We start from the raw sequence: 144,179 nt of genomic DNA, 5'->3' as shown, positions 1-144,179 counted from the left end.
GAATCCTTCAGTAACCTACAATATTGCAATTTACATGAAATGCCGGTTTGAACAATATGAGTTAATAATATTTATGAATTTTTGTCATGTTTGTTGTAAAATCACTGTATGGTAAAGGGGGGGGGGGCATGACTGCGCACGAAGCATCTAACTGTTTAAGCTATGATTTAACATGAATTTCTTTTTATTTCATTAAAAAATCAGTTGATAATGTTCCTTATTATTCTATGAGTATGTGTGGCAAAAATCTCGTTTAAAAAATTGAAAGAAAAATATGTTTTCAAGGACTACTCACTTTTCTACATGTTCATAAATTACCCAAAATGTCACTTTTCGCCAACGTTGTTTAAAATTACATATATATCAAGACATAATACAATATATATTTGTGTTATTATGTTGATTAATGCCTAACTTTACCTTGTAAGAGAAAAATCCCTAATAATCAAGTTTACATGCAGGCTTGACACACAACCTGTCAATTTTCTTTTAACAAATTACCAATTTGAAATTTACATGGTGCTATAGTCTTTGTAATTCAGCAATAACTTTCTGATTTATTTCAAACTGTCACCATTCTGTTTTACTTAGTTTTCTCCTCACACACAAAAAAAAAAATTGCCTACAATTCAAACAACAGCATTAATTGTATACATAATGTTCTCCTTCCGACACAGCCTTTTCGCAAGATCCATCTGCTGGTGGGATGTCCTGCCTGCAATAGTTGTTTGGATTCCTTCAACTCAGTTTTTCAGAAGCCACCTGGAACCACTCATCCTCAGTTAGCTCTCCAGTAAGTGTTGAGATGCATCATTTTACTTGCAATATATATAGTTAGATTACCAATTTGAAAATTTATATGGTGCTATAGTCTTTGTAATCCAGTAATTAACTTTCTGATTTATTTAAAACTGTCACCATTCTGTTTTACTTAGTTTTCTCCTTTCTCATACCAATGCATGGGCTGAAATCTGTCCACAAAGGTAGGGGGACCAGGGGCTGGAAAATTTGACAAGCAAAGAAAAAAATAATAAAAAGGTTATCACCCAAAATGTAAGGTCAATTTAACCAAAACAAAATCTTATTGACAACAAAAAAATGAAAGGAAAAAAAAGGTTTTCACCCAGATTGTAAGGTCAAAATACGTGTATTATTTCGATTGTGAATAATGTATTTCTCTCCATCATAAAAGACCAAAAATAGTAGGCAGGGGCGGATCCAGCCTTCGCCAGTAGGGGCGGGGGGGGATTATTTCAGCCATATTTTCTCCGATCCGTCACTCTAAGATAAATTTTGGTTTCTTTGAAGGGGTAGTCCTAATAGTTACTTCTTAGCTTTATTCCTTTAAAGGGGAAGTTCACCCTGAAGAAAACTTTGTTGTAAAAGTAGCAGAAAAAATAGTAAAAAATATGGGTGAAGGTTTGAGGAAAATCCGTTAAAGAGTAAGAAAGTTATTAGAGTTCAAAATTTTGCATTTGTGACGTCATAAACGAGCAGCTGCCCCATGTGTTATATAATAAAAAATGTATGAATTTCAAATTTTGTATGGTTCCTGATGACTTAATTTATTTTCTTTTCATGATCGGGTGTGAAATGATTTGTCTATTGATATACAAAAGTTACAGTGAAAACCATTTTCAATTTTCTGAGAAAATGACATTTCATTGATTTTTTACCATTCGCTATGTAGGAATGCTGCTCGCATATGACGTCACAAATCAAATAATTGAAATTCTAATAACTTTTTAATTATTTGATGAATTTTTCTCAAACCTTTGGCAATATTTTTTATTATTTTTTCTGCTATTTTTACAATAAACTTTTTGTCAGGGTGAACTTCCCCTTTAAATGAATAGTCTCGTTAAGTATCATAATCCTTATTTAAACAATGCGAGCGCGAAGCGCAAGCTAAATTCTTTTGGAAATCTTATGTATTTTCCCCCTAAAATTTGAACAATCTGGGCAATGTTTGTTATCCTGAAAAAGATGTGTATGCAACTAAGTAATTACTACAAACGTGAAGCGCGAGCAGAAATGAACTAATGGAAAAGTATACCTGATAAAGACTGCATTTAGTTAGCCATGAAGACGTTACATATTTTAAAAATCAAATAATGCGAGCGCGAAGCACGAGCTGAAATTTTTGACATTTTTACCTAACGAATGGAAATTCTAAGCACTTTTGTACCTTAAACAGAATAGGTATATAATTTAACAACTGATGCGTGCGAGCGCGAAGCACGAACGGAAATTTCCGAGATTTAGACCTCCTAAACGAGACAATATTCATGTTTTGTAAATCATGAAAAGGATGAGTAATTGGTGATATTCCTTACATTAATAATGCGAGCGCAAAGCGCGACATATTTTTTTATATACGTTTTGAACTGATCGAAATGGTACCTATTAAGGACTGCTTGCACTTAGCAAGGAAGACGTTACATATTTCAACAATCAAATAATGCGAGCGCGAAGTGCGAGCTGAAAAATGTTGACATTTTTACGTTAAGAATTGAAAATTTTAATCATTCGTATCGTGAACAAGATAGCTATATAACAAAACAATTGACAATTTGATGCGAGCGCGAAGCGCGAGCGGAAACAAATCGAGATTTAGACCTAAAAACGGGACACTCTATTCATGTTTTGTAAATCATGAAAAGAATGAGTAATACGGGATCTTCGTACAGTAATAATGCGAGCAAAAAGCGCGAGCAGAAAAAAATTGATATTGTGATCTGAAACTGGATAATGATTTAAATTAAGAGAACAAATTGAGCATCGGAATAAATATGCACGCGCGTGTTTTATATTTACACCTAGAATCTAGGCATTCTAAATAATCTTTTATCATAAAAATCAAATCGAACGCGAAGCGCGAGCCTAAACTATATGATATTCTGATCTGAAAAAGAGTCAATTTCAGCTCTATATATATTTCAAGCACTTTGTAGGAAAATTGGGAGGTGGATATATGGATCGCACTTAATACAGAGCTGATTATTTTTCATCATAATTAATTTGAGTTTTGACACAGGACCGGGACAGCCTTAGGACATGTCATTATATGAAAATAATGACTGTCTTCTTATTCATCTTGCTAAGTGCGAGATGAAACAAAAGGGACAATCTAATTATTTAATATATAGCTTATTTATTAATGCCTAAAGAGGGCGCGAAATCTGATGATATTATGGCCTGAAAACTGGAAATTTCAAGCACTTTTGTAATAATATATCAAAAGGATTCATCAGTTAATATATGTTTAACCATTAATGCGACCGCAAATTACGAGCCTAAATTTTGTATACACAGTGAAAAGGGGATTTTAGGTAGTTGTCATGGTCGTAAAACTCTGTCTTGCAATACAAATTGTGTGACATGAGATTTTTTTCGTTTAGCATCTGAAACGGAAACATTCAATCTGCGTTTCGTGTGCAAAATTCTGGTTGCATTCATTCATTCATTCGTTTATTTCCATTTTCAACAATTACAGTTTCTTCTGTACATGTTGACATATATAAATAACAAAACATATTTCAATTATTCCTGTACAGAAAATTATATTCAAGATTATTACAAATCAGGTTGAGAATGGAGGAGGCTGCTAAAAAGCGGAGCTTGTATAGTGCAGCCTCCTAATAAATATTCTTGCAGTTGTTTAGCATATAAAAAAAATAAGGTACCAACTTGAGCATGACCAGTTGAATTAAAAAGAAAAATTGGAAATAAATATAGAAAAGGAAATAAGAAAAAGAGAGATTAAAGGTCTCCAGAATCCAGCCCCAGCACTCACAGACGGACCTCGCCGATCAACAGGAAAACGAAAGAGATATATAAGTGTACGTGACATGATAAACATGTTTGATTAAAAAAATACAAGAGCTTGAGTGATGAAGAGTTAAATTCAATGGTTCTCTTGAAGAAATTTTTTGAATTTATATTTGAAAGAATTAAGGCTTGGAGATTCTTTGATGTTACTATTGATAGTTCCCCAGAGTCTAGGGCCTTCAAAAGTAAAAATTGATTTTGCAAGGATGGTCCGGGTAGTGGTAAAATTCTGGTTGCTACTATGGTAACAGCGATATATCCGATTTAAGACAACTTTCCAAAGCCACATTTGGTTCCTCCCAGAGCCCGAGAGGCCGCCCGGGGGCCCACTTTCATTGAAGAGTGAATACCAGGCACGGACCACGCGTAAAAAGGAAAGTGGGCAAGTATACGTTACGTATAGGAATATGTTACGTTATAAGGGTGTCAAAACAATTTTTAACATACTGAAAAAGGAGGATATGTTTTCAATACTAGAAGGGTTTCACAAGCTAAATACTTGTTAAGAGATGCATTTTCATAATCTGGAAAAGCCTTGCTTCCCTTGTTTAGGGTGCTTTTCGAAACCGCATGGTCGTGCCTGGTATCCACTCATCAATGGAAGTGGTACCCCCGGGAATTCGAATATAATCCCCATTTCTGGGGAAAGTAAAGCATAATGCCCATTACATTGTGTGCTAGTTTGTGTAGGAGTAAACAAAAGAAAAAAAACCCCGCACGTATACATATTGTGTACAGCATAATCAACGCATGCGAAATGGTTTCGGCTCAGTGGAGAGGTGATTTGACCCATGGAATCAATTGTCAGAAATCCACCAATAATCCACATTAAATGCAATATCGATTCAATGGACTGTAATGATCTATATCTAAGCCTTAATTCAGTAACTTTTTGCTCACTCAATATGTACTCGATTTGTTTGAAAAACCACTTTCATATCCATGTCATAATCTATTTTAGGTTCTGCATTTCGAATATCTCCAGCCATCAGTCGTAATGTACATGCATGCATGGTGCGGGTGTCGCGGGAAAGAATTTTGCACACGAAAAGCAGAACTGTAGGGCCTGTAATAACCCCCTGTAACACAAAGCTTAGCATTTATTGTAGAGCAGTTTTCGACGTTTGATTCTATTGACTATAATGTACAATCAATCTTCAAAATAAGTGTATGATTAAGCGTTAACTTTTGTGTTAGGGGACACTAATAGCGGCCGTGAGGATTGCCAAAGGTGGCAATTGAGACATACATAACGCGCCAATCAAATGCGAGCGTGCAGCGCTAGCTAATACGTTTTTACAATCAGACCTGAAAAGGGATATTTTGAAAACTTTATGGAATACACGAAAATAATACTTACCTGATAAATAAAAAAATTCGAGTGCGCAGCGCGAGCAGAAAATGTTATTATTCAGACCATAAAGCAGATTTGTAAATCACACAAAATAATGTTTTGTATATTGAATTCCATATTTAAACTCCGTATTGAACAAGATATGAAAATCATCTAACAAATAATGCGAGGACGAAACGCGAGCGAAAAAAAATATATAGTAACATGAAATATTTTTCTCATTTTCCAAGTCTTCCCCTCATCTTATTTTATTCACTCGTCTTTCTCCTCATTATTCTCCTCTCCTTTTCCCTCCTTTTTTCCTTTTTTTCTTTCTTTCATTTTTTCCCCTTTTTGCTCCCCCCATAGGGGGAGGGGGCCCTCGGGCCCCCTGGATCCACCTATATGAGTAGGGGGGACATTTGACATTAAGTCCCCCTACTATTTTTGGTAGGGGGACACGTCCCCCCTGTCCGCCCTGGGATTTCAGCCCATGTACCAATGTAGTGTCTCACACACAACATTGCCTACAATTCAAACAGCACTGTAGCATCCTCTCCAAGTATACCAGCACACCTTTTCCCAAAGTACCATCTGCTTGTGGAATATCCTGCCTACAATAGTGGTTTTGATTCCTTCAACTTAGTTTTTCAGAAGCCACCTGGAACCACTCACCCTCATTTAGCTCTCCAGTAAGTGTTGAGATGCATCATTTTACTTGCAATATAGTTTAGTTTTGTTAAACTGCAACAAATGTCATATCATGTTTTTTTAATTGCGGCCTCAATCAAGTACCATGGTACGACTATACTCTATAAAAGGACTTTACTCAACGGAAGAAGAATATTTCATGACGAAGGTTGATTCACCAAGCCAGTGATAACACCATCTTTTGGAAGTATCATAACATTCAACTTTGATTGTTTTAGATTCAACTCTGATTGTCTTCGATCTGAGAAAGGAAGATGTCAACTCTCACTAATAAGTTGATGGACATGGTCGTTGACCAAGTGGACGACATATCACCAACCAAAGTGACCATCGTTGGTGTTGGTCAAGTGGGCATGGCTTGTGCATACAGTATAATGACACAGGTAAATGAAAATGGGAAGGTAACAAATATTTTTTTTTACTTTTTGCAGTGAATGGGAGGGGATAGTCCGTTGAAAGCTGCTGCACGTAGGCCTGTATACATACTCATGAAATCATATTAGACCAGTTTAACATCTAGGCCATGGTTTTGTTCTACACGTTTGTTAAGATTATGAAAACCATTAACAGCCTAAAACTTTTTATCTATTTCATGCATGTTTTCCTTAATATTTTACTGTAATTTTCCACATGCTTTCCTTTTGGAGTTTACTATTTTAGTAATTATTTTTATTCATTTGTTTGTTAATTTGTTTAATTCAGTCATTTATTTCATTGATAAAAATTCATAAAAATTTAATATTTCATTCATTCGGGTGTTTGTGTGTGTGTAAGGGGGGGGGTGGTGGGGGCTCATTACTTTTTCTAGGAGGAAACCTGTATACAAGATGTAAAATTAGCGTTCCTTTTTTTTTGTTGAATTCATGAAAATAACATTCTTTTATCAATATCAAATTTTATTTTGTTTCATGGTTCAGAATATAGCTAGTGAGATAGCGCTTGTTGATGTGATTGCTGATAAGTTAAAAGGTGAAGTATATGACATGCAGCACGGTCTAGCGTTCGTCAAGGGATGCTGTGTAAAAGGAGATACAGGTATGATAATTGTTTTTAAAATACAATAAACATTTTATTTTAAGTTGATGAAGTGGATCCAAATCCAGGGGGAGGGGTGTTTCACAAATATTTAAAGTGTGACTACTTATAATTGCACTTAAATTCATATACTTTATGAAATCCATCACCACATTGGTCAAGGCTGAGAGGTAGATCCCTCTTCCACTATTTAATTTAGGGCCTCACACTAAATACTACAATGATTGCGATTGCACATTAAATATCACAAGCACATATCAGCACTAAGTGTGGCTTTAAGGGACACCTAAATCTTTGTGAAACACCCCCATCCTGAATTAATTTAAGACTATTGAATACCGGGTCCTCAAATACATTTATGTTAAAATGCCTTGCCCTGAAAATCTAAGTCCTGTGAATCCAATAACTGGATGAGAACATGGACTATACCAAGCATTCATTGTGCTTCAAATCATTGTATCAGGGATGCATATGCGCTGGGATATTTTGATCAAAATGAAATGAGCAAATTATTGCATCATAATGCATTTGTCCGGTCATTTGTCCGGTCATACATGCAATGCAGTAATATACAGTTCTTGACTATACAATCCACATAGAAGTTACCTTTAATGTGTTGCATCATTCCAAGGATAAAGAAAAAAAATCACATATGAAAGAATTCAGTTTGATCGAAAAAGGTGTATGTGTGACCTGTAACTGTGACAGGAAGGCGTAGATAAAAGTGTATATGGAATATAGAAAAATACCGTAGGCCAAAAAAATTAAGGGGGGGGGGTCCACCTGATGAAATATTGGGATGGACACAGGTAAAAAAAACATGACAAGCAAGGGGGGCACCTCAAATTTAGGGGACAGGACCCCCGTCCCCCCGCCTATGATATTTGCCTTTAACCCAGCAGCGTTACGAAACAAGCCATTATTATTTTTTTTATAGATTACAAAGTAACGGCTGGATCAAGACTATGCATCATTACTGCTGGAGCTAGGCAGAGAGATGGTGAAAGCAGACTTAATCTTGTTCAAAGAAATGTAAAAATATTTGAAGGTAATATTGACAATATTTATGTCGAGGTGTTTTTAAGATTGGTTTCTTCAGTTCTTAGAAACTTTTAATAGTACATTAAACATACCATTTTAAGTGGATTTTTTTCTTCAACTTTCTAACAATTAGTCTTTTATTTGTAAACTTTGAAAATTAGATCTATGCTCGTGAATGAATTTATTACTTTTTTGTTTCAGCAAAAAAGTCAGACTGGGAAATGAAATAGAAGAAAATGAAAGCTGCTGAATAAAAAAAGACAAAGAGCAATTAAAACACAATTTGAGGCTGAAGATAACCAAAAATGTTTTTAATGCATATACATTATCATGATTATGGATACTTGGGTTTTTCTATAAAGATTTCAGCTCATTTGAATGAACTTCATTACATTTTATACATCTCACAATGGAAAAAAAAATTGATGTTTAAAACATTGAAATATAAGGTATTTGCATTTTAGAAAACATAAAGTAACATATTAACTTAACATAAATAACACAAATTTCATGTACTTTACACATTTTAATTCTAAACACGTATATTTCGCGATATCAATAACATCAATGATATGCCCATTAACGAAAAAAAGGAAACAAAATTTTTGGGCGTATTGATCGATTCTAATGTAACATGGAGTAGTCACATTCGTAATATTACCGTGATGATTGCAAGAGGCATAGGTGTTTTGTACAAATTGAAATATTACCTATCTCAAAGATCATTACTAATGCTTTATAACTCCTTTATTTTGTCACACATGTAACATAGTATGGTGAAATAGTAACAAAACAAAATAGACTCGATATTACGCCTTCAAAAGAAAGCTCTTCGTATTTGTTATCACTCATTATCTCGCCCATACTGATCCTATATTTCATGATTTTAAAACATTGAAAATTTACGATATTCACACTTATCAAATTGCCATTTTAATATATAAATTTTCCAACAACACTATTCCAGCATCCTTCCGTAATATTTTTGTTTACAACAGAGACATACATTCATACCCTACACGACATTCATCTGACTTTCACCTAACAAATCCAAAAATAATAATTGCTCACAAAACAATACGTCATCACGGTCCTGAAGTTTTGAACACTTTGCCGATTAACATCAAACAAGCTACATCTCATTTTTTCCTTTAAAGCTTTGTTAAAGAGGTTTCTTATATCAAAGTATTTGTAAAAATCTCACCTGCACGTGCACCCACTTCACCTAACCCTTATTCAAATAATTATGTGACACCATTTTCTTTACAATGGTTTTCATGTACCTCTCAAGTATTTTGCTTACGATAGCTAGCCACTGCATTTTGTTTTATTTGTTATTGCTTACATGTATATCTATGTAAATCATTCTTCTATTATGTTATCGTCACAATATGTAATTCTGTCATTTATTTTTGTATTTCTTTATATGCATTGTGATTACTGTGTTTCATTTATTGAATCATCAATGAATGCAGAAACACCTGCAAAAAAACCTTGGGACTTTTATTATGAAACATGTAAATTTGAATGGTGCCATTCAGCTTTGTTCCTCTATATTTTTGGGTGCTACTCTTTTGAACGTTTATAACCTTATTTTGAGGTAAAGAGGCTTTGAATGCTGCCCTCAAACAGATCTTAGTAAAAATGTCATGAACAAGGTAGATTATGAAGAATGGTAGATGTATTTCAGTATGTTATCAATTCTGCCTATGGGTATCAATGTTGGATTACATGAAAATCTCTAAATGCATACATGTATTGTAAAAATATGTTTTGTCTGATGGACATGTAATTCCTCACAAGATTAAAAGATATCGCTCTAAAAAGTGGAATATCTCGACTTAATCCAAAACAAATGTGAAACGTCATCTTGGGAGCTTCCTTCATTAAAATTTATTAGTTGCAATTAAGCTGACAGAAATTAAAAACATGTCATGAGATACAAATGAGGTTTTGAAAGACCTATACAAGTTTATATCCTCACTAAAGTTATAGAAGAAAAAATATATAAAGCATTGCAAAGTAAAATTTAAACATGATTTGAAATATACAAGATTTATAGATTTATGAATAATTTATAAACAATGGTAAAAGAATAGAACAATCAAAATGATATATGAAAATAATATAAATAAAAATCATCAAATGGAAACAACCTCAACTAAACCAACAGGTGTACAATTACCTTATAATGTTATCCATTTAATTTAACCCACCCCTATCTGATAAATCAATAGACACTGTAATTTTTTACTTCACTCCATTTTACAATGGTAACAAAAACTGAATATAATATGACAAGGTGTAATGAAGTGAAAACATTCTGGAGTATATTTATGGATATGGGAGATAGAATCATTTGATATGACTGATTTAAGAAGAAGATGAGCCTTGAATAAGGGTTTGATAGTAGAGACGCATGTTAGCACGTTAGCATGATTCAATCTTTTTGAAGTTCTATAACAAGATTTTTCATCATGATCTGATTTTACAAGGGATATGATTACCTTAGTATGTATTTTATCATAGTCATTCCTACCTACCCCTTGGCTGGTTTATTGTCATAGTCATTCCTACCTACCCCCTTGGCTGGTTTATCATCATCGTCATTCCTACCTACCCCCTTGGCTGGTTTATCATCATAGTCATTCCTACCTACCCCCTTGGCTGGTTTATCATCATGGTCATTCCTACCTACCCCCTTGGCTGGTTTATCATCATAGTCATTCCTACCTACCCCCTTGGTTGGTTTATCATCATGGTCATTCCTACCTACCCCCTTGGCTGATTTATCATCATGGTTATTCCTACCTACCCCCTTGGCTGGTTTATCGCCATAGTCATTCCTACCTACCCCCTTGGCTGGTTTATCATCATGGTCATTCCTACCTACCCCCTTGGCTGGTTTATCATCATGGTCATTCCTACCTACCCCCTTGGTTGGTTTATCATCATGGTCATTCCTACCTACCCCCTTGGCTGGTTTATCATCATGGTCATTCCTACCTACCCCCTTGGCTGGTTTATCATCATGGTCATTCCTACCTACCCCCTTGGTTGGTTTATCATCATGGTCATTCCTACCTACCCCCTTGGCTGGTTTATCATCATGGTCATTCCTACCTACATGCACCCTTGGTTGGTTATCGTCATGGTCATTCCTACCTACCCCCTTGGCTGGTTTATCATCATGGTCATTCCTACCTACCCCCTTGGTTGGTTTATCATCATGGTCATTCCTACCTACATGCACCCTTGGCTGGTTTGTCATCATGGTCATTCCTACCTACCCCTTGGTTGGTTTATCATCATAGTCATTCCTACCTACCCCCTTGGCTGGTTTATCATCATGGTCATTCCTACCTACCCCCTTGGTTGGTTTATCATCATGGTCATTCCTACCTACCCCCTTGGTTGGTTTATCATCATGGTCATTCCTACCTACCCCTTGGTTGGTTTATCATCATAGTCATTCCTACCTACCCCCTTGGCTGGTTTATCATCATGGTCATTCCTACCTACCCCCTTGGTTGGTTTATCATCATGGTCATTCCTACCTACCCCCTTGGTTGGTTTATCATCATGGTCATTCCTACCTACCCCCTTGGTTGGTTTATCATCATGGTCATTCCTACCTACCCCTTGGTTGGTTTATCATCATAGTCATTCCTACCTACCCCCTTGGTTGGTTTATCATCATGGTCATTCCTACCTACCCCTTGGTTGGTTTATCATCATGGTCATTCCTACCTACCCCCTTGGTTGGTTTATCATCATAGTCATTCCTACCTACCCCCTTGGTTGGTTTATCATCATGGTCATTCCTACCTACCCCCTTGGTTGGTTTATCATCATAGTCATTCCTACCTACCCCCTTGGTTGGTTTATCATCATGGTCATTCCTACCTACCCCCTTGGTTGGTTTATCATCATGGTCACTACTACCTACCCCCTTGGCTGGTTTATCATCATGGTCATTCCTACCTACATGCACCCTTGGTTGGTATATCGTCATAATCATTCCTACCTCCCCCCTGGTTGGTTTGTCATCATGGTCATTCCTACCTACCCCCTTGGCTGGTTTATCATCATGGTCATTCCTACCTACCCCTTGGTTGGTTTATCATCATGGTCATTCCTACCTACCCCCTTGGTTGGTTTATCATCATAGTCATTCCTACCTACCCCCTTGGTTGGTTTATCATCATGGTCATTCCTACCTACCCCTTGGTTGGTTTATCATCATGGTCACTACTACCTACCCCCTTGGTTGGTTTATCATCATGGTCATTCCTACCTACCCCCTTGGTTGGTTTATCATCATGGTCATTCCTACCTACCCCTTGGTTGGTTTATCATCATAGTCATTCCTACCTACCCCCTTGGTTGGTTTATCATCATGGTCATTCCTACCTACCCCCTTGGTTGTTTATCATCATGGTCATTCCTACCTACCCCCTTGGCTGGTTTATCATCATGGTCATTCCTACCTACATGCACCCTTGGTTGGTATATCATCATAATCATTCCTACCTACCCCCTTGGTTGGTTTATCATCATGGTCATTCCTACCTACCCCCTTGGCTGGTTTATCATCATGGTCATTCCTACCTACCCCCTTGGCTGGTTTATCATCATGGTCATTCCTACCTACCCCCTTGGTTGGTTTATCATCATGGTCATTCTTACGTGGTAATTGTCTATTACAGTTAATCTTTGTTTTTTTTGTCTAGGTATTGTTCCGAATCTTGTTCGCTACAGTCCAAACACAGTTCTTCTAGTAGTCACGAATCCTGTTGATATTCTTACACACGTTGCATGGAAACTGAGTGGTTTGCCTGCTAATAGGGTCATAGGTTCTGGGACAAACCTCGACACGGCTCGCTTCCGTTTCCTCCTTGGAGAAAAATTGGGTATTGCGCCCTCTAGTGTTCATGGGTATATCATCGGAGAGCACGGTGATTCTAGTGGTAGGTATTCTACAGGGGTGCCTCTTTTCCAACGTTAGTGGAAAGTCTGACATTTTCTGTTTAAAAAAATTCCGTCGTCTCAGAATGTCAATAATTTAGTGAATTGTGTGTAAGGTGCATTTTGGGTTAGTTACAAGTTTCAGATATCCCTGGTGGGTGCTGTTCATAAGTTAAGAACCAACGGTGAAGGTACACACTGATTATTAAACACAATAAACATTTAATGGTAAACATCACTTTTTTTTAATTTGTAAATATTGGTGATCATTGTACCCATGGAGTCTTCAAATTGGCCGCATATGTAATGTCATGATGATGCAAGGCAAGGACTACTCTTCCAATGTACTCCAATACATAAAATGGCTAAAATATCAGTTTTGTCAAAAGATTTACATAAAGAGGACATAAAACAATTTATTATCTGGGTTATTTTTAGATTACTGCAGGGGAATAGGTATTAAGGAGAAAATCACATATCACTGATAATTAAGTACATGTCTTTTTTTTTTTTTTTATTTATTCATTTTCCAACACATGGGCTGGATAGCCCTCTTCAGCCTAGCGGCTGTTCTTCTGAGGGGTCCAGAGAAGGTCTTATGAGAAAGGGTCTTATGAGAAAGTTGTCCTTGTCTCTTGTCATAATTTACTTACCCAGTTGCCAATTTCAAGTTTACATAGGGATCTCAATCTTAAGGCAGCTATAACTTTCTTATTGGTTTTCTGATTTCTTTCAAACTTTCCGTTTAATTTAAATTTCTCCTTCCCAATACAGCATTTTATGCCCAAGGCTGGATTCCCCTTTGAGTCTGTAAAATGACAGCATAACTTAAAAAGTATATAGACCTAGTCCATGAAATTTGGCCATAAGATTAATCAAGTATTACTGAACATCCTATGAGAGTTTCAGGTCACATGACTAAGGTCTAGGGTCAATGCACTTAGACGATGTTGGGGAATCAACATCAAAATCTTAATCTAAATTTATGTTTTTGAAATGTCATCATAACTTCGAAAATATATGGAACTAGTTCGTGAAAATTAGACATACGGGGCCCGTTGAATAAAACTTTTGCCATAAAAAAACTGTGGCAAAAAAAATTATGCCATTGAAAGTTACACATTAAAAAACTCTGGCAAAAAAATTGCCGAAAATCAATAAATTTTGGCCAATTAAGTTGGGGGTATCTGTTGAATTACCATCATAGCTTTAAAAGTTTTTTAGATCTGATTCATGAAACTTGGACATAAGAGTAATCAAGTATCACTGAACATCCTATGCGAATTTCAGGTCACATGATCAAGGTCAAAGGTCAATGAACTTTGGCCATGTTGGGGGTATCTGTTGAATTACCATCAGAACTTTAAAAGTTTATAGATCTGATTCATGAAACTTGGCCATAAGAGTAATCAGGTATCACTGGACATCTCATGCGAGTTTCAGGTCACATAACCAACGTCATAGGTAATTTAAGGTCAATGAAATCTTGCCATTTTGTAAGTAATTATTAGATAACTTTCAAAGTTTATAGATATAGTTTATAAAATGTGGATATAGGGGTACCGTAATCAAGTATCACTGACAAGTCTTAGGTCGCATTATCAAGGTCAAAGGTCATTTAAGGTCAATAAACCTTTGCCATGTTGGAGGTATTTGTTGAATTACTATCATAACTATGTAAAGTGTATTGGTCTGGTCTATAAAAGTTGGACATAAATCAAGTATCACTGAACATCCTGTGTGAATTTCAGGTCACATGACCAAGGTCAATGAACTTTGCCTATGTTGGGGGTATCTGTTGAATTACCATCATAACGTTGAAAGTTTATGGATCTGATTCATGAAACCTGGACATGAAGAGTAATCAAGTATCACTGAATATCTCATGCGAGTTTCAGGTCACATGACCAACGTCAAAGGTCATTTAAGGTCAGTGAAATTTTGCCATTTTATAGGTAATTATTAGATAACTTTCAAAGTTTATAGATATAGTTTATAAAATGTGGATATAGGGGTACCGTAATCAAGTATCAGTGACAAGTCTTAGGTCGCATGATCAAGGTCAAATGCCATTTATGATTATTGTTAACGAACATAGTATTGTATCATTATATGAATGGTGGTTTTGTGAATAATTATTTTATAGTAGTGTTCAAAGTCAGCACTGCTGCTACATTAAATCGCGTGATGCAGGTGAGACTGCCAGAGGCGCTCTACTTGTTCTCAAATGAATGCACAGTTGCTGAATTCACATGATTTCTTGAAAATATTTCACTGGTTTCCCCTGAAGGAGTGCGTAGTCTTCAAAACCCTTCTATCGATCTTTAAATTGTCAATGGAACTTGTTACAATAAATCTTTGATTCATAACTACATATACCAACCCACACAAACGTTACGATCCTCAACATAATTATGTTCTTGTTTAAAGAAATCCTGGGGATGGGCTTTTGCTCATATAAGGCAGACCCTGTAGAATTCTCTTCCACATGCAGGGTTTAAAATATCCAGATATCAGCGACAGCATTCAGGGGCAACCTACATGCGATAGTGCAACAGACAACCATTAATTATCCATTTTTAAAGCTCGAACCTGTACTGTATTGTTCTTCTTTTTCTCTTGCGTGTATTTGCTCTGAACTGCCTTGGGCATCCAATTAAGATAGTAAATGTGCATAATACATGTAGTTATTATCATCCATTTTCTGTTTAGTTGCTGTCTGGTCAGCTACCACAGTAGCTGGAGTAAGTCTTCAGAACCTACACCCTGAGATAGGAACTGCTAAAGATCCTGAGAATGTGAACCAAGTTCATCAAGAGGTGATAGATAGGTAGGTATACACCCGGGTCCCATCTTACATGTCTTACAAAGAGTTATAATTGATCCGATCAATCTCAAGTATATGGATATCCATCAATGTCATAATCTTTATTTTTTTAGGAAATTCACACAATGTCCTTTGAAAACAAAGGGAAGCATACTGAATTGTCAAGAAAAAATGAATTTAGTCTACATTACACTCTAAAAACAAATTAGTCAAAAGTGACTAGTTAATAGGGTCAGCTAGGTGCAACTGTTATTCTAGTCATATTTGACTATTTCTAGTCACATTTTACTCGAACAGAGTTATTTCTGACTAGAATATATGTCAGAAAAGTGATTGCCTTATCAGTAGCTCCCAGCTGACTACTGGTCTAGTCAATTTGACTGATCTGTTTTAAGAGTTAATATCAATAAAATGTTTTGAAGAAGCACGTATTTTAGATGTCGACAGTGTTTGCTATCCATACTTGATGTACATGGGATCAATTGTAACTCTTTGTAATTGGAGACCAGGATAGTGATTAATAAAGCTTAGCCATTAATCAAAGGACTCATATTCACAATTGAATACGCGATGCGATCAGTTTTCAATTCAATTCAATTAAATTTTATTCTGATCACTTTATAAACACATATTGGAAAGTTCAAGTTTACAAATCAATACAAATTACATTATTCATAAAATTTGAACAGAAATTGTAAAGATGATGTGTGGATGATGTGGGGGATAAATGAAAGGCTATTGGCCTGTCCCTGAATTTACCCCACTAATACAGTGCGTATCAAAAAAGTTTACACTTATAAAAAATCCTGTAAAATCATATATTATTTGTAATATCTTGAAGAGTTTTTCCACATTTTAACATATATAACTGTCGAAAAATGTTTCCGCTTGAGTGAGCACCACTTACTTTTGAAAAGTTAGTGAAAATGATTTGCGCAGAACTTTTAAATAGTTATGCGAATTAAAGTAGACCTTAATCATTAAGAACACGTGGAATTTAGCTAGTACATTAAATTTAAGATATCTTCTACTTTTTTTCTAGCCCAAAACACTTCGAAGAGTGCATTGCGCCCCACGCCACTCCCCCACACACAGAGGCCATCGTGACGATATTTGCTTTACACTGAGCTGTGGTGAAACTGCTTAGGCTTGATTTTCATTTTGTTAATCATTGTCAAGCTTGGGAAAATTGCGGAGAAACAAGTATTAAATGATAAAAGAAATGTAAACCCCCTTTAAATGATAAAAACTTAGTGAAAAAGTACCAAATATCTGATATAAACTTTTGTTCAGATTTAGTTATGTCCTCAGATCCAGCTGGCACAAAAAGGGTAAATGTTGGGCTTACTAAATGTTAAAATTTCAATTTGGGTGGCAAAATTGTAACAAAATGCTTGAATGTGTCTGTTGTATTTCAATTGACTAAAAGTGCAAGGGAAATGTATGAGAAATGCTTGTTTCGCAGCGTAAGTTTGATTTCGCCCTTTCCCCTTGACAGAGAAATGAACAGTTCTCACACAATTGTAACATTCTCTCAAAATTTTTACTTTCATTAGATAGATGAGACCCAAACCCAAGATTATATGTGAAAAAATTACCCACACGACGTGTACTTTTTAATTCCCAGGGCTTTTTCAAAGTGTAAACCTTTTTATACGCACTTTATTTGACAAATAATATAGAGGTACACAGCGTTCATATTGATCTTGTTTAGCTCCTCAAATTGGCAACAATTAATTTTCTTTTTATTTTCATACTTCAAAAAATAGATGGCATTGATCTATCACTCATTGGAATACCGAGTTCATACCGAGGTTTACCGAGGTTTTACATTACCTTTGTAATACAAACTTGCTTTATTCTCAATGATAGAACATTGTTTGTCTTGACAGTGCATATAAGATCATCAAACTCAAAGGCTATACTTCATGGGCTATTGGATTGAGCTGTGCCACATTAGCTTCTGCTGTGTTAAGGAATCAGAAAGGAGCCTACCCTGTTTCTACTGTTGCCAAAGTAAGTTATCACTGATGAGGGGTATAAGACCTTCGATAAATGCGGGAGTAATTCTTAGCAAATATTTTTTATTTCATCTATTTTATTTAAAAAATGGCTATAGAAAATTGCCACGAATATTGCATTTCTGCTCTAAGCATTGAAGCCAGTGGCCTGTAATGTTTTTAAATACAAAAGTTGTTATTTTTTGTGGAATTGCCCATATTATTATTTTTTGTTGTTCTTTGGTGATTTAAGGTAATAAATATTATGAATACACAGGGGGACAATTGAGGTACTAGATTTCATACATTTGATAACATATTGATATTAAATGGCTTCTTAGACTAGAGACATAAGGATATATTATACATAAAATGAAGGTTAACATGATATCAGGTTGGTTTCAATAAAAAATGGGACAAAAAAGTTATTTGGAGATTGAAGGTTTGTCAAAAATTCATCAAAGAATAGCAAAGTGGTGCAATGCTTCGTGACTTTATTTTTCACATAGCTCTGTCCATGTACTATGTACATGTATGTCATGATCTTTGCACACTGAAATAATTTGAGTTGGATTATAATGACAATGTGTTTCCATGTTATTTTCTTTAATTCAAGATTTCCATATTGCACCATTTATACTGATTATTTATTATATAGATGTTATCCAAGAACTATTGCCTTTTATAAGCTTCTCTAATTTGAATGTACGGGAGAAAACTAAATATTATGATTGTTGAATTTAATTGTATGAATGTACAAATAACAACATCAGCGTGTAAAGGGTTAAAAAGAAAATTATCTTAGAAAATTGAAATTGGTTTATTCATTCATCATCGTTCATATATACATGTTTATATTAGTTAACTCATCATGAAATATTGCTATTGTTATATTCTTTATGAATTGAGACGGACATGTTTTACTCATTGATTGATTACTCAGTCATTACAAACAATACCCATAGAGAGATGCAAAGACTCTAATGATTGATGGTAGAACTTTTATTGAGAAGTTTGATTATTTTCTCTTCAGGGATACCATGGTATTGAACATCCAGTATTCCTAAGTCTCCCATGTATTCTTGGTCAAGATGGAATCTCTCATGTTATAAAGCAGACATTGAATACCAAAGAACAGGCTCAGCTTCAATCCAGTGCTAATACCTTGTGGGACATCGCCAAATCGTTGGAGCTACGAGAGCCATCGAAGTAAGGGGCCTATAGCTTCTTTATGAAACAAGGTCAATATTAATAATTCAGAAAACACAAACCCCTAACGTAGCTTTCTAAGTCAAAGAGCTAACATAACTAAAGCAAAATAACACCACTGTCCTTGCTTTCCTTATAACATGCTACTACTTTATAGAAAATGCAAATCAAGTTTTTTGCGGCATTTTTAATCGTTATCAGGCCAAGTTTAATGAGAAAGTCATTTTTTGTCATCAATGTCATCAATGTCCGCTTATTAAGTAGATATCACTTACATGTCACTTTAGTTAGGTTTTGTTGGTCGTATTTATAATCTTTTCTGTTGCTTCTTTTTACAAACTATTGTGTCTGTTAATAGGGTTTGTGCAGCACAGAGAAGAAATTGGTGTGCTATTTAAGATATTTCTGGTGTGATTTTAGTTTTGTGATAAATAATTTGTCTTTGATACTGAGGCACCTAACCAAAAATCAGAGTCGTTTCATTCCCATGTAAATCTAGCATGCATTCTATAATCCTCATATTTTAGCATTGACCATACATTCTGCACGAAAATCCAACCTTTCTTTTGAATTTCTTGCCTCCAGTCTTTGGAATTAACCCCCTCTTAACCTCTCCAAAAAAAAACCTTTTCAAAAACTTAAAGTGATTGGTTAACATTGGTTTGACTTTAAAAAAATCTGAGCTAGAAGGTCGAACTTGTCACCTGTGTCTGTGATATGTTCCAAAAATGAAGCCCAGAAAAAATTGCATTCGAAAATAATTATTTAGTGCTTCAAAAATTGAAATATAAAGTGACCGGAACACCATCTTAATTTCATCCCATACACTTATGTGTACTGTTTAGGTGTCTATAAGACAATTCTAAATGATGAGCTGTGATTGGTTGTCAAGTTAAACAAATTATGATTTAGTTAATAAGCTTTTTCGCAGATTCTGTAAGACTCTCGCTATGATCTTGAATTAACTGTCCCTTTTATACACAGTAGAGCATTTAGTGGGTGTCTAAATAAAAAAAAATATCGGTGTTAAAAATCTATGGAGATCAATGCAATAGAAAATGTTACTGAGCCTCAATCATGGAAAGAAGTAAACCTTCATTTCTGCATTCACCAATGTATAATCGTTTTGCATATAAATTTGATTGTGATATGTTATATATTGTGTATCTGTAATTCTTGTTTTACTCCTGTACTTCGTTCTAAAAAACGATTAACCTGGACTTATTTTCATTGTTTGTAACTTCCTTTTGTTTTGTTTTGAATAAAGGTGACATTAAAAAGTAGCTTTGTCTGACCAATGCATTAACCATGTATCATATACCACTTGACACGCTTGAAGCTTTATCAAATTGCAAGTTTTAGTCAGACACAAATCTCCTTTTGAAACATCCATAAGATTACCCCTAATATATTACCCGGGGGGCCACTTATATTGACGAATGGATACCATGCGCGACAAAAAAAAACAACACGTAAAAAGGATGTCTTTTTAAAGATAGGGCACGTTACGTACGTAACGTGATAAGGGTGTCAAAAACACGAAAAAATGAAAAAATGGTACGTGTTTAGGGTCAAATTTTCGAGGGTATAAAAAAGACAAAAATGATTTATAAAGGATGTACTTTTTTGCCCCAACAGTCACATGTTTATAGAGTCCGATTTGTTGGAGGTGTGGCCATACTAAACCCAAATGATGTACATGTTAGGTAAAGGTAAAACCGACGTCCGTGACAATATCGCTGTACTTGTTTGGGGGTTCAATTCAGGGAATACTTGCCAAGGGTATCGTTTTGTTTTCAATACTTTTTTAAGGGTAGGGTTTCACACGCCAATACTTGTTAAGGGTGCATTTTCAGACAATAGAAAATTCTTGTTTAGGGTGATTTTCGGGACCCCACTTTCGCTTATGGTATCCAGTGGTCAATGGAAGTGCCCCTACCCCCCCCCCCGGCACACAATGCTTATTTATATTGGCAAATGCCAATACATTGAATAATTGAATAATTCCTAACTGATGTATTTCTATTTCATTCTGAGTCAAGTTTCTGTGAATCCTTTTCTCTTGTCTTAATCGATTCAGGGGCTCATTGGACAAAGAGTTGTAATGAACATTACTTAAATATCAACCACAAATCATTCCTAATACATGTTTTTTTATTGGTTGAAAATCAATTTGCAATTGATTTATTGAGTTGTGTTTGATTGCAACTCTTTCTGTGCAGTGGGCTCCTGAACCCTGTTTCACAAAGCTCATTATCATTGGTAAGGTAAAGTCTGTTGTTAAAAGCTACTGAATTGCTGCCATGTGATTGGCTGAGATCAGATTTGTCAATGATTTTCTATTATTACCATTTTTTTTTAAACAGGGTCTTGTTCTAAATTTTTCATGAGAGTTTTTTTTTGCTTTGTTTTGTTCATGTCTTGTGTTACTTGTAATAAAAAAGCGCTACGTTTTGGATGCATCAAACATTAGAAGAGACAAGAAAGAATGTGATTGAACTGTCCAGCTTGAAATCAAATATATTTGTTTACTTGTCAAAATGCTCCTCAAACATGAATTTAATTCAGTTGTGTTTGGTTCAAATTACACGTCCTAGACGAGAAGTATTATGATGTTACGCTCAGTTTCCGTCTGTCTGTCCGTCCGTTAACTTTTTCTTGTAAACGCGATAACCTTAGTGTGACTTCACCTATAGGCTCATATAATTTAGTGTGTATGATACTAGCATGAATCCCAGGAAGCTTATTGATTTTGAGGTCAAAAGGTCAAAGTTCCAGGTCACAGTGACATGCTTTCATCTTACCCTTCTTAAAAAAAAAAATCCATAATTTATTAAGTCATTGTAAACGTGATATCTTTGGTTTAACTTAACCTAGGCTCATATAATTTGGTGTGTATGATACTAGCATGAATCCCAATAAGACTATTGGATTTGAGGTCAGAAGGTCAAAAGTGAGGTCGCCACCTTCCACTTTTTCTTGCTTTACCAATAACACCGTTTTCCTCGTTACAGGCGGGTGTATTACAGGGGCGGATCCAGATTTCGCCAATAGGGGGGAGGGGATATTTTCACTTACATTTTTCTCGATTGGCCGCTATAATCTGATTGGGGGGGGGGGGTTGTTTTGGGGGAAGTATATAGTCCTAAAAGAAGTCTGAAGTTTTAAGTATATGTTAGTTTTTTATTGTTATAAACAAGATAAGGTATCTGATGTGGTCTTGCGCGAAGCACGAGCTACCATTCTTTGATATTTAATGTCCTTAGATCTAAAGATTCTGGGCATCGTTTATAATCATGAACAAAGATAAGTATCCAATTTAATTAATTTAATTTTTGCACCCTGCGGGTACAAAACTGCACCCTAGTGTTAAATTCAAAATTTAGTAGTAGAAGTACTGAGTAGTATGGTTGGACCTACATAAATCTTAAAGCATTATTTTTGCAGCTGCGTCATGTGATTAGTGGTGGAAGTAGCATGACATGTTTAAGTGTAGGGTGTAGAAGGTAAATATAAAATCGAAGTGGTCAAAGCTGCAGTTCATTAGTATTGGAGAGATTTTCTTTGAAGTTTTATCATCATTCTGAAGTGGAGAGCGATGGAGGTTGAACTTATCAATGAAACAGTCGATGCGCACTAGCATTATGACGGTCGTAAAGAAATGATTGCTATTGACCTTGAAACCAAAAATACTACAACTTCTCTTCGGAAATTGATGTAAAAAAATCGTCATAGTTATGTGTTTATTATTTACCTCAAAAACAGTCTGTTTCCCTTCTTTCTGAAACGGCAAACGAATCTCAGGTTCCTAATAAAGACGTGTGATAATATGGAGTAAGTCCCGTGAATAGAGGCCCAATCCCGTTTGCACAGGTCATTTCAATGTGAATGTAATATTCGCATTATGCAGGGTAAACAAACAGGTGCGTCGTGACCATTCCCTTGGTTACGGCGCAACGATTGGATGAAAGTTTTATTTCTGCGCAGATCGCATTGTGATGTCATGTCAAAAAAGTTCGCTGACTTCACAGATTGGCCTACTTTGAGTGACCGGTGGCCCTCAGAAAAGGCGGATACTGACCGTGTTGGGCAAATTCGATCGTCTTGTCTGACGAATTATTGTGTGGCAAGTTTGTTTTGGAGTGTGTTTATTTGGAAGCTGATGGTTCATTCAGGATGGAGGGGGGGGGGGATAGTGAAAAAACATCACAATTTATGGCCATGGTATCTATTGATATTCAAAAATCCTAATACTCAATGAAAAAAGGTAATCAGCGCTCTCGGTCACAATGAAAAATAGGACAATAGATTTGCCACCATTGGTGAAAGAATGTTGGTTCCCTTAGTGAAAATGGAACAGTGTTTTTTTTTTTTGGGGGGGGGGGTGATGGTTTATAATTCTGTCGACGCGATACTTTAATTTTATTGTTAAAAGGAAAACTAATTTAAACACTTAAGCCAAAGTTTTCTTGGCCCCCCTCCCATTTTAATAATATTCTCTGGAGTTTTTCATAAGAGGACCTGTACCATGTGTACGTTGGACGCTTTATCAGTCAGTCTATATTTCAAACGCAAAACAATTACAGTAAAACCCAATGGTTCTCACAATCAACGAAAAAAATATATATATATTTTTTGGGTTTTTTTCTAGAAGACGAATATTGAGGAAACGATCTCCTTGATATCCCAGTTCGATGTTGTTTTAAAAGCCGTCAATTTGATCATGATTTTCTAGCGCTCTAAAATAATAACCGTGTCTAATATTGTGTCGGCTTACAGCGAAAGCCACGACACCGCCGGTGGTCTACGCATGCCTGAATTGTATAATTTCGTCGTGTACAGATTAATAATCAAGTGTTTTTTTATCTAGAAACTCAAACTCCTGTCTCTTTCCCTTTGAAAAAGAATCTGAAAACTTAAAATGACCTCTATAATGTTTTTACGCATTAATTCTTCTTTGCTGCTCGGACCAATCCAATACAACTTGCAATCGTGTTCGCAGCGAAAGTGATATAACTTAGGTTTCCCGGTGATTCTAAAAGAAAGAGATTTTCAATATGTCTGTCTGTAATTGGAATTCATTGAATTACCCCTCTCATACATAAATAATGTTTAGGAATTAACATTACGTCTGTTAAGTCATAAGATATCTGAACTTGCAATTTGAAAGTAAGCATTCCGAATTTTCCCAACGAACATGTTTGTTAAAATAACGCGTTAAAAATCTTTAAAAATATAATCACATGGACTAATATCAACTACCAGCTGATGGGAAATATATCTGACGTTTTATGATTGGACCAAAAATACTTATGCCGACAGACCACTTCATTTCGAAAATACAAAAAAACATGACAATTAAATCAAGAGAGAATCTGTTATGGTCCTGCTTGATCACGTAGGGAAATGCCATTCAATACCTGGAAGGTGAAATCACCCTTATCCATGGGCGGAAATCCCAGGGGGACGTGTCCCCCCTACTCAAAATAGTAGGGGGGAGGATACAATATCAAATGCCCCCCCCCTACTATTTGGATCTTTGGTGATGCTAAGAAATATGTAACTCTAAGGGAAATAAAACGTGCGTTTTTGGACGAGATGACCTTTTTTTTTTTTTGCTTGTCAAATATATTTTCGTCGAAATGACCTTAAATTTTAAATTTTAGGTAATAGCCTTTTTTTTTGCTTGTCAAATTTTCCAGACCCTTGTCCCCCCCCCCCCCCTACCTTTTGGGAGAGATTTCCGCCCTGCCCTTATCCCTCCGCCAGTCATATAATATAGTTTCAAAAGCTAAGTGACATTTCTTCCATATCTGGACGAAAGAAGATATTAAAGTGATCAGGGTTGGATTGCGAATCATAATTATGCATACACTTTCGTGTATCATCAATAATTCTCAAAGTAAAAATCTTGGGATTTTTATTGGGTTGGGTCGAAAGAATATCTTGTGCCTTCCTTCCTTCATGGACAGCGAGTCTAGCGACCTCTACCATCAAAATCATTCATGATTCTAGCGCCCGAGCTACGTACTGATGTGTGATTATCATTTTCCTACCCCCCCCCCCCTGATTTCTTGAATTTTATTTGCAATTTTGAAATTTCCTTTGATAAAAAAGTATCAGCTCTGCTATACGTTTTCAAGACAAATCTCGATTATGAATTGTGACCTCTTTGTGTATAAAAGAAAGATTCACTTCTTTACAAATAATTAAGGATAAATTACTAGCATACCCGTGCTGCATTTCCAGCGAAATTCTGTGAATTACCAAAAAGCATTTTGTATCCGATACTACACGTTGCAGGGGAATTACTTCCATAATTATTAATGATCTTCCTTTGCTTGAAGCGCATCGAACTGATATCACTTTATACACTTCATGTACTAAGGATGAAAATGGTTTGGCGATTACTCTAATACGGGGGCATTAGACTTTATGTTAAGGATTTTAAGGATCGTTACTTTTATAATTTCTCTGTTTCTTTTTCTTTTTCATCTCTACCGGATTTTTTTTCGATTATCGGTGTTATGATTATAAATACTAGTGGTAGTAGTAGTAGTAGAAGACAAAATAGCAGGAGGAGTAGTAGCAGTAGTGGTGGTGGTGAATTTGGTAGTAGTAGTACCGGTACATAAATCTTAAAGCATTATTTTTGCAGCCGCATCAGTCATGTGATTAGCGGTAGAAGTAGCATGAGATACTTCAGTACAGAGTGTAGTAGGTCAAAAATAAAATCGAAGCGGTCAAAAGTGCAGTTCAGTAGTATTGGAGAGCTTTTTTTTTTGAAGTTTTATCATCATTCTGAAGTGGAGAGCGATGGAGGTTGAACTTATCAATGAAACAGTCAATGTCACTAGCATTATGACGGTCGTAAAGAAATGATTGCTATTGACCTTGAAACCAAAAATACTACAACTTCTCTTCGGAAATTGATGTAAAAAAATCGTCATAGTTACGTGTTTATTATTTACCTCAAAAACAGTCTGTTTCCCTTCTTTCTGAAACGGCAAACGAATCTCGGGTTCCTAATAAAGACGTGTGATAATATGGAGTAAGTCCCGTGAATATCACTACTGAAGGATACGTTCTTCCCAAACACCATCCGTTTGTGGAACGGTCTACCTGAAAATGTGGTCATCTCACCATCGATCGACATCTTCAAGACACGAGTCAGAGATGTCGTCTTAAACTAACTCAAAATATGAGAACAATTTGTATATAGTGTATATGCGTTTGTTTTTGGACTTATTTTCATCGAGCTTTGCTACGAGCAACACGTTTAATTAGCCGATAGACAACCAACTGTTGTGCGACGATACTCCGTGGAGGTTTATGCACACTACTGGAAGAAGAAGAAGAAGAAGAAGAATAGAGGCCCAATCCCGTTTGCACAGGTCATTTCAATGTGAATATAATATTTGCATTATGCAGAGAAAACAAACAGGTGCGTCGTGACCATTCCCTTGGTTACGGCGCAACGATTGGATGAAAGTTTTATTTCTGCGCAGATCGCATTGTGATGTCATGTCAAAAAAGTTCGCTGACTTCACAGATTGGCCTACTTTGAGTGACCGGTGGCCCTCAGAAAAGGCGGATACTGACCGTGTTGGCCAAATTCGATCGTCTTGTCTGACGAATTATTGTGTGGCAAGTTTGTTTTGGGGTGTGTTTATTTGGAAGCTGATGGTTCATTCAGGATGGAGGGAGGGGGGGGGGGGGGATAGTGAAAAAACATCACAATTTATGGCCATGGTATCTATTGATATTCAAAAATCCTAATACTCAATGAAAAAAGGCAGTCAGCGCTCTCGGTCACTATGAAAAATAGGACAATAGATTTGCCACCATTGGTGAAAGAATGTTGGTTCCCTTAGTGAAAATGGAACAGTGTTTTTTTTTTTTTTTTTTTTTTGGGGGGGGTGATGGTTTTATAATTCTGTCGACGAGATACTTTAATTTTATTGTTAAAAGGAAAACTAATTTAAACACTTAAGCCAAAGTTTTCTTGCCCCCCCCCCCCCCCATTTTAATAATATTCTATGGAGTTTTTCATAAAAGGACCTGTACGTTGGACGCTTTATCAGTCAGTCTATATTTCAAACGCAAAACAATTACAGTAAAACCCAATGGTTCTCACAATCAACGAAAAAAATATATATATATTTTTGGGCTTTTTTCTAGAAGACGAATATTGAGGAAACGATCTCCTTGATATCCCAGTTCGATGTTGTTTTAAAAGCCGTCAATTTGATCATGATTTTCTAGCGCTCTAAAATAATAACCGTGTCTAATATTGTGTCGGCTTACAGCGAAAGCCACGACACCGCCGGTGGTCTACGCATGCCTGAATTGTATAATTTCGTCGTGTACAGATTAATAATCAAGTGTTTTTTTATCTAGAAACTCAAACTCCTGTCTCTTTCCCTTTGAAAAAGAATCTGAAAACTTAAAATGACCTCTATAATGTTTTTACGCCTTAATTCTTCTTTGGTGCTCGGACCAATCCAATACAACTTGCAATCGTGTTCGCAGAGAAAGTGATATAACTTAGGTTTCCCGGTGATTCTAAAAGAAAGAGATTGTCAATATGTCTGTCTGTAATTGGAATTCATTGAATTACCCCTCTCATACATAAATAATGTTTAGGAATTAACATTACGTCTGTTAAGTCATAAGATATCTGAACTTGCAATTTGAAAGTAAGCATTCCGAATTTTCCCAGCGAACATGTTTGTTAAAATAACGCGTTAAATATCTTTAAAAATATAAACACATGGACTATTATCAACTACCAGCTGATGGGAAATATATCTGACGTTTTATGATTGGACCAAAATACTTATGTCGAAAGACCACTTCATTTCGAAAATACAAAAAAACATGACAATTAAATCAAGAGAGGATCTGTTATGGTCCTGCTTGATCACTAGGGAAATGCCATTCAATACCTGGAAGGTGAAATCACCCTTATCCATTGGCGGAAATCCCAGGGGGACGTGTCCCCCCTACTCAAAATAGTAGGGGGGAGGACACAATATCAAATGTTACCCCCTACTTTTTGGATCTTTGGTGATGCTAAGAAATATATAACACTAATGGAAATAAAACGTGCGTTTTTGGACGAGATGACCCTTTTTTTTTTGCTTGTCAAATATATTTTCGTCGAAATGACCTTAAATTTTAAATTTTAGGTAATAGCCTTTTTTTTTGCTTGTCAAATTTTCCAGACCCTTGTCCCCCCCCCCCCTACCTTTTGGGAGAGATTTCCGCCCCTGCCCTTATCCCTCCGCCAGTCATATAATATAGTTTCAAAAGCTAAGTGACATTTCTTCCATATCTGGACGAAAGAAGATATTAAAGTGATCAGGGCTGGATTGCGAATCATAATTATGCATACACTTTCGTGTATCAATAATTCCCAAAGTAAAAATCTTGGGATTTTTATTGGGTTGGGTCGAAAGAATATCTTGTGCCTTCCTTCCTTCATGGACAGCGAGTCTAGCGACCTCTACCATCAAAATCATTCATGATTCTAGCGCCCGAGCTACGTACTGATGTGTGATTATCATTTTCCTACCCCCCCCCCCCCCCCTGATTTCTTGATTTATTTGCAATTTTGAAATTTCCTTTGATAAAAAAGTATCAGCTCTGCTATACGTTTTCAAGACAAATCTCGATTATGAATTGTGACCTCTTTGTGTATAAAAGAAAGATTCACTTCTTTACAAATAATTAAGGATAAATTATACCCGTGCTGCATTTCCAGCGAAATTCTGTGAATTACCAAAAAGCATTTTGTATCCGATACTACACGTTGCAGGGGAATTACTTCCATAATTATTAATGATCTTCCTTTGCTTGAAGCGCATCGAACTGATATCACTTTATACACTTCATGTACTAAGGATGAAAATGGTTTGGCGATTACTCTAATACGGGGGCATTAGACTTTATGTTAAGGATTTTAAGGATCGTTACTTTTATAATTTCTCTGTTTCTTTTTCTTTTTCATCTCTACCGGATTTTTTTTTCGATTATCGGTGTTATGATTATAAATACTAGTGGTAGTAGTAGTAGAAGACAAAATAGCAGGAGGAGTAGTAGCAGTAGTGGTGGTGGTGAATTTGGTAGTAGTAGTACCGGTACATAAATCTTAAAGCATTATTTTTGCAGCCGCATCAGTCATGTGATTAGCGGTAGAAGTAGCATGAGATACTTCAGTACAGAGTGTAGTAGGTCAAAAATAAAATCGAAGCGGTCAAAAGTGCAGTTCAGTAGTATTGGAGAGCTTTTTTTTTTGAAGTTTTATCATCATTCTGAAGTGGAGAGCGATGGAGGTTGAACTTATCAATGAAACAGTCAATGTCACTAGCATTATGACGGTCGTAAAGAAATGATTGCTATTGACCTTGAAACCAAAAATACTACAACTTCTCTTCGGAAATTGATGTAAAAAAATCGTCATAGTTACGTGTTTATTATTTACCTCAAAAACAGTCTGTTTCCCTTCTTTCTGAAACGGCAAACGAATCTCAGGTTCCTAATAAAGACGTGTGATAATATGGAGTAAGTCCCGTGAATATCACTACTGAAGGATACGTTCTTCCCAAACACCATCCGTTTGTGGAACGGTCTACCTGAAAATGTGGTCATCTCACCATCGATCGACATCTTCAAGACACGAGTCAGAGATGTCGTCTTAAACTAACTCAAAATATGAGAACAATTTGTATATAGTGTATATGCGTTTGTTTTTGGACTTATTTTCATCGAGCTTTGCTACGAGCAACACGTTTAATTAGCCGATAGACAACCAACTGTTGTGCGACGATACTCCGTGGAGGTTTATGCACACTACTGGAAGAAGAAGAAGAAGAAGAAGAATAGAGGCCCAATCCCGTTTGCACAGGTCATTTCAATGTGAATGTAATATTCGCATTATGCAGGGTAAACAAACAGGTGCGTCGTGACCATTCCCTTGGTTACGGCGCAACGATTGGATGAAAGTTTTATTTCTGCGCAGATCGCATTGTGATGTCATGTCAAAAAAGTTCGCTGACTTCACAGATTGGCCTACTTTTAGTGACCGGTGGCCCTCAGAAAAGGCGGATACTGACCGTGTTGGGCAAATTCGATCGTCTTGTCTGACGAATTATTGTGTGGCAAGTTTGTTTTGGGGTGTGTTTATTTGGAAGCTGATGGTTCGTTCAGGATGGAGGGAGGGGGGGGGGGTAGTGAAAAAACATCACATTTTATGGCCATGGTATCTATTGATATTCAAAAATCCTAATACTCAATGAAAAAAGGCAGTCAGCGCTCTCGGTCACTATGAAAAATAGGACAATAGATTTGCCACCATTGGTGAAAGAATGTTGGTTCCCTTCGTGAAAATGGAACAGTGTTTTTTTTTTTTTTTTTTTTTGGGGGGGGGTGATGGTTTTATAATTCTGTCGACGAGATACTTTAATTTTATTGTTAAAAGGAAAACTAATTCAAACACTTAAGCCAAAGTTTTCTTGCCCCCCCCCCCCCCATTTTAATAATATTCTATGGAGTTTTTCATAAAAGGACCTGTACGTTGGACGCTTTATCAGTCAGTCTATATTTCAAACGCAAAACAATTACAGTAAAACCCAATGGTTCTCACAATCAACGAAAAAAATATATATATATTTTTGGGCTTTTTTCTAGAAGACGAATATTGAGGAAACGATCTCCTTGATATCCCAGTTCGATGTTGTTTTAAAAGCCGTCAATTTGATCATGATTTTCTAGCGCTCTAAAATAATAACCGTGTCTAATATTGTGTCGGCTTACAGCGAAAGCCACGACACCGCCGGTGGTCTACGCATGCCTGAATTGTATAATTTCGTCGTGTACAGATTAATAATCAAGTGTTTTTTTATCTAGAAACTCAAACTCCTGTCTCTTTCCCTTTGAAAAAGAATCTCAAAACTTAAAATGACCTCTATAATGTTTTTACGCCTTAATTCTTCTTTGGTGCTCGGACCAATCCAATACAACTTGCAATCGTGTTCGCAGAGAAAGTGATATAACTTAGGTTTCCCGGTGATTCTAAAAGAAAGAGATTGTCAATATGTCTGTCTGTAATTGGAATTCATTGAATTACCCCTCTCATACATAAATAATGTTTAGGAATTAACATTACGTCTGTTAAGTCATAAGATATCTGAACTTGCAATTTGAAAGTAAGCATTCCGAATTTTCCCAGCGAACATGTTTGTTAAAATAACGCGTTAAATATCTTTAAAAATATAAACACATGGACTATTATCAACTACCAGCTGATGGGAAATATATCTGACGTTTTATGATTGGACCAAAATACTTATGTCGAAAGACCACTTCATTTCGAAAATACAAAAAAACATGACAATTAAATCAAGAGAGGATCTGTTATGGTCCTGCTTGATCACTAGGGAAATGCCATTCAATACCTGGAAGGTGAAATCACCCTTATCCATTGGCGGAAATCCCAGGGGGACGTGTCCCCCCTACTCAAAATAGTAGGGGGGAGGACACAATATCAAATGTTACCCCCTACTTTTTGGATCTTTGGTGATGCTAAGAAATATATAACACTAATGGAAATAAAACGTGCGTTTTTGGACGAGATGACCCTTTTTTTTTTGCTTGTCAAATATATTTTCGTCGAAATGACCTTAAATTTTAAATTTTAGGTAATAGCCTTTTTTTTTGCTTGTCAAATTTTCCAGACCCTTGTCCCCCCCCCCCCACCTTTTGGGAGAGATTTCCGCCCCTGCCCTTATCCCTCCGCCAGTCATATAATATAGTTTCAAAAGCTAAGTGACATTTCTTCCATATCTGGACGAAAGAAGATATTAAAGTGATCAGGGCTGGATTGCGAATCATAATTATGCATACACTTTCGTGTATCAATAATTCCCAAAGTAAAAATCTTGGGATTTTTATTGGGTTGGGTCGAAAGAATATCTTGTGCCTTCCTTCCTCCATGGACAGCGAGTCTAGCGACCTCTACCATCAAAATCATTCATGATTCTAGCGCCCGAGCTACGTACTGATTTGTAAGAATCATTTTCCTACCCCCCCCTCTGATTTCTTGATTTATTTCCTATTTTGAAATTTCCTTTGATAAAAAAGTATTAGCTCTGCTATATGTTTTCAAGACAAATCTCGATTATGAATTGTGACCTCTTTGTGTATAATAGAAAGATTCACTTCTTTTCAAATAAGGATAAATTATACCCGTGCTGCATTTCCAGTGAAATTCTGTGAATTACCAAAAAGCATTTTATCCGATACTACACGTTGGAGGGGAACTACTTCCATGTCCTTCCTTTGCTTAAAGCGCCTCGATCTGATATCACTTTATACACTTCATGTACAAGGATGAAAATGGTTTGGCGATTACTCTAATACGGGGGCACTAGACTTTATGTTAAGGATTTTAAGGATCGTTACTTTTATAATTTCTCTGTTTCTTTTTCATCTAAACCGGATTTTTTTTTTTCGAGTATCGGTGTTATGATTATAAATACTAGCGGTAGTAGTAGTAGTAGTAGTAGAAGACGAAATAGCAGGAAGAGCAGTAGCAGTAGTGGTGGTGGTGGTTTTGGTAGAAATAGTAGAGTAGTAGTAGTAGTACATAAATCTTAAAGCATTATTTTTGCAGCCGCATCAGTCATGTGATTAGCGGTAGAATTAGCATGAGATAATTAAGTATAGGGTGTCGTAGGTAAAAAATAAGATCGAAGCGGTCAAAACTGCAGTTCAGTAGTATTGGAGAGCTTTTCTTTTAAGTTTTATCATCATTCTGAAGTGGAGAGCGATGGAGGTTGAACTTTTCAATAAAAACAGTCAATGCGCACTAGCATTATGATGGTCGTAAAGAAATGATTGCTATTGACCTTGAAACAAAAAATACTACAACTTCTCTTCGGAAATTAATGTAAAAAAATCGTCATAGTTATGTGTTTATTATTTACCTCATAAACATTCTGTTTCCCTTCTTTCTGAAACGGCAAACGAATCTAAGTTTCTTAATAAAGACGTGTGATAATATGGAGTAAGTCCCGTGAATAAAAGCCCAAACCCGTTTGCACAGGTCATTTCAATGTGAATGTAATATTCGCATTATGCAGGGTAAACAAACAGGTGCGTCGTGACCATTCCCTTGGTTACGGCGCAACGATTGGATGAAAGTTTAATTTCTGCGCAGATCGCATTGTGATGTCATGTCAAAAAAGTTTGCTGACGTCACAGATTGGCCTACTTTTATTGACCGGTGGCCCTCAGAAAAGGCGGATACTGACCGTGTTGGGCAAATTCGATCGTCTTGTCTGACGAATTATTGTGTGGCAAGTTTGTTTTGGGGTGTGTTAATTTGGAAGCTGATGGTTCGTTCAGGATGGAGGGAGGGGGGGGGGGGGTAGTGAAAAAACATCACATTTTATGGCCATGGTATCTATTGATATTCAAAAATCCTAATACTCAATGAAAAATGGGAGTCAGCGCTCTCGGTCACTTTGAATAATAGGACAATCAATTTGCCTCCATTGGTGAAAGAATGTTCAGTCTTCCTAAAGATCGCCGAAAGTGTGAAACCGACGGTAGTGGACCGAACTGACCAAGGTATGAATATTATAATTAATAATTGCTCTGCCCCGGTATTGAGCACTTTTTGGAAACCTCAACCAATCCCATATCGGGTGGATATATAAGACAAAAATTCCGAGCGCTTTTGACAAAACACGGACACGTTTAGAGTTAAAAGTTCAATTCAATAGCATTAGTATTGTTATAATATAACCATCCTATATAATATACCCACCACGAATATAACGAATATTATTCGTTATATTCGTGGTGGGTAAATTATATAGGATGGTTAATCTGAAAAAAAATGGAAGGCAGTCTACTATATTGCAGGAGATCACTGACTCATATGTACTCGAATTTTAAGAGCGCATTAACAATATATATTAATATATATATACGCATATATATGGGACCTACATATCTATTTTTTCCCTTTGTGTTCGATTTTATTTCATTTGATTTATTTATATATTATTATTATTATCTTTTATTTTTATTTTTTTTTTGGGGGGGAGGTTCAGTCCCCAAAGAACCTCTCCCGAATTCCGCCCTTGAATTAACGCTTTTTTCACGAAGAAGGGGTGGTATTCCATTTTTTTTATTTACTAGTGGTATCCATTAATTATTCATTTTGCACAGTTCCCTTTCAATCACTTTCCCAGCCTTATTCTCCTTCCATTTCCGTAATTCCCAATCATGACTCCTTTCTTTCTTTTTTTTAGGCGGGGGGAGGTGGCAATGATTCCTCGGCCTTTGTTATTTTTTCTTATTTTAGAGCTGTCCTGAGTGACAATGGTATTGGTAGCATACTCCGGGAAGCATCCCGGGAAGCTTTTAAACTGAACCGGTTTCTGACGGTCTATTCCATCCATCCAATTCTATGGTTCCAATCCGACCAGTTCCTTTGTTATTTTTCTTGTAGCATTTGTTTTGACGCGTAGAAAAACCGCAGAAAGGAACCTTTTGTTATTAAAAAACGTACACCTACCGTCCATCACCTGTCTGGGTAACAAAAATTACGATTTGCGCATGACGTTTTTGGTGATTGACCAATCAGAGCTCGAGTTCGCCCTGACAGACGTCTATTGCGCAACGTTTTGGAGATTCTTTGGATTGCCATCTTCTGTAATTTTACGGAAATATTACACGGAATTTTCCGTTGAAATGGGTTTTACTAACCAGACTTCGTATACATTTGTGGAAAGATAGCAACGCAGGACTGCTGTGATTCGTAAGTATAACTTTAAATTTGCGGAGAGGTCTCGTCATAATGTAATTTGTGGGTAATTCCGCCACAGAAGACGCCATTAGTTACTGACGACGATATGGAATTGAAAAAGACTGATGACATGATCACCAGCTGATTGCCTTGCCAAGGCTATGCATACGGTAAACTACCGTACTACTGCCTAGGCCTGGATTGGTACATAAAACGTATCGGGCCTATTAGTATTATTACGTTATGCCCACTCACTATTGCGAGTATTATACAGAACTCAACAGCGGTAGGCCTACTGTCATGACTGTTACTCCCATGCTCTCTTTAGACTTTATACCTCACCTCCCAACATAGTAAATAATAGTATGGTGAGACTACCACATATCGACCACCTCTTTTGAAACCGACCACCTTGCGCGCGTTAAAATTATTGCGTATTACAAACGATACGCGCGGGAGAGTAGGCGCAGTGTCCATAGAAACGGTAAAAATCGATTTTACGAGAAAAAAAGAAGCAACAAAAAGTAGAAATCTAGTAGTATTAATCAAAATTGTATTGACTAAACCCAATCCCCGCTGAAAAACCAAGAAATCCGATAGGAAATGGCTTTAGAACAAATATCCGTCGTCAATCGTCGAATCATGCGCCGGAGCTCGCAGTGGAAGTAGTGAGGCGATCATTTAGCATGTTGACGTCATGTAACTGATTTGAAAGAGTAAAAATATTTCGCCACCGCGACAAGAATCGACCGTAAACTTAGTGTATCGCTGGTGGTCGGTTTCAAAAGACGGCTGCAAATGAGCAAATGTAAAATCGTCGCATTCGTTGTTCATCGATATATACGCGGATTGAATCGGAGTCGCCGAGCGAAACATGGAAATCTGATCTGCTCAATTTTCTGCACAAATGAGACGAAAACTGGGTAAAATTGGTGAATATTTTCGCAGATACGATGCTTAGAAGGTTAGGTGGTCGATAAGGGGTAGTTCCAACCATATATGGTAGTGGATCGTATTACCGAACACTTTTCATGAATTTGATCATATCAAACACATTATTCCAATAAAATTCACCAAACTTTCACCATAAATACACAAATACCTACAAAATATAAACATGCAGAAATTTTGCCGAAATTGTTTTTCATTTTTACGACATCAGCTTCCAATCGGACCCCTCTTCGCAAGTGAAATATTTTGGTCACTTGAAAAGGTATCGTATTACCGAACGTGTGTTTTCTATGGGAAAAGTTGGGAAAACAAAGTCACTGATGAGCTATTTTGACCATATTTTATTGTTTTGAGGATATAAAGACTTCGAAATTGTGTTTTTGATAATTTTTCATCATTTTTCTATTTAAGTTCCCTTTGGGAGGAAGTTGCAAAGGTTTGAGCGTATTTGATTATTTTCTGACACATATGATGCGCGCGTTCGGTAATACAAGGCCGGTCGGTAATACAATCACTCACTATACCCAGTTGTTGTGTATCCGGACGGGTTGTGTGTCCGGACGATCAATTTTAGAATGTCATTTGGAAAAATTTACAAGCGAAGTTTCATCAATTATTAGTACAAAATGTTAGGAGATATTATAAAGAACAAAATAGATAATGATTACAAGTAATGAATTTATATTTTTTAGTGTTATCCACAGACAAAAAAGAAGGCTTCAAAAAGATAAAGTGTCCGGACACCCGACCCCCCATCCTACAATGTACTAGGTAGTAGTGATGACGTGCTTACCGGTATTTTGCTTACATTGACTTTCCTTTATAACTTTAGCCCTATTACGGTACCGGTACCGTACATCTCTTTCCTCTCTGTAAATAACTGCTGATGAACCTCAAAAAACGAAAAGTTCTCTCCTACCCCTGTTTCGATCGGCCATTTTGTTTCAATTCATAGACATAACAAAAATGGCCGATCGAGACGGGGGTAGAAGGAGAGAACTTTTCGTTTTTTGAGGTTCCAGTCCGTGCCCAGATGTCAGAAAAACTGCCACTCGTTAGACCATCATCCATATGATTGTGGTAAGTGTTTGATTTCTGTTTTAACTATTTATTCGGAGAATTATTTTGACCATACTTCACGCTTGTCGGGTGAGTATGCCAAATTGCACGTAAGGTCCTGGGCTCCCGCCTGCTGGGTTAGCTAATGTGCAGCCACCTTCCTTCCTGATTTTCTCCCTCCGCTGCTTTCAGAGATCAGCCCTATGAAGGCGATAGCATCCATTAGGGGGGAATGCAAAATCCCCCCGTCGGAGCTCTTCAATTTTTGTCTTTAATGAATCAAACTTTTGAAAATTATCGTGACTGAAATGCAAATAGATATTATTCCCTCTTGGCATTAATTGCCAAATAGCTGGGAAAAAATAAAGTTAAAAGGAACAAAAACAGTGACTTACCTCGGCTGTTGCGCAACTTCACCTCCCTGTTTTAGCCGATCTTAAGTACATAAACATATGGCCATTGAGTCCCCTGTACAGATCGTGCAAGAACTTCGGTCTCTGAAGTTGGTTAGTGAAGCCAGCAGAGTTCAGCTTAACAACCAGCTTTACAGAGACCGAAGCTTTTGGTCTATAACTAGGCTAACGCTTGACTTGAAGACTCTGTGATGATATTTTGAAATAATTATTTGATATACCGATACCAGTACGGTACGTACGTCGTATCGTAATTTGTTATACTTTTTCATCACAAAGCCTTGAAACCCTTCCCATACATGTACTTGCTTAACGTTAAGGCTAAGCGGGACGTACGCTTTATATCAGTTTAAACAAAGATGGATTTTTCTAGGCAGTAGAGGTGCACACCAATATGGGAGACTCTCCAATAGGGGAGATAATCTCCTATATTGGAGACTTGCTTTGCAAAAGAATAAAAGAAACAACACCAACAAAAGCGTAATTTTTGCCACCCAAAATCTTGTCACACCATGGTCAGAAGCCCATTTGTTTTGTGTGTGGAGGACAACAAAAATCCTTATCAAAACAAAAGTAGACGGCGAATATTGGAAGTAGACAGTGAAAAGGGTTAATTTTTTATGAGAAATCTGTCTATCACATTTTTATTTGCTGCCAAGGTAATCCTTTTGCAGCAAATGTAAACAAAGGAAATTGTTTTCCCAAATTGGAGATTGTCTCAGAAATTGGATACCCAAATTCTTTACAAAAGTCTCTAATATTGGTGATAATCTCTCTCATGGGAGACAGTCTACAATATTGGCCGCGCCTCTACTGCTAGGCCTAATCTTAGGAAATCCAAGATCTTTAAACCTACAAATCACTAATAACCCTTTCATAGTGAGAGCAGAAGTGGAGTTAGTGCGGAGTCCAGGAGGAGTTACTCCACTTTGGAGGGTAATATGAAAATTCTGAGATTAGTTCGATCCGGATTCAAAGCGGAGTACTCAAACCCACTTTGAGAAGAGGGTTACAAACGGAGTTACTCCGCAACGGAAATGCGGTATGCGCTTATCGCTGTGATCTCGCGCGTAACTTCCTGTCGACCGACCCCGACCTTTCAACAACAAGTGCACGTGCAACATTTTGAGTGTATGAACGCCAGCGCATTTTGATTCATACTTAGTGTTCGTTTGTTGATTGTAGTTAGATTCTCTGATGTAAGTATCTGAAACCTTTACCGTAATTACAGAACTTATTTTGGCAACCACAACTCTGTAACCTTATGATATTTCAGTCATTTTCCTTGCATCTCGCAGACGTGTCGTTGTTGACTGTAAAATCGTGTACACTGCATGCACAAGCAGCCAGGCCAGTGCAGCATTGTTTGCCGTCTGTATGCGGGCATACCAACCAGCCACACGTATTGTGCGAACTCGCTTGGAAACCATGGCAACGACTGCGGATACCGGTACACTGCTGCGGTGCTTGCCAATATGAAAGGGGGTTTAAAGTCGGTCCGCAGTACAAGCGGATCAACTCAACCCGGAGTTACTCCGGAGTTACTCCGGAGTAACTCCACTTTGCCTTCACTATGAAAGGGGTACTAGATTTGTTGCATCGTAGATCTACACCTTCATTACGGTACCTCAAGCGATGTTCGTGCAGGCTCCACTCCACTTCACTACCGCTACACCAGGGTTAAATTACGGCCCGTGAGACTCTGCTTGGTTTTTTAAAAATAACTAAGTCACAATATGAAACATAGCTCAATATGATTACATTGTGTATCCATTTAGCTCTAACTGTACAAAAAGTAATGACAGTCAAATTACATGGTAATTTGACTTTTAAACAAAATTTACTGGAGTCTTTTCTGTCTGTTTGATCTACTTATTAGATGACCAGCGCTGTTCTCACCATGTTTAGATCTACATGTACATACAGGTGCCAGAAGTGCATTTTCCACAATTAACACTTTAAAGAACTAACTCATGCCGAAGTACCTTGACAGTAGGGACAGTGATTTTCCGTTTAAAAAAATGGCCTTTTCCGTTTCAGAAAATCTCAAATTCCGTTTCAGCATGTCAGAAAACGGAAATTCCGTTTCCCCATAGACTTTGTACACACGGAAAAGTGACAATTCCGTTTACGGGCAAGTCCAAGAATTCACGCGCGTTACGTATGGGACATTTCAGAGGCTTCGATAACCTGAAAAATAGTGTTAATTGACTTTGATTAGATTGAATACCCTCATGATGGTAGACATCTAGGAGAAGAATAATCATGGAAAAAATGGTGGCATATGACCTCGACCTTGACCTTTTAGAGAGAAAAGATGGGCCGTTACGTATGGGACGCAGAAAAAAGACAATTTTTAAAACATTTTTTTCAAGTTGAGAATTCTCTGAAAGTATTTCATTTGACAACTTGTAACTTAGTGTGATAGAAGTCACAATACTCTAGTATATCTAAGGCAAGTTTCATGTCATAAGCCAAATTCCTCTAATTACAGACTCTAATTGTGGGCAAGTCCAAGAAAAGGTCACCCTAGAAGGCAAAATTTCATCTTTAATTTGAGAAGTTATCTTTGGTGGGGTAAGAGAGCCCAAATGTTGAATTTTAAAATTTCATTAAGAAAAATTTGATAATATACTTTTTTATGCTAATTTGGGGCACCTAATTTGCATAATCGGTAAAATGGGCGTTACGTATGGGACAATTATAAAAACTCATAGAAAATTAAAACAAAACTTCTGAGATTTAGTCATAGGTGGGACATGGACCCCCAAACATCTTATTACTTTTGGGGGAAAAATGTGATGTCATCTAATTAATTATGCAAATTAGGTCTTGTCCAAGGATGGAATGTCCCATACGTAACATTTTGAGGATGTTTTTTAAGTTATTTCTCATAATACAATACATGTATTGTTGCATCTCTGGGAAGTTCTAATTTATAAAGTATGAAAATGTTATACCCCAAAAAGTTTCAAAAATAGAGTTTACTTTTTAATTAAAAGTTAATTAAAAAATTGTTACGTATGGGACAACATGTTACGTATGGGACATTTACACACAATGTCAATGGGGAGATTTGTGTACAAAGTGAATGGAAAAAAACAAATTTCAAGAGTGCTCTAAATAGTGATTATTTACCTTTCCTTTAGTTTTTAAGGACTGATTTGTTATGAATACTGATTAATGAATACAATTGAAGCAAAAAAAAATTGAAAATGGAAAAATATGAAAAAAATAAAAAACAAAGAAATACATAAGAAATTCATAAAACCATGAAAAACAAGTAATAAAAAGGTTGAAATTGCTAATTTCCCCTTCAGACATATCAAATATGTCTCTGTAGAACATTTTCAGAGAAAGATACTCTTTTGTTATTTCCATTTTTCAAATTATTTCAATTTTTTGAATTATGGGGAAAATTGTGTACGTTCTCTATGGGGACGAAATGTCCCATACGTAACTGTCCCATACGTAACATGTCATTAATTTGTTTAATCAGAGTCTGTAATTAGAGAGATTTGGCGTATGGCATGAAACTTGCCATAAATATACTACAGAATTGTGACTTCTATCACACTAAGTTTCAAGTTGTCAAGTGAAATACTTTTAGAGAATTCTCAACTTGAAAAAAATGTATTAAAACTTGTCTTTTCTCTGCGTCCCATACGTAACGGCACATCTTTTCTCTCTAAAAGGTCAGGGTCATATGTCACAATTTTTTGCATGATTATTCTTCTCCTAGGTGTCTACCATCATGAGGGTATTCAATCTAATCAAAGTCATTTAACACTTTTTTTCGGGTCATTAAACCCTCTGAAATGTCCCATACGTAACGCGCGCGAATTCTTGGACTTGCCCATAAACAAATTAATGACATGTTACGTATGGGTCAGTTACGTATGGGACATTTTGTCCCCATAGAGAACGTACACAATTTCCCCCATAATTAAAAAAATTGGAATAATTTAAATTATGGAAATAACAAAAGAGTTTCTGTCTTTTGAAATGTTCTATTGAGACATATTTGATATGACTGAAAAGGAAATTAGCCATTTCAACATTTTTTTTCTTTTTTTTCATGGTTTCGTGAATTTCTTATGTATTTCTATTGTTTTTTATTTTTTTCATATTTTTCCATTTTCACAATTTTTTCGCTTCAATTGTTTTCATTAATCAGTATTCCTAACAAATCAGTCTTTAAAAACTAAAGAAAAGGTAAATAATCACTTTTTAGAGCACTCTTGAATTTTTTTTTCTCCATTCACTTTGTACACAAATCTCCCCATTGACATTGTGTGTAAATGTCCCATACGTAACATGTTGTCCCATACGTAACAATTTTTTAATTAACTTTTAATTAAAAAGTAAACTCTATTTTTGAAACTTTTTGGGGTATAACATTTTCATACTTTATAAATTAGAACTTCCCAGAGATGCAACAATACATGTATTGTATTATGAGAAATAACTTAAAAAACATCCTCAAAATGTTACGTATGGGACATTCCATCCTTGGACAAGACCTAATTTGCATAATTAATTAGATGACATCACATTTTTCCCCCAAAAGTAATAAGATGTTTGGGGGTCCATGTCCCACCTATGACTAAATCTCACAAGTTTTTTTTAATTTTCTATGAGTTTTTATAATTGTCCCATACGTAACGCCCATTTTACCAATTATGCAAATTAGGTGCCCCAAATTAGCATTAATATGTATATTATCAAATTTTTCTTAATGAAATTTTAAAATTTAACATTTGGGCTTTCTTACCCCACCAAAGATAATTTCTTAAATTAAAGATGAAATTTTGCCTTCTAGGGTGACCTTTTCTTGGACTTGCCCAAAACACATTACTAGTAAATAGCAAAATCACAGCGCGTACACTCCCATTGGCCAAAATTTGTATTTGCTTCTGTACCAACAACACAATAGAATCCGTTCTAATCGGATCTATGCGGGTGCATTTAATAATTTTTCAAAGACATTTAGCATGCATACATCCTCACCTTTCACATTATTAGCATTATTTTACGGTGAAATCAAATTTCATCGATAATTTAGGGGGTTTTTGGACATCGTTATCATCACTCAACAACTTTCGCCAATCCGCCATCTTGGATTTTAAGACCACGATATCGTGCTACAGCTTCAAACGTAGAGGGCAGCAACACACGACCGTGCAGTTGAGCGATATGAAGCGATGTGAAGCTCAACCCGGCCGGGTACGGGCACGGGGTACTTTTGAGTGTGCTGATGTCGAGAGCAGTCACGATGTGTGAATTGTCATGATTATAGCGAAGTGAGATTGTGTTTTCTGGGGTTTTGTGGCCATTTGATATTCTCATTTTGTTGTTATTTTGGAGTAATTTCTGTTGCTATTCTGTGTATTTTGAGGGAAAATACGTTTTCTGTGATTTTCCGTTTGAAATGCCACTTTCCGTTTCAATAGGCCTTTTCCGTGAATTCCGTCCGTTTTCCGCGATCGCGGAAAATCACTCCCTATGACAGGGGCCGCGAAACGGTTTTCAAAGTGGAGGGGGGGGGCTGGCCATGCAAAAAATCACAATCATATGGTCATTTTTACGTTTTTGTACATGTATGGTTTTGGAAAAAAAGTGGGGGGGGGGAATAAAAAACAATATACACACTGAAAATTTTATGTACACAATCTTGGTTAATACTGGTAATCTGATAGAGCAAGCCAACCTCAACAAAAAAAAATTGAGTTGAATAAAAAGATAAGTTCAACAAACATTCATGTAATTTAAAGAAAAAAATTGTTGAAATTGAATGTTGAATTTTATGAGAGTTATTTCCTTTCAAAATTTCACAAAAATATGTTGACCTATTGTACGCATAACACAAGGACAAATGAGAGTCGATGATGTCACTCAATATTATTTTAATTTATCTGACTCATGCAATATTAAGTTTCTGCAGATTTAACTTACTCATCATTTGCTAATTCTACTACATGTTTTGAAGTCAAACTTTGTTTCATGATGGGGTATAAAGCTCTGCTAGTACATGTATCTTGTACATGTATTTAAAGTTCAGCAGTTTGTAATGTGCACATTCTGCACTATCTTCACATACATGTAGATTGCTCTAGCAGTGTTGAATGTATCACAAGTCTCAATCCTTGAAGACTTCCGTCTTGCCAGTTCATGTTATAATCACACCTCTCTATTCTGATCAGGGGTTTCCTTCCCTTCTACAGGTGCTTGCCAAGGAAAGGGGGGGGGGGGTGCAGGAGGGGTTGATGGGGAAAAGACAGGGATGGAAAGAGATGTGGTACAGGTGCTTGCCAAGGAAAGGGGGGAAAAGAAAGGGATAGAAAGAGACATGGTATAGGTGCTTGCCAATGAGGGGGGGGGGGGGGGTGATGGGGAAAAGACAGGGATAGAAAGAGACATGGTACAGGTGCTTGCCAAGGAAAGGAAGGGGGGATGCAGGAGGGGGTGATGGGGGAAAAGAAAGGGATAGAAAGAGACATGGTATAGGTGCTTGCCAATGAGGGAGGGGGGGGGGGTGATGGGGGAAAAGACAGGGATAGAAAGAGACATGGTACAGGTGCTTGCCAAGGAAAGGAAGGGGGGATGCAGGAGGGGGTGATGGGGGAAAAGACAGGGATGGAAAGAGACACGGTACAGGTGCTTGCCAAGGAAAGGAAGGGGGGATGCAGGAGGGGGTGATTGGGAAAAGACAGGGATAGAAAGAGACATGGTACAGGTGCTTGCCAATGAGGGGGGGGGGGGGTGATGGGGGAAAAGACAGGGATAGAAAGAGACATGGTACAGGTGCTTGCCAAGGAAAGGAAGGGGGATGCAGGAGGGGGTGATGGGGGAAAAGACAGGGATAGAAAGAGACATGGTACAGGTGCTTGCCAAGGAAAGGAAGGGGGGATGCAGGAGGGGGTGATGGGGGAAAATATAGGGATAGAAAGAGACATGGTACAGGTGCTTGCCAAGGAAAGGAAGGGGGGATGCAGGAGGGGGTGATGGGGGAAAATATAGGGATAGAAAGAGACATGGTACAGGTGCTTGCCAAGGAAAGGAAGGGGGATGCAGGAGGGGGTGATGGGGGAAAAGACAGGGATAGAAAGAGACATGGTACAGGTGCTTGCCAAGGAAAGGGGGGGGGGAATGCAGGAGGGGGTGATGGGGAAAAGACAGGGATAGAAAGAGACATGGTACAGGTGCTTGCCAAGGAAGGGGGGGGGGGGATGCAGGAGGGGGTGATGGGGAAAAGACAGGGATAGAAAGAGACATGGTACAGGTGCTTGCCAAGGAAAGGGGGGGGGGGGATGCAGGAGGGGGTGATGGGGAAAAGACAGGGATAGAAAAAGACATGGTACAGGTGCTTGCCAATGAGAGGGGGGGGGGGGGATGCAGGAGGGGGTGATGGGGGAAAAGATAGGGATAGAAAGAGACATGGTAGAGGTGCTTGCCAAGGAAAGGGGGAGGGGGTGCAGGAGGGGGTGATGGGGAAAAGACAGGGATAGAAAGAAACATGTACATGTTCAGGTTTCTGCCGAAGGGAAGGGGGGGGGGGAGTTTGGGAGAGGAAGAGTACAAATTATGTACTGTACATGTATGTACACATGTAGGAAGAAAGAAAGGCCTCTAGTGTAGTTTTTGGTGGGTCTTCCTGTATTTTGCTAATTACTGACTGGTCTCATGTGTACACTGTAGGCAGGGGGGGTTCTTATTTTTATATGGCAACCAGTCAAATTTGACTATTTTCGCCATCATATTAAACAAATTTAACGTTTTTTTTTTCTTTAAAAAATAAATGAAAAAAGTAAAATTCAAAAATATATTTCTTTTTTTTTTTTTTTTCTTTTCTATGTCTTTTTTATAGGATATATCTACATGTACTAGGATTTAAAGTCAAGTAGGTGTGTCTCTCAGTTTTAAAATCAGGGCTTTTACTGAAAATATGTTATAAAGACCTACAACAAGTATGCAAATAAAACCTGGGATGAGATGACAGAGAAAAGAAATGAGGAAAATCACAGCTCCAATCCTACGCCCGTACTGGAGTATGGGGATACGTCTGTCCCGTTGAGTGAACATCAACGTCAGTGAAGTCTCGATCTTTCGAGGGTTCTACATGTACATAACTTTTTAGAAGCACTTGCCCAGTTAGGCAAGTAAATTTGCAAATAGTTGGAATATACTTGCCCAAAAAAAATCCTTGAAAAAAAAAGGTGAACCTCTCCAAATGAAAGTTTTGCGGTTTTATAAACCATTCACTTTTTCTCTATTTTACATGAACTGATCTACCTGCCATGACCAAAATTATGGTCAATATCGTATCATATTGACCCTAATTTTGGTCATCCTACTATGAGAATTTTGCTTGCCCAATTGGGGCAGTAGTTTTGGTCTTTACTTCAAAACATTTGCCCGACTGTAACTTTTACTTGCCCCAGGCAATCGGGCAAGTGCCACCCTGACTGTAGGAGTTGTGGCAAGATGTGGTCAGGTTGATTTTTTTCATGTTGGTAATATGTGAAATGAGAGTACCCTACTCTACAAGTTGATTTTATGATATTTGCACCCCCTTTTTAAAATGCAGTTCATACAGTTTGCTCAATATTTTGAAATGTTACCAGCTCTAAAGTTTTATGTACATGTTGTCCCTAAATACAAAATAGTTTGTTTCTCACTGGCAGGGGATGTTTAATACGAAAAGGAAGTATCCCATTAATAATGCCAGTTTTAGTTTTTATAGTCCATTGTTCGAAGCTTTACATCATCTCATTGACCTGGATATTTTGTTTAGGTGGTGTACTACAGTAGGTACCTGCAATTGTGATCTAGGTTATTGACCAGAAGGTGCTGATACAAAACTACAACATGTACATACATATGTAGCTTTGACATATAGGCCTACAATACATGTCAGTACACGTATACATTGTACATATTTTTAAAACAGGTTTCAATGTACTCTTCTGTGCACGTATGTCCACTGAAATCCTGAATTTGAGCATGTACATGTAGGCCTTCACTGTGAAAATGTATGCATTTGAGTCTACAGAGGGCATAAAGTGATTCTGTATACATGTACATGTAGATACTACATGTACGCTGGACACTCATTAAACCTCACATGTTCATGTACATAGAAACCTCAAAATTTTGGTAAACATAGTTTAAAAAAAAAGTGAAAATGTATTTATGGTAGTACGACAAAAACTGAAACTGTCAATGCACACAGTATTTAAATAAGATGCCAAGTGCGGTAATGATTTAAAAATGAGTTTTTACTGATGAGGACCTATACTGGTAGTGTCTGTTTTCATAGAAACAGCATCATTGCTGAGAATTTAGCAAAATATTAGTTTTTGAGACAAACCGGGAAGGGGGGGGGGGGGCACCTACATTGACAAGTGGATACTACGCGCAACCGAAAAAAATAAAAGGATGTCTTTTTCAAGATAGGGCACGTAAGCGGCATGTTATTTTATACATAACGTAAGGGTGTCAATAACACTATAATAATGAAAAAAGAGTATTTATTTTGCTAGGAAAGCTACATGTTTCGGGTCAAATTTGTGAGGGTATTAAAAAGGATACAGTGTACTTTTTTATTTTTGCCCCAACATTCAACACTACATGTACATGACACATGTAGATGTTTAGAGTAGATTTGCGCGTGGTGTGGGAGGTGGGGCCGCACTAAACCCAATGATGTACATGTAGGTAAAGGTAAAACCGATGTCTGTGACAAATAATGGAAATATTGTTGTACTTGTAAATACACTGTAGGGGTTCAATTCAGGGAATACTTGATAATGGTATCGTTTTTTTCCCAATATTTGTTAAAGATAGGCTTTTACACGCTAATACTTGTATAAAGGGGTGCATTTTCAGAATATAGAAAATATTTATTTATGGTGCTTTTTGGGACCCCACTTTCGCTTAAATGGTATCCAATGGTCAATGGAAGTGCCCCCCCCCCCCCGACAAAACACTGTCCCACATGTGGCCTTACAAACATGTGCTTATTTATGTTGGCAAATGCCAATACATTGACTATAAATTTTCCTGGTTCGCATTGAAATTTGCTCCCCCTTTTTGGAAGAGTCGACTGCTATGCATATTAAAGTCTTGTTACTGTACTGTAGCATATATTGGTATGTAAGATTATACAATAGTTGAGAGCTTTTCTCTCATGAATGACCAAAAAATGCTAAATTCAAGTTTGTAAAGCAAAATTATTCCCTGTACTGATAGTGACTTAAAAGTGCTTGAGGTGAAAGGCTTTTAAAATATTGCTATTCAAAATGAAGGCCCTAATCATCACGTACTGATTAACCAACCAATAGAGGAAATATTTCAAGTGATAGGTTTTTCCTATTAAAAATAACCTCGGTGGAATCCCAATGGAACAATTCCGGCCTACCATACATGTACCTTCATACAGGTACATGCCGTGGTACATGAACTACATTTTATTTTTAAATTTAAAATTTTGTATGTCTGTTCTGATGAACCAGTCTACATGTACATGTATCTCAAATGGCAATTTACAATGTAGCCCCACATTTTATATAAACTACAGGGTTTAATAAAAAGGAAATTTTTTGCTAGTGTAAAGAGGATATCAGAGAAGAGAGAGGGAGAGAATTAAATTTAGATCAAAGGTTTAAAAAAATAAATTCTGCACATGCATGTACTTGTAAAAAAATATGTACCCTTAACCCCCCCCCCCCAACATGTACATGGCAGAAAGAGGGTTAGGAGAGGGGTTTGGTACAGTATCATCAGAATGTAAATTGAACATCAATTCACAGGAATTTTGTCAATTATTGTTTGAGACAGACAGGCTTTGTATTGTTATTTCAGTCTGGAATCTATTTATACCTTGATGGTTCTCAGTATAAAGCCCTCTCTAAACCTACCATGTAATTTACAGGGAAAATTTGATTATGTCCTGACCTTTTGTTTCAGTACACTCCTTCTATACAATGTACATGTTGTAGGGCCTACTGTGTACAGTACAAGAGGCATGGGTGCAAAATAATGAGATGCACTCATTGTCTTTCAAATTGTTCTCTTGACAGGATAAAAGTCATGGATTTGTAGAAAGTAAGGTCACATTTCTACATACCGGTACATGTATAATATACAAGAGCCATTCCATGCAAAACCAGATAATTTCCAAAAATAGTAATTACATGTATGGCTCTATTTCAAATCTGGATTAAATTTTTTTTATTAAACTCATCTACCGGTATGTAAGTTCAGTAGGGTGATTCCATGTACATGTAGCCTGTTTTTCATGTCTCTTTAAAATAGGAGAATCCAAACCATACAAAAAAAATTGGGACTACAAACATATTTTTTGTTACTTTAATTTCATAACAAAAAGCTATTCATTTTGTAGAATTATCAGTTGGATAATCTGAAGGTCATCATTTTGTATCAAATAAAAATTCAAATACATGGATTGCGGGAAGGGTTACAAATGTCAATTTTTCGGTGCTGGACAAAGAGTAATGTGACTTACCAGAGTTTTTCTATCCACAGAAAGAGACAAATTTATATGTAAGTAATGTTTTCAGGTATTTAATTGGTAAAAGAGTTTTAAGAATTATTAAAAATCAATCCGTCACTTTCCTTCCTTGCCCTTTTTGTGTAATGCGACAGACTGATTTTGGGGACATCTTTGCATCCACAATGTACAGCATACGTTTCTGTATGTGTCGTTTTCAAGATAAATTGACAGTACAGTGTACATGTATAGTATAAACTTGACAGAAAGACTCACCCTTGTAATACTGGCAGCACCTTTTACATGTACATTGTACATGTACATGTAGAAAAGACACAAGTGTATATTTAATGTGACTTTCAATGGAATCGCCTATGTATTCAGCTGTTGCGGAGATTAAAAAATACATTTATTTGTGTATTCATTGTTGTAGAACATCCTTTCATCAATTATCGTTTTCTTCATTTATTGTAATATTGGGAGGGACTCCATTTTTAAATTGGAGGGGCTGTTAGAGTCATGAATAGTATGTACATGTAGGCTAAGATCTGTCGGTCTTGTTGCTGCAATTAGGTCTACAGCTGATCTTATAGAGGATACATCCATGTACATCGTAAACCACATGACTTCAAAAACCCCATTTTCTCGGAATTACCAGAGTGTACATGTACATGTATGGTGTTTTTTACACGTACACTGTCTACATTGGATCCTGCTTTAGCTCATTAAAAACAGAAAATGATATTTTGTGCTTTCCATTTAATACAACAAATTGACTAAAAACATGTTCAGTTTTAATTCTTGGAAATGCCTCTTTCAAAAACAAACTACAAGAATCCTGTACAATTAAAGGCAGACTTCAAGTAAATTTAATTCTGGAAGAAAACATGAATCCTGATTCATTTTTGTTTACAAAATAACAATTTTTTGCATTATTAATTCCAAGATAAAGATTTCAAAAAGCAAGTTTCTTTGCTATTATGATGTACATGTTGTGCATGCACGGTTGTATGTTTAAGTTCGCAAGTTTTATTTCACAATCTATGAGAATGTTTTTAGTTTTCAGGGTGCTACATAACTTTTTAGAAGCGCTTGCCTGTTCGGGCAAGTATACAAAAAGTTGGAATATATACTTGTCCAGAAATCTATTTCACTTGCCCAATGAAATCCTTGAAATTTTTTTTTATTGCATTTCTTTTTCCAAAGTGATTTTATCTTGCCTGCCATGACCAAAATTATGGTCAATATCATACCATATCGACCCTACATATACTGCTAGAATTTTGCCTACTACTGTGTGGATTTTTCTTGCCCAATTCGGGCAAGTAGTTTTGGTCATTACTTCAAAACACTTGGCGACTCTAACTTTTTACTTGCCCCGGGCAATCGGGCAAGTGCTTATGTAGCACCCTGGTTTATTGTTCCGAAGCACATTTTTGATAGGCTGAAAAAAATTGATAAATCATTGAATATAGCCTTTATGATATTTCACCTTGTTCCGATTGTGAAATGAAGTTTGAATCATTTAAATTTATTTCTACTTCATATTTATAGGCCCCTCACATCATAGGAAGAGATGAAGATGAGTGTCTTTGTGTTCACTACGAAGGTCTACGAGTAGACGCTTCGTAAAGTGCCTTCAGCTGTCTGTCGCCCTCTTTAGTTTGCCTTCATCAATACTTGACAGAAATGATTTGATCATTCTGCTGTTGTAACATACAATTGTTGGAATCAAGTGGTGCTAAAAACGGAACAACTGTTCATACAATCAGTGTCATTTTACTCTGGAGACTGTGGCACTCTAGGAACTCAGAATGACCATGGATGATTGCACTGTGGAGGAATCTATAATAAAACTAAGGGGTGTGGTCAAAGATGCAGGGGAGGGGTGTGAGATGACCCCACCCATTGAATGTCGATTGACCCAGACAGGAGGGGAGGTGGAAACCCTTTTGTCAACTGTTCTCAAATCACAGAGGGAAAGCCAACATGATGAGGGTGAGCTACGCATACTATTTTCTTTCTTTCCTTATTTTTCTCGCCCACCAGAGTTGAAGGAGTTGAAAGGATCCAAATGTCGTCCGTCTGTCACAAACATTGTGACTTGTAACTTTGCAACAATAAATCACTTTTCAACCAATCTTGGATTGTAGATGTACTTACATGTACTTATATGCAAGGTACCTGCATATTATGGTGCAGTCCCTGGTCACATGGTATTAAAGGTCAAAGGTCATTTTGAGGTTAATGTTAAAGTTTACATGCAAGACTCAATATGACACATAACTGCAACAAGTCACTTTTTACCCAAACTTGGGTTGCTGAGGTACTTAGGAGACCTACATGTACATGTTATGATGCAGTCTTAGTTCATATAGTAAAGGTCAAAGGTCATTTTCAGGTCAACGTTAAAATTACGTACAAGACTCTAATATGACACATAACTCCTCAACCGTAAACTCATTTTAAACCAAACCAAACTTGGGTGTAGATATACATGTAGGAGACCTGCATGTTTGGAGGTGGTCAAAGGTCATTTTGAGGTCAGTGTTAAAGTTTACTTGCAAGACTCTTTAATTATGACAAATTTATTCCATCCCAGTTTAAAACTTCACAATGAACTTTTGATACAATTCTATTGCGTGCTGTCGCAAATCACATCATTTCTGGTTATTTTCATAAGTTAGCGAGAAATGCAACATAATGTATGCCTTGTTTTCTATAATAGGCATTGCCTTGTTTTCTATAATAGGCATAATTTAAATACGTGTACATTGGAATTAGGAGCTCAAATGACATTCAAATGACATTGAAAGGGTGTCTGGTATCATGACAACCATATCTTTTCCTTGTCCTCAGCTAATCCTCAAGGTAAATAATCCTTTATTTAATCCTATGTCTGGACTTTGTTGACAATAAAAGACCTGGATGTTAAGGTCAGTGGATTACAAGGGGGGGGGGGGGTAGTATCCACATATTCAATGATGATGACTTCAGCAGGAAATTGCTGTGCTGAAAAAGATAACTACATGTAGGGGCTTTAATAATCTCTACTGTTTAGTATGTAATGGGTACATGTAAAGCATTAAAAATAATAAGAAATTTCCATAGATACATGTAGGATGTTTCCATAGATACATAATTTTATGTACGTGTATGGGACATTTATTACGATTTATGAAACTCCTTGCGTCAGATCCCAGCACACACTGCATTCCGATGCGATAAAATTTTTAAATCAATTGCATTTTGCACTAAATATGAAAGCCCCAAGAACTACATGTAGCTAGAAGTTATGGCAACCGTTTGTGTACATGTACCTGTTGGCTACCACTGGGAGAGCAAATTTAAAGATGTTTCAAAACTCAGTTGTGTTCAGTGGCGCATTCGCGATGCTCAAGGTAAAATTTGAGCTGATAGTGTTTACAAGTAGGTGCATCTTTTTCGATGTTCAAATATCTTTCCAATCATTATTAAGAAGTTTTTTACTTTTACGACCAAGAATAGAGGACATTGAACACACCCTTTGTTTCTAGTTCCACGTTATGTAATCACGTTTTCAATCATGATCCATGTTGCCGATTAAACCGACATTAATACACCGTTGAAAAGGTGCCCAACCTGCATTTCTGAGTAATCTGATAATCATGAAGTGATTTGTACCACTTGTTTCTTTACAAAAATGTAGATGCTGAATCTGATGCTGTTGTTAAACAACAAACGGCAGTAGATGAGGTTCTCTATCATGCTATGGTCCATCTTGAAACAGAACTGAGCAAGAAAGACAAAGATAGCCAGGAGGAAACAGAGATTGAGGTCAGTATACTTTAGGATAACATAAAAGTATTGTAAAGTTGTAACACTTATTTTACAAGAAGTCTGTCATAAGGTGGTTTCAGACCGCCTCGAAGTTCGCCAGTTCCAGGTATTCTCTGATCGGGAAATTTACCCCGATCAGAAAATACCAGGTATTTTGGTAATGTGAAAGCAAACTACGCGTAATTTCCCCGAAAGAAAATACCCGCTAAATAGTAGGTACTTGGCGAAATTACGAGAACTTTCGTGGGGATTTTTCCAAGGTCGCAGGTATTTTGGCGATGTGAAAGTAAATTACGGGAACTTTTATCCCAGCGTGTCATTGGGCGCGGCGGCGTGGGTGGCTGCTGGGCTAGTGATTTTGAATCTCCCGCCTTGCCTGCTTATCAGACCACACTGCTCATGCTCGTAACTACGGGAACTTATCCCGAAGGATGTGTTTCGGGGCAGTGTGAATGCAGGAATAATTAACAGGTATTTTTTAGCCTTAAAAAGTTCTCGTAATTTAACAGGGATTCTTGTGATCGAGGCGGGAAACCACCTATTGTGGATCTTAAAAATAATCTACCAGTTGTGGTAATGATCTGAAAATGAGTTCAAACAGAATCCAATAAAATGACCACCCAAGCTATAAGATATCTGCCAAATTGCTCTGGAAAAATATGTGTAATTGCTGAGGAATCTGCAAAGTAAGCATGGAATTTCATAATAAAACATAACTACCATTAATACATTATCCCACACATATCCCTTTTTGTGCAGTGATCATCAGAATTATAGATCTTCAGCCAATATTTCATTATTTCACAAACTGTATTTATTTCAATATCCCAGAAAGTTAATGTGGTAGCATTTAACCTTGATTTGAAAGACTTTCTGATGAAATGTAGTTTATATAAATTGAACTCTGTGAAATCATGAAATCTAAGCTGAAAAAAAGAACAACCACACTGTAGATTACCAACCCAGATTACTACATGTGGGAGAGTGTATTTTTTTTGCCCACATGGCTTGCCATAGAAATTTACCTTATGTACAACTTACATGTACACAGCCTTTTGTAACAAGTCGTACAACTTTGCCTTGATATCTTATTTCAATAGGTGTTATCAAACCAACCCAAATACCAAATAATTATTTTCCGCATCTATACACACCTTTAATACCAGACCCTGTCGGGGTAAGTTTGAGTTGTGATAAGGTGCAGAATGCATTCAAGCAAATGATTAGTATGCATGTAAAATGCAAAGAAAAGTACTTTCCTGTATTGAATAAACCATGGCCGTAAAAAAAAACTGCAACCCCGGAATGAGGAAGTTTGAAAAAAAAGGACATATAAAAGTTATCCAATTTGACTGAAAAAATATTAAAAGATCAGAAAATATATCTATAATTTTTCTTTTTTTTTCAATGGTTGATTCATTGTTTAACTTTTCTTCCCAATTATAATGAAGAAGAAAGATAATGAAATGCTAATGAACATCAAATTATAGTACCTGTACAACAAGGGAAAATGTTTAAACAACAAAAAAAAGAATAAAAGACATTTTTGCCTTTATTTCAAAGCTGATTATGATCATTTTGACACATAAGTATTCAATTTGCTTTAAAAATCTGGATCTGGATCAAAAGTGACAATCTTGATACACTACATGTACATGCATATATCCTGTACCTCAGTTCTGTGAGGGTGTGTGGGGGTGTGGTAAAGTATATCAATATGGCCCACACTATAATAGTCACAAATTGTGTATTCTTATTTTAGAGATATTAAATAGGAAAAAAAAAACATTTGAGTAACCTCATATTGAGACAACCTTCAAGCAATACAAGGGTTGGTCAATTTGCCTACACATGGGTGAATTATATATTTTGTATACACCAAAACATACATACATGTACATTATAATTTCTTTACATGCAGGGCTATAGACCTACTTGTATTTTAGGATGTCAATTCTATTTTCTGTAGTGATCAGCCAATATCAAGTTTCTAATGTACATGTATATCTTAAATGGATCTTGATGTGACAGCCGATGTGACATTTTTAGGTTAGAATAAATTGAATTACATTTCAAAGAGTCTCTCTGTTGTAAAGTAGGTCAGGTCAACACAGAGGTTTGACTTGTGACAATGGATTGTAGAAAATTGATGCAGAATTAGATCTACCTCTGAACAGTGAAACATGTACAGTATGGTCATTGATTGTTTCCATGACATGTAGGCCCTACGTACATGTATAATAAGAAATTTAATTTTCATGCCTTTGTGCTGTACAATGTCACATCAAGAGTTTGAAAGAATACATACATGTATGGTACAAAAGAGGTACATGTACTTTGATGATGATGTCATTATTTTGAAAGAGGTTTTGATACAGTATTAGTGCATTTTTATTTTTCTTCAATCTTAAATAATATTAAAAAGTACAAGAACATGAAGGGGATGTGTGCATACATGTACATGTTTAGTGTAGTCCCTTTCTATAAAAATATTGTCAATAATATCCTTGGCTTGACCTGATTTACAATTATACTGGTATTTGTATGTTATATAAATGTGCTTAGCTCTTCTGAAATGTGTCACCATATAAAAACACTGCATTCACATTGATATTATAAGAAAGGGAAACCGTCTTGATACAGGGGAAATAATGTATGTACATGGGGCATTAGGTGAATTTGCCCCCGCCCCATTGCTATGTGTAGCCAAGTTTGCCTCAAGTGGCCAATGTTCACGTTGAAGCTACATGTGTGTGTGTGTACAGGTTCTGTTTATTTGTTGGAATGGCATTGATTCAGGGAAATTTTGAGTACTGGTATCCCTCTATGTTGCCTTTTAGAAAGTTAAATTTACATTCAAGGGCCAAATAGGGGTACTGAAATTCCCCTTTTCATCAAAAAGGGGAATCATTCTTTCAAAATACCCCTTTTCATCTCAAGGATAATAACATGTTCTAGTTTATGTGCATTTATACTCAACTGCGCTTTGATAGTTGGGTATCATATCATTACCCCGGCTGTAGCTGAGCCGCCATATTAATAGGCGCTATTAGCGCTCAAGGAATAAATCCTAATGGGTACCCATTCACCTCACCTGGGTCGAGTGCAGCACAATGTGGATAAATTTCTTGCTGAAGGAAAATATCCCATGGCTGGGATTCAAACCCACGACCCCATGTTTAAAAGTTCAGAGACTACTCCACTGGGTAACAACCTCCATGCATTCCCTTCTTTGCACAGTTTGTATTGGGGGGTTATCAGGAGTCTGATGCAGAAAGAGTCACAATTAAATGCAAATTTTATGCAACTTGGATTTTTTTTACCAATGAAATCAAGGATTTGCACTTGGTTTTTTGCAGTTGTATTTTAACAGATCTATGCAAGAGGCTTTAGGACTGTTAGGGAAATTCTCTCCCGTCCTGCTTTCTAGAGAGCTTTGGAGATAGAGAATATACAGTATTGCTCGGAATAAAGTTGACACATTACCGCGCTGTACCGCGTAAGTCGACGGGAGATCGGGTACCGCGCGATTACCACCAGCAAATTCCCATCGGCGGGAGTCTCCTGCCAAGAGAAATTACGGCGGTAATTACCACGAGATTTTTTAAATAAAAATCTCGTGTATTACCGCGGTAATACCGCAGAAGGAGGGACGATCTTATGTTGATAATAAAATGTCACAATTTAGACAACTCACATGGTTCAAATTAGCCCTCCTGACTTGCCGCGATGTCTCTCTCGAAATTACAATACAGCAACTTATTGCCGTAAGATGCCGTCTCGATCTCCTCGAAACCCAAACAAAAATGTCATAGCTTGATGTTTAGCTTTGCGCCAGTGCACAATTTTAATGCACGCTCGTGTCATCGCCCTCAAATTGTCATCTTTCTGAACTTCTTTGAACGAAAGTCGGGTCGAGATGAGATCATGTACTTTCTGGGATAAGTTGTAAATAGTTACAAGAAAAAGGGAGCACCCAATAACGGAGGGACAGAGTCGAGCAAGAGGAGAGAGCGACAGATACGAGAGACGGGGAATGATCAAGAGAGAGGGAGAGAGCATTAGATAATGGATAGAGAGGGCGTGGGGGCGGGGTGGTTAGATTGAGCAAGAGACACCGAGGCTGGAAAAAAACAGATTTCCTTTAATTTCTTACATTCCTTTATCGTCATTCTCTCACTTGTTCGCAACTATAATTATTTAATTTTAATATTTTCAGTGCATTATTGCCCAACAATCCTCCTGCCGTTATTATGATATAAGGAATGATAAACTACTTTGTTTCTCCCACCACTCGATCAAGTCACAAAAACACAGCACGTACAAGGCATATTAAATGATTGCACCACGAATTGATTACTCATGCTTAATTATAATCAGTGTTGTTTTTCCCTTGTTTCCTCATATTCTATTTTTATCGTTTTTTATGTTGATATATTTCCATTTGACCCATGTCTCATTAAATTTTTACTGAATCAATATCTCAGGTCACTTCTCCCTCGATCCCTATCATTTTTTCCTCCATTCTTTAATCCTTTTGACTTTTTTGGTGTAATATTGCAAAGCTCTATATTCAATATTATCCGACGTTCAAGCTGGTGTTAATGGATGAACAAAGATAAAATATTTTTAAGTGTCAATTTATTGTCACCGGATCGTCATAATATGCATATATCTTCTTAAAGTTTAATTAATCTTTCATTGTTTGAATGATAGTTTTCAGAATTGTTTTTATATTCTCTCCTCTCACTGATTCACGTCACCTCTGTCATTGTCTGCTGTCATCTCTCTTGCTCGCAGTGGCGTACCTCAGATTTTCCAGCAAGGGGGAGGGCAAATTCGTCCGCCAAAAAAAATTGACAAGCAACCCAAAAAAAAGTCTACAAGAACAAATGAAGGATTTCGTACCAGGAAAAATTTTGGCCAGCCAAAAAGTCTTCAACCACAAATAAAGGATTTCGTATCAGAAAAAAAATTTACAAGCAAAAAAAACAAAATTCAAGACCAAAGTAGCAGGCCATCTGTGTGTCGCTCGTCAGGGGGGGGGGCACTCTCTCCCATCTGACCCCCCCCCCCCCCCCCGCCGTAGGTACGCCAATGCTTGCTTATACCATGGTCACATTTGTTCCACGGCGGCCGTACGGCGAGTCGAAAACAGCCGTTTTATCCATTTTGATTCAAACCACCAATATGTAGTTGGACAAAAAAATGTTAAAACGGCTGTTTTCGACTCGCCGTACGGCCGCCGTGGAACAAATGTGACCATGGCATAATGGCTCGTGAGGTGCTGGTTTGCACAGCAAACCAGCCTGAAAGGTCGAGCGAAGCTTCTGCAGCCTCCGTAGACATAGTCTGCTATGCAGACTCGTTGAATCAGCTGAGGTACACACACTGCTGATGTGGGTCTACATTTTAGACTAATGTTTGCTCGACTCACTTTTCCCTTACCTTATCGTTCCTTAGATACATGTATTTAATTTGATATATAGATATTAGTTTGATTCGTATAATCACAATATTTATCTACCGTCTGTTACCAAGTATTGTTATCTTTGTCTTTTTTTGACTTAGATTTTGACTATATTTTCATGTATTATATGATGATTTATAGTTTTTATGTTTTCCTTTGGTCATTGATGAAAAACAATTTTATGCTGATCTTTTGTACCTGAATGTTCTAATAAACAAATAAAGGTGTATATTTGTCAATAAGTAAATATTTGGTCTTAACTAAGACCCAACGGTGGGTCATATTATCCTGAAGGCACAAAGATGAACCACTGAAGTCAGACAATGAATTAAATTGTCCTGATTAACATCATGACAATTAACTGTAAGTATGAATGTCTTCAGTTATGTTTTAGTGCCGGAATAAACATTTGCTTGTGCTTTGTGAAGGCTTGTTTGTGCTTATCCCTCACTCGGCGATATCTGCATTGCGACAACGACAGAGTAAGCCCGAGAGTAAGCATATATGGGTATACGATCAACGTTAGGCCTAATTTAGTAAAGTCTTTTGAAGAAGTGTACAAGGCTAGTACTAAGTAACTACATGTAGCTAGCTACAATCACTGTCAGTGTCACTACGTCAAACCACTAGTACGAGTTTAGTTAGCTGCTACTACTATACGGTACCGGTTACCGTACATTGTGAGCAGAGGCCGAGAAGACAGTGACAGTGCATAATATTCCGATTTTGTCTCTAAAATGGACGTCCATCATTAAAAAATACAATACCTGTATCATTTAACTGAAGAAAATGAGTTTAGGTTCAGTAACAATCACTGGGATAGCACAAAAGCACGAAATACTTTCTATTTGGTGATTTTGTTGTAACTTAGTTCGAGCAATCTGATTTTCTTTCGAGCTCGCTGGTATGGTATGGTATCTGCAAAAGCGCTAACGAGTACTCGCACGAGATGGGTTTTTCTCTTAATTATGGTATGATTTAGGAGTAGACTGAATAGATTATGCCTAATATCACTGAGAAATACGACAAAAAAAAAGTTCTAAGAGGCATAGCGAGAGCTTTTAATATAAAGGATGGGAACAATTACTAAGGAAAATGTTTCTGAAATTGAAAATCCCATTTGAAATCGAAACAAACTTCGAGATAAAAAAAAGTGAATTTGAGCTGTAGAGGAACGGGGGGGGGGGGGGGGGGGGGTAGCACCCTCCCCCTCTCCATCGAGAACCATTAAAACATTTATTGTGGTAAAATAACGGACATACGTAAGTGACCTGACCCTTGGTTATATGCAGAATTTTTTTCGGGGGGGGGGGGGAGATGCATAAAATAAAAAAAAATTGAAGTGAGAAAAGCGACCGAGCTTGTCATTGCGTGTTTCCGTTCTGTTAAGAATGTTCAGACTTTTCGTGGCATATATTACCTTCATTTGGGAGTGAAACATTTTTTTTTCAACTTTAAGATTTTTCTGAATAAGCATACCCCCCCCCCCCCCCCCCGTTGAAAAAGTTGGATCCACCCCTAAACTTCAATAGTGATGCTGTGATTAAAATGATTGACGGAGCGAATGAGGGAAAACCAAGCAATAAAACAATGGAAACGAGTCAGGAAGTGGCAGTATACATAAATTAAATAAAGAAATATATCCAATGAAGTGACATTAAATTTCGCAGTACGTTTTTCATGAATGTGTAAGAATGAAAAAAATAATTAAAATAAATCAATCAGCTAGAAATGTGGAAAGATAAACTTACCTTATTAATCTAATGCACAACATAGTTATAGTTTGAACATCGGGTATAGTCGAGGACGACCTGGCATCATCATGGGTGAGGGGTAGTTTGCAGGCACAGACCCTCATTGGAACAAGTGTGCCTCCACGCAAAGACTAGCACATACAAAACTTGCTGTTCCAATCCTGAGCGAGAGAGCCTTCAGTACACAAGGCATGAGTAGGCTGCACATTCAGACCCTTATTTCGAGTGAAGGGTTTGCCCAGCAGACTAGGTGAGGGGTGGGTTATTTCTATTTCTTCAATCATCAGTTCTTCTAATTTATCCATCATTTGATTTCATCAGTCAGTATCAACCTCTCTTGTAACCACACGTACACATACGCCTGCTATCTATATCTTAATTTCTCTTAATCTCTATTAAGACGATCCCTTTATTTTATTCCTCAATATCAATAGTTCCTGTCCTCTTCTATCGCTCTTAATTTTTGTTGAATATCTTGTCTATCCCCTATTTTATTCACTATCAATTATGATACTTCCAAAAGAACGGCACGATACCAAATTGAAGACAAAAATAAAGAATAGAACATAACATTTTAATAAACGAACATGTTCCGAGGTGTCGCACCTCATCCTCAGCCTGAAAATTATTAACAGAGTCATTGCTATTTATACTGTTAGGATGTCAAATATAAATATCAAGAATGTAGTTACACAGGATTATAAGGTGTGAATTCAATTGTTCAATGGAATGCAGTAAAAAAAAGTCTATGGATTCATCAGATAGGGGTGGGTTAAATTAAATGGATAACATTATTTGGAAATTGCACACCTGTTGGTTTAGTTGAGGTTGTTTCCATTTGACGAAAAGCCCTTCTTTTCTTTTTAGTTGAAAATCTGTTTGAGCAGTATCGAGAATTTTGAAACAATGGGTATTTCATTCTAACTAGCATTGGGGTGACGATTGCAAGTGTCTCCAGACATGGTAGACAGTGACTGTGTGTAACTACATGTACATTCTTGAAATTTATACTTGACATCCTAACTGTATAAATACCTATGACTCTGTTAATAATTTTCAGGCTGAGGATGAGGTGCGACACCTCGAAACATGTATGTCCTATTCTTTATTTGTGTCTTCACTATCAATTGTTATTGTCTTTGTATTCGTCTACCGTTCTTGTTCAATCTCTTTCAAGCATATAGGCCTATACCCTTAAGTATTTTATTTATTCAGATCATTCTTTCCTCTCTGATCTCGCCTTTTCTTCTCTTTAACTTCAATCGTTTCCATCAGTCACACATATATAATATGACGGTACAAGACTCTTACATTGTTTTGTTTCTTCAGCATCAATAAGATCAGGAATGATGTCCTCGTACATGTATATTAATTCCTCTTGAAACGTGGTTAAATTGAACAACCCTAGCTGTATGTGAACTTAACTGGGGTCAATTAATTACACCGTCTCGCGCATTTTGTGGACAATGAATAGAGGTGTGAAGATTATAGAACAGCTAACAATGAGAAGGCTGTAAGTTACACAATGATCTTTTGTGTAACTGTTTGAATAGAACATGTATTAAGCCAATTAAGTCAATCCCGTTATTTTATTCCTCTATATCAATAGGTCCTGTCCTCTTCTATCGCTCTTAATTTTTGTTGAATATCTTGTCTATGTCTATCCCCTATTTTATTCACTATCAATTATGATACTTCCAAAAGAACGGCACAATACCAAATTGAAGACAAAAATAAAGAATAGAACATAACATTTTAATAAACGGAACATAGTCATTGCTATTTATACAGTTAGGATGTCAAGTATGTAGTTACACAGGATTACAAGGTGTGAATTCAATTGTTAAATGGAATGCAGTAAAAAAATACAAATTCTATGGATTCATCAGATAGGGGTGGGTTAAATTAAATGGATAACATTATTTGGAAATTGCACACCTGTTTGTTTAGTTGAGGTTGTTTCCATTTGATGAAAAGTCCTTCTTTTATTTTTAGTTGAAAATCTGTTTGAGCAGTATCGAGAATTTTGAAACAATGGGTATTGCATTCTAACTAGCATTGGGGTGACGATTGCAAGTGTCTCCAGACATGGTAGACAGTGACTGTGTGTAACTACATGTACATTCTTGAAATTTATACTTGACATCCTAACTGTATAAATACCAATGACTGTTAATAATTTTCAGGCTGAGGACGAGGTGCGACACCTCGAAACATGTATGTTCTATTCTTTATTTTTGTCTTCACTATCAATTGTTATTGTCTTTGTATTCGTCTACCGTTCTTGTTCAATCTCTTTCAAGCCTATAGGCTTGTACCTTTAAATTTAAGTATTTTATTTATTCAGATCATTCTTTCCTTTCTGATCTCGCCTTTTCTTCTGTTTAACTTCAATCGTTTCCATCAGACACACATATAAACCCCTCAAAAAAAGTTTTGCAACTCGTTTTGGGGGTGATATCTTTTTGGTTAATGAAGTATAAAAGATGAAACTGGTATCTTTGGAAAGCTGAATTATTCTTCTTTACAATGACATGCCATTTGCTGTGATTATGTAATCATGGAATATGCAGTCACCCTGAACATCGAGAAAAGTCAGAAGTGAAATGTTGCAAAATGCATTGATTTCCAACAAGAGTCTCAATTTCTATAGAATTTCCACCATGCAGGTGACAGTGAATGCACTCGGTCCATCCTCGAAACAATTGGAAATTCGCTATTGCAAACGACGCATTTTGCAACATTTCATGTCTAACATTGCTGCGTATTATCATGTCTGTGTATTTCATGATAACACTAGCATGACAAATGACACATGATTGTAAAGAAGAATAATCATGCTTTCTAAAGATATCCCTTTTACACATGATGATGGCACATTAAGAAATTTATTAGCACTAAAACTTGCAGTATGAGTTGCAGAACTCAAACATGACATGGCAACGAATTTTGCAACATTTCATTTTTTACATTGCTGCATATTAATATCATGTCTGTGTATTTCATGATAACTCTGGCATTACAAATGACACATGATCGTAAAGAGGAATAATCATACTTTCCAATGATACCACTTTTACATATGATGATGGCACACTAAGAAATTTATTAGCACTCAAACTTGAGCTGCGGAACTTTTTTGAGGGGTTTATAATATGACGGTACAAGACTCTTGCATTGTTTTATTTCTTCAGTATCAATCTTCCCTATCGAACGTGTACATTATTTATATAGACAGATAGATAAGATCAGGAATGATGTCCTCGTACATGTATATTAATTACTCTTGAAACGTGGTTGAATTGAACAACCCTAGCTGTATGTGAACTTAACTGGGGTCAATTAATTACACCGTCTCGCGCTTTTTGTGGACAATGAATAGAGGTGTGAAGATTATAGAACAGCAAACAATGAGAAGGCTGTAAGTTACACATCTGATCTTTTGTGTAACTGTTTGAAAAGAACATGTATTAAGACAGTCCATGAATACCCACCCCCAAATTGTCCAATATAGTTGGCATTTTGGGGCCCGGAGTGTTGATGAGGGTGACGATGATGGTCATGAGGATGATATTGAAAATCTATCATATATTTTGGATAAAAATCACCTGTTGTCGATAAAAAGAGAAACAATTGCAATAATTCCTGGTTGTCTGTTCTATATAGACGAACAATACACAGGGCAACATTAAAATGAATATACATAAACATATTAGCAAGAGATAATTGATATGCACATGGATTAAAACGAGTCAATTCATAAAAAGATACCATTGCAACATTTTATTAATATTACTGAAATACATTTATAGGGAATTATGTTTTAAATGTTTTTTTACGTTACAGCTATAACGTAAGTGAAATGTTTTATAGTAATGAGAAAACCATTTTTATATGATTTTAACATTTCCCATAAACATTTTTATGATATTTTGTCAATGTTTTGTGCCACGGAAAATGGAGTATATTGGTAAAGCAAGAAAATTGGAAGGTAGTGACTTAATTGACCTCAAAAGGAATAGAATTCCCGGATCATATACACACCAATAATATAAGCCTCGGGTAAGTTGAACTGGAGTTATCATGTTGAGAAGGAAAAGTTAACGAATGGACGGACAGACGGACACCGAGTGTGTCCTTCATACGGGCGGGCGTAAAAAGACGATATAGCCTACAGGGGCAGGCTGTTGCTGGAATGATGAACAGGGAGAAAGGGAACAGAGTAACACTAACAGGCATATAAAATATTTAAGGAAGATGCAAGGGGGGGGGACTGAATAAGATTTTTCAGAAAGTGCTGATGCTAGGCATTTAAAGCAGGGCCACTTGCGGGTTTTCTTTTTCCGGGAAGGGGGGTTCAAGATGGCCGATCGAAGAGAAAAGAGGGAGAAGTAGGAGGAAGAAGCCCGGTGGGGTCACTGAGCCACAGAGGGGGACACGTATGACCGTTACCACAAATGCAAGTGACCCCCTATTGCAGTCAATTTCAAGGACATTTTGTGAAATTTACCCCCTATTTTCACGCAAAACAAGGACAAAATTGCGGTAAAATGGTACCTTGAAACACCCCTAATTATAAGATTGTAAGGACACTTTTGCCCATTTCGCAAATTTACCCCTATTTACCGTATTTCAAGGACAGGGCATTTACACCCTTTCCTCAGAGGAAATTGCAACACAGGTGTCAGAGTGGTCCTTAAAGATGACCAAGAGCCATGTCATACTGATACAATAATCCAAAAGAACTTTATTTATTTTCTTGAAAAATAAGAAAAGTAGAATTCTTTGTAAAAATAGATGTAGAGTTGTCCATATAAAGATACAGAGGATGATGCGCGTACCCTCTGCGGCTGGTGACTCGGCGACAGATTTTACTTCCCGTAATCGTTCTCCCCTTTTTCCTGACCCCTATTTCCATCAGATCGAGGACGGTGAGCACCCCTATTTTCACTACTTCGAGGAATGTTCTGTCCGCGGACGTTCTGTGAAATAGACCCCTTTTCCCGCGATTTTGGTAACGGTCATGCGGTCCCCAAGTCATATAAGGAATGAAGGATAAAGAAGATAAGGATACAAGAGAAGCAACGGATGATATGTTGAATGAACGAATGAAGGTGATAAAGGTAAAGAAAGAAGAAGAACAGGAAGAAAACAAAGTGAAAGACATAAGAATTGAATGAGAATAAATAATATACGAATGATGATATTGAAAAGTAATCTTTTTGGGGTATAAAATCATGTGTTATCGATAGCGATAAAATGAAATATGATGGGAAGTGAATCATCTTTGAATAAAAGACGTAACCGATAAACGTACAGAATTTTACAGAAAATGATGGAAATCAAATTTACTAGTTCTTCGAATAAACAACTAATTAAAACACAGAACTGATGAACAGGAAAATGGAAAGCAAATATACTCTTCTGAACGTCGGAATGATGGAAAGTGAATCTACTTGTTCTTGGAATGAACGATGTAACAGATAAAATAAAAATACAGAATCGTTGAATAGAAAAATGAGGGAAAGCGTTTTTTTTTTCTTTAAATAAAAGACGTAACTGATGAAACAATGAAAAGAATTGATGGAACTAAAAAATGATATGAAGGTAATCAACTCGTTCTTGCAGTGAACGATGCAATTAAACTATACAGAATTGAACAGAAAAATGATTGAAAGCGAATGTTCTTTGAATAAAAGACGCAAGTGATTGAATGAAAAAAAAAACACAGAATAAATGAACAGAAAATGATTGAAATCGAATCTTCTTTGAATAAAAGTCGTCAGTAATGGAAAAACACAAAAATATTGATGAACAGAAAATGATAGTTAGCAAATCTAGTAATTTCTGTTCCATTCTGAGTAGATCTCGTATCTCATAGGTTGTTTTGTTTATTTAAATGTATGATTATTCTGACTTAATTCTAAATCTCTATTTCATAACTTCATAATAAAACTCAAATCTGAATTAAACTCGTCCTTTGAATTGACTTCGTAACGATTACATGAAAAAAAGTCAATCAATGAACAGAAAAATAATGGTAATCTAATCGTCCTTTAAATGAACGACGTAACAGAAAAATACAAATACAGAATTCATGAACAGAAAAATGATGGAAAGCGAATCTACTTTGAATAAAAACGTAAGTGATGAAATTAAAAACAAAAAAACACAGAATTGATAAACAGAATATGATGGTTAGCAAATCTACTCGTCCTTTAAATAAACGACGTATTACTGATTAAAAATAAAAAAAAACAATGAACAGAAAACGATGAGCATAGGCGGCGGGGGGGGGGGGACAGATCCCCCTAAATTTGAGGTGGGAGGATGGTTCCCCTCTAAAATTTTAGTTGATAACCTTTTTTTTTTCTTGTCAAATTTTTTAACTGCGTCCATCACAAGATTTCAGGTGGACCCCTCCTATTTTTGTTGGCTTCCGCCGCCTATGATGGGAAGCGAATCTTCTTCTTTGAATGATGAATAGAAAAATGATGAAAATATTCGTTCTTTGAATGAAATACGTACCTGATTAAAATTACAGAATTGAAGAACAGGAGATAAAAATAAAAGACATAAATTATTATCTACTCCTTTTAAACGGAAGACGTCATTGATAACATATACACTGAAAAATAAACCTTTAGCTAGCTTCATAAATAAACAGTGGAAAGGGAATCTACTCGTCCTTTAAGCCAAAGATGTCACAATAACTGGGTCACTCGGTCAGGAACTGGGCACATGGATTTTTAGCGGGAATTTTTCTGATGCGCGCGCTCGAGGCAGTTTTTCAACCTACTGTCTATCGGGTTGATATTTTGAAGTGCAAATGACTGGATGGTAGATTAAAAGAGAATTGAACAAAGTGGGTTTAGCCATAATGTTGTTAGCCCATCTGATAAATAGACCAAGTGACAATAGAACATCCGTCAGTAAACTGACGGGATCGCATCGGGATCGCTTGAGATTGCGTCTTGTTTTTACCAAAAAGTGTCTAGTGTTGAGGCGAAAAGTACATGGACAAATGGTGATCAGATCTGACTAAAATCTCGTGTTTGACGTGATAATTGGGCCTCTCTTCAGCCAGCGGCCTGCGGGAATTACCGCGGGAATTTCACACGTGAAATTGGCTGGCGGTAATTTTTTGGTTCACGCCTGTCTCGCGGTAGGTGCGTGACCCCTCGGGAGGGTGTCAACTTTATTCCGAGCAATACTGTAGCCCTTGATGTCATGGCCAACATTATGAAAGAGAGTCGATTAATAAATTACATGTACACATGAACAAGTATGTACATACATGTACATAGTTTCATCTACATGTACATGTACTAGCTGTTTCTAACATACATGTACCTGTCCAAATTACCTTCCCCCTCTCCCTTCCATCCCTCCAACCTGTAGGTCAATCTCTTGGCTCGTTTGGAACAAGTTCTGGAGTACTGCTCACATCGTCTAGACAACAAGATCATCTCATTTGAAGTTCTACTACTCCTCTCTGTGGTGCTTGATCCTCATGCAAGGTGAGTTTACCAGCTTTCTCTGAGCCTGCATGATCCTCATGCAAGGTGAGTTTACCAGCTTTCTCTGAGCCTGCATGATCCTCATGCAAGGTGAGTTTACCAGCTTTCTCTGAGCCTGCATGCTCATGCAAGGTGAGTTTACCAGCTTTCTCTGAGCCTGCATGATCCTCATGCAAGGTGAGTTTACCAGCTTTCTCTGAGCCTGCATGCTCATGCAAGGTGAGTTTACCAGCTTTCTCTGAGCCTGCATGATCCTCATGCAAGGTGAGTTTACCAGCTTTCTCTGAGTCTGCTTGATCCTCACGCAAGGTGAGTTTACCAGCTTTCTCCGAGTCTGACTTTGCCAAGTCTCAAGATTCAATATTCCTAGAGCAATGCCTATTCATTCCTCTTACCTCAGGTAATGTCAAACATTCACATAATTTCTGTACATATGTATCCCTGCGATCTTAGAAAAATCCATATTCTCAAAATTGTCAAAATTGCATTATTTATTTATGCTCGTTAATACTATACTTAGGTTTTCTTCAGGCATTTTCTTGAGAATTTTTATGCTTACTTTCATGCTTGCCAAATCCTTGTGATTGGGCTAGTGTAAAACACTCATAGTATGATTAGGATAGATGCTTTTATCTTGATGTGTAGTCAAACCAGTTATTATGTAGGTCCTCAATTCACTCATTCTAGTCTCAACACCAGTCTGTTTCCACTATGACCAAAGACAGAATACGTACATGTAGGTCTACAGTGTATTTATACTCTTTTTTTTAATGATCACATACCTGCTTGTTTTAAACCATGTACTGTAATGGACATTAATGATCACATTCAAGTAGCATTCAGGTTTTACATACATGTAAATCTATTTTCATTGTCTTTTTCACTTTTGCAATGATTAATTGCAGCAAAGTTTTGTCAAAAGTAGTAATTCTAGATTTGGACCCTTTTTGTATGTCACCTGTGGTGGGATGCATGTTGGTGTTGATATATACCCTTTTTAGACAGGCTAAAATTTCCTTAACCCCGTACTATTGGTGGGGCTAAATGGCAATTTAGCCCCACCTATAGTACGGGGTTAAGCTTAGCCCACTTTCGTTTTACACAGCGTTTTTGCAAAGTGGGCTAACCCCACCTATAGTACGGGATTATTTGGCCCTGCAAAAAAGCAGGGTTATCCCACCAATTGCGGTGCTAAGAGCAATAGTACGGGGTTAAGATCGCATGTGTAAAACGAAAGTGGGCTAAGCTTAACCCCGTACTATAGGTGGGGCTAAATTGCAATTTGGCCCTACCTATAGTACGGGGTTAAGGAAATTGTAGCGTGTGTAAAAAGTGTACGAGTGAAGCACTTGTACTACGAATGATCGACAAAAACCACTAGTCCGGGTTAGCGAGTTTCGTGTGTAAAAAGCAAGCATTCCTTATCCGGGGTTAGCAATAACAATTTGGCATGTGTGAAAAGAAAAAAAAATAGTACGGGGTTAAGGATAGTACGGGGTTAGCGATAGTCCGGGGTTAAGAAAATCCTGTGTAAAAAGGGCAATAGTGTCTCCAGATCTACAACATTCAGGCTGTGGTTTATTGTGTGACCTAATAAGCTAGAAACACAAGCATGAATCATGATTCAAAACAAATAAAAATCACAGTAACTACAGAATTTACTCGATCCTCTATCGCTGTTTCTCCCTCACTTCAAGCCTAGCCAGTGTGCATTGAAGTATGCAGTTTGACCCAGAAATTATAGGTCAACTTCTGTACTGATTTTAATTTTGCAAAAGGAACACAACATTGATTTTTAATGCATGTACATACATGTAGGCTACTGTGTAAAGCGAAAGTGAAGAATACAATCAGCAAGAACATGGAAATAGGCTGGCACAACAAGGTCATTTAGAATCAGGATTCAATCACAGTTATGTTTAGTTGAACTTTTCAAATGTGATTCTGAAGTCCGTCTTTCATAACCTCCCTTCTTCCACGTTTCATGTTCGTGATTTGAAAAGCGTTTACATGTACTTTTTACTGCTGACTAATGTGACTATATTATAAAACAACCATGATTCTGTAGAAGCAAGTTCCAAAACCTATTTCAAATTGTGATGCAAGGGTAAAAGATTGTCTCCACCCTTAGTGTCATTCCTTTGTTCTCTTTATACTATCTTCATCCACTTTCTTTTCCTTTATCTCCCTCCCTCAATCAGTCTCTCTCTCTCTCTCTCAAAGTCTGCATTTAATAGCAAGAACCTTTAAGGTCTTTATTAAAAAAATGAAAGAAAATTCCCTCTCATCTTGTATCCACTTTAAGGGGTAATATTGCTCTGCATGGAAGCATGATGTACATGTATTCTACCCGAGAATGACACTTAATATTTTCACTTCAAATTCTCTTTTCTGCTGTGTGTGTTATTTCAAGCCAATTGGGTCAAATTAATATAATGCATTTTCGAGACAAGGATGAGTCATAGAGGATGAGAGGAGAAAAAAAAGAGGTCGAGCGAACCCATGTACTCCGACTACTCGGTCATTTGCCTTTCATCTGGCAAAATGAAAATGATTTACAGATACAACAAAAGATAGCTTGTTATACCTAACATGTAGGATGGAGCAATAGAGTGGAAAGAGGGAGATACATGTACAGTGTACATACTGTACAGTACTTATGTCGTTCTCTTATAATGTCAAACCCACATTTTCGCATCCTAAAAGGTTCGGGAGACACACCCATATGACATGGTCAATGCCAAGTTCAAGTTGCGTCCCATATATACATATCTCTTTTTAAATGTAATATGTACATGTACAACTGCTATGCAAGATAAAGTAATAGAGAGGAAAGAGAATGTGGGGGGGGGGGGTTGGCAGAGGGGAGGGGGGGTTGAGTGAGAATTTATCTGTAATTATAAAGATGATGTACAGTTCAGGGGGGAATGATTATTTTTGTACATGTATGTATGTAGAAAATTGCTAGAAAATACAGTGTACTGTAGTTATAACAATAGGAACCTGTGTACACTGTACATGTGTGCCTGTTCGCTGTCCATAACAAATGAACTACAGTTTATCTAGTGAAATAGCATTGATTGCTTCAATAGGCACACACTATTAATTCTGCAACTATTGTAAAAACATGTATTGTTCTCATTTTGTTTCCCATTCCTGTCTATTGTGTGCTCTTACCATAATTTATTTTCTTATCCCCCCCTCCCTCCATTCAAGTCAAGTCATTGAAATGACTAATGGAGCATTGCATCATACTTTTTATGTGCAATAAATGGCACATTGATAGTACTTCTGGTTGTCACAAAATATATGTAAATCATGTGTTGTGCAATTCATTTCAAATTTGAAATTGATCCCCTTCTTTCAACAAGGTATGTAATTTGATCCATTGAAGCAGTATCAATTGCAAAAATGCAACAGAAATTCATGAAATTGGTTACAAAATGTTCTCATAACACCCCTTACTGCCTGATATTGTAAATGTTCAATATTAGTTGAAACAAATTGATCGCTCAATTGTGAAATTGCCCTGGAAGCATGTGGCATATTCTAGAAAAAAAAACCATGTTAACAGTTGGAAAATATTTCTGGTAAAAAATAGCTGCAACAACAAAGAGGTCTACATGTATATTTAAGGCTGCTCTCATTTTCTGGAACTGCTTTCCCATCAAAAATTTTCTGACAAAAAAAATTCCTGCCTGAGTAGTCCTGCTGGATTGTCATTTAGTACTTCAGTATTTTGATACTTCGGTGTCGGCCCTATATAAACTTTTTTAACAATGAACTTTTGTCTTGTTTACCTATGTTTCCAGCTTCAACAAAGCGGATACCTGGTCGTCTCGTTCCTCTTTCTCAAAGGTAAGAATTCATATAAAAAATATTTTGAATGTTGACAATGACTTACTGATTGCAATATGAGATTAAGAAATTAAATATCGAATGAATAAAAAGTTTGACATGTTCAAAGCACATACATAATTTTGCACAAAAATGCCATCATGTGAAGAGTGATATTAACATCCTTATGATCTCATTTTTTTTATCGTTTATAATAATTCTTTGCAATTTATGTTAATAATGACCCGTAGTCATTTCTTTGAATGTACACTAAAATTGCCCATTTTTATGCAATACAGAAAACTGAAAAAAAATCCCAGAATTTTAGGAAAAGCAAAAAAATCAGGTCCCTAAAAATAACAGCAACCGCAAAAATCATGAAAATCAAAGCAAAATCTAATGACACAAAATTGTGCAGATACAAGCATTGAAACTTACATTTCTCAAATATTTTCTCTATTTACAACTGCTTTATCATGATTTGTATAGGCACCACTGAACGCTGAATTTAATGTTTTAGAACACCAAAAAAGCATGGATTTGGCATTGAAAACTGCCCCAGGTCTCTTTTAACCCTAAAAAGACGGGGGGGGGGGGGGGGGGGGGCTGATTCAGCCTCCCCCCTCAACATTTTTTTATGATAAATCCGCCGCATGAAATTTTTTGACTGTTTCACTCACTGACTTTTTACATTCAAGTCTTGTGCAACTTTTGAGACCAAATTTGCGACCTCCGCATACGCGGTTCCGAAATTACATAACATTTCGTAAGTGCATGCAGACCCAAAACTGCACAAGAACATGAATTTGTGTACAAATCCATTGCAAATAGAGTTTTTAGCCAAAATTCATAAATGTATCATTTTTCCTTTTACTGATTGAAATTGATTAATTCCATCTTATTTATGGTCCAAATAAAGTCCCTGACAATTTCCATTGAAAAAACAATAAAAAGCATATAGTCAAAAAACAAAGAAATACATAAGAAATTTAGAAAACAATAAAATACATAAGAAAATAAATGGGATTTTGAAATTTTTTGGGACATTTGATCAGATTCATTTGAAGTGTCTGTGTACCAAAAATTAGCATTTTAGGGGCATTATTTAATTAATAAAAGCAAAATTTTGATTTTACGCCTAAATTAGCATAATTAATGAGCAATGAGATTTTTCGCAGAATTAGATCAAGTAGTTTTGTAAATTATACCATGGGTGACGCGCAAGCCAAGTTTCGTCGCGATCGCGCAATCGACGGCCAAGATCATAAGGGGGGCTGATTCAGCCCCCCCCCCTGTCTTAGGCATCGAAATAGCCCAGTCTATTTAGGGTTAAATGTACATGTAGACACCATCTTTCCACATCTTAACGGTAGAAGCTTCAGGAAACATAGCCATGTGTAAATCATGTTCAAGATAAGTTTTTCCCATCACTTCCACCAACAGTTATTATTTGATTTGTCTACTATTACCATACATGTTTTATCTGCAGAGTTCAGTACTGGCCCAGTTGATAAACCACTTTGGTGCATGTGGAGGATTTGAACTCGTCAGACAGAGATTGAGACAAGCTAGAGACCTCAGTATTGCTCATTTAGCAGCTCTTTTGAGGTGAGTATGAATACATGTATGTGATAGGATTTGATTAACTACATATAGATTAGAACTTTAGGTATTGCTCAATGAGCAGCTCTTTTTGTGATGATAGTTAGGTGATATGGGTAAAGGACGTTTTGATTAATTAGATTTGATTATTGAGTATCAATATTTCCTTCAGCAAGAAACTGATCCACAATGTGCTGCACTCAACCCAGGTGAGGTAAATGGGTACCGGTAGGAAGTAATTCCTTAAAAAGCTGTGTGCGCTATGAACGCCCAGCTTAGTTGGGTAATATAGGAGCACCTTGAGCACCTAACAAGGTGGATATGTGCGCAATATAAATATTATTATATTAAAATTTAATGAGGAGAGAAAGAACTTTGCTAGTTTCAATTGCTAGAAAAGGGAAAGGGAATACATGAAGGATAATGAATTAGTAAAAGAGATTGAAATTATGAAAAGAATAATGGGAATAGATTGAGTGAGATTGCTGTGAGTACAAATAACAAGAAGGGAATGAATCCCAGGGTTGGATCAAAAAAGGAAGATTTTTTTTATGGGATATGATGGGGGAAATTCAAATCAAAATAACATTAAAGTATAATAAACTTTTACCAGCGGGGGAAAGGGAGGAGTCATTTGAAGAAGAAAAATGTATAAGATACAGTACGAGATATACAGGGATACTGATAACTGAAATATTAAGAATTATGTATGACCACACATAATGACTTTGATTTGATATATATTATGCAGGCCTTTTGGACAGTGTTACCAGCAGCTAACAGCAGATACGATCAAAAGCTACTTCCTGCCGACAGTGGTAAGGCTACTTTTAGTACTTTTGGCAAAGATGATCATACTTGAAAAAAGAGCTGTGTTTTCTTTACGCTTATCTTTACTTTCTTTACAATGTTAACCAATGATTTTATGACACTACATGTACCAGTCACCATTCTTTGACTACCTGTTTCACCAGACATTCGGTCCACTGAATCTGTTGTTCTCTGGTGAAACAGGTAGTCAAAGAATGGTGGCTGGAACTGTAGGAAAGATGGCTACATTTTGCAAGGATAGAAATAAAGCTTCCTTGATTCAGTTCGTAGAGCTCTGATAGGCAACCATCCCATTGTCCAATAAAAAATGAATCAAATTATTTTTCACCATGTACAGAAGTAAAATTTTCCAGATACTAGAAAGACATACAATAAAGAATGTGGAGTTGAAAAACACAGTAGGGGAAGGCAGGGTAAATTATGAAACTTTTTGCATTTTCCATCTTGTTGTGCCACCGTCTGGGGTAAGTTGAGCCACAAAAACTATGTACAAAATGTAGGGGAAGAACCAGGATGTCAAATATTTAAATTCTTTTCATTTGCTAATTCTCTATAAATACTGACATCTAAAAGTAAAAGAACTGTCATGTGAATTTGCTCCTTTCTGCCTGCATATCAGTGGTTTTTTACGTTTTTATTTTTTATTATACATCACCATAAGAATTACCATGGCTCAACTTGCTCCATATTGATTTTGCTTAAATTACCCCAGTCCGAACTTATTGCGATATTTTCACGTCCACATATTTCTTATGCATTCATCATGTAAAAGGCTATGACAAGAATGAGAATCTACACTTGGGACTAACAATATTGTTCTTATTTCTATAATATATCTAAAGACGTTTGTGGGTAAAAAGCACTTATCTATTTCATACCCTTTTTTACTTTTTTGGCTGAAATTTGTATTTTTCCCCCTAAAAAAGTACTTTTTGTTTCAAAGTTGAAAACAAAGTGGTGGGGTTAAGGGTTATGTAATACCGTAAGTAATGGTGTATTAACCGCACCCGTGTTTTAACCGCACCCCCCAACTTTGGACTAAAAAAAAAAAAAATCTTCTCACATTTACATGCATATTTGAGGTACGAAGAAACAAAATCTAAGTTTTTTAAGATTTCAAAGTATCCAAAGAGATTACCGGTATGCAGAAATATGCTGTTCTTGATCAATTCATCTACAAATGTTAGAAAGAAAGAACGGTCCCGACAATATTGGCAACTTACACACTCGCTCACCTCACAGTCACAGTGTACACACACAGCACTGCCATTACGTTGCAAACTACGATACAGTACAAGTCATGCCAGTACATCTTATCAAATTATGATCTGTGTCTTTCCCAGCGTAGGAGGAAGAAACATTTACATTTCTTGCATCACAATCTCACAATCACTTTCAGAAATTTGATGTCTTAGCATGAATTTTGGATACAGGATTATAGGAAGATTCAAGAAACGAAGAAATTGGCATTATTTCCAGTTGTTTTTTACGGCTTCGTGCCGTCTCTCTCTCGCGTGGTTTACATTATGAAAAGCAAACAGGAAGGGAAAAAACAAGCTGGCGCGAAACGGGACTTTGAATAGCGCCAGCTTAAGTCGCACTATAACCACATTGCAACGCAATCTCTAGCTAAGCTCACTCAACTCTCGCTCAGCGGTGACAAAATATTACCGAGTATGCTTGGCGTCTCTTTTAAATTAGCCAGGGAACTTCACTACTTTGAATCGAGAATAAAGTCAAAATTAGTGTCATGAAGGTGGGTGTGTTTGTTATGGACATTTCATTAATATTGCAATAATCGCTTCCCATTACCCGCGGCTCATACCCCTCTAAACGACATTGCCTGGGCGGCTACGCCCGGCCACTCGATGTGTTGTGAACTGGTAGACATCGTACATGTACGGGAGGGGTTACGGCGGGCTGGCTCAGACCCGTCACCGTGTATAAACCGCACCCCCGACTTTTGCTTCTACCCCGCCAAGAAAAAGGTGCGGTTAATGCACCGTTACTTACGCTAGGTCATCAATACATGACACCACCATAATGTCGGACTCATTCATTATTGGCCTGGGGGTGGTGGCTCAATATGCCCCTATGCTCAACTTACCCCGCCTTCCCCTATATGCTAAAAACAAGCACTGTAAAATAAGAAATCAAATATTGAAATGAAATAAAGAGAATGAATACAATACATTAGTGTGCAGTAGTCTCCACAGCCTCAACTCATCAGTATCTTCTATTGTTCATTCCAAATTTTGTTTTTATATTTAACCAAATTTTCAGTTAAGGGGATGTTAGGGGGCACATTGGGGCTTCATAACCCTTGTGCATGTTCCTAATCATTTCAAACCGTTTTATCCTTTGTAGGATGCAGTATGTTCTCATCTCCTATCATGCTCAGACAGGCAGTTGTTTCAACAAGATATCCAGGTGGGGGATTTACAGGCCACTTACCTTGTTGGACCTCGAGCAGCTTACGTCATAGTGGAGGTAAGACACAAGTGTTAGGGTCATCGGATTGTTGGTGGTGGTAGTGATGATGGTAGTTATGATGGTGGTGTTGATGGTGGTGATGATGATGGTGATGATGGTGATGGTGTATTTTGTCATGATGTTGATGATGATGATTGTCATGATGTTGATGATGATGATTGTCATGATTTTGATGATGATGATTGTCATGATGTTGATGATGACGATTGTCATGATAATGAAAATGATTGTCATGATGAAGATGATGATATGGTGGTGATGAAGGTCATGATGATTACAATGACGACGACGATGATGATGGTCATGATGATGATGTTTACTAACATAGATTCCATGTGAAGTGGAATGATTATTCAAAGTGGCTTTAATATACCTTCTGAATCTGTCCATGTAGATATTGGTTTAAAACCAATACGATGCACTTGGAAGGTTTCTGGTAGGATCTCTCCAAGTCATTGGATTGGAGCTTATTGAGCCAACATTTCTCTGGTGTACATAAAAAACCTACTAGATTTGTGATTAGCAAATATTCAATGAGGCATAGATAAGAGTAATTTCACTTCCACCTGGTATTCTTTGAGGTGCCATAATGCTTTGTTACTGTCATGTAATACATGAGCAAGTGCTCAAAGATTTAATGGTTGCAATCTTTCTAGGAATTCAGTGCCCCTACTATCTCTTTCCCCCTCCCCCATTTTATCTCTCTCTCTCTCTCATGCTTTTTCTCCCTTATACTCCAGGCTGTAATGAATCTCTTGTCAGCTGTCAAGTCAGAAGAAGCTGAGGCAGAGGTCAAAGTTCAATATTGGCAAGACACCATTCTCACTAGGTATTACATATTTTTGACTTCCAGATGGTCTATCGCCACTTGGTCAACAGCACTTGGTCTAATTCCCCTTGGTCTAACATAACTTGATCTATCATGTCTTGGTCTAACACTCCCTGGTTTAATACCACTTGGTCTAATATCACTTGGTCTATTACCACTTTGCAAACATCATTGGTATAATGACAATGGTCTAGTACAGCTTGATTTAACACCACTGAACATCACTGAATAAGCTGTAAAATTCTACCCTTATTCTCATATATTGTATCAACAATGAATATCATATGAAGGATACCATACTATCATAAATCAAAGAGAATTTCCTGTTATTTGTATTTAGAAGAAATCCCTGGATCTTTGAATAAAATCTGTGTATATCCTGTTTCCTTCATCATGTTTGTGTAAGAGGAAGTAACACCAAATCGTTCAGGCCATTATGACTTTTACTGTCCGCACGTAGTAACTTCATTTTTTGCTTGGAGTTCCGTTTTGTTATTCATAATGGTGTGTTTACATATCCCAAAGAAAGTAAGTGTCAAATGACAAACAATATCAAAACATTGCATGCATTCATTTATTACACAGCGGAATGACCTAACATAAGAGAGTGATTAGGGCCCCTATCTTACAAGAGTTGCAATTGATCCTAATCAACCACGACTATGGAAAACTAGCAACCGCGACATCTATATTCATTTGTCTGTTAAAAACCATGCATGCATCACTGTGTTGACGATTCAATGTGCTGCTCTTTGTTAAAAAGGGACATTGTGTCAATTTCTAGTATGAAAAACTATGACATTGGTAGATTTCCATAGTCAAGGTTGATAAGATCAATCGTAACTCTTTGTATGATGGGACAGAAATCATGAAATACACAGGAAACGTTTGTATGAACTGAACAATAAACCTCTTGAAGGGTTAAATCAAATGCCTGTTTCTAATGAATCCAATGAAGCCTACATTGGTAGGTTGATCCTTGGGGGTTCTTTCACAAGCAGTGAAGTGCGACTTAAACCCTAAAAAGACTTGGGGGGGCTGATTCAGCTCCCCCCTCGACATTTTTCGCGAGAAGTCCACCGCGCAAATTTTTTGACCCCGTCGCTCACAGACTTTTTACTTTCAAGTCTCGCGCAACTTTTGAGACCAAAATTGTGACCCCCGGGTACGCGGTTCCAAAATTACGCAGCATTTCGTAAGTGCATGCAGACCCCAAATTACTCAAAAAACGTGAATTTGTGTACAAATCCAATGCAAATAGTGTTTTTAGCCAAAATTCATAAATTTATCAATATTTTTCCTTTTACTGCTCAAAATCAATTAATTTTGTCTTTTTTATGGTGGAAATAAAGTCCCCAACAATTTCCATTGAAAAAACAATAAAAAACAAAAAGTCGAAAAACAAAGAAATACATAAGAAATTTAGAAAACAATAGAATACATAAGAAAATAAATGTGATGTTAAAATTTTTTTGAATAAATTTGATCAGATGGCTATCTGGAGTATGTGAAAAAAAAAATTAGCATTTCAGGGGCATTATTTTATTAATTAGAGCAAACTTATGATTTTACTCATAAATTAGCATAATTAATGAGACATGAGATCTTTTGCAGAATTTGATGGTATAGTTTTGTAGATAATGCCAAAGGTAACGCGTGTGCCAATTTTCGTCGCGATCGCGCCATCGATGGCCGAGATCATAAGGGAGGGCTGAATCAGCCCCCACCCAGTCTTAGGCGTCGAAATAGCCCAGTCTAATTAGGGTTAAGAGTCATGCCAAAATTTCTTACACTTATGTATTAATAATAATAGGCGTTTATATAGCGCCATCTATCTATAAATATTCTGTTCTGAGGCGCGTTATTACTATAACCCCGGCTTTAGCTCAAGCTGCCTTTCAGCTCTATTTTTGCATTCATTAATCCTGCTGGGTACCCACTCACCTCACCTGTGTTGAGTGCAGCACAATGTGGATAAATTTCTTGCAGAAGAAAATTACACCATGGCTGGGATTCGAATCCACGACCCTCTGTTTCAAAGTCAGAAGACTTATCCACTAGGCCACAACGCTCCACAATCTTATCTATCAACATGCAGTAGTGTTAGCATGGTTTGCCACTGAGTGATGCCTGTATACTGCATGCAACTTGAAATTCAAGTGTGACTCTAAGTCACACTTTAAAGATAAATAAAAGTAGTACCAGTAAACACTGATTTCACAAGAAAGTGTGTGAAACCAACCTTAATTGTCACTATATCATCGAGGATCTGGATCTGGTACAGTTATTTAAACTAATTTAACTAAACTTTGTGAAATCTTGAAATCTACGCTGAAAAATGTTCACACTGAAGATCACCAGCACAGATAAGCGCACATGGGACAGTGTATTATTATTGCTTTGAATGTCGGCCCAACGTTTGACCCGAATCCTGTGCTTATTTACTAATTTCTCAGCAATTACACAATTTCTTCCAGAATCCTTTGGACATATATTTAATTTATACAAACAGACACTCATTTCATTGGATTATACAAATTCATTTTGAAATCGTTACCACAGCACAGCTGGAATTTATCTTTAAATCACTGAGCAAAAACTCCATAATAGCATCATTTGTGTTTTCAATTACTTATGATTTTATTTGTGTTGTAGGTTAAAGCATGCTTTAGAAGATGAAGCAAGCTCTGGAGAATGTACCCCCTCGGCTGGTACGGCCAGTCCTCAGGGACAGGTAGCCTCAAGACGTACGTCTCGAGAAAGTCAGAAAGACATCACTACTCCAGGATCTATCAGTAAGTTCCTAGGCCTGTATTCTGAACTTTGGTCTAAAATGGTGGTTCAACTATGGATAGCCAATTGTGTCATATTTAGTGCTTGATATATTGAAAACTGTTTTGGAATGATAACTGATGCTTTTCTATATCATTTAAGTTTGGAAAAAGAATAAAATTTCAAAAATATACATGTAAGAAGCTTGCAATGTAAAGTTTTGGCATTTATGGCTTCTTATAATCATAGCACTGACTTAGACCTTGGTCTTTGTTAAATAAGACTTCAAGATATATGAACCATAGTCTGTAGAATATATCATGGGGTGACGTCATCAATTTTCTTTCATAGCACTTCGGCACATTCATGCCCTTATGTGATAGAGCATGATGAATTGTCTTTATTCACCAAATTTGACATGAATTGGTTCAAAATGGCCAAGGTTACATGTATGGCCAAAAAACTACCAATAGGACTTATTAAAATCATGGGCCTGGTTCATAACTGTTTGGAAGTAAATGTTCAATGAGACTAAGTGGATAAATTGATAGATTTTAGATAAACTCTTATCATACCGCTGTCGCAAATTGTTACCTAATATCAATAAACCCCATAGATTTTTTTTAAATAATGAAGCTAGTTTCTTGCTGAAACTAGACTTGCAGTGGTATATCTAAAAGTTTTAGATGTTAATGAGTCACATGAATCCAGTGTTTCAAAAAAACTTTAATAACTTGTTCCTTTACAGATGATAGTGAATGTGAGATGAAATCACCAACCAGCCTGAGTAGTAGATCCTGTCAGACTTTACCTTACATGGTAGACTCAGTCCAGCAAGATACGTTAGATCTTATTGAACGACTAGCCAAAGAGAATGGCACTCCTTCTTTCAAAGACCCTCTAACTTCCTCATCACCATGTAGTCCTGCGGATACGTGCTCTGACTCCGGCACGATAGCTGACCCCACGGACTGTGCCTCGGCCTCGCAACAGATGATCACCATTGATATCGAACCGCCATCTCCGCGACCTCCTCATGCATCCACCGCGACCATGGATGCCACGATCGATCTGGACGTGCCCTCCACATCCTATGGGATCGTTGAGCACCCCAGCAAGTTCCCATTTGATCGGATGAAGCCGGAGTTGGTGTCTAGTGATGTCATCATCTGGAACCAGGGGCGCCCTTGCCCTACATTGCCTTGTGGATCAAGTATTCCATTGGAGAGTAAGCATCTTCCGTTAGGAATAGGGTTGGATTCTAGTGATACGTCATCCATGGTATCAATGACATCTGTAGCAAGGTCAGCAAGTGAACTTGGGACAACGTGTCGGGTTTGCTTTGAAGGAGAGACTTCATCTAAGAACAGGCTGATCAGACCTTGCAGGTGAGTGAATGATATTCATTGTAAGCTATGTCTGCAGATAAATGAGCTGTAAATTTTTAATTGAATTCACGCAGGTGGTTTTTAATCTGGTTTTAAACCATTGTTTTTTTATTCAGATTTCATGCATTGGTTATGCTTCATCTGGAGTGTTACTGAAAAAGTCTCCAACCTTTATCAACTTTCACTAAATTTACACTTTTAGGTGTATTTTCTGTGATTTTCTTTTTGCATATATATTTTTCACTGAATAGATGATTTCATTTGAAATGAATACTTCACCAAAGTTTGTTTAATGGTAATGAAACACACAAAGATATCCCCAAACTCACATTAGAAATCTTAATTTAATCAATTCCAAAAAATTCTGAGATTGTTAGAAATTTTGAGTAATATTTAATATGGTGATTATAATGCAGGTGTACTGGTTCAGCAGCAAGTATTCATCGTCAATGTCTGGTTAAATGGATTCAGATATCAGGAAATAGAACATGTGAGGTATGTGGAGCAAGGTTCAGTTATGTACCTCTCTCGGAACACATGCGAGGCGTCATGGATAAATTCAGGTCAAATCGGGTAAGCAAAATGAAATAATTTCACAAAGCCCCAAATTCACAAAAGTGGTTTTGAAAACTGACGGTTGAGTCTATGGTTTATGCAGATTTCATGTATGAATTACGCTTAATTTAGCGCATATCTGGCGCGTTTATAAAACATGTCCAATGCTGATGCGTGCTTTGTCACAGTACGCCAAATTGACACGTTACCATGGTTATCCACGCTATTTTATTCATGAGTCCACTCTTCAAACAGTAGACTCATGAATAAAATAGTGTATCTTACCATGGTAACAGGCGTCAATTTGGCGCACTGAGACAAAAGCGTGCATCATCATTGGCCATGTTTTATACACGCGCCCGATACGCGCTAAATTAAGCGTAATTTATACATGAAATCTGCATAAACCATGGACTCAACTGTGGGTTTTCGAAACCACCTTTGTGAATTTGGGCCAAAGTGTCCCTGAACCTTGAAGATCGACTCCCTTTTGCAGCTCATTCTGGGATAGGTGCAGTCAATGGCTGACATTGGAGATTATTTACAATGAAATAGAAGGGTGTAAAGGGAAAAACATGTCAGTTTAGTTTTCAATACTTCAAGTCTAGCAAGAGGCTGCTAACTTCTGATAGCTAGAATGGCAGCTGACTGAGAGGGAAGGTGCGTTGACAGCCGCCTATTTTCTGTATTTCAAAAAATGTTTAGATGTTTTTTTTTTTCAATCTCCCAACAGTTGTAAGTCTAGAATAAAGTAATTACTTGTTTGTTTTATTGGCAACCAACAAACTAATTTCAGATCATTTTAAGTCATTAACCATAAACAAAAATTGTCCGATACCAATTTATTAATTTTATGAAATACTAGTTAATAGTCCAGTAGACGGTCTCATAGGCCATGTACAAGACCTGGAAAAGTTGTTAAGTACAAGGTTTTTTTGTTGATTCATGTTCTAGATGGATATTGAAGTAAATTCAGCTTGGTTGCCACCTTGGCAACCTTGAGCAATTTTTTTAATTAGCCTAATTAGCATAATCAGCTAATTAGCATATGTACGATATGTAATATACTACTTCTCTTAAACAAGAAAGACTAAAAACATAAATAATATCATTTTTCTAAGAGGTCCTGTGGCGTTGAATCCATGCATAACAATATTTTAAATATCTAAGTTATGCAATTATCGTAATCAGCCTAATTAGCATAATGGGTTAATTAGCATAAGCGTAATACACTGTATATATGTATTTGTGGATGTCTATCCAGAAAATTCCCAATACGTAAATAATGCAACCCTTTTATGGTTTTCTATAGCGAGGAATTCATTTATGACATTATTTTTCCATTTTAACCAATGTAATCGCCGTAATTAGCATAATTAGCATAATGCAGTAATTAACATACATGTGTGTAATATATATAAAATACATGTTTCTTTGTCATTTCATATCGAGAATGCCCGAAAAATTAATAATACAGCTATCCTATGGTTTTCTATGCCGCGAGGAATTCATTTATGACTTTATTTTTTCCATTTTAACCAATGCAGTCGCTGTAATTAGTATAATTAGCATAATCAACCTAATGCACTAATGAACATATATATATATATATATATATATATATATATATATATATATATATTTGTCAAAGTACTACAACAGCCAGAAAACATAAATAATAGAACTATCATATGGTATTATTCTATGAGGAATTGTTTGGTGAAATTATTTTTCCCGTTTAACAAACGTTACTGTTTTAACTAGTGTAATTAGCATAATGCGCTAATTAACTTATGAGCAATATTTTACATGTTAATATATATTCCTTTGTAATTTTATATCATGAATGCCTGGAAACACGAATAGTACAGCTATCCTATGATTTCCTATGACTAGGAATTCACTTATGACATTATATTTACCTTTTTACCAATGTAATTTTCGTAATTAGCATAATGCGCTAATTAATATATGTGTGCAATATACATACATATATATATATATATATTCATTTGTCATTTTATATTAAAAAATGTTTGAAAACATGAATAATACAGCTATTTCATAGTTTTCTACTTTAAACAATGTTAATGGTGTAATTCGCTTAATTGGCATAATGAGCTAATCAAAGTGGAACGCCTCTGGCAGTCTCGCCTGCTTTACGCGATTTTATATAGCAGCAGTTTTGACTTTGAAAACAGCTATTGCAAAAAATATTCACGTAAGAACAATTCATAAGATGTCCATTGATCCAAAATGGCCTTAGACCATGATCACTATGACCTAACATGAGTGCAAAACAATCCTTCATCCTTGATTACCCATATGTTTATGTTTCATGAACTAGATCCATAAACTTTCAGATATGATGCCAAGTTAAAAAATACCCCTAACATGGCCAAAGTTCATTGACCTTATATTACCTTTGATATTGGTCATTTGATCTGACATGCGCACAGGATATACAAGGATAGGCCTACATGGTTGCCTTTTTGTCCAAGTTTCTTTAACTACATCTGGATCCATAAACTTAAAGTTATGACAATTCCACAAATACCCCCAACATGGCCAAAGTTCATTGACGCTAAGTGACCTTTGACCTAGGTCATGTGACCTGAAACTCAAACAGAATATTCAGTATTACTTGATTACCCTTATGTTTAAGTTTCGTGAACTAGGTCCATACACTTTCTAGGTTATGACGACATTTCAAAAACTTATCCTTGGTTAAGATTTTGATATATGTATTCCCCCAACAAGATCTTAGTTCATTGGCCGTAAATGACCATTGACCTTAGTCATGCGACCTGAAACTAAGGCAAGATGTTCAGTAATACTTGATTAATTTTATGTCCCAGTTTCATGAACTAGGTTCATATACTTCTAAGTTATGATGACATTTACATTGCTTAGTTTATATGATATCAATGTTGACGACGCTGCCGTCGCCGCCGCCGTCGGAAAAGCGGCGCCTATAGTTTCCCTCTGCTATGCAGGCGAGACAATAACTACAGTGACAACGAAATATATGTATTGCACCTGTATTTTAATTACCACTAACCATAGGATAGCTGTATTTTTTCATGTTTTCAGGCACACTCGATATAAACTAACATAGAAAAAAATGAAAAAATGAAAATCCATAATTTATTGTTCGAAATAGACATGAAATGAAATACTCCGAAAATTTGCTTTGCCCGATTGATCGTGGGCCCGGCAGCCGCTGAGCAGGGCCAGATCGACGAGGCTATATCCCTTTAATCGTTGAACGTCAAACAGGGTAGCAGCAACTCCCATCGTTTACGTCTTTTGGTCTGACGCGGCCGGGGTTTGAACCCCCGACCTCCCGATTGTGAGACAGACGCTCAACCAACTGAGCCAACACACCGGTCATATGAATATATACTTGATATATTGCACATAGATGTTTATTAGTGCATTGGGCCAGTAATTCTAATTAAGGCATTGACATTGGTTAAAATGGAAAATTACTGTCATAAATGAATTCATCAACATAGAAAACATTAGAAGAGCTGAATTATATATGTTTTCAGGCTGATGTAGACAGTACTTTGACACAGAAATCTATTCATTGCAAATATGTATTAATTAGCGCATTATGCTAATTAAGCTAATTATAACAATAACATTGTTTAAAGGAAAAAGATGATGTCACAAAAGAATTCCTCATCATCGAAAAACTATAGGATAGCTGTATTATTTATGTTTTCGGGAATTCTCACTCAGTATAAAATGAATATATATACTGCATATATATGTTAATTAGCGCATTGTGCTAATTATACTAATTACGACAATTACATTGGTTAAAAAGGCGGAAAATAATGTCAGAAATTAATTCCTCGTCATAGAAAACCATGGGATAGCTGTATTATTCATGTATTCGGGCATTTTCGTTATAAAATGACAAAGGAATATATATGTATTGCACATGTATGTTAATTAGCGCATTATGCTAATTATATTAATTACGACAATTACATTGGCAAAAAGAGGGAAAAATAACGTCAGAAATTAATTCCTCGTGATAGAAAACCATGGGATAGCTGTTTTATTTATGTGTTTAGCATTTTCGATATAAAATGACAAAGGAAAGTATATATTGCACATGTATAATGGTAATTAGCACATTATGCTGATTATGCTAATTACGACAATTACATTGGTAAGAAGGGAAAATAATGTCATAAATGAATTCCTCGCCATATAAAACAGGCATAGGGTAGCTGTATTAATCATGATTTCGGACATTCTCGATATGAAATGACAAAGAAATATATATTCTTATATCTATTACACATATACATGTATATGTGTTAATTAGTGCATTATGCTAATTATGTTAATTACAGCAATTACATTGCTTAAATTTGAAAAATAATGTCATAAATGAATTCCTCGCTATAGAAAACCCTAGAAGGGATGCATTATCTACATATTGTGCATTTTGGGGATAGACATCCACAAATACGTATATATTACACTTATGCTAATTAGCTCATTATGCTAATTAGGCTGATTACGATAATAGCATAACTTAAATATGTAAATTATTGCTATAAATCGATTCCTCGTCACAGGACCTCTTAGTAAAATGATATTATTTGTGTTTTTAATCTTTCTGGTTTAAGAGAAGTAGTATATTACATATCGTACATATGCTAATTAGATGATTATGCTAATTAGGCTAATTAAAAAAATTGCTCAAGGTTGCCAAGGTGGCAACCAAGCTGAATTTACTTCAATACCCATCTAGAACACAAATCAACAAAAAACCTTGTACTTAACAACTTTTCCGGGTATGAAAAATATCTACTGGACTACTAGTTAATGATATCATATACGATGAATTGTGATTAGCTTTGAAGTGTCATCAGGATTTAATCATTGTCTATATCCTATGTACAAATTTCATGTCATATTTTTCTTTGTTTTTTACAGAGATGGAGAAATGTGGCGTTTGCTGTTCTTGTCGGACTGGTGGTCATTCTTTATCTTATCATCTTTGCTGTGTTCCCTGGGGGGATAATGAACAATTAACCCCCTCCCCCCCCACTCCCCTCCCCTGTCCGATCCTACCCTCCACCATTCATTATAGATAACATTTATTCTACATATCCAGAATTACTATTACAAAAAATAAATATTCAGTGTAGATTCACACTCACTCTGTATAGGGTGTTCAAATACATCATATCTAGAGACTTTGTAACTTGTATTAGGATGTATACCCTGTATATATGTATAGCATCCCTGTTTATATGTTATCATTGTCTGCTCTAAACAGATTTGACAGAATGGGATATAGACATTGAAATGAGGTATGGGATTTCTATTGCCTCACTTTCTCATGACAAAACTTATAACAGGCTAAAGGGTTTCAGTCAAAGGCTGCCTTGCCTATCTGAAGTCAGTAGGGGCATTTTCTACAAACCTACAGACAATATGGGTTTCCTGAATGTACATGCGGTCATTCTTTATCAGATGAAAGCTTGGCAAATCCACAAATTTCACTTCAGATCTTCGGTGTCAAAGTTCAACTCTCACATAAATATGAATATCTAAATCAGTTATATCCTAATAACAAGTGCATGTCAATGGTTATCCTGAATACAATGTCTGTCCTCAGTTGATAAAGATACATATGATGCAACACTGAGCACATCGTGTGTCCTTAGTTGATAAAGATACATACTTGACGAAACCATGCATGCCTGCGTAAGAGGTCCCCAGTTGTTCCAATATAGGTTCATTACTAATTGGTTCGTGTATCGCATCCAATTTAAAAATTGATTGTGCTGTGTGCATGTATCTCCAGACATCAGTGATATGATATGCATTATAGTAGAATGGTTGGAGCCTTATAATCTTGTGGTAGTGACTTCCAATTTTTGAGAGTTTTGAGATCGAATCCCAGCCATGGTGTCTTCAGCAAAAAAATGAAAACTGTTGTGGTACCTTGCCCGAATTCATCCCTTGAAATGTCTGTGAAACTGGAAGGCAGCAGGCTATAGCCAGGTAATAAACGATAACTGGCACCTAAAGCAATCTGCAGAGTTTGTACGAGTAATTTATACGTTGCATTATAGATAAGGTAGTTGTAGGAATCGGGATTGTTAAACACGAAGTCATGTTATTGTGGAAAACGCTACATGCTCAGACTAGCATTCCGATCAAAGTGTGACTTACATTTGATCACTTTAGTTTTAGTTGATGGGATCTCTGCGAAAAGTCTTCTGTTGTTACTTTGGCAGACAGTGGGTGCAGTGTATGTGAATAAATGATCCCTAGCTTCTTGCCAGTTTATTAGATGAGATTGACTTGGAGTATTGTGATTGTACTATATCTTGTGTAACCGGGAATGCAATTTCCACAAGGGCCCTGCTGGAGAGTCCTGCAATATTGCATAAAGATAATGGAATTTTTGGATGGTTTCACTTTGGTCTCTATGGAGGTTGTTTGAATGGGTAATGGTATGTTTAAAAATGATTGCATGTAGTATGATATTCAATGCCTCTAGAAAGAACATACTAAAATATGAATGTATCGAGTCATTCATAGAATCATTCCTAAATTCCAATTTTAAATCATTGAAGATGTTTTGAAGTAATACTCATGTGGTGTTACTCAGCGATTTTTGTAATTAAATGCTTGAGGTTTTATTACAAGTTTTAGAAATGTAACTTTGTTATTCATCTGCATCTTTATTACAGTAATAGCTGGTTTGTCTCGTATGCAATGAAGCAAAATTTTATATTCATGTTTTTCTCTATGTTTCTTTATTAGGCTCAATTATTAGATATGATGGTATTGATATGATTGCATAAACCTGAACCCATTTGATTGATGAGGTTGTATATACCTGAATGCTCTCAATGGATATGATTGCATATTACAAGCTCAATGCAGTCAAATAGATATGATTGCATATTACAAGCTCAATGCAGTCAAATAGATATGATTGCATATTACAAGCTCAATGCAGTCAATGGATATGATTGCATATGACAAGCTCAATGCAGTCAAATAGATATGATTGCATATGACAAGCTCAATGCAGTCAGTTGATATGATTGCATATTACAAGCTCAATGCAGTCAATTGATATGATTGCATATGACAAGCTCAATGCAGTCAATTGATATGATTGCATATTACAAGCTCAATGCAGTCAATGGATATGATTGCATATTACAAGCTCAATGCAGTCAATTGATATGATTGCATATTACAAGCTCAATGCAGTCAAATAGATATGATTGCATATAACAAGCTCAATGCAGTCAATGGATATGATTGCATATGACAAGCTCAATGCAGTAAAATAGATATGATTGCATATGACAAGCTCAATGCAGTCAGTTGATATGATTGCATATTACAAGCTCAATGCAGTCAATTGATATGATTGCATATGACAAGCTCAATGCAGTCAATTGATATGATTGCATATTACAATTGATATGATTGCATATGACAAGCTCAATGCAGTCAATTGATATGATTGCATATTACAATTGATATGATTGCATATGACAAGCTCAATGCAGTCAATTGATATGATTGCATATTACAAGCTCAATGCAGTCAATGGATATGATTGCATATGACAAGCTCAATGCAGTCAATTGATATGATTGCATATGAAAAGCTCAATGCAGTCAATTGATATGATTGCATATGACAAGCTCAATGCAGTCAGTTGATATGATTGCATATTACAAGCTCAATGCAGTCAATTGATATGATTGCATATTACAAGCTCAATGCAGTCAGTGGATATGATCGCATATTACATGCTCAATGCAGTCAATGGATATGATTGCATATAATTACAAGCTCAATGCAGTCAAATAATATGATTACAGAAACCTGATTACATTAATCAAATGCAATCATTAGATATATTTACAAGCTATCCAGCAGGGCCTTTGATGAATTTGAAATAAAAAGAGAAAGAAAAATGAGAGAAGGGTTGATTATCATTGACAAAAAGGCTGAAATGTGAACAGTTTGAAGGAATGTTGCTTGCGATAAATTGCAAGTCAAGTCAAATTCTTTGAATGATATTTACTATTGATTGCAACTAGGTTTCTTGCAAATTTAGTTCACATGATGGAATGTAAGGTACCCTCATTTGAATGTATTTTAAAAGAAAAAATAAAACTTATACTCCATTAAAGCATACAAGCTCAAATGGTATAATTATGTATACAAGTATGAATAAACGCACTGATTTATGGTTAATGTCTTTAAAAAGATAACCGTTTGAAATTGATTTAGATTGTGCTTGACCTGCATTTCAGATATACTTGGTCTTGATGTACAGCTAATGCATGTAGCTATGTGTGTTGATTAAAAAAATGAAATGAGAACAAAAAAGCATACCTATTTTTATATTGTAAAAGATGAATTCTTGTATTTTATGTCATTTTCTATTTCTTGCATGTTTAGTATGGCATTAAAACTGAGAATATATGGTAACAAGATTCTCTGAAAGGCGAATATTTATCTCTTTACTGGTTTTAATATTACTTTTCTATCAGGGTTTTAGTTCCTATCAATCATCTAGTGTTCAAAGAAAGAAAGCAGCTCGATGCTACCATTTACATTGAATAATTGTATGACTTGTTTCATAAAGTATCATATATGATACAAAGTTAACATTTACTTGTGATCCCAATGCAATCACAGTTTGTTGTTACAGGGGAGCTTTGTGAACATTTAATTGTGATTCCAATGCAATCATAGTTTGTTGTTACAGGAGAGTTTTTCATGAAGAATGTTTGTCAGTGATTTTCACCAACAGATGTTATAAGCTACAAGAAATCCTTGCATCTGATTTGCTAGGAGCTAATTAGTTGGTTAAAATTGCTGACAAAACTCTTCATGGAATGCTCCCTTTGTTTTACCTGTATGTGAACAATGATCATCCAGCAAAAAAAATCCACATTCAGTTGCCTGTCAATTTTCTCTAGTAAGTCATAATATAGTCATTTGATTGTGAGAACACAATTGGAAAAATTGGCTTATCTGAAAGCATAACTCTGGAGGAGCCGTGGTGTAGTGGTTCCGACTCTCGCCTTGTAAACAGAGGGTCATGTGTTCGAATCCCACCGCGGTCTGGCGTCCTTTGGCAAGGCGTTAATCCACACTTTGCCACTCTCGACCCAGGTGCTAAATGGATACCCGGTAGGATGTAAAAGTCATTGTAGCTTGTCCAGTACTGTGTGCGCCTCACAGGCGACGGACTGGAATACTCCCCAGGGAGTGGAGGATGTGCACACATTGTGTGCGGGAATGACTGATTGAATCTGATGACCGGGGTAATAATATATCTGTAAAGCGCTTAGACACGTTGTTCCGATGGACTAAGCGCTATATAAAAGCGGATTATTATTATAAAAAAAATTGTTGTTAAAATTCAATCAAAGTGGAGATACAGGTGTTTTTGATACCATCTATTTTTCTGACTGCTGAGAGTTCTAATAGAGTGCTTGTCTCATGTTTGACTGAGCCTCCAAAAAAAAATCAAACCTTTTCCTCATTGCTTAATCTCTTTGAAATTCCTCAACGTTTAATCAAGAGTTGGATTGATTTTGTCAGATTGATTTTGTAAAGCCTACGGTCTGCTTTTTCAAGCAATGTAAGGTTTTGAAAATAGATTTCTCTGACTCTGGAGCTTAGATTTTAAGCTTGACTTTCACTCATTGTCTATGGACATTTTTGCTCTCTTTGGCGACATTTGATGAGTATGCTACCCAATTATTTCATTTTGCCTACGAGTCTAGTTTACTTTCCTGTTGTCACCTATGAAGACTTCAACTTTTTTTCATCCTTATTTGTTTCTTTGTCTATTCATTCAGTGTTAGTAATTGTAAAGAATGCAACAACAAAATAGCTTAGACATTATGCTATAGTAGATTTCATACATAAGTACTATTCCAGATGTATTTGAAATGTATTTTGAAGTTCCACAGCGAGTCAATGTATGTGTATGAATAATGTATTAATGTTCCTCCACCATTTGTGATAGAGAAATTTAATTTTAAGGCCTTTTCTGATGTTTTGTGGAAAGCCATCATAATGCAAGGTTTCAACTGATGATATATCAGCTCAATCTGGTCAATCAACTTGGTTTAAGGTGTGGTCTGTCTAACTCATCTAGGTAACCTTCTTTGATCAGGGTCAGTCTATCTTAATTAGTCTCACTTTTGCTTCATACACAAATATTTTCAACATGTCCAAAATATTTGTAAAATATGTGCAAGCGCCATTGGGTAGTGGTTCTGACTCCTGCCTTGTAATCAGAGGGTCGTGTGTTTGAGTCCATCCTCGGTCTAGCGTCCTTTAGCAAGGCGTTAAACCACACTTTGCCACTCTCCATCCAGGTGCTGAATGGCTACCTGGTAGAATGTGAAGTCATTGTAGCTTGTCCAGTATTATGTGCACCCAAATGGAGTGGAGGATGTGCATACATTGTGTGCGGGATTGACTGATTGAATCCAGTAGATATGTATGCGCTTAGATACGTACATGTACAGTATGTCTTAAACGCATTTACCAGATTATTATTAGTTGAGAACCATAAGCCTGAGTAGCATCTTCCCAATCAAGGTAGATGAACCTTGTCTAGCTATTCCAACCAAGTCCAATATTGGCTACATGTAGGTATTAAACATGTATGACTTGATGGATGGGCAGTTGGTTTTAAAGATGCTGTATTGTCCTCCTTTCTTAAATATGTAATATTATTTGCAGCTATGCTCAGCAAAGATTCCTATATGTATTCACTATAGTTTTGCACCACAAAATGGTACTATTAACAACAATTGGTTGTTGTGATTATCAGAGAAAAATGATAACTACATTTGCTTTGTTATGACTATTAAGAAAAACGATTACGCTGGGAACTCTTTCAACTTTGAAATTCATCTCAGCTTCTGTAAATAGACAGTTCTCTCGACATTGCAGTAATGCTTTTTAGAGCTACATGTAAATATTAGTGTACTGCTTCCATATATCACCCTTTAAAAATCATAAATACACTTAAAGCTCCTCTTGAATCAACATAAAATTCATCTATGTTACTAGAGGCTTTCTTTCACTGACATGTTGAGTTGATATCTGTTTCATTGTTTTACTTAATTAGGGCCTTTGATTATCATTCGTTCAAGTGGTATCCAAATGTGGAACTGTTGGTATTGTTTTCTGTTCATGTTTCATGAGCTTAATATAAAGGTACTCTTCAAATATTCACTTCTTATCAGTATTCATTTAACAACCCTCATGCCAAATATTTTTATAACAAATGCAGGAAAGTGAGAGGTACAGTATAGTTATGTATTAGATAAATTTAGGAAATTGACTTGAAAAGAGTGTTATTAACAGATTAGAAAATGTTGAGTGTGACATATTGGGTTATAGGAAGTTTTCTTGTGGTTACATACAAAGATGGAGCCTCTTGTGATTCTAAGATTCATGTTGAGTCTTGTAGCACTTGAGTCTGTGTATAACACTTGTGTTCTGCTTCACACATATTCTGGTTCATCCATGGTATCAGAACATTGTACTAGCATGAGAGGATTTTGGGAGTGTTTCTAACATTAATTTCTAATCATTAAAGGATGTTCATGGTGTGTTCAAATTGGTGACTCATGTTCATTTTACTTGGCCGAAGATTCAGTATTTCTATTGGATTAGACTGGATTTTGAATCTTAACTTTTGAGTGTTGCCAATACAGTGATGGTGTTTAATATGAAACGGCATGCCAAGATTTGTCAGAAGTACAGTCACCCCAGTACAAGAAACCGTTTTGTCCAACATGCAATTTCTTGATAGAGATATGAAATGATAAATATGCTTGTCATATGGACTAGCGCCATGCACTGGATAAATTGTCCAGGGGCTCATTGAAGACAGAGTTGCATTTTAACACATCTACATGTAAAAAAAAAATCAATTGTATGTTCATAATAAGTGAGTCAAGTTGCGTGTGATTTTTTTCTTTCGGTTTGTTTGATTGTAATTCTTTCTGGAGCATACCAACTCCATACGCTCTCAAAGAATTTTAAACTTTGGATCCAAATGCAAATTGAAATTCTAAATTTTCGAGTGCACACCTCAGTCATCTCCAGCTTTATTACCCATCTTATCACTGCTGGAAGTGACATATCGGCAAAGAATTGAGTTATTTCTCTAAATTTTGAAATTCTTGGATGCAGTTTAACTTTCGTTTGATAATATTCATCTTGTCTTACTCATGTTCAGCCATTATCCCACTTTGCCAATCAAGGCAATATTTCAAACACGTTAAAGAACGTATCACTTAAATGAAAATGTAATAACTATGTTCTCTCAAATCTGATAACTGAATTAAGCTCATTACTAGGTTGTAGCAATTGTATTTCATTGCCAATTTTACTTGGTTTGGGCATTGTTAAACAAGTTTGTATGTCCTTTTTGAATAGTATCAAGTTGAAAGCTTGTTCATAAGAAAAACAAAACCTCCAGCTCTCCGGATCTCGTAAATGAAGTTTCAAGAAGTCATCTTATGATCATTTTTACCATTAATATATGTCAAGTTATTTATAAGTATGTAATTGTGATGTATGTCTGCTATTCAACTTGTCTTTTTTTGTTATTTTTTAATAAGCTGTATAATAAGTATAGCATGAGCCATGATTGTACATATTACTGAATACCCGGCTATGTGTTCTTGGTTTTTTTTTTGTACGTATGCATTTCAATGCTGTAATATGAACATGGTAATATGGTATCTTTCCTGTTTACATTGTAATATTTATGTTAATGTTTATGCAACTATAAATAGTGTTGATATTTGTTTGAATACATGTATTTATGTTAGAATCTTTCTATTTTGTTTTCTTTATTTTTCCCCATTCCAATGATGACCCAAATATGGTCATGTGATGCCATGTAATTGCCTTTTGAATATTCATGAGGTCACCATATGTTGTGACCTTTTGGTTATCCCCAAATGAAGAGCACTAAGACATGCTTGTCATGAAGGAGAAAAGAACAATTACATCAAGGATAATTACGCTCGAGGCCTTGTATTTATTTGTTTTTTAAGTGCTCCACTTTTGATGAAAATTTTTGATAGAAAGTTGAGTTACGGTATTTTTTTTTTTTTGAGCATTGCTCAGAGTGTCTTTAAATGCCACTATCACGTTTGATGCTAAATGTAGTGAATGAGAGATTTCACATTTTAGTCTCGCGCTTCAATCTATACTTGAAATAAACTCTGGTAATGCGCTAACTAGGGAGGTTGATTTCACAAGCTTTTTAAATACTGACCATGGATTGTGATCAATTTGCAATGGGCTCTGAGAGTGTTCTGATGATTAATGTAGTAGTACATCTTATGTTGTTAATATAGTGACATTGTACAATATTAGACATTTCAATTAGATTATTCTATACTTGTAGCTTATAGCAACATTAATCCTCACCTTTTGGGGTTACATGTTGTATTTGTATGTCATTACAAATAACTTTGCAAAAATAATTTAAGTACTGCCAGACATTTTTTTATATTGTAATCTTTGTTTATGCTTATAAAGCGATTAGATCATAAATCATTTATTTATTCTTCTAAAACTGTCTCTTACATGCACTGATTTGTTCTGTAAGATGAAAGCAGTGGGTTATTAGTATTATTGATGGTTGGAACATTGTACTATTTATTTGATAACCATTTATTGTGTGCATGCAAAGAAAAAAACTGTACACTTGTAAGGTTTACTGACTAAATAACTTTAATATTCCTGTAATTATACATCAGCAATTGTATCACCCTGAATTAAAATTAAAAGTGCATTAAAGTATACACATATAGATATATATTTAGATATAATGTTGGTTGGGTCTTTTGACCTATCTATACATAGTTGTAATATACAAATCATTATTTATAGTCCTAAACCTTTTGGAATGGGCTTAATTCTTGGATTCTAACTCGCCAAAATGAAAAAGACATCTTTTCTTTGCTTTTTCTCGATTTATATTGCAGTATGCATGATTGTGCTTAGAAACCATTACTTAGTATAAGTGAGTACCCTTTTAATGTATAAATATTTAAGAAAAGAACAAAAAGCGTCTCATTTGTAACTAGTCTATTTATTTAATCTGTGGTGAGATTATTTCTTGATCTCCTATAGAATTAAACATTTTACAACATTCATGAAACAGCTGTTTTCTTTGGTTTGTTTCTTTTAATTGGTTTAAATGAAAGAGTTAGAATCTTTGAATAATATGCCCATTTTGAAAGGTAAGTAGTTTGTGTATGGTTTGGTAGATGAGTTTACCTTACAGTTCCATGTAGTACTTGTTCTGTTTGGTCAAAAGCAGTATCAACGCATTAATAAATATATAAATAACATTTCAAAAAATGACAAGTGTGTGCAGCGTCATTAATATATCTGGTGTATTGGTATTCTCGAGTTTGTTATATCCACAGGGTTCCTTGTAGCATTGTGTTTGATAAATGATCTTTTATATCCTGTATGGCCTCCTCCTCTGTCTCCTCATTTTCCTTCCCTCCTTTCTCCTTCTCTGTCTCCTCTTTCCTCCCCAGTCTTTCTCCTCCTCCTTTTCTTCCCCTTTCTCTTTCTCCTCTGTCTCCTCCTCTTCCTCCTTTTTCTCCATCTTTCCCCTTCTCCTCTGCCTCTTTCTCTTTTTCCTCCCCCTCAGCCGGTAGAGCGGGGGATTCGTATTTCAGTAACCTGGGTTCGATCCCCTCTTGGTGCGCTTTCTCCTTCCACTTTCTCCTCCTTTTCCTCCCCTCTTTCTCTGTGTTTCCTCCTCTTCCTCCTCTTTTCTCATCCTCTTTCCCCTCCTCTTCATCCATCTATTTGATAATTATACGCTTATACATTTAACAATTTCATGTGTGTGGAGGGGTATGCTTGGGGACACCAGCAAAAAAAAATGAGTCACTTTAGTGGGCGCGCTCAATGGCAAAGGTATACATACTGACCTAAAACATACATTTTAACCCTATCTAGGCCGGGGGGGGGGGGGGGGCTCGGAGGCCCACCCCCCCCCCCCCCCTCAACGAATTGCGCGATATTTTCGCCGTGCGAAATTTTTTGACCGCGCCGCTCGCTGACTTTTTACTTTCAAGTCTTGCGCAACTTTTGAGACCAATTTTGCGTCACCCGGGTATGTGGTTCCGAAATTACGCAACATTGTGTAAGTGCATGTCAGACCGAAAATGGCTCAAAAACGTGATTTCGTGTACAAAGTCAATGCAAATTGTGTTTTCAACCAAAATTCATAAATGTATGATTATTTTTAGTTTTGCTAGTCTAAATGTATTCATTTTATGCTTTTTATGATCACAGAAGAGTCCCCAACAAATTTCATTTAAAAAAACAATGAAAAACAAAAGGTAAACAAAAAAGAAATAAGAAATTACAAAAACAATATAATACATAAGAAAATGATTTCATATCACAATTTTTTTCATGTACACTTGCTAAGGACACCACAAAGAGTTTCTATACCAAAAATTAGTACATTTGGAGCTTTATTTAGGGAGTTAGAGGAAAAAGTACGATTTCGCATACTAATTACGCATAAATTAGCATAATCACTTAATAGCGATTCGCATGAAATAAATTACTATACAATCTTGTAGATTATGTCCCAGGCAACCCGCGTGCCAATTTTCGGCGCGATCGTGCGGTCGACGGCCGAGATCTTAGGGGGGGGGGCCTGGGAGGCCCCCCCCCCCGGCCATAGGAACTCCCAAATCCGTGCCATTGAAAGGATATCTCGCTTATCAAACAACGCGAGCGCGAAGCGCGAGTTGGTTTTTTTATGTTTAGATCTAAAAAAGGGACATTATGAACAATTTTTTGTAATCATTGTACGTACCAGTCTTATGTTTATAGACTTCAAGGGGCATTTTAAAGCCTGATTTTCAGGAATTCATGAAGAGTATACTTATCTCATCTTAAGTCATCTAATTTGAGCGCCAATCGCGTGCTGTTTTTTTCCGTCTAAATACAGTCATGAAGCACCTTTTGTAGTATTGTAATCATGTATTGTAATCATGAACATGATACGTCTCTTACAAATCAAATATTGCGAAGCGCGAGATGATTAATTGAAATTTTATTCAGACCTGAAGAGGGGTATTATAGGGCTTGTTTGTATTAATTCATGAAGTCCATACGGATTTCACTAACCAAATGATGCGAACGAAGCGCGGGCTGATTTTTGTTTCAATATTCAGACCAGAAAAAAGGACGTTTTATACCATTTTGGGAATTTATGAAGAGCAAACATATCTCACCAATCCACTAATGCGAACCTAAAAAGGACTGATGTTTATATTCAGACATGAAAAGGGACAATCAATAATTTTGATAGTCATACAAAAAGCACGTCATAAAAAAGCTGGAAATGCGAGGAAAACTATTTGTTGTATATTGACTTGAAAATATAAATATGATTATTATATACAACAATTTCCTCTTCTTTCAACACTACTTTTCTCTTTCCCCTTTTTCTCCCATTGTTTTTTTCCAGCCGATGTTAAGGGGGGAGTACCCCCCCCCCCCCGTTGTTACGCCACTGTAAATACTAATTTGAATGAATAAATTCTTTATTATTAAGAGGATATTATAGCGCTGATGAAATGGACGTTGACCGTAGAGACCGTCATGCTAAGAAAGGGATGGGGACCTGTTTCATAACTTACAAATCCATCCCAACAAAAAGTTGATTCGAATAAAAGAAAAGAAAAATCCAACAAGCATAACGCTGAAACTTTCGTCGAAATCGGATGTAAAATAGTTAAAAAAGTTATGACATTTCAAAGTTTCGCTTAATTTCACATAACAGTAATATGCACATTAAGGTTGGTATGCAAATGAGGAGACTGATGACGTCATCCACTCACTATTTATTTTTCTATTTCATTGTATAAAACATGAAATATTCTAATTTTCTCCTCATTGTCAAGTGGAACAAAGACTAATCCCTTCCTGAACATGTGGAATTAGCATTGTTTAATTACTATATGGTTCGGTCAGGTTTATCCTTATTGTTAAATCTGTAAAAATGAAATATTGTTTAATTCAAACAAGGGCTTTAAAGCAAACTGGTCCAAGGTACTTCCCCCTCCAATCAATTGTGTTGCAAAATATATGATGAATGACACATCTGCGATGATTATTATGGAGACATTGCTTAAACATCATTTTTTTTCTTCTTCATAATTTGGCATCGTCGGGAGATACTAGTAGTCTATGCAATTTACTGACTTTTATAAATAGCGCCATCTCTTGACATCGACAGTTTCTTGTCTTTCTTTCAATCTCGTTCAACACCAACCCCCTTTTTCTCAACTCGGGGGGGGGGGGGGGGCGAATTGGTGACCAGTCCGTCTTTTTGTAAATTTATGCAATAAAAGTGAATAAAAATAGGCGAAACGGTGGAAAGAGACAGATAAGGAATAGAAAATAATGAATAGAGACTTATTGGTCATACCAACGCAATTCCTTTATAATGTTTATTGTTAATGAGTAAAATAAATCAAACCCTATATTCGGGTCATCTTGCCCCCCCCCCCCACTTGCATGTAGTGCCGCCCTTCCCAGAAACATGTACTCCTATATTCTTAAAACATACATGAAAGAAACAGAAAACATGTCATAACCTAGACATTGATTGTGATAAATTTGAGACTAGTCGTCATTTTATTTACATGTATACTTATAGTTGCGAACATGCAATAATTATGTATGCCTCAGAATGAAATAATTATATCATCATACATATCACGTCATTGTATATGCATCATGTATCAGATAATGGTAATTATTATAAGAAACAAAAATGTAAAATGTATAACACTCACTTATTGATTCAAAATTTCTGTAGACAATAATGGAAGACACATGGGAATATCATTATCAAGCGGAACTTCGGAATGGGGTCCGTTTCAGGAAAGTTTGTGTCAAAGTACGAACAGGTTGTCCTTACCAGATAGGGTTAGCATAGAATTATTCAGAAACATGTGCTGATTAGACACCCCCTCCCCCCCCCCCTCCGCGAAAAAATCATTAAAAAATAAAAAAAAATGAATAAAGGAAATGAAGAAAGAAAGAAAGAAAATAGGGGGAGGGGGTAAAAAAAGAAAAAAAGAAAAAAAAATGATATGAATTGGAAATGTAACTTTTAAAGCCTAGTGCATGGAAACCAACATTGGACATAAAATTTTATGTGAATTGAAGAGATGAAAATTAGAAAAACAAAACACTAAATAAAACAAACAATTGTTTTAAAATTGCGATCCCTAAGACTATGTGAACTTCAAATTAGAAACTGGATAAATGATTTTATGACAAGTGGTGGGAACAACTTTCCAATAAGCCATGTACTAACAGGGATTTGAAGTTTTCTCGAAGTACATAATTCCCTTGGGGCGGTAATAAAAATAGAAGGTAGCAAATTGTTTTCTGTCTTCATGAAAGAAAAACACAAATTGATTTAAAAACTTTTGAATGAATGACTATGACGTCGCCAATGCGTCCAATTTGAAGTCTCCACTGAAATAGTGATTTTATTAACTGTTACAACTTTAAGAATGCATAACTTTCCTTTTGGTTGACCTTGAACCTTGATCGATATTGTTAAAACTTTCTTTTATCTAATTGTTTGATTTTTTTCTCAAAACAACTTTTTAATTTGGGTTGGATTTCCTTTTAAAAAGCTTTTGAAATAACTCCCGAAATAATGTGTAACAAACTTTTTAATTTCGATGCGGTGAAAATTTCAACGAATGAGCTGATAATCATCCTCTTCACTCTATGTATATCATAATTCAATTTGATTAGTTAGATTTCGGGTATTGCAATATGAAACACACACGAACAGGCGATCCGTCAAGAAACAGCTATATAGCCCTTGTATATGTGGTCCCAAGCAGGAAAGAAAAGTAACATGAAATGATTATAATGAACTTACCATTTAATAACTGGCCGGAGTACCCATTTCAGTGCATACATTAATTTTGATCTCACTTGCTTACTCCAATAAAAAAAATGATGTTGATCTATACAGTGCGTATCAAAAAAAAGTTTACACTTTGAAAAAGCCCTGGGAATTAAAAAAATATACATGTGGGTAATTTGTTCACATACAATCTTGGGTTTATGTCTCATCTATCCAATGAAAGTAAAGTTTAACGTTTTGACAGAATGTTGCACTTGAGTGAGCACTGTCCATTTTTGTAAAGCTCGCAGAAATCTGTTTGCGCAGAAATGCTCGTTTTCACGCTGTGTCAAGGGGAAAGGGCAAAATCAAACTTACCCTGCACAACATTTCTCATACATTTCCCTTGCACTTTTAGTTAACTGAAATAAAACGTATACATTCAAGCATTTTGTAACACTTTTGCCACCCAAATTAAAATTTCAAGAACAACCTTTACCCTTTTTTGCCAGCTGGATCTGAGGACATAACTGAATCTGACCAAAAATTTATATCAGACATCTCAGTATTTTTTAACTAAGTTTTTATCATTTAATGGAAATATTTTTCGGCAGGAATATATCGTCATTTGCTAAAAATGGATCTGTACCAATTTTAAAATGTGGGAAAATCTTCAGGATATGACCAATGTATGACTTTACAGGATTGTTCTAAGTATAAACTTTTTTTGATACGCATTGTATAAAAAAAAGGAGATTGTCCATTCGTTATGGCTCGATCATGAGGTGGTCAATCCAATCAACCACATAGTACACCATCAGGGCTAGTAATCATGATTAGAGTGTAATATTAGATATACCCTCCCCCATTCATCCAGTAAGGATCCATAAAACCATCATTTCGACCATCTCCGCCATTCTCATCATGGTTCAGAATGGGCGTGGTGTTTCTATAGTAACCATCTCTTCGCGTTCGTCCTCGTTTTAACCTCTCCTCCAGACTTTCGACACGGATTTCGATCTCGGTCGGGAAGTGACATCTTGACATACTCGGGCAGAAGTCCCATTTCCAGGTCAGGTAAGCCACCATGAATAGGAGGGTGAGGTAGGCAGCACAGGAGATTAATATCACACCTGACGATAGGGAGATGAAAGGAGAGAAAAGATAAAATACAAATTTGAAACAAATTGAATATTACAAATAATATAAATGATGATGATAGGATGGTGTTGGACAGTTTAAAAACGCTCTTTAATGACAATAGGAAGATGAAGGAGAGAAGAGATAAAATATTTTCCAATTTGAAATACATTGAATGTTACAAATTATATAGATGATGATGATAGGACGGTGTTGGGAAATTAAAAACGTTCTTCAAAATTTGTATTCTGCGCTGTCTACCTTTATAGTTGCTTTAACGGTTTGAACAAACTGTTTTTCAAACTGTTAAACGACTCCTGAAAAGTTTATATAGTAACAACCGTTCTATAAAATTCAAAACAGCGTTTTTGCTGTGAATATCAGCATGAACAAAGAGAGTGATTTAAAAAATAACCAATGAACATATGTGTCCTGTTATTTTGATTGGTAAACATCTATCAATTTCTTGATTTTGTTTGCCATTTTTACTACATAAAAAACGAAGAGATAAAGAACCTTCAAGGGGAGTGGAGAAGGCGTATATATGGGCCCGTATTCTGTAGTCGGGGTTAATAAACTCAGGTTTAAGTTGTGGTTTAAGTATGGACAGCCAATTATTGTATGATAATCATTATCAGGAAAAATATCATGCTTCAGCTTATTCGACTCTCAAATCATTCATAATTGTGTAGGAAGTATAAATAGATGATTGTCTTCACCATCGATGAATCAGGAAAGAGCACAGTAAACATATTAAGAACATACAACTTACTAAAAAATTTGTTAATATTGGCTTCCCATACTTAAACCACAACTGTAAACCTGAGTTAAAGTTAAACCCGACTTTAGAATACGGGCCATGGTGTTTGGGGCGCGAAAGGGGGGGGGGGCAGAATGAGACGAACGGGGTGATAATAGATAGAAGAGCTATCGTTTTGATATAGTGAAGGCTATACATAAAAAGTAGATGGCATTTTGTAAACTTGGCCATATCAAGAGTTTGCTTTAATTTGACAACATTTTAAGTTAGCTGACGTTGCCATTCACTCATACATCTGTCATTTGGTATATATGCATTGTATTCTTCATGAGTTCATGTAAATAATAATTGACAGTTTCCTACATCCTCCAGGATATCGCCATGTGCTAACAATCATGACATTACACGAGTGATATCAGGGGATTCTAATAGGGGGGGGGTGAAGACACCTAAAATGACGTCCTATTTATCAATAAAATAAACGGGTAGTACACAGCTTACAAGACACGCTCAGACCTATAGCTCTGTTCTTTCTTCCTTTTTTCTTTCGTACCCCCCGGGATGGCTTGAAAAATTACAGGCATGACAGGGGGCAGTCATTCATGTCATCCCCCCTGCAACACAACCTCTGTTCCAAACACTTTAATAGGGGAAAGGACTTTTATTGGATGATCGTCAAGTAAATTGATATGATATGCCAGGAATCTTAACACAATTGTCTCAGTTTCATGCCAGAATTTCGACCATGGCTGTGATCTTGCATTGGCAGGAAAGAAAGTAATAATTGAATTTCGTGAAAATTTAAAGTGGTAAGCATGGTCATTAGTGGAAAGATAATGTGTATTTAATATAACAGGTTGACTTCAAAAGGATGTATCACTGAAAGGCAAATGCCAGGAGATAAAACAATCTTAGCTATTCATTCATAGTGCCCACTTATTTCATCAATTTGCATATTTTTTGTTATTAATTTATTTTCTTAATTTAGTTATATCTTTATTTAGTTTTTACTTATTTATCAATCTATATTTTTCACTGTATTTTTGATCTATTTGTATAAAGCGTAACAGAAATCTATCGTTTATTTATTGTTCTGTTCCTATGACTCATCCGTTTATGTATTAACATTTTTTCCTTGTGACCTATATTAATTTCATTTGTTCACTAATATATTTCATTTATTCATCATTTATGCATGAATGTAAATATATATATACTCATGAATCTACTGCATCGGTCCGACTCATTTATTATTCTTTTTATCATCATTTTATTTTTCTAATATGTAGGCATACACTATGTTTGTGAAAATTTTGTTTATTGATTCATTTATTTCTGTAATTTTACTTTTTTAGATTAAATCTGTGTAATAGCACAGCTATCCCTATATCCATTAATCGAGTTATTCACATTCAATCTTTTCTATTTCATTCATTCAGATGAATCTGCTTTTAGGGAATATAAAATTCTCTTCGACTTCGGTTACTATGGTTACAATCAACTTCATGTACTAAGAAGTTGTGAATAATAATGATTGTCTGAATAATATGGTTTTGAAAAGAAAAAAACTGACCAAGTGTATTATTAACCTGACGGATTGTCGATTTAAGCAGTCTACTTTATTTTTCATTCATGATTTGAACAGATACTATAAAATCAGACATTTTAACATACACCGGACAAGCCTAAGTAGTTACACTTCAATGTTTTGCATTATTTCGGTGAAACAAATTTACTAAGATTCACGAACACGCACTATGTCATTTATTCTTTAATCTTTCTTCATTTAAAAAAATAATTATCCTCCAAGAATGTGAAAATTCCTTTGATTTGTAAGGCCATCCTTCTTGGATTAATTTTTGTTACATAGGAGGACTCAATGACTCATTATGACATAATGATGATTTCATGTGATAAAACAAGAAACCGGAATTAAATTGGGACATGACATTGTCAGCCTATATTGCATATTATTCATGATGGCATGCACATAACTGCTTGCACAATACTGCCTGCTATACTTTAAAAACAAGTTCACCCTGACAAAGAGTTAATTCTCAAATTAGCATTAAAAATAATGAAAAATATTGGTGAGGAATTGAATAAAATCCATTAAAGTTATAAAGAGTCATGAGAATTTGGATGTTTTGATTTGTGACGTCATACGAGCAACTTTCCATGTATCGTGAATTAAAAATATCAATAACATGTCATTCCCCCCCTCCCCCAAAAAAGTTTAAAATGTGTTTTATTGTATTTTAGAATATTAACAGACACATTATTTAACACCCACTTCTGGAAGAATAAATTTTTTCTTTGTAACGAATCATTAAAAAAAAAAAAATCGAATTTATGCATGATTATTACATAACGTAAAAATTATGGGGCAGCTGCTCGTACATGACGTCACAAATCAAAATCTTGAAATTCAAATAACTTTCTTAATGGTCAATGGATTTTCTTCAAACTTTCACAATTTTTATTTAATTTTTTATTATTTTTTGGGTAATTTTACCACAAACTTTTCATCAGGTTGAACTCCTCCTGTTAACATCGTCAAGTAGCGAGTGGACTCAGTCGGTAATGCGTCTGTCTATCGAAACAAAAGTCATCGATTCTATAGTCCATCGGGGGCCGATGACTAAATTCTGCGTTGTGTTTACCCCCAAGTTCAATAGATGAAGGCTATGTTACATCGGAAAACATCCCGTCCCTCGGATTGGACACTAAATAGAGGCCACTGTACTATTCGTATAAAAGCACTCTAAAAAATATTGGGTTAAAGTACTTCATCATATCAGGGTATTTATGTGTCCAACCATCACTGCGCTTTTTTGTGGTGGCATGGGCGGAAATCCCAGGGGAAACAAGGGGGACACGTCCTCCTTACTCAAAATAATAGGGGGACACAATATCAAATGTCCCTCATACTATTTTTTATTTTTTTATGATGTTAAGAAATGCGTCATTAAAAATCGAAATAAAACATGTATATTAAGACGAGATGACCTTAAATTTGGGGTGATAACCTTTTTTTTTTTTTTTTTTTTTTTGCTTGTCAAATTTTCCAGCCCCTTGTCCCCCCTACCTTTTGGAAGAGATTTCCGCCCCTGCGTGGTGGTAAAAATTACCCAATATTTTTACAGTGACTGAGTTTTAGAGGGAAACCTTGGTATACATGGTACAGTGGTCTACCTGTACCCCCCCCCCCTTCGTCCCATCAGCTAATTCGAAAGGAGAAACATGCGGGTCACAGTGATTCAGTTTGTTTTTCGTCTCCCAGGCAAAGATGAGGCCAAAATAAAAAATAAATATTGACAAATATAATGATAATTTCTTATCAGATGTTCATGGCATTTTCAACGTTTGGTCGTTTAAATTTACTTTATTATTGTCAGATATCATTATTTTAAGCCTGGAATGCCCCTTTGAAATACTATATCTTACCATAGGAAACGGCCATACTGGCTGGTTGGCTGAGCTGTAGTCTTAAATCCTCATCATCCAAAACAAATATACAAATACAGAAAAGGGGTAGTGTGAGGGCTGAGATGGAGACTAGCAAGGCCCAACATATCTTACGATTGGTCATACGAACGTTTGAAAGCTCCTACAGATGAAAAAAATTAAGGGGGAAAAATTGTTGTAAATCATAAAGAGACAGAAATAGAGTGCGGATAATAAAAATAATTACTTTTTGAACATCAACTACAGTTCAAAATTGTAAAACTGAATTGTCTAAATTTTTTGTCTATAATCGTACATTCATCTTTGTCAAAAGATGCGAAAAAACCCCATGAGGATTAGGTGACAATGAAAGTATGAAAAAGATGTGACAGTTTATATAGAAATTCTTTCACTTGGCTTTAAATTATTTTAACATTTCTTATAGATATTTGATAAGTAAATAAAATATTACTCTATTTCAATCCTTATGCCAAACAATAACAGAGTAGAATAAGATTTTGTTCTCACTTATTTCATATTTCTCTCATGATTACAGCATGATTCAATTATCAATATATATCAGATATTAGCATACTGTTTTTAATGGCATTATGATTATTCCGAATTTCCCCCCAATATCTTATCTTCAATCAGACGAAAAATGTGTTTTAATGGGTAACAAATTTATTCTTGATTAATGATGATGATGGCGGCGATGGTCATCAACTGGTTTCCATTGCCCCTATTAAACATGTTAAAAAAGTAATGATGGTGGGTAATTTTGGTGATGATGATGATGAAGGTGATGGTAATGGTGATGATGATGATAGTGATAGTGATGATGATGATGATGATGATAGTGATAGTGATGATGATGATGGTGATGATGATGATGATGATGGTGATGATGATGGTGATCATGAGGATGATGGTGATGATGATACTGATGATGATGATGACTATGATGGTGATGATGATGATGGTGATGGTGATGATGGTGATGATGATGATGGTGATAATGATAATGATGATGATGATGATGATGGTGATGATGATGGTGATGATGATGATGATACTGATGATGATGATGACTATGATGGTGATGATGATGATGATGATGGTGATGATGGTGATGATGATGATGATGATGGTGATAGTGATGATGATGATGATGATGGTGATGATGATGATGATGGTGATGATGATGATGGTGATAGTGACAGTGATGATGATGATGGTGATGATGATGGTGATGATGATGGTGATGGTGATGATGATGATGGTGATGATGGTAATGATGATGATGGTGATAATGATGGTGATGATTATGATGGTGATGATGATGATGATGATGGTGATGGTGATGATGGTGATGATGATGATGATGATGATGATGGTGATGATTATGATGGTGATGATGATGATGATGATGGTGATGATGGTAATGATGATGATGGTGATAATGATGATGATGATTTTGATTATGATGGTGATGATGATTATGATGGCGGTGGTATTGATGATTTTGAAATTGATGGTCTTGATGGTGGCGATGTTCATGTTGATATTTGCGGTGGTGGGGATAGGGATGATGGTTGTTGTAATGGTGGAGAAGATGATGATGGTAGTGGTGATGGTGAAGATAATATCAATACTACGCAACATTTCTATAGTGCTTAATACAAATGTTTATAACAGCTGCGAACTATTTCCCGGCTTTAGCACGGCTATCCTGATCGGAAGCCCGATCATTCACGGAATTCCTTCCTACCGGGTACCCATTAACTACACCTGAGTGGAGAGAGGCAAATGTTGATAAACTCTTGCCAAAGGGCGATAATGTCATGGTGGGATTTGAATTCCGGATACTGTAGTTAAAGGTCAGGAGGCTCATGATCCACTGAGCCACAACACCTATAAAAATGTTGTTGTGTTGATGGAGGTGATGGTGATTTTTTTTCCATTTCCCCCGTAAAGATGATAATGATCAAGACAGTGATGAAATATGATTACCATTGCTGTTGTTGATAATGATATGATGGTAATGTTGTTGCTTATGATGATGGTAACTGGGGTTGTACAGTGATGAAGGTGTCAATGTGTTTGTTTTAGGGAATGGAAAGCGACGATGTCAAGCATGCCATGTCCAAAATTACCTTGAGCGCCTTCCACATCGATGTTGACTTCCAACCGACATCCAACTCATATTGACAGAGTTCACAAATATTACTTCCGGAGGTCATTAGCCACTTTTTCAAACACGTGATATGCACGTGACTCGCACTACCTGTACATAAACACGGATTAACAAGTTGTTCTCCAGGGATTTCTCCATCGAGACAAATTCGGCAAGTAACCGAGCTGATACTATCGTTCAACGAAATCTTCCGATCTTGATCGAGTGCCAACGATGTTTTCCGAGATGAGGTGATCAAACTGTTGCAGTCTCCAAGAGAAATCTTTCGGTCAACAGCGACTGGCAACGAAGATTTCCGAGAAGAATACGAAGTTTTAGGAGGGACGGAGATGTCATGGAGCGAAATTTTCCGACCAATGTCAAACGGAATCGAAGCTTTTCGATTTGGTGAGTCAAAGAGTTTGCTCGAACAGTCATTGAGAGAGAGTTTCCGATTCGTTCCGGATAATGCCGATGTCTTTACGGATGATGTCTCGAGAAGACTCGAAGGTAAAGATGTGATAGAGTTGGCTTCTAATACGTTACGTCTGATATCAACTGCGCATGCCTGAAGGCCAATGCTTGTGCAGTTTGAACTCCTTGGAATCTTGAATAAAAAATAAAATAAAAAAGGGAGAAAATGCATAAGTTTTTTTTTTGTCTTGGATTGCTTCAATTCGATAATATAGACCTATTATATGATACACAATAAACGATAGTAACAAAAGGAATCACCGAAACAAACGAATCTTAATAATAATAAAAACGCACAACCATAAACCAATGAAAATGATTTTCTACATACATTCTAATAGTGAAAAATCTTGAAACATACATAAAATATCGTTTATTTTCTCAAAACAGTTAATTGGTTATATTCAAATTATGTGTGATATGCATACAAATCAATCAATGATGTCACATAGTCATTCACTTTTGTCTTTTCCCCCTTTCTTTCTCTTTTATTTTCTTGATCGTACGCAAGTGTAGGGAGGAATCAAACATTGTTTCGTATTATCACTTATAATGAGTAAAATGACAATGCAAATAGTGATTGGATGACGGCATCAGTTACCTCATTTGCATAACGACCAGGGTATGAATATGATTATCTAAAATTATTTACACATGAGTATTAGGATATATGTAAATCATTTACAGGGGGAAACAGATATTCATGTCGGTTTTAGCTAATACAATGTGCACCGCCTGTTAGGGACAGTGTTAGTTCAGGCACTAATTAAGAATGATCAAAGGCTTAAACTCATAATTATTGTTCACTTCCTTCAAAGTATAGGCCTATTAGAGGATGGTTAATTGTGATTCCATTATGAGTCAACCTACTACAGTCAAAACACGACTTCGCCCATACATTTAGACTTGCTTATCATAATTTATTCAGCTTCAGGATCTGTTTCAGAAATAGTTGTGTTTAAAGGACAAGTCGACCCAAATAAAAACTTAATTTGAATAAAAAGAGAAAAATTCAACAAGCATAACACTGAAAATTTCATCAAAATCGGATGTAAAATAAGAAAGATATGACATTTTTAAGTTTCGCTTCATTTAGTCACAAAACAGTTATCTATATGCACATCTCGGTCGGTATGCAAATGAGGGAACTGATGACATCACTCACTCACTATTTCTTTTGTACATTATTATATAAAATATGAAATATTTTGATTTTCTCGTCATTGTCATGTGAAATGAAGTTTCATTCCTCCCTGAACACGTGGAATTCCATTATTTTAACATTTTGTGCTTGAGGCAAGGAGGTCATAATCGTCAAATTCGTAAAAATGGAAATATTGTATAATTCAAACAATAAAAAGCAAAAGAAAATAGTGAGTGAGTGACATCATCGACTCTCTCATTTGGATACAACTGGCTCGTTAATATATTGTTAAAATAAGCGAAAATTTGAAATGTCATAACTTTCTCATTTTACATCCGATTTTGATGAAATTTTCAGCATTGTGCTTGTCTGATTTTTCTCTATTGATTCAAATTAACATTTTTCTGTGGTAAACTTGAACTTAAAATATCAAACGCAAGTCACTATAAATGCGCGCCATAGTATTGGTTGAAAATATAGCTGCCTTTGATCACAAGCATTTTTTTTTGAAGGGGGGGGGAATAACACTAATTTCGAGAAATAATCAGTTTTTGTTTTAGGTCCTTCTTTATGGAATTTTCTGCCAAGTGGTATGAGACGCAAATCCAGTCGCGAAATATTTAGAAATTTGTTAAAATTAGTGATGTTGAAAATAATGATGTTGGAGGAATATAATTGCATAAGCCTTTGTGTGTGTACACTGCCTTAAATTGTTAAACAAATGATTTATGTAAAGATTTTGTGAATACAACGAGGTCATTTTCTGTAAAAGTGAACATACGTTGGATATAAGGTGACTGCAATTACCTGAATTGTTAATACTAAATATTTATTTAGAAATATTGTGATTTGCCTTATTCATTTATCGTTTATAATGTCATCACTATTTTATTTGGGGCTAGCCTGAAATATGTGATGTACTGACTGTGGGATTGATTCAATAACGTTTGAGAGAACATTAATTTGTTTTATTACTGGCTGGGTTTGAATGTATATTAATGAATGGATGAGTTTTCATGGCCTATTATTAGTCATACAATGACTCTTTATTTGGTTATTCCCTCTCTTAAAATATAGGGTTCTAAAATATCTATCAGAAAGATCTTGGATTAAAGTCAAGGAAACTTTTAAAAAAAAATCAGAAAATGGCTATTAGACAATTTCTGTCTTCTCTCTATATATAAGGAACGTTTTTACGCCTTTCTTTCTATAGAGAAGAAAGCATGCCTAATTGTTATTTTTTCTTATTCCTTTTCCTAAAAAGCTATTCACTATATTATTTATAATATCATGTATGCTTTTATAATGATTATGGTCATTACTATTACTTATGATATTTCGGCAATTACTATTAATAATCTTGATATTGTTGCTGTTTTGTTTTATCATTTTAGTAGCAGTATAGTAGTAGAAACAGTAGTTGTAGTAGTAGTATAGTAATAGTAGTAGTAGTAAAAATCGTAGTAGTAATAGTCGTCGTCGTCGTAGAAGTAGTAGTAGTAGTAGTCAGTAGTAATAGTAGTAGTAGTAGTAGTAGTAGTAGTAGTAGTAGTAGTAGTAGTAATAGTAGTAGTAGTAGTAGTAGTAGTAGTAGTAGTAGTAGTAGTAGTAGTAATAGTCGTAGTAGTAAAAATCGTAGTAGTAATAGTCGTCGTCGTCGTAGAAGTAGTAGTAGTAGTAGTCAGTAGTAATAGTAGTAGTAGAAGTAGTAGTAGTAGTAGTAGTAATAGTCGTAGTAGTAAAAATCGTAGTAGTAATAGTCGTCGTCGTCGTAGAAGTAGTAGTAGTCAGTAGTAGTAGTAGTAGAAGTAGTAGTAGTAGTAGTAGTAGTAGTAGTAGTAGTAGTAGTAGTAGTAGTAGTAGTAGTAGTAGTAGTAGTAGTAGTAGTAGTAGTAGTAGTAGTAGTAGTAGTAGTCAGTAGTAATAGTAGTAGTAGTGGTGGTAGTAGTGGTGGTGGTAGTAGTAGTAGTAGTAGTAGTAATAATATTAAGTGGAAGTAGTAGTTTTAGTAGCAGCAGCAATGAGATCTAACCAGTAGTAGCAGTAGTAGAAGATATATTCAAGGAGATTTAATCGATTGATATATTTGATTATTGAAAGAAGTGGAAATATCAGCAGCAGTAGAAGTAGTTGGTATATTAGTATATATATAGTTTGATTTTTTATCACTTTGTATTATGTTTTAATGGAACTAAAATGAAACAAAAAATGGTATGGAATGAATACAATACATCATGATCACTGGCGTAGCCGAGAAAGGAAGGAGAAGGGGGGAGGGGGAGGGGGCACATTGCTGAACCGCAACAAAAAAAGGAAATGAAAAGCTCCTACCCCTACCTATGATTTGAAAAAGTAAAACTCGCAAATGTAATTGTCAGATTTTTCGCCCGAACGCTTCGATCCCTTGCATAAAATTGTCCATTTACCACAATGTCCGATATTATCCAGTGTTTATATGTTTAAATTAAAGTTCACAGAAGTGAAAAACAAAATTACTAGCTCGGTCGCTATCCTTAATTCTTAATTCCCAAGTAACCTGAACTTATCTAATATTCCAAGGTTTAATTTGAAAAAAATATCGAGATCGGCTGTGAATATTATATGTAGATATATTAAATTTCAATTCCACCTTGTAAGTGTAAAGACATGGCTAAAATATTCAAGTTTAAATCCTAAGAGATTTAAAACTTGATCGTTAAGATAAAAAATAATCGAAGATTCGGTTAGTCACAATTTGTTAATCCTTGGAATTTAGAATGTTTGTATAGCGTTATAGAGTTGGGGCTTAAAATGCAAACTTTTACTTGTATTTTGTACCGAGTTGTGACTTAAAAATCATCAAAGCCAATGGCACCCTCTCCCTTCAAACTGCAGTCTCGTAAAGTGATGTGACAATCATGAATAAAGGATATTTTCTTTACCAAAATGACATGTCAGATTTTTACCACTTTCTGAAACTTCATAGCATACACTAAAGACGTACCTCCATCCCTAATCCTAACCCTTCACCTTTAGACGAATAAAGCAAATGTACTGGTCTACTCTATTTTCGACTAAGTATATATGTTTTTATTTTGATTAAAAAAAAACATGGCATGTCGTTAATCTGTCTTCATGAAGTTGTTTGACATTGTTTTTGCCATCTGTTATATGCCGTCGCCTCGAATGATATATACCATGCCAAATATAATGTCAGGATATAAACAGCTGTGTCACATAATTATCCGCAGAAAATTGGCATAAACACGATCTAGCTCTTCTAAGAAAGTGCAGTGTCAAAGTGGTCAAGTAAAGTTTGGGTGGAGGGCACTAGCATACCTACGGGGGGGGGGGGGGGGCAGAGGGGCAGACTGCCCCCCTGACGAGTCACAACCTATGCAAGGGCACATCCCTGCCCCCCCTGACGAGTCACAACTGATCCCTGACGAGCCATAATACTAGCGCCATAATAATGAACTTGCAGACTTTATTTTTGCTTGTCAAATTAATTTTCTGGTACAAAATCCGTTATTGTGGTTGAAGACCTTTTTTTGTTCTTTTCATTTTTTTGGCGGAGAATTTGCCCCCCTTGCAAAATCCGAGGTAGGCTACTGGTGGAGGGGGGGGGGGGGGGGTGGGGTAACGTTAATATATTTGCACAATAAAGTTAACTTAATTGAAACACAAGACAAACGTTAACATTGATATTTCTTTTTCAATTTATTATTATCATAATGGGATGTCAAAGTCCATCAAAATTCAGTAATTTAATGCCAGTGATATTGAGCTGTTAGTTGAGGTGGTCAAGATCTTAACTTAGGTATGCCTTCTCGACAGAAGCAGATAATGAATGAATGAATAAAAATATGATATTGAATGAATAAAATACTAGATTTATTGATAAATAATTCGTGTTAAACTATAAAAGTATACTATATTAAATGCAGTGTATAAATGAATAAATGAACAAAAGATATAGGGCTAGATGGACTCATCAAATACTGATACTAGTAACTGGTTTAAAGCCTAAATACAGAAGAAATAATGAATGCATTACCACAGATATAAACTACTAAACAAAATGGGGTTTGGGATTGAATTTATGGTTGAAATCATAGTCTTGCTTTTCTTTACTCCACTTTAATCCCGTGTCCTATTTACTTTCAAATATAAAACTTGGAACATTACGCTGAAGGGATTTCAATAACTAAAATCACTTTTAACACACGTTCGTATATTTAATAAGCCTTGTTGGATTAACGTATAGCCGCATGAACGTAAAATAAATGTGAAAATAACTTTCCGACGAACGTGTAGGGTTCAAAAGATCATACCCATATTATCAAACGGATTATAATGATATGAAGATTAGTAGATACAAGGCACGTACTTGTGATAGTTTTAATCAGGGGACATTGATTATTGAAATGAACGAAAGTTGAACTCGAATGAGAACCTGACCGCGGACGCTTCCATATCCTCATACCAGATCGTAAATAAATTTATATAGACAATGAGGTAAACATGCATAATAGAATGGATAACAGAAACTTGAGGAATGAATGAACAAATGATACAATATAATTTACTGAATGAATGGAGTAATGAATGAATAGAATAACAAATAGAAGAATGGAGAAATTCATAAATAATGGTATTAGTATATCAATAAATTAACGAATGGATAGATAGATGAATGGATGAATGGTTGGGTGGATTAATGGAAGGATGGATGAATGGATAGACTGCTGAATTGTTGGCAATCAATGAATTAATAAATGAATTGAATGAACGAATTCTAAATAAATGAATACAGGTGATTGGTTAACATTGGTTTGACTTTAAAAAAAAAATCTGAGCTAGAAGTTCACACTTGTCACCTGTGTCTGTGATATGTTACAAAAATGAAGCCCTGAAAAAATTGCGTTCGAAAATCATTATTTAGTGCTTCAAAAATTGAAATATAAAGTGACCGGAAACTCCATCTTAATTTCATCCCATACAGTTATGTGTACTATTTAGGCGTCTATAAGACACCTATTTACAAAATCGGGGTTTGTCTTGTAGTTTTAGCTTTTCATTCTCAATAATGGTTGTTTTCAGGGTTTATTAGTTCTAATACATGCACTTATACACATGTTTTATCTTGGTTTGAGATTTTTTTAAATCGGCTGCTCACAAAGTTAAACAATGCCTTTAATAAATGAATTGAATGAACGAATTCTAAATAAATGAATACATGTAATGGATGAATTAAGCAAATAATTCAATAAGAAATAATATTTTAAATCGTGAAGCTAGGGTAATAATATCCAAGTCCTTTGGAAGCGTATAGGACGTTATGACATAATGTGATATGCGCTATACAAGAACTGCGTTATTATCATTATTATTATTATTATCATTATAAGCATAATGCTTACATCGATATGATTAGCAACACCGATACGCTACTTAATGAGACAATGAATAAACGATTAAATGAAAGCGTAAATAAGGCTAGAATATTATTGATTGAAGAATGCACAAACAGTATTGTGGGATGACCTTTCTTTTACTTATTCTTCAAAGGATTCAATTCCCCCTATTTATTTTTTTCTCCATTTTCCTTAGTTGAAGAAGCCTAGAAAAAGGGCGTTGTCTGTTTAACTCTGTGTTAACTCATTATTAAAAGAAACCTCGGCAATGGCGGTTATTGTGACGAAAGAGGAGTATTTCAGAGGAGGAAGAAGAACATAACAGGATATTTCTTAAAATTATGGTCAATTTGAAAGGAGGATATGTTTCGAGTTCACAGGTAATTATGTTCTATGTAAATATATTGTTATGAATTATTGAACCTTGTTAACGGCTTCCTGAGAAAGCACCTTTTAAGGTGTAATTGATTTTAAGGGAAGGGGCAATAACGGCAATTACGTTCTTATAACTGACACATCTCCCCTCCTCATTGCTTTCGGTCTCCAATGATAAATTGATAAATCATTAGTGTTTATAGCAGTCGAATGTGGTATTGCTATTAGCATTATTAATATACTATTATCATAATAGCAAAAAATATATACATATACACAAGCATTTCCTCTAAATCTTCACCCCTTATGAATGCGTTGTTAGGGGCGCGATGCTAGCAGGGGGGGGGGGGCTCACCCCTTTGATTTCGGGTAGAAAAGGAGGAACGAAAATGTGTTTAAAAAGAATAAAGAGTATATAAAAAATAAGTTATAGTATGCAGCAGCACATGCATTCAGTTAAATGCAGGTTTATCTCTTCAATTAATCTTCAATTTGAATTAATCTGCAAATGCTCCTAGCAATGTACACCATGAGGGGGGGGGGGCTGGACTATGTTTGAAACAGTAAAACAAATCAAAAGGGGTCTTATTTCAATGTAGGATAACTGCCTTTAAGTGGTATTCCTAAAGGAAATTGCCATGTCATGTTAATTACATGTATCATAAACACATAGTAATGCCAAACCACTTGGATCAAGTGACTTTATCGAAAGTACGAATTCGTCACGTATACTTGCTGGGGATTTAACTATTTTGTATTATTAGAGGGGCACGAAATTAGTTTACAGGCCTATTACAGACAATGAAAATAATTGTATTTTGATAGGAAACAAATCAGGGTTACGCCTGTAGCGAAAATGAATATGGTTTTTGATCATTTTAACACAGATTATAATGGAGAAAATTGTGAAGCGCATTTAAAAAAAAATTCTATAATTTGGATTGGCTTGAAAAAAAAATCATCATTTTAGAGATAACAGTATTACTCTGATATCGCTTCTTACATGTCTTATTCAAATATGAAGAAAAATTTAGTTACCGGTGAGAGCAAGCATTGTGAATAGCATATAAAAGCCATTTGAATGGTAAACGATTGCATTATTGGATTGATGTGTGCCATTTCACGATATGACCAACAGAATCATTAATGATCAACAATGGTCAGCAATCAATCAATGATCAATCGATATCAATTTTAAATCAATAATAATTCTCGTTTTAAGCCCGGCGAAGAATTAGTGGAGTGTTCGAAAGTTCGCGCATTTATAAACACAAATGCATTGATTGATTCATTAACTTTAATCATTTATCGTTATTAATTCAGTCAGTTTATATAAATAGATAAACAAAACAAAAACATCGTACCGATTCAGTGGACATCGTACATCCTTTGTATTCCATGATCTCATCGACTGTCTTTTCTTCGATTTCATCTCCGTGGTCAGTTGATAACGGGGAGTATCGCAAGGCCACTTCCTTTAATGTCGCCATTGTACCAAGAAAATTAAAGTCACACCAATGCTCTTAACATTTACTGAACGTATATAGGCCTATCATCCACAATGAGTCGTATACTTCACAGAACAAAGTCAAGTTGAATGATGTATGGATCGAGCAAGAACTTTGAATTCACATTGAGACCTGATATAATGTGGGGCACAGTGCCAAATCAAATTGAAATACTCTAAGACAATGTAAACACACACTGACACGAGTAGAATAGCGAAAGACTGTCCAGATTTCTGTCGTACGTAGCAGACGACGTCCTTGTGATTTATCAATCGTCCGTGGATGCACTCGCGCGTTTTTTTTTTTCACTAACAGCTTGTGGCAACTACAATGTTCAGCCTAAATCCTTGATAGAGATCATGCAGTGATTTCAAAAGACACCTGTTTAGCCGAGATTGTGATCTTGGCAGAAAAGTGAATTCCATAATAGTACAGGTGGTAAGGCCTATTTTTACCTGGTATGGCTATACTCCGGTCAGGCACGCACCTTCTCGCCGCAGCAGACGTCATCCAATGATCTGAAAATGTTGTTTAGTAAACAACTTACGCCCTACGCCCAGTGTGAAGGGAAAAATTCAATTATTAGGAAGTTCTCATTAAAAGACAACGTGAAGGGAAATTTTGAATAGTTTCTACTTAAGGCAAGCAGAATATATGACTTGATAGTTTAATGGTTAAATTCTTCTGTCCTATATAGACACAGTAATTGGACAAAGTGACAATTGCAAATCCCATTCTCGAGACTCCGATGTGTTTATCAAGGGAGAGGCGGTATGAGCAATCTGTCGTACCTGCATTTTAGATGTAAAATGATCATAACAACAGGGGAAGAACGTAGTTTCATTTTTTGGAGGGGGGGGGGGGGTAGGGACAAAGTCAAAAAGGGAATTCTGATGACAAAGTTGGCATTTTTTGTATAAACGGATATTTTCACCATGAAATCATCATCTGCGTGAAGTAGTTGAGTGTTTTTTTTTAATAGTAATTAACTTAACAAAGCTTTTTGAAATGATTTGTGAATACATTTGGGCCCGAGCGGTTCGGAAAAAAAATCAAACTGAACTTGCAAAACTCGCCTTTTCTGTCAATTATATGGCGCTAATCACTGTGACTGGGCATTCTTGAGAGATGTTAGCGCGAATCGCGAGCTCAAACTTTTGGAAATTTCATTTAGAAAAAAAACATGAAAAATAAACATTCCGAACAGTTTTTGTAATCATGAAACATTTAGATATGTAGATCTGCCAGTGGCTGTAACTAAAGAATTAACGCATGCGCAAGGCTTGAGCTGATTTTTTTTAATGCACAGACCAGAAAAGGAAGCTGCTAAAGACTGCATTTGGTGCCTCATGATCATATCTCACCAATCGAACAATGCGAGCGCGAAGGTTTTGTGCCATTTTTACCTGAAAACTAGACGTTCTGAGCATTCTTGTAACTTTAAGCACGACGAATATCTTATTAAACAATAATTCATACGAGCGCGAAGCATGAGCCAACAAATATTGTGGTAAGAATACCTCTAGAATATACTCTGTTTATCTTCAAAAAGGGTATTTCATTTTGAAAAGGGGCATTTATTTCCTACGGAGAAATCACTTTTTGTGGTGGGGGGGGGGTGGTGGGCAAGGGCCCCTTGCCACCCCCGGTTCCGTCGCCCCTGCATTATACCAACGAGAATAAAACAGAAATTAATCCCTTCGGTAAACGGTAGATAACAATGGTCATATCTGCATGTACCGGCATCCTCTTCATTTCTTTTATTTTTGGTTTGTAAGTCAGTATTTTTATGACATCTCAGTCAAGAACAAGATACGGTATGTAAAAGTTAGTGTTTATGCGGGTAGGACTGTTTCGCCAGGTAGCTAGGTATACAGTGGATAAGTCTTCTGGCTTTGAAACGGAGGGTCGTGGGTTCGAATCCCAGCCATGGCGTAATTTCCTTCAGCAAGGTATTTATCCCCACTGTGCTGCACTCGACCCAGGTGAGGTGAATGGGTACCCGGCAGGATTAATTCCTTGAATGCATGAGCGCTGAGAGGCAGCTCGAGCTAAAGCCGGGGTAATAATAATGATAACAACGCGCCTCGGAATAGAATACTTCTAGATAGATGGCGCTATATAAATGCCTATTGTTATTATTATCATTATTATTATAGTGTTATACAGAATACTACATGTATGCGTATTAGGTAAGAGAAATAGACTCTGGGAGAGAAAGTGAGAGGGAGAGAGAGGGGGGGGGGTGGGAGAGAAAGCTGGCGGGAGGGTGAGGGGTGAGGGACAGAGAGGGAGAAATAATAATAATAAAGGACTTATGTAGCGCACCGGCTACATTCTATTCTACCGATCCCGCCCCAGCTTTTTGACAGTGTTTGAGGAAATTCCTTCCGGTACCCATTCACCTCACTCATCTGGGTCGAGTGAAGCACAGTATGGGGGGGGGGGGTGCAGAAGGAAAACTCGCCATAGCTTGGAATCAAACCAACGGCCCTCAGATTGAAATACGATATATAGTCTCCATCATTAGACAACGATGCGTAGCCCCAATACTTATAGAGTGGATAGAAATATACAGTGCGTATGAATAAAACGGGACAGTTTTGAAAAGTCTACAAATAATTTGTTTCAAATCATTATATCTATATTTTGATATTAATAGATGCTCTGAGATCTTATCTTTGAAATGCAAATCTAAAAAATAAATTTTGTTCATGCTTGAGCGAACACGGGACATTTTTGTCGGAGGTTCAGAAAGAGGCTTGCGCCAAAATGGCTGAAAAAATGAGAAATTTGATGATTAGACTTTTGACCAATCAGCAGACTTCCTCTTAATCATTTCATTATCTTTGCCATAATTTTCGAATTATGCTGTCAAACTTCATTTAAAAATTTATTTGTTTACCTGAATTATTTTGTTTTTCATTTTAACTTCTTAATTTTTCCTTCAAAAGTAAGAAAAGAAGACTTTTTGTCAATCCAAGTACGAATATTCGCATTATTAATTGGGAGAATTTGTGATTATTCAGATCCTTTTATTATGTGAAACAAATTGTGTTATGGTACTACAAAAGACATGAATCTTATTTTCAAGGGGTTATTGAATCCTTCACCAAGTTTAATTATGTGCTTGACAGGGCAAACAGGAAAGGATTCATGTCTTTCAATTGCAATGGTGTATTAAGTCAATTTTGAAGTAACAAGATATGGCATTTCGGGTAAAGTTGTGAAGCAAGCAAGCCAAAATTTCCACTTTTTTATTAAAATATTCAAGTTTGTGATTTTGACATAATATTCACAAAATGAAATCATATTTCACTTTCTATGTGTTCTGTTACTTTCCTTTCCACCTTTTTTCTTGGTAATGATTTTTTTTATGGGGAGGGGGCACCCCGAATGCCTACCCATCAGTATGCAACTGTTCTACAAAACCTTTGAAGCACACAATGAAAGGATTCGAAGAAAAAAAAAACATGCTCTCCCATACTTCGGTTAAAAAAAAATGTTCTTGCCTAAAGAAGGAATATTCAAAGCTAAAAGAGAATATATTAAAAAGGAACAACAGCAACAGAAGAAGTCCGACCATCATGCCATTTGGGTGCAGGCCTCCCTTTTAACTCCAAAACAAAAACATTCTGTGTTCGCTCAAGCATGAACGAAACTAAATTGTTTTGATGGCATTTGAAGGATAAGACTTCAGAGCACCTATTGACACTAAAATATAGAGGTCATAACTTGAAAAAAAAAGTTATAGACTTTTCAAATCTGTCCCTTTTTTATACGCACTCTAGTAAAATCAACAGAGTGCTCAAAATGCAAAAAAAAATGATCAAAATGAGATAACAAGTATAATAAAGTATATTTGCCCTTTTCATATCGTTGTTACACTACACAGGCCTGCATCCTCCCAAGGAAGGGAGGAACCTTGAATAAAAGGAGAAATATCCAACAAGCATAACGCTGAAAGTGTCATCGAGTTGGACATAAAATAAGAAAGTTATGATATTTCAAGTTTCGCTTAATTTCACGACACAGGTGCATTCACATTTTGGTTAGCGTGCAAATTAGGGGATCGATGACGTCACCCACTTACTATTTCTTTTGTTTTTTATTATATGAAATATAAATATTCTCCTTATTTCCACGTGAAATAAAGTGCCGTTTATCCCTGAACATGTGTTAGTATGGCACTTTGTGGATCAGCCAAATTGGTCATCATCGTTATCGTATCAGAAAAAAATAAAATTCAAACAATAAAAACAGAAGAAATAGTAAGTAATCGACGTCATCAACTATCTCATTTCCATATGACTGAGTTGTGCATACACTGTTTTATGCAAAAATAGCGGAATTTAAGAATGACATAACTTTCTTATTTTTTATTCGATTTTTGATGAAATTCTCAGTGTTCTTGTTTTAATTTTTTTATTCTTTTTTTTACATACATGTAGATTCAAATCAACTTGCATTATCCCACGGTTTAGTCAATTTGCCGGATTTTTTTTTGAGAAATTGAAAACTATACATTCTTGGAAACTTTATAGTATAATGAATCAGCATAACAATGTTTTCATTTGCACCGACCCCTACATGGCCGCCATCTTGGATTTTTCGAAATGGCCGCCGTGAAAGGGGTTTTCAGCAATATTCGGATTCTCAATAACATAGAATTATAATTCTGGCACTTGAGCCATTGAGAGAACAACTTAAAGTGTATCGATATTATCAACTTTTGTTGAGAAAAATATGATTTTAATTGAATTGTCTGTATTTACTGAGAATTACCGGATTTAAAGTATGTGTTGGAAATGATTCGACCAGAATTCTATCTTTCGGTCAGGGAAATGTTCCTGCAGGGTGTCGTAAATGTTTTCATTAATCATTAAGATGTGCTTCTGTTCACATGATCAAGGTCAAATGGTCAGTTAGGTTCAGTGAACTTTGACCATTGTTGGTATCAATTTGAAATCTCAACCAAATTCACATTTTGAAATGCATCAGGTATTGATCTTTAGAAATCTTAGTTAATTGAAGGATGAGAATTTTTTAACTTAAAATAGCTCTTTAAATGTATAGGGACTTAAGTCATGAAACTTGGACATTACCAATGATCATCTTGCATAGAATTCAGGTAACATGATCAAGGTCAAAGGTCATTTAGGTCAATGAACTTTGACCATGCTTTGGTGATTACATTGAAATTTCAAAAGGTTGAGAATGTAAATGTATCATAGTTTTAAAAAAGTATACAAACACCTATCGTGAAACCTGGACATTGGGAAACATAAATATATATTTAAAATGTTTTAACCCTATCGAGGCCGGGGGGCGCGTTCCCGTTTTACACCCTGGCGAAGGCATTTTCCGGAAAAGTAGCCAAAAAGCGACTAGTGAAGAGTCTACGTCTACGTTTGTTTACATTATCAGCTGGGCGCACTAGTCTGCTATGCAGACTCTGAATGGCTCATGAGGTGGGATCTGCTACTGGTTTGCGAAGCAAACCAGCCTGAAAGGGCGAGCGTAGCGAGAAAGAGAAAACACTATTTTGCATAGAGATGTGTTACTAAATTGGCAGCGTAATTGACTTGTAAGCGCAGCACTTCTGCAGCCTCAGTAGACCTAGTCTGCTATGCAGACTCGTTGAATCAGCTAAGGTACACACACTGCAGATGTGGGTCTACATTTGTAGACTAGGGCGCACCGAAGTCCAAAGTCCGCACCGAAGTTATCCGCAGAACATACCGTACTTGCGAATGCAGCTGAGCTTATACTTTCCAGGTTCAATACGAATGTTTGCCTTGATCATTTGCCTTGCCGATTTGCTGATGTCTGTCTTTCTCTCTATCTGTCTATATATCTATCTCTCAAAATTCTATCTCTATCTATCTATGTAACTGCAATATCTATCTATCTAATAATCTTCTCTGTCTCTCTCATTCTTTATCTAACATCTATCTATCTCAAATTCTCTATCTCTCTCTGTCTATCCATCCATCTGTCTGTCTTTATCTATTTCTCTCTCTCTCTACCTACCTATGTAACTATCTGTTAATTTGTCGCTCTTCTCTCTCATTCTTGATCTATCTGACATCTATCTATCTCTCAAATTCTCCAGCTCTCTCTCTCTCTATCCATCTGTCTGTCTTTCTTCTATCTATGAAACTACAGTATCGGTTAATTTGTCTATCTTCTCTGTTTCTCTCATTCTCTATCTATCTAACATCTATTTATCTCTCAAATTCTCTATCTCTCTCCCTCCCTCTATCTATCCATCTGTCTGTCTTTTTCTCTATTTCTCTTTTTCCGTCCATATATCTATAACATATCTCCATCTCTCAAGTTCTCTCCCCCATCTATCTATCTATCTTCTATCTATTTTTGTATACAGTATCTTTCTATCTGTTAATTTGTTGATAATCTTCCGTCTCTCTCATTCTTTATCTTTCTATCTATCTAACATCTATCTATCTGTCTCTCAAATTCTCTATCTCTCTCCTTCTCTAGCATCTGTCTGTCTTTTTTCTCTCTCTCTCTTTGTCCGTCCATATTTCTATCTATAACATCTCTCTTCGCTCTCTCCCCCTCTCCCTCTATATATCGACCTCTCTGTCTCTCCCCCTCTCTCTATTTATCTATCTATCCATCCATCTCTCCCTCTCTCTCTCTCTTTCTATCTATCTATCCACCTCTCTCGATCTCTCTAGCTCTCTCTCTATTTCTATCTATCTACCTGTCTTTCTTGTCTCTATCTATTTATCAGTCTTCTATATCTATCTTTCGGCAGCTTCTAAGTGTATCAATCCATCAAACTTCAATTTGTCTTTCCATTAATATAAGTATCTGTTTATTTTGATTTTGTCTGTCATTCTATTCATTTAGTTAATAATTTATTTTTTATCATAAGCTCTCTCTGTACATGAAGTGCCGAGGAAATCTGTACTGTGATCAGTAACTGTGCAAATTGCATGCGGTGGTGGACTCGCCTGTGTCGCACGCTGCATGCAACCAGCGACGTATGTAGACTCTTCACTAGTCGCTTTTTGGCTACTTTTCCGGAAAATGCCTTCGCCAGGGTGTAAAACGGAAACGCGCGGCCGGGGGGGGGGGGCCTCGGAGGCCCCCCCCCTCAACAAATCGCGCGATATTTTCGCCGTGCGAAATTTTTAGACCGCGCCGCTCGTTGACTTTTTACTTTCAAGTCTTGCGCAACTTTTGAGACCATTTTTGTTTCACCCGGGTACGTGGTTCCAAAATTACGCAACATTATGTAAGTGCATGTCATACCGAAAATTGCTCAAAAACGTGATTTCGTGTACAAAGTCAATGCAAATTGTGTTTTCAACCAAAATTCATAAATGTATGATTATTTTTAGTTTTGCTAGTCTAAATGTATTCATTTTATGCTTTTATGATCACAGAAGAGTCCCCAACAAATTTCATTGAAAAAACAATGAAAAACAAAAGGTCAAAAAACAAGGAAATACATAAGAAATTGCAAAAAACAATATAATACATAAGAAAATTATTTGATATCACAATTTTTTTCATGTAAACTTGCTAAGGACACCACAAAGAGTTTCTATACCAAAAATTAGTACATTTGGAGCTTTATTTAGGGAGTTAGAGGAAAAAGTATGATTTCGCATACTAATTACGCATAAATTAGCATAATCACTTAATAGCGATTCGCATGAAATAAATTACTATACAATCTTGTAGATTATGTCCCAGGCAACCCGCGTGCCAATTTTCGGCGCGACCGTGGGGTCGACGGCCGAGATCTTAGGGGGGGGGGGCTTGGGAGGCCCCCCCCCCCCCGGCCATAGGAACTCCCCAAATACCCCGGCCTAGATAGGGTTAAAAACCCAACTTTCAATAAATAAAGATTTCAATGCAATTACCACAGCAATACAGCATGGACAAAGTTTATCGAGCTTCATTTGATCTCAATCATAGTACATGAAACCCATGCAAAATGATAAGTTATACATGATTATTTCTATATAAAGTTTCTTGAAATAAATCTTAAGATCATTTATGCATTTCAAAATGTAACTTTGGTCAAGATTTCAAATTGATACCATTCTAGGTCGGTGCAAATGAAAACAATGTTTTTCTGATAGCTCATACAATAAACTTTCCCAAGATATAAAGTTTTCACTTTCTCCAAAAATATCCGGCGAAAGCAAAAATAAGGATTTGACTAGTTCTTCGCTACAATCTTCATGACCAATGAATCCCAGATTAAACATAACTTATTGACCAATATGGCTCTTTCTGTGGCGGAACGACCCGTAGACCATGAGGTGAGCTTCAATTGGTCATCCAGGGGTGCTTGGCCCGCCCTTGATCAGTGTGCGTGACCATCATAACCTATTAACCACCAACATCATCTTCATCACCATCGTCATCATCATCATCATTGAGACAGCATTCGAGGTACAGGAATGAAACACAGACAAAGGCTTCTACGGGAGCTTCGAGACTTTACTCTTGATTCATCTAATTTCGATTTATCATCTTCAAACTTTGATAACTCCAAAAGCCAACTGTATCAATGAAACATACAAAATAGCATCATAAAGACATTGTGTAGGCTTATGCGTGATCATCTGATAATTCACTCTTTCTTTAAGCAACAAACTAAACAATTATTGTGAAAGGTGCTCAATCTGATAAATGAAATATATGTATATTGACACTTGGACACAGCAATTAGAGTTACCACTATACTACAAATAACTTCAGGTGTATTTTTGTGTTTTAAAATGAAGCTACCATATCTTGACTTTCAGTTTACCTACATAATAGTGTTACCTTTCTGGTCATTATTGCACAAAACAAAAGCTGAATTATCTTATTTCAGTAAAGTAATTATATCAAATTCAGTGAGCATACATGAATCTCATATTCATCACAATATCATATAATATCATCTTCAAATGTGAGGGTTCCAATGTATAATTGAGCTATAGACTTGACCTTATTTCTTATTTACACAATCTTATAACACATATGTGAATGTATAATTATTATGTAATCTACATGCACAGTAGCTGGATTTAGAGCCTAAAATAATTCAAGTTATTTTCATCTTTAACATTTATCATTTAATAAAATAAAGACTTCCTATGAGACACTAACGTCTTTGCCTCCTTATTTTATCAAATTCAATAACCAGGTTTCCAGGATTCACTGGAACTTGGATGATTTTGTCACCTAAAACCTGTCAGTCCTTCCATGTTTATACAGTTTTCGGTGCAATGGAAAACCCTGTCCTAGAGAGAACACTAGCTGGCGCTATATCAATAAATGCCTTGCACAAGCAATGTTGATGACACAATGCAGTGTGCTATATACAATCATTTGACCAAAGGTTTTTATAAAACATAACTAGAGATAAATGTTATATCATGGAAATATGAAATATAGTAAATAATGTTTCTGCAATATTTCATATCAATATCAAATGAGAATTCATATATTTTTCAATCAACTTTCACATCAATCATCATCTCCAACGCCATAATCACCATCATCACCATCATAATCGAAATCATCTTCTTCATCATCACCACCACCACCACCAACATCATCATCATCGTCACCATCACCATCGCCATCATCACCGACGCCATCATCGCCATCATTATCATCTTCATCATCATCATAGCCATCATCATCATAGCCATCATCATCATTACCAACATCATTATCGTCACCATCATCCTAAATTCGTTATCAATCAATCAACCAATCAATCAATCAATCAAACATCCCACCATCACCACCACCAAAATCATCATCATCGTCATTATTATCATCATCGCCATCATCATCATCGCGATCATCACCATCGCCATCGTCACCATCATCATCATTATCTTATTCTTCTTCTCCTTCCTCATCATCATCATCATCGCCACCACCATCATCCTCATGATCATCATCAACATCATCATGATGATCATCATTATACTGCAAAATAAAATGAGAAGATTGATACAGGTGGAAAGAAAATCAAGAAAATATACGAAATAAGTAAATATGTGAATGAATAGACTAAAATTCACTTCGTAAAATGCTGAAAATGTTTTTAAAATCTGTCGACAAGTTATGTTATTTTAAAGTTTGACAATATTTTGTGAAAAAAAGTAATATATGCACGTCGTCATGTATATTCATCAGGTGAGCTGATGTCACATCCCAACTATCAGACTATTGCTTTTCAATGTTATCACTTGAAATTACCACTGTGTTATGTTTTCATACACGTGTGGATGATATGTCTCATTTCTTATTAAATACAAATGCCTTAAATCATTTTGTCAATCCGATTTTGTTAGTTCTTGGAGGAAAAAAAAAGACTTAACATGATTTCATGTTATAAAAAAAACAATTGGGGATATAATATCATCCGTTTGCTCATTGAATATTCATGAAGACATGCCCGAACTGTTTCACCGAAATAATGCAAATCTTTAGAATGTCATAACTTTTCTTCCTTGTCCGATTTTGATTTTTTTATCATTGTTTTGTTTGTTTAATTTCTCTTCATCTGTTCAAGAAATGTTATTTTCAGCAATTTCATCAAGCTTTTGCCTCGCAGAAACTGCATTGGTCAAAAGGGGAGATATTCGCCGCAGAGGGAGAAATTCAACAATCGTGTAAACATAATCATTGAACTTTCCATTTCATCTCCACAAAAGAAATCAACGTTATTGTGACCAAATCGCTAACTGCATCGTTAAATAAAGTAATACCTCCTCCACATAACACCCCTAAAATATCATACGTCAATCTCATACATTTAAACAATTCAGTGTATCACTGTGAATTCTCTCTTCCGACAGAGGTCCACGTCACTCTGATGCTTCATCTCACCGGGTAACAAGACATGGAGTCAAATAAAAAGTACATTATCATGATTATCAACTCGTTCGAAAAAGTGCATCGGTTTTTTTTGAAGGAAGCCAAAAAAGATTTAGTCAAAATGTAGTGCTCAGTGACATGGATTCGCATGACAAATATAATGTTTATCTAACAGGGAGAATTTTAAACGCCATATGCCTGGGGCACTTATGATGTTTAAGCACACCTCTTATTTCTTGTCGAAACCAATATTCATACCACTTCCCTTTTCTGATATGGATGTTAATGATTAAAAAAAAGCATAAAAAATAATAATGATAAGAAATAATAGCAATAATAATCATGATAATCATCATTATCATTGTAGTTACAACATAATAGTTATATCAAGGATAACATCAACAACAATAACACTGAATACAGCCGTAATGATAACACTAAAAATCAAAACCTGATGCTAATTATTACAACATCAAATTTTAACGTGATAACAATATTAAACCAGACTATTATTTGTTTTAAAGGACATGTCCACCCCAAACAAAACTTGATTTGAATAAAAAGAGAAAAAATCAACAAGCATAACACTGAAAATTTCATCAAAATCGGATATAAAAGAAAGAAAGTTATTGCATTTTAAAGTTTCGCTTCATTTCACAAAACAGTTATATGCACATTTTGGTCAGTATGCAAATGAGGAGCTGATGACATCACTCACTCACTATTTCTTTTGTATTTTATTAAATGAAATATGAAATATTTTTATTTTTTAGTCATTGTCATGTGAAATGAAGTTTCATTCCTCCCTGAACACGTGGAATTCCATCATATTATCATTTTGTTCTTCAGGCAAGGAGGTCCTAATCGTCAAATTCATAAAAATTGAAATATTGTATAATTCAAACAATAAAAAACAAAAGAAATAGTGAGTGAGTGACATCATCGACTCTCTCATTTGGATGTAACTGGCTCGTTCATATAACTATTTTGTTAAAAATAAGTGAAACTTTGAAATGTCAGAACTTTCTTGTTTTACATCCGATTTTGATGAAATTTTCAGCATTGTGCTTGTCTTATTTTTCTCTATTGATTCAAATCAACATTTTTCTGAGGTGGACTTGACCTTTAATAACTCTCACTCTCGCTCTTAACTCCCCCTCTCTTCCTATGAAGAGTTTAGTTGCAAAAGGGGTTAGGTCCACTTTGGACCATTCCGAGAAAAAAAACATGTTTTTAATTTTCACTTATTGCAATACTCTTATGAGAAACTTAATTGTCATGATGTACTATCCTATCATGTGTACATAAAATTGGGTATAAAAGAAATCTACCTGTCTTCATTTTTTTCTGTATACCTATTCATCTTTTTTACAAAAATAACTTAGAAAACTAAAATGAATCCAATCTATATTGATTAAAAGAGTGATTTTTCTTCGCCACTTTTATTCACGTTTTCATGTGAATTTCAAATTTTCTTTGGTATCATCAGAGCAACTAAAATTTAAAGGTTTTAAGACAGAAAAAATAAAATTCATGAAAAATGACCTAACCCTTTTTGACAAATGAGCTCTTCAGAAGAGTTTGGTTGCAAAAGGGGTTATTTCCACTCCAGCAAATCATTTTCTTTTAATTCTCCCATATTGCAATATTCTTATGCGAAACTAAATTTTCATGATACCCTAACATGAGAACATAGAATTGGGTATAAAAGAAATCTATATGTCTACCTAACCCCTTTTGCAACCAAACTGAAATGGACCTGATGAAAAAATCTGTTAATTTTAACGAATAAATGTCTGTCAATTCTAAAGAAAACAAATCAAAGGATGTTTTTTCGTGCAGAAATCAAGAAGCTTTCACATCGACCACACTGTATTGAAACTGTTTTATCAATCGATAATCCAAAGTATCATTCAACTTGATATGTACTTTCGGCAATATGTCAAATGAGCAAAACCTAGAATAGATGGCACTCGATGAGTTGTGAAAAAGGTGATATGAATAGAACTGTACGCTATCCATGCAGGAACTTTACGAAGAACCACGGGGGGCGGGGGCAGGGGAAAGAAAAATGGAAATAAGGGAAAAGAGCTGAGAAAAATAAGATGAAGAAGATGAATAGATAAAATAAGGTAAGAGGAAGAATTGAAAAAAATATTAGACATCGAGTTTTGATAATCAAGATAATTAGGTTTGATTTGCAAATTGACTTTTAAAAAGGTGTTCTGTAAAATGCCCGTTTTATGTTCTGAATATCAACATTTTCAGCTCTCGCCTCACATTATTTGATTTAGGAAGTTCATATTCTCATGATTCCATAAAGTTCTCAAAAATCCCTATTCAGGTCTGAATGTAAAAACGTATCAGCTAGTGCTCCGCTCTCGCATTTTGAATTGGGGAGTTACATGTATGTATATTAATTCTAACAAGTTACTTAAAATCACCTTTTCATGACAGTTTATCAAATCGCATATACATTCGTAATTCCGAAGGTTCGTTATTCCGAAGGTTCGTAATTCCGAAGGTTCGTTATTCCGAAGGTTCGTAATTCCGAAGGTTCGTAAGTCCGAAAACGAAATGAGGTTCGTAATTCTGATGGTTCGTTAATCCGAAAACGAAATGAGGTTCGTAATTCCGAAGGTTCGTCAATCTGAAAACGTAATGATTAACGAGCCTTATTTCGTTTTCGGACCACCTTCGGAACAACGAACCTTATTTCGTTTTCGGATTAACGAACCTTATTTCGTTTTCGGACTTACGAACCTTCGGAATTAGTTTCGTGCAAGCACTGCTTAATTAAGACTGTGAGATTATCATGTATTTAACTTGTTTTATAAGAATAATTTCATATATATCACTAAGAAAAAGAGCTGTATAAAGTATCATCATATTCTCATCAAATCAAGGATATTTGATGAACTCTTAATGAAAAGTTATGGATTGTTTCATGATTAACACTTATTTGTAACACATGAGCCTATGGGGAAAAGATCAGTGGTATGCTGCCCTCAATAACTGTTTAACCGTCCTCCCCGCAATCTTTCTACTGTTATCGGAACACATGTATCCCAAATTCTATACAAATTTATAACTAAAATGTAACACGGCGGTGTCCTCTTCTTCTTCTTCTTCTTTATCTCTCCAACCACGCCAAATTGCTTTCACCATTGTCTTGTACATCCATTTTATTTTATCTTTTATTTCTGATGCATTTATTGGTTTCGAAATTTTATTATGGTTATATTCCGCATATACAAGTATGGGGGTATTATCCAGGGGAGGGGGGGGGGGCACTCAGTATATAATGCGTGGAGGGTATGTCCGCGGAGGGGACCCCCATTTTTACACTAAAATTTCAGTTCCAAGGCATAGCATTTTTGAGCAGCATATCGACATGAACTTGTAGGGGTGTTAAGTTATTGATAATTCATTTTATTTGTTTACTTTATGTACAATTTTCAGTATCTCTGTGATATACTGTATGTTCCATCTTTGAGTATAATCATGTAAAATTATTGGATAAAAATTTTCTTTGTATGAATGTACATTGACAAATAGAAGAATCCGATTAATCTTGAATAAAAAAAACACACAGAAAAACACGATTCTCGATGAAACTAACAAGATTTCTTGCAAACACGGCAAGATGACCACTATAAACCAGAGTTATGTTTCTTACTGTAATATTAAATAACCTGCAACAAGAGACAATGATAAGCCGTGACTTTATTCTGCGTATTCGTTTTATATTTGCTGCATTGTCATTTATTTGTCGTGGATTTTCAAGGCGCTTGCTTTTCAGGATGCTTGATCTTCACATTTTACGATGTGTATTACTCATGCGATCGTGCCTGATAATCAATGAACCATATGCACTGAACTGGACTGAAAGTGATGGCAAATTGATAAAGCAACGAATACTACTAAATTTCTGCCTTTTTCTGTTATGCGAAAGTTGCATCGGACTGTCTAATTGACCATGAAGGATACACTTGTATCCCATTATTGAAATGGTCTTGGATACCCTCAAGGTTTCGATATTTGTATAATATCGATATAATATGTGAATTGTATAGAGATCGCTGAACAATATCAAATTGAATGGGAATTGTCTCAAGGTTCTAAACCTGACAGTGTAATATAACTTTTCATAAGGAGTGACAATTCCTGATTCGAATGAAAATGTCTTTGCAATCCTGTCGAAATCGCCTGTTGAGAGGCCAATATATGACAAAATTAATGGCTGAATTGATTTCGTAGAGACGAAAAAATATAGCATAAAGCGTGTGGTGAAGATCTGACCTACTCATGAAATCACGACGTAATTCAACAGGGAGATAACGTCCTATTATGGCAGGAAGCCAACTTACGACGTAGAATACGGTTACCCAGCCAAGCATCAGCGTCAGGCGATTCTCCCCCTGTCGTCCCAAAGCGGTTGTATCTATCGCAGTGGCAGTAGCTGTAGATGCTCCGGGGTTAATTACAGAGATCCTTGCACCCAGAGGATGTAATCGAGCCGCAGTATTCTTAGTTTGATTTGCAGGATTGATCACTTCATCCCTTACGTTGGTGTTAGCCTTAGAGATGGTCAAGATTTTTCCTACGCTGTCTTCATGCGAGGTATTCCTCTCGAGAGCATCGGATCGTCCAGCCTGATTAGGATCTGTCGACAAATCAGACCCAGACGTGCTTTGACTGGGGTTATTAGCATTTCTGGCTGGCATGGTCGAGGGAGCTTCCTTGTCTGTTTTCGTGTGCGATGGCTCACTGGCGGTTAGAGCTGACCGGATTTTTGTCTGCTGTCGTAACGCAAAGACAATGCGGGTATATACCGCGGTCACTAAGCTGAGGGTTAATATCGCGAAGGTCTGGACAACATACCGGTCATAGCTCAAGAACCATTTCAAATCCTGGTTGAAGATACAGTCCTTGATCGTCGGTTCATAATGCACTGCAGTTAACATTGGGGAAGACAGAAGTGCGGTCCCGATGACGCAAAGTACCATGACAGCTATAGCGGTCTGGACGCGCGGTCGGCGATGGACTGGCCGACAAACCGCGAAGAAGCGGTCGACGCTTATCGCCAGTGTCACCGCCATCTGGGCCATGGCGATCCACCCCACGAAGAAAAATTGAAAAAGGCAGAAACTGTTGCTTCTCACCCAGGGTCGAAACTTGGCAATGATGAAGAAAGATGAGAACAAATCCACAGCTGCGAGGCCCATGATGAATATATCCGTGCCATTCTTGACTTTCTTTCTGGAGTATCCAGCTAATATCAGGACATTCCCTGGCACACCAAGGCATATTAGGATGGCGTAAAATGATATGAACACCTCGCGGTTAATTGCCATTTTTTCAGTTTGGAAATCCTCTTTAAAGCTTCAAAATATCATCCATGCCCTTCACGCTCCGTTTTATTTTTTTTTAAACAAGTGGACACCAAGTTTTTATTATCGATCACCATTGCGGCAAAGCCATTGAGCTATCGTTGTGATTGTGAACAGGATGACCAGAATTTATCCTCTCTTGCTTAGAGTACGAAAGTATGTCTGTGAAATGTCGATAAGCGTCGGATGGAATGAAACTCGTAAGGCACTGAAATATAATAATTACATTCTCCATGACTGGATTCTGGCGGGAGATGCAGACAATGAAAACGCTACTCTGAACATGCTGTCAACGTGAGCGTCAAGTTTGTGTAGGGGAAACGAAAATCCACCCTTTGTTGGTATTGACCAATAATAATTTCATTTGTATCACTGCATTAATGCGCTTATTTAAACATGATATAAAGGCATAAAGGTGCAGATCCAGTGGGGAGGGGTATGTGCCCTGTCTGTCTCCTCTGAGGCCCTGGGGATGAGGGTGCTTGTCTGATTTGTTTCGATAAGAAAGTGCTCCCGATGATATCATTTCCCTTTTTATTGATTGTTAGAACCCCCCCCCCCCCGTAAGTCCTCAGTACGCCCCTATATTGTATGACCCCTTTTCACGAATCCCCCGCGACGCTCTCATACCCATTTATTAAAAAAAAAAAACTCATTTCCGCGCGAGGGGCCTGTCATTTGAGTATAACGTGCATATAATCGATCAATGGAGTGTTATAATACTTTCGAAGTGAGACGTCCTTAGAGTTAATTGCTTTATCAAAATAATTATCCCCACTATTGATTGTTTGAATATAAAATATGGACGTTCATAACCAATCGGCACTCCGAGTATGCTCATTACAAAGAGGGAATTCTACCTTAATAGGCGGGTTGAATGAATGTAACTAACTAATGGGCACTGACAGACAGATAAAGATAAAGAACTTTTTGTTTTTAAAGCAAGGAAATAGCAAATACAAATGAAATCGATTTTATAATTTCTTTCTTTTATTACTACAGATGAAGACAAAGGTGAAAAAAGTATCTTACATGTCCATCAGTGGGTTGAAGAGGCACCAGTTCTGTTATATTGCGATTACCCTGCACATCCAAATGTACTTGTAGTCCAGTAAAACTAGCCAGAATAGGGGGTAACCCACCACTAATTGCAACACTTGATATTCCACTGCAATGCGTTCTAGGAAAGGTCCCCTTAACAACATACTAAAAGTCCCCCAAAATCCAAGCAAATTTATGAAAGGTGCATATTGTGCATATTAGCCATAAAAAGTTAGAAAAATAAGGAAAATAGTCAAAAGATTACAAATTAAGTGTCCAAAACAATTTAATTTGAGCAAAAATTAATTACAAATATGTGTATTCAATGTTTTTATTCAAAAGCGCAAAAAAATCTACCTAATTTGCATATTATGCAATTGAGCATCCTTATATGGAAAAAATGTCGAGATATTGCGATTGTTCTCGTATAGACTGCTTATAAACATTTCATTTATGCAGACATTTATATCCTATACTAAGCATGAGAATTCATCCCAATGCCTGAAAAGTAATTTGCATATTATGCAAATTAGCCATTAAAAATATAAAATAAAATTAAATGTCAAAAGCAGGTAATTTGAACAAAATTTCATAATGAATAACTATAAAGTACAATGTTTTTTTAAGGCTGGCAAATCTGCCTCATTTGCATATTATGCAAATAAGTATCCATATACAGAAAATGTCAAGAAATTTAGATTTTCTCACATTGACTGTTGTCCAAATCAATATGCTGCTATCACTAAGCATGCATATTTAGTCTAATATAGTTTTAATTTAAGGGAAAATACTGGAATTGTGTTCTTCACGTCCTAAAGCCATGTCGATAGTCTGTCAAGATGATGAGATTGGCAAGAACGAAGCACAGTATTTGAAATTGGTGAGTAGTTTATTAGAGCTGACAACCCTTTCTTATATGGATGGGAACGACAGAAGGGAGGCCAAGAAAAGCAAACTTATGGCAGGTGAGATCTGATGAGTATAGTCTCATTAAGAAGTGTAGCAGAGATTCCATCTGGCCTAGTAGCTTCATGCAGGTTGTTTTCTTTAACAATTTCTTCAGAGTATAGTTTGTCTACACCCGCTTGGTTAAAAAACACGCTATCTGGCCCTATCTGGGTCAGGACAGGGTTCCAGGACTTGCAGAGCATCGACATCATCATCATGATCAGTGGTGAATACTAAGACTAAAAATCTGTTGTCTTCCCTTTCCGCTATTCCAATGTAGTCAGGGCTTCCATTATGCTAATTGTTACAGCCTGGATCATTGCCAATCCGGTCAACAAATTGTGTATTATAGGCTTGTCTACAAACCCATCTTATGGTCCTCTTTAATGCATTGTAACAATATTCTGAGCTTTAACTTACTGATGCTTTTGGAGCTCTAAAATGTACAAGCCTTTCTAGCCTTTCTCTAAAACTTTTGACATCTTCCGACACAACTTGTGTGTCCATTGTCTCATTGAGGCAACTTGTGTCGGAAGAAGACATGGGTAATGGTTTGGTTCTTGTCAAAGTCCTCTTAATTGGCATTCAATCTCCTATGCTCGACTTGTCGGATTTCAGTACAGAGAGTTGTATGATTGTCCAAAGTACATCTGCATGACACCATTAAAGTCAGCATTCCTCCAGAAGAACATCCTTAGTCGTATTATAATTACTAATAGGTTTATTCCTCTGTGTACACTCACGGTATACCTATTAGTAACATATTGTGGCAAATAAATCCTGGAATGGGTACACACTGTCTAATCAATGTTGGATGGTATTTGATGGTGATGTTATTTTGTGTACTCTTGTTGGATGGCAAAAATCTGGATTAGTCCTCCATCAATTAAATTTTACTTGTTTGTTCATTGTGTCATTGAGGAATTTCTGTTTACCAGAAATATCAGGAAATTGATATTATTTTTTGCATACGATTTGCTTAGAAACTATAGCAACTACATTTGGAGATGGTTGCCATCCTTAGAAGATTTATCAATGAGGAAAGAACAGAAAATTGATGCATCATCCTGAAGCAGCAACTGGATTCCGTTTATATTATCTTTTTTTAAACAACCGGGTCTGGAGAAAAGACTTCGGACTTATATTATCATTTTTAAACAACCGGGTCTGGAAAAAAGACTTTGGAATTATATTACAATTTTTTGAAACAACCGTGTCTGGAATAAAGAGTTTGGGCTTATATTATTATTTTTAAAACAATCGGGTCTGGAATGAAGACTGTGGATTTATATTATAATTTTTGAAACAACCGGGTCTGGAAAAAAAAGACTTTGGACTTATGTTATAATTTTTGAAACAACGGGGTCTGGAGAAAAGACTTCGGACTGATATTATAAGTTTTGAAACAACTGGGTCTGGAAAAAAGACTTTGGACTTATATCATAATTTGTTAATTAACCGAGTCAGGAAAAGAGACTGCACTTTTGTGCTATATGAACGCATTACTATAGGATTTATGTTTAGAACGGATTTGCCAAAAATCCCTTCAAATTTATAACATTTGTGGGTAAGTCATTATTACATTTGTGGGCGATCAAAAATCATTACATTTGTGGGTAAAGTGTTATTACATTTGTGGGCGTTATTAAATTTGTGGGTAAAGTGTTATTACATTTGTGGGTGTAACAGGGGCACTTCCATTGACGAGTGGATACCAGGCGCGACCACGCGTAAAAAGGGAAAGAGTGGGCAAGTGCGTTACGTATAGGCCTATGTAACGTATAAGGGTGTAAAAAACGATGTTTAAAATACTGAAAAAAGGATATATATTTCTAATACTTGCATTTTCATGATCTGGAAAAGACTTGCTTCCCTTGTTTAGGGTGCTTTTCGAAACCCCATGGTCGCGCCTGGTATTTACTCATCAATGGAAGCGCCCCCCGGGAATTTGAAGTAAAACATAATGCCATTACATTGTGTGCTAGAGGCATATTGTTTATTAATTAAAGTAGGAGGAGCACGCTAAAGAAAAACCGCCGCAAATTTGGATGATATTCAGACGTATAGGCCTATTGCATATGCTGTGTACATATCAACGCATGCGAAATGGCTTCGGCTGAAGAAGGTGACTGTCCATCCTTGCCTGACCATGACAGGCCTATGATTACTCGAGCTCGCAAGGTTGCTAGCATTCTCGGCTTCACCAATTTCCAGACTTGTAGTTACACCTGCAATGAGTTGATTGTCGACCATGACCCTAGTTGTGATCATGTTCCAAGCTGTATTCCAACTGAAGATGTTAACTGTTTATATGCCGTAGATCGTTCCTCTGTAGATTCTAATTTACATCTTGGCTGCTTTGATGACTCGAAGTCAGGGTCAGCGATTCAGGGAGACCCTCACTGGTGCAATGGACAATCATCAGAGTCAGATAAGGTCCAAGGTCCTCACAGTACGCCACATAGATCTGTGGCTAGTTCATTCGTTGTGCCTAATCAGGCCCCCGTGACTCCCTTTCTAGAACTGTTCCCTGGTGATTATTGATGAGTTGGTAATCCCATATAGTTACTTTTCATTTTCAATTCATATTCATGTTACACTGGTTTTTATTTAAAGGACAAGTCTACCCAAACAAAAAGTTGATTTCAGAAAAATCCAACAAGCATGACAAGCATAACACTAAAAATGTCATCAAATTCGGATGTAAAAATAAGAAAGTTATGACATTTTAAAATTTCGCTTGATTCACTAAACAGTTGTATGCACATCCTGGCTGATATGCAAATGAGGAGACTGTGACTTCACTCACCATTTCTTTTGTATTTTATTATATGAAATATGAAATATGAAATATTCTAATTTTCTCCTCATTGTCAAGTGATGCAACGATTAATTCCTCCCTGAATGTGTGGAATTCGCATTGCTTTTATATTATATGGTTCAGTCAAGTTAGTCTTTATTGTCAAAGCTATAAAAAATGAAATATTGCATAATTTAAACATAAAAAGAAATAGTTAGTGATGGACATCATCGACAGAATCTCCTACTTTTGCATATCACTGTTTTGTGAAATATAAGTGAAACTTAAAAATTTCATAACTTTCTTATTTTACATCCGATTTTGATGAGATTTTCAGCACGATGCTAGCTTGATTTTTCTCTATTTATTCAAGTCAGCATATTCCTGGGGTGGACTTGACCTTCAATGTTGAGATATCAGTGTCAGGATGCATAGTGGGAGAGCCCTCGAAATTTCACATCCTCTATCTTTTTTGTTTAATGCTTCTCTCCACAGTGGAACTGTACCTTCTTCTTGGAAACGAGCCCATGTTACCCCTGTTTTTAAGAAAGGTGAAACATCCGACATTACTAATTACCGACCAGTTGCCCTATTATCTGTGTTGTGCAAAGTGCTTCAGAAGATGGTCGTGAAGGCTATTCATAAACATGTCGAATCGTTTGGTCTCCTTAATAGATACCAGCATGGTTTTACCAGAGGGAAGAGTTGTTTTACTCAGCTGGTGAATGTGCTCCATAGATGGGCGACGGTCTTTGATAAGAGATCCCCACCGCGAATCGACGCAGTCTTTCTAGACATGTCGAAAGCTTTCGACAAAATGCCTCACAATGCTCTTCTTGCCAAACTATCCTCTCAATTCAACATTCAGGGTAACCTTTGGAGATGGATTTGTTCTTTCCTTTCTAACCGCTATCAGTCTGTTCTCTTTCAGGGTTCAACCTCTCCTTGGATTCATGTCCCTTCCGGAATTCCGCAAGGGAGTGTTCTAGGGCCCAAGCTATTCAATCTCTTCATTAATGATATCTCCATTTCCCTTTCTTCTGAAGCTGTTCTCTTTGCAGATGACCTTCTTTTATTCCGTGTTATTTGTTCTGATGCTGACGAAATCATAGTCCAAAATGACTGAGATAGTTTGATACAGTGGACTGCCAGCAATGGTATGTCCTTTAATGCACAGAAGACTAAAATTATGCATGTGACCAGGAAGAAAAGAATCCAAACTCCTCATTACTATTTAGGAAACGCATGCATAGCATCCGTATCTGCATTCTTGTACTTGGGTATTAATTAGTTCAGACCTATCATATTGAATTCAGAGTTCAGACCTAACATATTGAATTAATTGTCTCTAGGTCGAACCGTCTGTTTGGTTTTATCCGTGTTGTTGCACGTGGTGCTTCTACCAATGCCATATTTGCATTGTATAAAGCTCTCATCTTGCCAATCCTCGAATATGGCATTCCTGCCTGGCATCCGACGACCTTAACTCAATTAGAAAAATTGAAAAGATTCAGCGTACGGTAACCCGCTTGGCTCTCAAGCAGAGGAGAGGCGAAAAATCTACTTTCCTCGGGTCTGTAAAGCAAGCAATTCTATTTCCTGATTAGGACTATTATGCGTTTCTACTTTTCCTGCTTAATAAAATGATTCTGGTTCTGCCTTGGAGACATTTCCTTTTCATTATCTCTGCCTCTCTCTCTCTCTCTCTCTTCTCCTTTTTACTTTGTATAAATTATCTCTTTCTCTCCTATCAAAATTATGCAATATACATTTTGCACTTAATGCATGCCTTTTCTCTAGATTTTATTTTCTATTTTATCTTGTAAATTACCTCAATTATTTTAAGGCTAGTACAGGCATACTCTTATCCTTCCTCTTTATTTCCTCGATTCGTTAATCCAATGCTGTATCTTATCCCAATTTTCTATCATGATGAGTTTTATCGTGTTATCATGTTTTTTTTCACTGTACATGTATCGTTATGATATATCAAGTGACTATATCCTGAAAATGTTTTTGATATTAATTCCATTCTACTTTGGACTTCTACCCCCCCTATTTTTTTCCAAACTCCAGTTACCCCAGATCTGCTTAATCATATATATTTTAATTCCCAATTTCTATTGCAAGTTTATTTAAAATGACCCTTTGAATACTGTTCAGCACCAAGGTGTTAATTTTTTACTATGTTATATTTCTCCAATCGTGCAGTGGTATTTTTTTCTAATTCATCTCAAGACTTTCTAATTGATTATTTTGGCACCCTTTTCAGTTTTTCCTTTTAACGTGCAATATTTTGTGTAAGAGTATTTATATATTTTATGTATGTCTTGGGAGCGGCATGTGTGGGGGCTCATGCCTTCGGGCAATAGTGATGTATTTCACTTTTGTGTCCCCTGACCCACATGCCGTTCCTGCATTTCTTTGCATGTTACTGTACTGTAAATGTTTTTATTCTAATGTAATGTATATATTTTTTATATTGGTCAAATAAATAATAATAATAATAAAGCCCTTTTTATTAGCTATTTTCCCTGCTGGAAAGAACACAGTGTCCAACAGTGTGTTCACATTGTGTTCACATAGTCGACCCTGTGAATATGTGATTCACAATGTTGAAGATGATTTCACATTGTGGACACCTCCACAGTGTGGTTTACCACAGAGTGTTCACATAGTGATGTTTGATTTCACAGTGCGAATTTACTCGTTCACAATGTGAAGATGTGATTCACAATGTTAAAACGCTCCAATCTAACAGTTTGAGGATTATTTCACATTGTGGACACCTCCACAGTGTGGTTTACCACAGAGTGTTCACATAGTGATGTTTGATTTCACAGTGCGAATTTACTCGTTCACAATGTGAAGATGTGATTCACAATGTTAAAACGCTCCAATCTAACAGTGTGAGGATGATTTCACATTGTGGACACCTCCACAGTGTGGTTTACCACAGAGTGTTCACATAGTGATGTTTGATTTCACAGTGCGAATTTACTCGTTCACAATGTGAAGATGTGATTCACAATGTTAAAACGCTCCAATCTAATAGTTTGAGGATGATTTCACATTGTGGACACCTCCCTAGTGTGGTTTACCACAGAGTGTTCACATAGTGATGTTTAATTTCACAGTGCGAATTTACTCGTTCACAATATGAAGATGTGATTCACAATGTTAAAACGCTCCAATCTAACAGTTTGAGGATGATTTCACATTGTGGACACCTCCACAGTGTGGTTTACCACAGAGTGTTCACATAGTGATGTTTGGTTTCACAGTGCGAATTTACTCGTTCACAATGTGAAGATGTGATTCACAATGTTAAAACGCTCCAATCTAACAGTATGAGGATGATTTCACATTGTGGACACCTCCACAGTGTGGTTTACCACAGAGTGTTCACATAGTGATGTTTGATTTCACAGTGCGAATTTACTCGTTCACAATGTGAAGATGTGATTCACAATGTTAAAACGCTCCAATCTAACAGTTTGAGGATTATTTCACATTGTGGACACCTCCACAGTGTGGTTTACCACAGAGTGTTCACATAGTGATGTTTGATTTCACAGTGCGAATTTACTCGTTCACAATGTGAAGATGTGATTCACAATGTTAAAACGCTCCAATCTAACAGTTTGAGGATGATTTCACATTGTGGACACCTCCACAGTGTGGTTTACCACAGAGTGTTCACATAGTGATGTTTGATTTCACAGTGCGAATTTACTCGTTCACAATGTGAAGATGTGATTCACAATGTTAAAACGCTCCAATCTAACAGTTTGAGGATTATTTCACATTGTGGACACCTCCACAGTGTGGTTTACCACAAAGTGTTCACATAGTGATGTTTGATTTCACAGTGCGAATTTACTCATTCATAATGTGAAGATGTGATTCACAATGGTAAAACGCTCCAATCTAACAGTATGAGGATGATTTCACATTGTGGACACCTCCACAGTGTGGTTTACCACAGAGTGTTCACATAGTGATGTTTGATTTCACAGTGCGAATTTACTCGTTCACAATGTGAAGATGTGATTCACAATGTTAAAACGCTCCAATCTAACAGTGTGAAGATGATTTCACATTGTGGACACCTCCACAGTGTGGTTTACCACAGAGTGTTCACATAGTGATGTTTGATTTCACAGTGCGAATTTACTCGTTCACAATGTGAAGATGTGATTCACAATGTTAAAACGCTCCAATCTAACAGTTTGAGGATGATTTCACATTGTGGACACCTCCACAGTGTGGTTTACCACAGAGTGTTCACATAGTGATGTTTGATTTCACAGTGCGAATTTACTCGTTCACAATGTGAAGATGTGATTCACAATGTTAAAACGCTCCAATCTAACAGTATGAGGATGATTTCACATTGTGGACACCTCCACAGTGTGGTTTACCACAGAGTGTTCACATAGTGATGTTTGATTTCACAGTGCGAATTAACTCGTTCACAATGTGAAGATGTGATTCACAATGTTAAAACGCTCCAATCTAACAGTATGAGGATGATTTCACATTGTGGACACCTCCACAGTGTGGTTTACCACAGAGTGTTCACATAGTGATGTTTGATTTCACAGTGCGAATTTACTCGTTCACAATGTGAAGATGTGATTCACAATGTTAAAACGCTCCAATTTAACAGTGTGAAGATGATTTCACATTGTGGACACCTCCACAATGTGGTTTACCACAGAGGGTTCACATAGTGATGTTTGATTTCACAGTGCGAATTTACTCGTTCACAATGTGAAGATGTGATTCACAATGTTAAAACGCTCCAATCTAACAGTATGAGGATGATTTCACATTGTGGACACCTCCACAGTGTGGTTTACCACAGAGTGTTCACATAGTGATGTTAGATTTCACAGTGCGAATTTACTCGTTCACAATGTGAAGATGTGATTCACAATGTTAAAACGCTCCAATCTAACAGTATGAGGATGATTTCACATTGTGGACACCTCCACAGTGTGGTTTACCACAGAGTGTTCACATAGTGATGTTTGATTTCACAGTGCGAATTTACTCGTTCACAATGTGAAGATGTGATTCACAATGTTAAAACGCTCCAATCTAACAGTATGAGGATGATTTCACATTGTGGACACCTCCCCAGTGTGGTTTACCACAGAGTGTTCACATAGTGATGTCTGATTTCACAGTGCGAATTTACTCGTTCACAATGTGAAGATGTGATTCACAATGTTAAAACGCTCCAATCTAACAGTATGAGGATGATTTCACATTGTGGACACCTCCACAGTGTGGTTTACCACAGAGTGTTCACATAGTGATGTTTGATTTCACAGTGCGAATTTACTCGTTCACAATGTGAAGATGTGATTCACAATGTTAAAACGCTTCAATTTAACAGTGTGAAGATGATTTCACATTGTGGACACCTCCACAGTGTGGTTTACCACAGAGTGTTCACATAGTGATGTTTGATTTCACAGTGCGAATTTACTCGTTCACAATGTGAAGATGTGATTCACAATGTTAAAACGCTCCAATCTAACAGTATGAGGATGATTTCACATTGTGGACACCTCCACAGTGTGGTTTACCACAGAGTGTTCACATAGTGATGTTTGATTTCACAGTGCGAATTTACTCGTTCACAATGTGAAGATGTGATTCACAATGTTAAAACGCTCCAATCTAACAGTGTGAAGATGATTTCACATTGTGGACACCTCCACAGTGTGGTTTACCACAGAGTGTTCACATAGTGATGTTTGATTTCACAGTGCGAATTTACTCGTTCACAATGTGAAGATGTGATTCACAATGTTAAAACGCTCCAATCTAACAGTTTGAGGATGATTTCACACTGTGTTTCACACTGTGTTCTTTCCGGCAGGGTTAGATTGGTAATATTATGACAATCCATCAGTGCCTTTTCAACTCTCCATGATGGTGGTCCAATTATCTTCACTTCATTTGTCATATTCTGTTGCATGACTGTATATTTACCTCTCGCTTTGGACATTGCGTGTTCCATAACCGTACCATGGAGGCTAGATGGTGGGCTCGGTGTAAAAATGGCAGAGGTAGAAATGGCAAAGGTAAAAATGGCAAAGTTAAAAATGGCAGAGGTC

The 144,179-nt window shown here is 36.3% G+C and overlaps 3 protein-coding genes across 3 annotated transcripts; 2 read left to right on the top strand and 1 right to left on the bottom strand.

The window, feature by feature from the left end:
- Positions 1-5,798: 5,798 nt before the first annotated feature.
- LOC121406038 (L-lactate dehydrogenase A chain-like) lies at positions 5,799-19,646 on the top strand. Its single transcript, XM_041597043.1, has 7 exons — positions 5,799-6,258; positions 6,793-6,910; positions 7,848-7,958; positions 12,685-12,921; positions 15,632-15,749; positions 17,639-17,762; positions 18,780-19,646. The coding sequence occupies exons 1-7, from the start codon at positions 6,130-6,132 to the stop codon at positions 18,957-18,959; spliced, it is 1,017 nt and encodes a 338-aa protein (XP_041452977.1). The 5' UTR covers positions 5,799-6,129; the 3' UTR covers positions 18,960-19,646.
- Positions 19,647-34,617: 14,971 nt separating this feature from the next.
- On the top strand, positions 34,618-87,771 carry LOC121406186. The gene is made up of 13 exons (XM_041597209.1): positions 34,618-34,787; positions 50,265-50,708; positions 52,399-52,526; positions 67,155-67,273; positions 71,086-71,131; positions 72,600-72,718; positions 73,464-73,530; positions 75,911-76,033; positions 76,777-76,865; positions 79,521-79,660; positions 80,386-81,025; positions 81,442-81,598; positions 86,543-87,771. Exons 2-13 carry the CDS (start codon positions 50,525-50,527, stop codon positions 86,639-86,641), a joined length of 1,911 nt encoding a protein of 636 aa, XP_041453143.1. The 5' UTR covers positions 34,618-34,787; positions 50,265-50,524; the 3' UTR covers positions 86,642-87,771.
- Positions 87,772-101,178: 13,407 nt separating this feature from the next.
- On the bottom strand, positions 101,179-117,622 carry LOC121406064. The gene is made up of 4 exons (XM_041597073.1): positions 116,848-117,622; positions 108,075-108,701; positions 105,919-106,081; positions 101,179-101,704 (listed from the first exon to the last, which is right to left on the bottom strand). Exons 1-4 carry the CDS (start codon positions 116,971-116,973, stop codon positions 101,421-101,423), a joined length of 1,200 nt encoding a protein of 399 aa, XP_041453007.1. The 5' UTR covers positions 116,974-117,622; the 3' UTR covers positions 101,179-101,420.
- Between the last annotated feature and the right edge of the window lie 26,557 nt (positions 117,623-144,179).

This window comes from Lytechinus variegatus, chromosome 19 (genome assembly GCF_018143015.1).
Source record: "Lytechinus variegatus isolate NC3 chromosome 19, Lvar_3.0, whole genome shotgun sequence".
Classification (NCBI taxonomy): Eukaryota; Metazoa; Echinodermata; class Echinoidea; order Temnopleuroida; family Toxopneustidae; genus Lytechinus; species Lytechinus variegatus.
Note: the sequence above shows the minus strand (reverse complement) of the source record. Positions and strands in the feature narration are given on the sequence as shown.

Coding starts and splice junctions, on each gene's coding strand:
- LOC121406038 (XM_041597043.1), top strand. CDS start 6,130: ATGTCAACTCTCACTAATAAGTTGATGGACATGGTCGTTGACCAAGTG. Junction 12,922..15,631: donor AGAGCACGGTGATTCTAGTG/GTAGGTATTCTA, acceptor TTTTCTGTTTAG/TTGCTGTCTGGTCAGCTACC. Junction 17,763..18,779: donor CTGTTTCTACTGTTGCCAAA/GTAAGTTATCAC, acceptor TTTTCTCTTCAG/GGATACCATGGTATTGAACA.
- LOC121406186 (XM_041597209.1), top strand. CDS start 50,525: ATGACCATGGATGATTGCACTGTGGAGGAATCTATAATAAAACTAAGG. Junction 50,709..52,398: donor GGAAAGCCAACATGATGAGG/GTGAGCTACGCA, acceptor ACAAAAATGTAG/ATGCTGAATCTGATGCTGTT. Junction 71,132..72,599: donor CTCGTTCCTCTTTCTCAAAG/GTAAGAATTCAT, acceptor TTTTATCTGCAG/AGTTCAGTACTGGCCCAGTT.
- LOC121406064 (XM_041597073.1), bottom strand. CDS start 116,973: ATGGCGACATTAAAGGAAGTGGCCTTGCGATACTCCCCGTTATCAACT. Junction 108,702..116,847: donor GTACGATGTCCACTGAATCG/GTACGATGTTTT, acceptor TTTTTATTCAAG/ATTCCAAGGAGTTCAAACTG. Junction 106,082..108,074: donor CGATGTGGAAGGCGCTCAAG/GTAATTTTGGAC, acceptor TTTCATCTGTAG/GAGCTTTCAAACGTTCGTAT.